This window comes from Anopheles funestus, chromosome 3RL (assembly GCF_943734845.2).
Source record: "Anopheles funestus chromosome 3RL, idAnoFuneDA-416_04, whole genome shotgun sequence".
Lineage (NCBI taxonomy): Eukaryota > Metazoa > Arthropoda > Insecta > Diptera > Culicidae > Anopheles > Anopheles funestus.
In genome coordinates, this window is record NC_064599.1 from 64,093,663 (window position 1) to 64,237,841 (window position 144,179).

At 40.1% G+C, this 144,179-nt stretch overlaps 1 protein-coding gene and 1 long non-coding RNA gene across 2 annotated transcripts; both read right to left on the bottom strand.

Annotated features, from left to right (window-relative positions):
* Positions 1–18,743: 18,743 nt before the first annotated feature.
* LOC125766894 (zwei Ig domain protein zig-8-like) lies at positions 18,744–50,009 on the bottom strand. The gene is made up of 9 exons (XM_049432990.1): positions 49,735–50,009; positions 41,981–42,119; positions 34,483–34,628; positions 34,234–34,304; positions 30,530–30,693; positions 21,741–21,952; positions 21,175–21,280; positions 20,771–20,821; positions 18,744–19,458 (listed from the first exon to the last, which is right to left on the bottom strand). The coding sequence occupies exons 2-9, from the start codon at positions 42,051–42,053 to the stop codon at positions 19,337–19,339; spliced, it is 945 nt and encodes a 314-aa protein (XP_049288947.1). The 5' UTR covers positions 42,054–42,119; positions 49,735–50,009; the 3' UTR covers positions 18,744–19,336.
* Positions 50,010–50,240: 231 nt separating this feature from the next.
* On the bottom strand, positions 50,241–66,863 carry LOC125766905 (uncharacterized). The gene is made up of 3 exons (XR_007418702.1): positions 66,659–66,863; positions 63,954–64,563; positions 50,241–50,842 (listed from the first exon to the last, which is right to left on the bottom strand). It is a non-coding gene; the product is annotated as an uncharacterized LOC125766905 (long non-coding RNA).
* Between the last annotated feature and the right edge of the window lie 77,316 nt (positions 66,864–144,179).

A 144,179-nucleotide genomic window follows, 5' to 3' on the forward strand; every position in this document is an offset into this window, starting at 1 on the left:
TGCCGATCTGGATCCGTAGCAGCTCATACACGGATACAATGCCCGTGTGCCGGAATGCATTTGTAGCGGACGTGATGCGATCGAAATGCTTTTACGCTGCACTGCAGTCCGACTACGGTTGGTCGGTGGGCGGAAATAACGATATTCAGGAAGTCAATTTCTCCAGTCTTCTTCGTCATTCGTTGGCAATTCTAATAAGCACCTTCTTCGCGTCGGCACGGTCTATTGGCGTCTCGGAAATGGTAGCGATTCGTCGCTTTTTGCGGAATGCACTTTTCTTCGCATGCTTTTAGTACGCGCATCCTTGCGAGAAGGATGCTTCAAATCGTTGCGGTCGGCTGTATGTTCCGTGCATGAAATTTGATGTCCCATTATATGTATGTGTGCGAAATCGGAATGATGCTTGCCTCGCCGGGTAACATGTGTACTCAACGGCATGTTTAAAATGGCTACACCACAAGGAATCGTGTTTGATGGGCACACGTTTTGCAATGTTATCAAATTGAATGCAGAACTGCGCAAGAAAAAATCTTCGGCGTAAGTATTTTATCTGAATTTATTTAGATTTTATAGATACTAATAAATAGAACATAGAATCATTTGATTTTATTTTTATTTTTTTAGAATTTTTTATTCTTTTTTATGCTATTGCTTTTAATGGGTAATGATTTTATTACCCGAGTGAAAAGAAACTTATTTCAACAAATTCTCTTTAAAATGAACCAATTTCGAAAATTTTGCTAAAATTTCCAAAAAATCTAAGGCTATTGCCTTAGAAAATTTTCAAATTTTTAAAGTTTTTTTTATTTTTTTCAGATTTTTTTTTCTTATTTTATTTAAAGCATTACTTAAGAAAAAAGAAACTTATTTCAACCAATTCGCAAAAAAATGAAGCAATTTTTAAAATTTTGCTAAATTACCCAAAAAAAGCTTAAGCTATAGCCTTAGTAAATTTTCAAATTTTAGTTTTTTTTAAATTTTGTGTTCTTTTTTCATTTAAAACATTATTTGAGTGCAAAGAAACTTATTTCAACGAATTCGCATTAAAATAAATCAATTTTTAAAATTTTGTTAAACTACTCAAAAAAAGCTAAGGCTATAGCCTTAGTAAATTTTCAAATTTTTAGATAACTCCAACAAATTTCCTTGATCTTGCATTTTGAATAGCAATGGCAGGATTGTTTTTCTGTGAATAAAAAAAATTTTTCATTATTAAAATAATTATACATTGTCATCAAAATAATTGATACTCTTAAGCTTAATCTAAAGCTTATTACTTATAACTATCACACAAATATAAAACAATCGATAGAGGGTTACCAGGCATTCAGACTAATTTATTTAAGAACTAATTTGGTTGATTTTCACCAGATCAGTTATATTGATGGCGAAACTGGACAAGAATATGTATCTTTATATCTAATTAAAAGCTGCATTGCATGATGTTCGAGAGATCTCGAAGGCTGCAAGAAATGGTTGCACGAAAGATGTGCATAATTTACTGTTCAACACATAAATATCAACATTTCAGCAATGCCGATCAGTATGCATAATCAGCTTATGTAAATTTATGCACACTATCGATTAGGCTGTCATCGCATCTAATTGAGCCAGTAAATATTGATGTCCAATCGAACCACATCAAACGGATTCAGACCCACAGAGACACCCAGCCACACACACACACACACAAATGCATACAATGTGGTGAGAGTTGGTGCAATATTAAGTTCAAAGTCAACAGCTTCACAGATCGAACCAACCGAACCACACGTCGATGTTGATTTTTCACAGATTGTTTCCATTTTGTATTATGCGTGTATGGTGCAATAGAGACTATATACGTTCAAGGTATATTGAATGTGCGATCGAAGAATATTTTTACACGTGGAATGTGTGGTATTTGTCGGTTGGCCAATGCTCTAGCAGACAGCTCATGACATGAGTACTAAAGCATGGAAGCATGGAATTATTAGGCAAATGCATTGAAATGGGGTTTGGTCCTATTCGCTTTCGCTGCTGTTCTAATATTGAAGCTCATGATTTATGTATTTTGTTGATGAGTTCCATCATTTGTTGTGTGTTTGTGTTGTATGAATTTAATGTATGTATTTTCAGTCATAATGCAAACAGCTCGTATTGTGATTGGCAGCGTGTAAAAGCGCAGTACGATTTCGCTTGTACTGATTACATGCAACGTTGCAGACAACGCTTCAAATACATATTTAAGATGATTTCATTATACAAACAGTACATGCATATTGTGTTGCAAACCCCTGAGGAGTGTAACGATTGTTTTCTCTGACTCTATTCTGTCTTCCTTTTAGTTTCTTTTTTCAATTTTTGTTGTCTAAGGTTTGGTGATAGGTCCAATCTGATCTCTCTTTTGAGTTTTGACAAACAATTACTTCTGTAAAAAAAAATGTTAATTATCGTTAAGAATTTTTTTTAAACTTTAGAATTAATTTGTTGTTTTCTTCTGCTATTACAAGCAGCAAAAAATTCTCAATGTTTAGTTATGTAAAAAAGATTTCTTTTTTCTTGCATTAACATAATTTTTGTGGATCAAATTTTGCTCTCCGATGTCAGATATTTGATACTTTATCACTTAATTTCCTAATATTTGATACTTTATCACTAACAAAAACAACCTGACTTGTCATACATATGTCTCCTTTTTGGAGCTAGAAATGATAGTTAAATATAATAACAATAGATAAGTAAGATAAATCGAAACCTTTAAGCCATGGTTGATAAAATTCCTGAGGCCTCTTACGGTCCAGAATTACATGGAGCAGGTTAAAATACGATTTTCGGAAGTCATTTATCCATACATCACATACAACATATTTTTGATAATAAAAATTCTACACATTATCTTGAATTTGCATTGCTACACCATTAAAAATAATTAACAGAGAATGACCAGAATCGTTTCTGGGTATTCAGACTTGCGCTTGAGGACCTATTTTTTTAAATTTTACACCGAAATTGTTGGTATGCATTTACATGAAATTTGATTATTTTTTTTTGCATAGCATGTCAATCACAAATGTTATAGTATCAACTTTCACGTTAAATTACAGTCGCCTAGAGCGTAAATGCGTTTCAACTGCATTCTTGCACAACAATGTTAAACATTATAAAGCACATGAATATGAAACCTTCACAGTACAATCGAAATCCCGTCGAAGTGGTATTGCTTTTCTGCCGATCAATGGGGAATGTTTTAATTTTCTAGGAACGCGTTTCATCAAGCATAAATTGTGTGGTTTTGCATCGCTTTCGCGCAAGCTGATGATTTACCTTACGCACACCATTCAAAACACCGAGAGTTGCGGTTGAATCCATACTAATTTACGAATATCCCACGTTATAGTGGCGGGTGAAACCGACAATTCAAATGCGTTACAATCCAACTGCTAGTTTCATTCGTACGTCATTATTTTCCTTTACGCTATTCGGTCCAAAAAGGAGGCGGTGAAGTTGTTAAGTACATACTAGGTGGTTTTTTCCCCTGCTGGTCTTGGGTTGCTTTGGTGAAATAAATCACTATCGTACGACGGAGTACGTGGTGTGATGGATTGAATTGTATGTAGAAGGTGAACAATGAATGAATGGGGTTTGTGTGCGGTGCAATGTCTAGCACGCGTATAACCTTGCCAATTGGGAAACCTATCGTGCGCTTGTAGAAACCAATACGCCAATCTAAAGTGATTCATACCGAGCGACTTCCACCACCCAAAGATCGTACTGCTGAAGGTGAACGAAAGGTGACGGTAGTCGGTGACTCGGTGGGTTTGTGATCTCGCACCGTGTTCGATACGGAGGGGTTACGTTTTCTTCGAAGCACACCCTTCCCACCGAAGGACGGTGTTTCGGTATCGTTTTTACCTAATCGCCTTGTTCCGTAGCTCATTAGGTATGTAGAATTAGGTGCTCGATTTCTTAATTCATCACCGATGGGTCAAAACCGTGTCCCGTGAACACAGGTGGAAGTGAAGATTGCTTGCGTATGTATTTTTTTTTGCTTCTCACCACGAAAAAGAATAGAAATAAACAGAATTAATCACGCAACAAGCATGAGCATGGGATTCTAGCAAGGTGGGTTTTTTTCTTGGCCGACGGTTGTGGAAGACCGTCACAAGATAGAATTGTGATAAGCAGGCAAGCGGCGTGATAATTGTGTGCGTTTCTACCAGCTGTGCTTACCGAGGGGCAACCCGGACCCCGGGGTTGATCCCTTTTGCTTTCTTCTCTTGCGGGTGGGGAAAATAAAAAAAAAACCTTTCGGCAACCCTTGATCCCTTCGCCGTGCTGAGTTATGGGTGACGGGGTGGAAAGTATCGTTTATGGTAATAATTCCCTTTTCGATGGATTAGACCTTTTTCAACCTCCCTGGGAGTTGGAGGGATTTGCTGTTTCCATTTATTCCTGCTCGTTAGTAAACTACAGTATTATTTTATTTTCAAAGCATTCGGGGTTCAGAATGTTTCATTTTTTTGCCCTTTCGATGCGTATTTATTTGAAGAACAAAAACCAAAGCTTTTTCATTGTACTGGTAAAGCACTAAGGAGGGAGGGAGGTGGTCAACTCCCTAATCGATGTTGGGAATAAAGAAAATAAAAACCGACGAAACATAAACAAAAGCACAACACTAAGTACAGTTCGGGAAATGAGGCAAAATATAACATTTTTCCCGATTTTCTTCACTCTACGCAAATGATCTATCATCATCTAAAAAGGCGCCGCGTTCAATGTTTTTTTTCCAGTTTGTTGATATTGGTGCTGTTTCTGACGAACGATTGTTCAGGAACAATTGTTCGTTGTGTAAAATCGTTCATGAATGAACTGATTACCCCTCGTTTCAATTCATTTTAATTCATTATAAGTTCATTTCAGGAGTCATTAGTTCATTTTAGTCATTCACAAAAGCCAACCCAAACCACCCACATTCATTTTTCCCGTGTTTCCTTTGCAGCAATGGTAGCCTGATGGTTTTCAAAATACAAACTGTTCTACTAGAACAAAAACGATGGCATTATTTAAAGTGTACTTTTCGATAGATTTCATTTACCATGTAACGTCTACAGTTACTCGTTGAGCAACTGCAACGAATCGAACGATCGTTCGTAGGTGTAGTTTTCTTTGCGGAAATGCGGTACGTAGCTCGTGTTCCTTTTGAATTGAAGCCTTTAATGTTATTCTATAGTTTTTATGTATATTTCATTTTGTTTTTCAAATATCATTTTAAAATACATTTTTATATGTACATGAAAAGTTTTGTGAATAATATAAAACCGTAAGGATTTATTTTAATCATTCGGACCAGACGGTGAAAAAAATCGAGATAAACCAAACCTGTTTAACATCTCAAGCATCTTCTTAGTTTGCGTACCGCTAAATCCGCGCCACGTACACGTGCTATTAAAAAATATCAGAACCCGAGATTAGTAAGGATTTTTATCCAGCGAAAAACTATGATAGCGTAAGGTTAAAAATTTGAAAAAATCATTCAAAAATTACTTTTTTTATTCTCTACAATTTTGTTGAACACCACTTTTATCTACCTCTTAAACTTTTTCGGCTACTCTCAAAAAACTAGGTGTTGCAGACTGTACGAATAACATAAACCGTCGCATTGACGAAAATTTGAAAATGTGATATACATATCACAGTCGTCGATGATACGATGGTAGATTCACTAGAAACTATCGTTTGTGAACAATCGTTCGTCAGAAACAGCACCATTGTGTGTTGAAAAAGAAATTCAACCTAACGCTCTGCTAGGGTGACTGAATGCCGGGAGGCGAATTGGAAGCGAAAAATAAAATGTCCATTTCACACCGTACTACATTGGGTGCGACAAAGCGAAACATGGGCAAAAATCGATACTTTTCCAATTTTCGACTCACCCGCACCACGACGGGTGGAGGAAGACGTAAAGGTAAGTGACAGAAAACGTCCTTCGGTCTTGCGATCATTCCAGCACAAATGAGGTTACTACGATTGCTTCCCTGGTAGCTGTACGCCTGCTGTATGCATATACGCACAGCGTGTGGTTGCTGGGGGAGTGGTAAAATCAACACTTCTGATTTGAACAGTGATTAGAGTGGCTTGTGTTCATTTCCACTACCGAATGGTACATGCGCACGTGTGTGTGAAAGTGTGTATTTTTATCTAGGTAAGTGTTAAATCGTTTACTTCATTGACATAGTTCTAGGATGTTTGGGGTCCGTAGTTTGTTTTTGACAGTGTTTTGATTTCTATTATGGGGGAATTATGAACTATAATTTATCATTTATTTTAGAAAATTATTTGAATTATTTTGCTATTGTGCAGGTACGGTCAGAGAGAAACTGCAGAAGTTAAAAAAATATAGAGTAAAGTAGAATGAGCACTGAGTTTGCTTCGTTTCTAATAAAACAATATTCAGAAAAAATAACTTTTGTATGAGTGAGTTGTGATATTTCCTTCGAAATGTAGATCATACAAAGATTGGAATGTCACTCATTCAAATTAATAAACTAATTAAAGAGTTATTTTGCTCTTGAAAGAATCATGACTTTTGACTCAATCATGAAAGAGTGATATCATTGTTGAGTTAAATATCTCGTAAAAGTGTCATTGACCTCCAATGAGTCGTAACACTTTCCGGTTGCCTTTATCTCACTCATTGCAGAGTCAGTAGACGAATTAATTCTTTTATGTGAGTAACTCCCTCGAAGTTTACTCATTATAACAAATTATTATTCTTATTTCATTCTCATGATTTAAGCATTCAAATTTCACCCATAATAGTTTAGCTGATTTACTGAAATACTCATTTATTAGCTTTTTTTGTGTGCCAAAGTTTTAAATGTTCCATGTTCCACAGAGATTTCATGGAAGCAATGATTCTATTCTATCTTAGTCCCATATTGAAAACAAAAGGATACCACAACATTTAATTACAATGAAGAACAGCTGCATTTAAAAACAAAAGGTTGCTTATAAATTAAATCGTTCATTAAACAACTCATATTTTCCCTTCCGTAATAGATTACTTATAAAGTGAGTACATCCTTCTTACCACTTTGTATTTAATTAATTACTCGACAAAACAACAGACAATCGGTTGGTTTGGTTTGAAAAATAGCTCAGCATATTTTTTTCTGTCTGAGTTTGTACCATTTTAAATCGGGATAAAAAAACCGTTACGGACCTGCTTTCCTTGTATTTGTTTGTCGTTTGTCGGTTATGCTATGCGTAAGGAAAGCTTTTGCTGGGAAAAGGGTATGGCTAAAAAAAAACCCAGAAACGTGTCTACCTTGTTGGATGCAAGCTGGTGGGAAATAAAATGGCACACGAAGTGAAAACAGAAAGCACCATCGTCACTTTACGGTCTCGGTGCAGAAATGGCAAAAGAGCGGTGAAGATTGGCAAGGGTTTTGCCTCGATACTGCTGCCATTTCGATTTCGTGTGCTACTGTTGTGTGATTCTTTTTTAGTTCTCATCGAATTGAAGGACCCAGGCCTACGATGTTCTGTGTTTTGATCCAAAGAAGAACGAGAGTGAAACCCAATCGTTAGGCTACAGCAATGATATACTTCTGGGTGTGCCGGTAAGAGGGTTTTCCTTTGGCCCTCGGAGACAAGGGGCGAGAATTAGATAAGTGGGACAGGTAAGAGTGTGCGAAACGCGGAAGAAAGCCTCCGAGATGGCTGTGTTAAGGAGCAGATAAAAACGAATGACTGACTTCGTTTCGGATGCCGTTGCTTGTTGGTGAAAAGGATCCGGCTGCTAACCTTTTTCCCCGCCAACCTTTTTTGGCCAAACTTGGTCGAGGGTGAGCAAGGTCAGCCGCCACACGTTGTATTTCCTTTTGCCGAGTTGGAGCTTTACGTTTTGCGGTTCCGGAACCGTTTCGTATCGGGCACGTTCACTCCACCTGCCCGTGTACTATTAGAAAGACATTATGCGTTTTATTTTCGCCGGTTATTTCATCTGTAGGGGTTTGTGTGTTTGTGAGCAAGCACGCGGAGACTGGCACATGAAGTGCCGACCACGTCACCAAGGGCTGATACTTTCGCACAATGAGAATTTCACCTTATTATTAGGGGAAAACACGTTTATAAAAAAGAAGATTTTTAAACATTTTAACATATTTTATTAGAAACTATTTCTTATAATTTTGAAAGAAAAAATGTTATGGCTTGGCAAAAAAGATAATTTTTCAGCTTACATTTTTATAAGTTATGCTTTTCTAGTTCATCTTCTTGCTCTTTTTTTCCTTTAGTCATAAATCAGGAGTTAGTCTGTCTTTTCGATCTCAGCTAGATATTTTTTTCCGCAAATAATCGAAAATTGCCCTCCAGACCGGTGCCATGAACAGTAAACCACCGGGCGCCTCCATTCTACTTTTCGTCAAATTACCGTCGTAGCGATATATGCTGTTTTAAGTAAAGTAGTCAGCCAGCTACAGACAGGATTTACAAAAAACATCGCGCAAATTGCAATTTAAAAAATTACTTTCATATTTTATCATAAACCGTCCTGCATCAGTAAAACACCAGGCGCCTCCATTTCCTTTTTGCCAAATAACCTTCGTAGCGATATTTGATGGTTTAAGTTAGGTAGATAAACAAAAAACTAAAGCAAAAAATTATAGAAAACATCAGTGCAGATCGCGATTTCAAAATGAAATTAATATATTATCATAAACTGTTCAATACCACTAAAACACCAGGCGCCTCCATTTACGTTTTCATATGGCAAATCATTCAGGAAAATTTTAATTGTTTGTTTTTTGTTAACTGGTTTGATATTGAAAAAAAACTGGCTAATATATTACTAATATATCAATCAGATTAACTTTTTCACTGTTCGACAACAATGTGCTTTAGTAACATCCACTGATTGAAGGTTATGGCAAAGCGGCTTAAGTAAAGTAAATCGGGTCAAACTAAGGGCGCGAGCGTCAGGGTTGAGGTTATTGTTATCATAAAAACAGACCACCTTCTTGCATCCCATCGATCCCAAGCCAATCATCCGTAAATACTACACCACCTTTCGCATTTCTACACCCAGCACCAGGAAGAGAACAGAGCAAGAAATCGTAAGCAAGCAGCAAAACAAAACAAAAGCCACGAAAGAAGACTAAAAAAACGACCAGGGATCAGCATGACTCGTGGAAGCATCAGCGGAAGGATAACTGCCTTTTTCCTCTTTCTCTCTCTCTCTCTCTCTCTCTTCCCCTTTTCGCGTTGGCATTCCTTTTCGTTTGGTGGAACGTCGCGCGCGTCCATCCCTGATCGATCCCCTTTTCACCGGGGCAAGCTACCAGGATTTGAGGACCAAAATTCGTTCGCTATTTTGTGTAAAAGGTCCACAGCTGGGAAAGCGTGCGCACATTCCCTGCTATCCCTGTTGTTATCGGCCATTTGCCATCTTCCACCCCGCACGTACAGAACGTTCACGTTAAACTGCCAGTTTGCTAATGTTCGCGCCAATGACATTGACAAAGGGTGACGATGACGATCGTCGCATTCGTCGTCGCCGTATTCCGAATCGCAAGCGTCAAGCAATAAAGCAATGAATCAATATTAGATTAGAATCGACCGCTTAGTAGCTTCATTGCTTATTGGTTTGGTTATTTTTCTCTGCTGATTGCAGCGCGAATGAATTGAGCCCCGGCAGTGGGAAGGGAAAGAAATCAGTTCCGCCAATTCTTGCTTTTCCCACCATCCCGCTGAGGGATCGAGTCAATATTGGAAGCGTTATTGAACTTTTTTTGCGCGACGAGTTGATTACACTGACTTGGGTGACTATTGAGCGGGTTGTCCGTGCAAATATTGGATGAAAAAAACAACCCCAAGAGCACGTGATCGTGAAGGAAAATGGAAAATGGAGCAGCTATATGGTACTCGCAGGCACGCCAAAGACTTTTCACGATTTTACTTTCGATTCACTTTCGGTGTGCGCGTGTTCGTAAATCGTATAAAAATACCAACTCCAATGGCACATTTCAATTTACGCGCCGTTCAACGCGGTTCAAATTTACATTTTGACGCTTTCGAAGATGCATACGAAATTTGGGAATAATCGTCCCCAGCAAGCGGCTCCATTTTTAGGGATGATTCGACTTTATACTTGTGTGTCTGTGTGTAATGCATTCGTTTGGGTAAAAGGTGATAGAGAAAAGGAAAAGAAAAGCAGAAAAGCTCAATGCTTCGATTTGCACTAAAGTACGAAAATAAACCGTCGCGCTGATTGTCGAAGGGAAGAAGGAATAGAATGAGAATTTTTTCGGGTAAAACATCACACCGCACAACCGATTTTCGACCATGCGATCGTAATGTTTGGTTATGATCATTTATGAATTCATGGAACCATCATCATGATTGTCGCTGGGTGGTGATTGGGAAATTCGGTTCAAATGGTCCCCAAAATTAAAGGTGACTTTTATTATGGCCGAACGTGTTCCTACGGGATGCAATATTGCAAAAGAGTGAGTAGGTAAGTGAATAAATACTATAAAATGGGAAGTATTTGATTGGTTAGAATGAAATAAACATAATTCACCTTTCCTTTTAATAGAACAAATTCAATACCGATCACACGTTGCTAAACGCACGCAACAGGCGGTGTGGTGGAGTGGTTTTTTTTATTTGCTCTATAAAATTGTTCTATTTTTATTACGACCAAACGCATAAAACACCGGAACGAATAACTGATCCGTGAATGTAACGTGCCGAAAGTAGGTAAAGGTAAATAAATTTGGCACAACACACATAAATGCCGGTTTATACAAACGGCAATCAAATAAGGATTTAACTTTGTTGCACTATTAACATCAAAGTGTAATGCTTGTGCCCTTAATACAGTGGAAAGCGATACTTCAATTTGGCAAATGTTATGATGCATTCGATACAAAAAGCTCCCTTTCTCTACACGCTTCACTCAAATTAACATATCGATCAATGTAAGGCAGTTCAATCAATGATCTGTTTGCGGAAGGAATCACATGCATCATGAGAATATTTTGCATTTTTTCCACAAAGGAAATTCGATTCGAAAACAATCGCAAATTATTTTTCAGTTAATTTTTCCACAGGTACAATTGATATGTGAATTGATTTTTTTTATGTTTAAAAATTAAACCGTTTTATAAGGAAAAGTCTCGACGGTTGTAACGATCAAAATTAACTGCTACTCGGGAAGTGAATGAATAATGAACTTCGTGCTAAAACAGCACGCACAACAAACGGAACAATTAAAGTTCCCGGGAACCGATCGATTGGACCGAACACTCTAACGACACTGGCACACGCAGAACAATGCTCACAGGTTTTCCCTCTTTTCTTTGATCCTGTTCATAGAAGTGTGTGCTTTAAATGATTCCACCCTGCTCGTTGGTAGGTATTTCCAAGCGCGAAATAAATCGCAATTTAATCCATCCAATATTGCAACCGAAGCGTGAAATAAAATTCACCAATCTGTTCATTACAATCGCAAGCCACGAGCCACACGTTGGCGGAGGCGAAAACGGCACCAAAAAGGCCGAAATGTCTTTGGACTGGGCTTTTTTCTTCTTCTATTTGTTTCTTGCGTCCATTTCCGAACTTTTGCATAGCGTTCATCTTTTGTATGCCGCGCGTTTTCTTATCTGCTTGCTGCTCACACTCTTTTGATGGTGCGCCCTGTTAGCCGATCGGAATGGAACTTTCTCTTTTTTTCTCATTTCACGGAAGCTGCTAATCGATGGTGAAAGTCAAATTTTGATTTGTTCGCCCCCGGAAAACTGTGCTGACAGTACGGCCGTGCGATATTTCATCAAGTTTCGGGTAGGAAAAACAAAGCCTCCGGGCGGTAAGAAAAACCAACTCGGAGCGGTGTGTTTATTCAACGCACGTGCGTAGATATTTTACTACGGATGCTTGTTTTGGCATTCAAGCTTTGTTACTGTACTGTTTTTTCCCCTTCGCCTTTTTGCCTAAAATTTTAACAGTTTCCACGAAAGGAAGATATAAAAGTACACTCAAAAGTAAGATAAAATTGAAGTTGATTAAAGCACTGTTTTATTTGGCATTGATTGTAAAGTTTTATTGCATTTAACTGTTTAAAAGGTGGTGATTGGATTAATTTTGTTTGTTGAGATTTCCATACTTCCATACTATCATTTTCAAGAAGCATGAATATATATTTTAAGTAAACTTAATTCTTATTACTTTAATTCCTTAGCAATCATTTTAGTAACTAGTAGTTCCTTACGGCAAGTAACATCCAAACCTTTTTGTTAACTTTAAAAGGTTTCGCTTTCAAATAACTTTTGCCATAATACTCGAAATTAGTCATAAAAGTAGCTATAATTTTCTTATCCTCCTTAATTATGGATATTCCACTGTTATAGCTTTGCCATAGGTTTATCAGATAAATTCATCACAACTTCTACTTTTACTGTTTCTTTCAGCTCAGCCAAACGTTTGCCATCTCCATTTCCATTTTAATGCAATTAAAGTATGAAACACATGTTAACATGGCATGATGTTTCAGGCATACCCAGCCGAAAACCGCACCCTTTTCCATGGTGATTACATTCCGGGCCTTTTCGGAGAAGCATTAAATCCTTCGTTAAAAAACGCAACAAAAATCGGATTGGTTCATGACGTCTACTAATGCAGCGCGTACAAAAATGAAGAAGAGAAAACCCAGAGAAGATGGTTTACGTAGGCAGATTAGGCAATGTGTAGTGCGGGTGTATTCGGCGCGGGGGAAACAAACACAAAAAATCTACATCTTTATACGTATTTTGTTCATTTGCGTTCTCCATTTCGTTCATCTTAAAGCCAACCCACTGGCTTGATTGTACATACTGGTGGTATGGTTGGTGTTTTATTTTCCCGGATTTTTTTTGCACCGGAAGCCACACTTTAGCGGCCCTGTCACATCCACAACAAGCCGTGTGCCAAAACCGTGACACCGGATGAGCGAAATCAAATAGGAAGTAATCTCTTTCAGATTACGCCAGTTTATCAATGCCTGGGCACCGGCTTTCCGGCCAAGAGCGTTAGGAAATGGGAGCGAAAAATGAATTAAGGGAGAAAAGAAAAAGCCCAGGAAACAACAACGACCTCCCCAAGGGCAAGTTTAGAGGCATTTAGGGAAATTTTCTATTTTACTCCACAAATATGCTGAATACAGCGTGGAGACGATTGCTATAGTAACCGTATCGCTACAGCTTTTGCAGACCAGAACACACAAAAAATGTGACAAAAAAAAACAAATAAGTCAAAATTGGGGAATATTTTCAACAAGAACCAACCAACGAAAGTGAGTTATAGTGAGACGAAAACCAGGAAAAATGGTCAATTTAGTGTTTCAAATTGTGTTCGGATATAAAGCATAAAAGGAAACAAACGAAATGTTAAAATAGCGTCAGTAAATGATTTTTTTTCTTTTTTGCAAATGAACAGCTAACAAGCACTCTTCACACAGGCGCTAGCCATTTCATTGCTGGCGCTTTATTTGCTGGTCTTATCATTCATTTCGCTTCCTTGTGTACGGTTTCTTTGTGTGTCTGTGTCCATTCCTACGGATGCGTTCGTGTCCGGCTAAAGAGTGGGCTAAATTTTATTTTGAACATTTTGACTGACTGACGCTTGAACTCCAGTGACCATTTGGTGGGTTGAGTACGGGCTGACAGCGCGATGGCAAGCGAGAAGGATAATAAACCACACCGTCCGTGAGTGGGAAAGCTTCCTGTAAGCTTTTGCATTTGGCAATTGGCTTACGAAACGTTTTATGAAAATGCACAACAGCAGCAGCAGCAGGAAGCAGATGCTTTTTTTTGCTGCTGCTACGCGCATGCCAGATTGTTCCTTTATTTATCTGTTCTTTGGTGAGTGAATTTTTGTCACCCTGGTCTGTGGCTTTTTTGGGAAGACCATTTTTTCTCTCTCCCGGTGAGTTGATGGAGAAGATAAAAGTTAAATTATGAAGAATAAAAAAAAAGAAACTGCCTACAAATTTTGTCAATTCACTGTCGCTTTATGTAAAACCGTGTCCTGTGAGATGATACAAGCGCGGAAGATAAGCAAAAAAAAGCTCAACCAACGACAACGGTGAACCGTGGTAATGGAGAAATGGGTAATCATAAAAATGCATACGGTCGGTTGTGGAAAAGTTGACAGAAAATAAAATCAAAACAAACAATGGAAAACAGGAACCGTGTATTTCCCAAGTGGCTGCTCAGTGACAACTCTCGATTTGATGAGTTGAGATAACAAAAAAATATGGCTTCCCGTCCATCATTGGTGTGGAGATTGTGGTGGTGTATGTGTGTGTAAGGGTGTTTTGTTTTATGCTACCTTACGACATGCATACGACGCTTTACGGATGCACTGCAGTGAATAAATCACACCGCACCGGGCTACCGTCAACTTCCCTCACAGCGCCAGGCAATTAGTGCAAATGATGAGCGTGGTACAGCCGTGGGAATAATGAAGGGAAACGGAACATTTCCATCCGTGCATCCGTGTGATGCGGCTAGGCGTGAAAAGACACCCGATCGCACACATCCCCAGCATTTGGGTCGGTTCATATGGGAAGGATGCACCACAAAAAGGGGTAATGCTGGAAATATCTCGACCAGTCGACGCGTGAAATATTTCACCGAACGTGCCCTCATGGAAACGTGCAACGGAAGCAAGTAAACGAAAAAAAAACAAGGACAGAATGTTAATCTGCCGTCGACGGTTGGTTTGTTGGGGTAACGATTATATATTCATTGCAAGAGTCCTTAACATTTTAACACTATACTTACAGCACTAGTGGATGTTATAGGCTTTTTTTATTTCCCTTTTCGCACACATACTTCTTTGCTGTTACAGTCGTGGCTTTCTATACAAGTGGACAAACGCAACAAGAATAATCTAATAAATTATTAAGATATTAAAAATCGTAGAAGACTATAAATTAAAAATGAAATTCCATGCATCTTGCGACAAGGTGTGTAAAAATCCAGACTTTTCTTTGTACATATTACAAAGCTGATTTTCTTAATTCAATAACATAGAAAATATGCTCAATTTATGCTCTTATTGCCAAGAAGCAGAATATACTTACTTATCATGCACCACAACCTCTTTGTGTTCTTCGTCCACAGCAGAAGTCCTGTAAACTACTTACAGTTGATTCCACTCCATCTCAAGTTGGGTATATCATGTTCGGTATCATTCTAATGACAGGATTAGCCCACGGAACCTTGGTGAATTTCATGTTAAATATTTAGCTCCTCTCAATTGATTTCCTCTCAAACGAGGATGAAGTATTTTCTCCAATTCTCCAGAACAAGTTCATACGTCAGAGTGTGTTTGCTGCACAAATTATTTAAAAAAACGCCTAGATTGTCCCGAATTATGTTTTGAGAGGGAAAAAATCGCCCAATTTGTAGAATTCCTGGTTGGTAGACATTTACATCGCGCGTTTCTTAACGTCAATATTATTGCTGACTTTAGAGATAAAGTCCCTGAGTGTACATCTCTTCTGGGTAACTCGAATTAAAGGTATTCCAATGTAAGAATCATGGGATTAGCATCTATCTAGAAGAGCCGTAGAAGAGCCCAATTATGTTTCTATCTTCAGCGAATGACAGGATCTGGATAGACGAGCTAAATAAGGCATACAAAGTTAAATTTTTTAGGAAAAACCTACTAAAGTTGCCCAATTTAGTGGCACAGTTTCAAGTAAAAAATAGTAAATTTCTTTTTTTTTATCGGTTAGAACGGCCTGGCCGTATCAAGACTTATTTTACCACGTAGCAGGATAGTCAGTCCATGCTACGGGGGACGGTCCGGATGGGATTTGAACCCGGTCCTGCCGTGTGGACGGGCGCCGTTTTTCACATGCACCACCGGGCCGCCGCCCCAATAGTAAATTTTTGTTTAAGGCAAAAATTAAATGAATTTAGAGTTCCAGCTGATATGTTGGAGAAACGTAATAGAAAGTATAGGCAGTGTATAAATGAAATGTCCGGACGCACACACATTCACACAAAGCACCGATGATCGCTAACGTTCGGGTAAAACGCAAAGTAAATAACACCAAACGCGTTTATTTCATTAAAAAAAATATGTTTGGTTTTTTATTCAACTGAGGATTAAAATATAAAAATATGTACAATATAATTTTTCATGAATTACCTAACTAATATATAACTACAATATTTCTTCCACCCTTCGCTTATCGCCTGCTCCACGCATGATCGGAGTGTAGTGTATGTCGGTATGTGTGTTTGTGTACTGTTGGATTTGTGTGTGTGTATGTGTTTTTGTAGTTTTTTTGCTACTCCTGCTTTGATACCGATTCAATTTTGCTTACGTTTTAAACATTTATTTTGCATCCTTTATGGCATCCTTTGCTTTTGTCTGTCTCTTTTTTGCTGACGTTTCATTTTCTTAGGCGACGATGATCGTTAAGGGTGGCCCTATAGTTTTGAACGTTTTGCTCCCCTTTATGGCTCATTACTAAACATTTCCGTTCGTTCCAATTGTGCCCCTATTTGGCCTTGTATACACCCTCTGGCGCGCTGGAATTAAAATTGATTCTGCATGTCGTGTCGTGATTGAAATACTGCTTTCTCTACCTTCAGGGGCTGCCTGGACAGCGCGTCGGAGCAATCGGCCGCGTGTTGATGCATTGTTTTGTACGTCTGTTTATGTGGCTGTGTTTTTTGGGGTTGTCTGCTGCTGTATGTTTGCATTCTCGCTGTATATATGAACCGCACCGCTGGCAATTTTGTAGTTAGTATAAGTAAGTTATAACATTTTACATTTCAGTGAGCGAATCCTATCTTCGCTGTTGCGCTCCATTGTGTGGTATGGGATAATTTTTTTTGTTTTGTTTTGTTGTATGTTTGCTGTTGCTGCTTGTTTTTGCTTCCTGCTCTCTCTCTCTTTCTTACTCTCGCTCGCCGAATGCGTCACGTCTCTCATGCTCATCTCAATTACCGTTAATTAAATAGTTATTACTTGGCGCCTCCACCAGTCAAACCATACTATCGCTCGTAGAGTATAACTTGTGAGTGAATTTGTGACATTTTTTTTTTCCTTTATTATTCGCTCTTTCTCTCTTTCGTCTTTTGTCGTTAAATTTATCTTCTGCTTCCTTTGTTATCGGTTATCGTGTGTTTTTTGCTTTTGTTTTTATTTTTTGTTATGTTTGTTCAGTTTTTTTGTTTCTTACACATGTTTTCGTTTCTTCTTCTTCTTTTTTGTTGTATCGTTTGTATCGTTACCATTTTGGTTCAATAAAATGATTATTTATATTAACGTATCAAGTAGGACTTTGCTAACGATGATTTTCGGTTTTTTTCTTTTCTGTTTATCTGTTTATGCACCTTACTTGCTCTCCCCACCTCACCAATCGTGAGCACCCATTTTCGGGTGAGTGTTTTTCTGTGTGTTTTACTGACAAAGACCAACCCACCCGCCGTACTGGCGTACCTTCGTTACCGACCGCAATAGGACGCTATGTTACGTTTTGCCCGAGTCAACAGTCATCAATACTGGGAAAAGTTATCCCCTCATGCCCAAGCACCCCTGGCAGGGGGGTGATAACAAACAAATACGGCTAGATCATATTTTCATACACTGCGCATACTTTCCTGGGAACATATATTGAAACAAAAATATGCCCTTTATCATCACCGCGCTTCTTGTACTGTATCATCACCTCAGTTTCCCACGGCACCGACGCTAACGACATGATCGAATAGCGCAAAAAACACATACGGGCGTACAGAACCGAACAGAGAAAAAAAACTCTTCACAAAAGTTCAACCGAGTTATCGAGCATACAGCAAGGACCGAGAGGGAAGGGTCCTCCCAAAAACTCCGGGGCGATAACTAGCGATGAAGCAGGAAATTTTCATCTTTTTCCTCGCAGAGGGGAGAGAAAGAAAGAAAAAAACAACATTGACATTGATGGAGTAAAGTTTTGGGGACTTGCTTAACGAAATTGGAACTAGATGGAGCAACGTAGTAGCAACAGTCCGATCATCGTATACCACGGGAACGAAGGCTTAACAAGCGGGGAGTGCACGGAATGGACAAACGAGAAAGAGGAATTGCGTTCGAAAGGTACGTTTTTGTTTTTCTCCTCACTTTATCTCACACTCTGTAACACATACTGCCCTTATTTCGGACGGTCCTATCCGGTGTGTGTGTTCTTTTTATTGTGTTTTTTGGTACAGTTCGTTTGAGGACGAAAAACATATAAATAACCCAAAATCAACGTGATTCTCGACAACGAGTGACGAGAGCGGACGATTTCTGCCTATGCTCAACCTTTCAGTGACCACAGCTTTTTGGCCATACCGTGCCGGAAAATGGTAGCATCTTTCGCTACCTAACAACAAATAAACAGAGCAACAACAACAGAAAAAAAAAACAGCAAATACCAAACAATCTGCAGGTGCTTCACCTACTTAACGTCATCTTTATCAGTCCGTTTGCTGGGCTAGGGAACCCCCCACCACCCCTTCTACCAGCAGCTTTGCGCTCGATCCCTTTGAACCTTAGCTAACTCCAAAACCTAAACGAGAGCAATGGAATTATACCTGGAATTGTTCACCACGATCTCTCAGTCCCTTTGTTTTTCTTTTTTTTTTTGTTATTTTGGTTGTTGTTGTTTTTATTCTTTTTTTATCCCAATCTCTAAACAAAACTTTACTGAAACATTTCCCATTTTTTGTTTTGCCCTCTTTGTTTTATCAGTCACGAATGAGCTCCATTGAATTGTGGGTTTTGTGTGTGTGTGTTTTTTTTTTGTTTTTGCTAGGGCAAGAGTTTCACTACTCGCACCTTCCCATCTTTCCCATCACCCATTCCTACCGTTTGTGTTACGTCGTTTTTTTTTGTGTGTGTATGGTTTATATGAGCAAAATTTTTCACATCATCGCGTTCCATTCCGGGGACACGGAACGCCTTACCTTTCTTAAGTTGTGTATTTAGCGATAGAGAATGGACGTGGATGATTTTCGAATTACCTTTACTTGTTCGATTTTTTGTTTGTTTGTTTGTTGCATATGTTTTTCTTTTGTATTTAACTTATCATTATTCTCGCGTCGCGTACCGCGAGTGTGTTTGCTGTTGTTTGATTTTTGTAGTTTCCTCTCTTTCTCTCTGTGTCTTTCTTATTCCCTTATCCTCTTACAGGGGTTGTTTTTGTTTCGTTTACTGGTTTTGTGGATAAGTTGCGCTGCTTCTTCTTTTCTTTACTTCCGTTTCTCTCCATCCTCTCTCTCTCTCTTTTATGTTGCTTTTCTAATTCTGGCTTAATACCGTAACTTTATACTTAAAGACTATAGTTCACATGACAGCTTAGCTGAGCATAGATAACCAATACAAGTAGCATAACAAATGACCTATGCCGGAGTAGAATCTGTAGATTGCGCTGCTTGAACATCGATATGCTGTCTGTGAAGATAGAAAGAATAAGCAACGGAAAGAAGAAAAAAACCAATCGTGTCAGGACCGGTAGATGGGAAAAAATAGATTTGGTTTATTTGCCGAATAGCGAATTTAAATTGAATTTTCTTCTATTTGGACAGACTTGATTGCAGTCGGTGTGAGAAAAATAAAACCTGTGTTAGGAATCCTTAAAATAAAGATGATAAAAATATTCTCCAAAAACCTCTCGACTTGTTAGGGTTTGGGAAGCAAGAAGATGATTATTTTTGCGAGAAATTCAGTATTTTATTGAACATTTTTCGGATTATCCGATATGCACAGTAAAAATCTTTTACATAGTGGATGAATTAAAAATTACTCACTGAGCTCACAAAAGTTTCTGGAGGACCAATTGTGATTTGATGTCCGGATGGAACACAATTGTGTTAGACTATTGTTTCCATTTCTGGTCAATTGTGACCATAAAACGGTAGTTGAGAGTAGAGATCTGAATTTAGTTTTTGGCCATGTGGAAGCAACTCATAATAAATAATTTCTTATGAGTCCCACCAAAACACAGTAGAACTTAATTGACTGTACTGAATTTGGAATTCGAAATTTAATTTATCTGTTTTTTTAGTGTTGAGTTAATAAATAACAAATAAATTCTAAATAAAGAAATTGTGCAAGGAAATAAAAAGAAAAATAAAGAAATGCTACGAAAAAATACAATTTTCTTCACCCCAACCTAAATTTTCAAACGTAAAATGTCTTTCATTTAAGGATCTTACACAATTTGTGTAATATATTTGATCATTTATAACTTATAATTGATATGTTCCAAGAACATTCCGTTACATTAAAAATAATTTCTTTCATTCAAAACTTTCACCGTGCCGAAGCGGACGTTAATAATCACGATAGCATTAAAAACTTCACGACATAACTTGTGCTGCCAAACAAAAGGCAATATCGGCGCTTGAAGCACCAAACCACCGGGACGGGTCTAATGCCAGCTGTGGCACATTTTACAGATATGTGTCACAGCTGCAAAGCGCACATTGAAAACCATTGCAAGCAAAGGCCATTGGACGATCCACCATGACCATTGCCATCCATTTCCCGGGTGCCCATACCACCGGTGATGGTGCGGTGCAACTTTACGAAAACCCATGTACCCATGTTGTCAATAGCACACGCGAGTTCATGATTTATGCAGTGGATGGTGGATAGTACAAAACGCACCACAAGTCATCAATGGGGCCGCACACGCGGGGTCCGGGGGAGTTGTACCCGAATGCTCTATAAACAACAGTAATGAGAATTCAATTATGCTTACCATCAAACAGCGATCTTGCCGATGACGTGACAGCGGATGCAGACGATTCTCCTGTCCGATGAGATATTGTGCCAGGAGGGAACGGCAGGGGCAGGGCCGATGTACCAAGGTTGACATCGAGTTGTCATCAATGGGTTTTGCAGCATGGCCACCAAGTTACCAGGGATGCATGCAAACGAAATCACAACCAACCAGATCAATATCAGAGGGTATGTAAATGGAAAATAACACCGATGGGCGGATGGGTTTGAGGACGTTAAGGACGGTCCTTTTGTAAAGTCCCCATTTTGCACGGCACTGTGTTGAATGTATGAAGCACACACACACACACACACACACACATGCAAAAGACCCTAGCCGCCGTGTTTGGTCTGTTTGGTACGCTTGGCATGTCGATAACCTACCGTTGATAACGTGCAGTGAGACAGTGATCGGTGGACTGTTGGATGGGCTGCAGGAGTAATTTCCGGAGTCCTTCTTTCTCGTCGATTCTATTATCAGCGAACCAATCTGTGGGCGGGAACAGAGTACCAGACGGTTGAAATTGATGCAAGGGAAGTTAACTAGACAATTGATTTATGATCAGATTTTAACAACGTTTCGATAGTGTCTAACGCAGCTATGTACTGTGTGAAGCTTTGCAAAAGCTCGTTATGAGTGCCGGGTAGCAAGTAGTTTGACAAATTTTGATTAACTTTGTTTGATAAAGACAACAACAACAAAAAATCGATGATGTTGGTTCACTTTTCATCGAGGGTCCTAAATGGAGTGTTTTTAAAATTTCGATAGAACGATAGGGCATTTGTTGGAAATTTTCATATTTTGCTTCAAAGAATTGCTCACAAAGCTACATAGTTCGGAGGAGAAATTTTCCCAAAAAAATAAAATAAAACATAAATAAGAACACCTTTTGTGTTCTACTACCGTGCACTTCCATAGTACAAAAATAAATAAAGAAGCCACCACTTACCGTACTGTGTATATCTCCGTCCAGATCGGGTGCACCACGATCCAGCTGTGTCTTCCAGCCACGCCGGCTTTCGGTGAAGATCTGCTGCGTACCATGGTACCAGATGATGTAGGAAGGTGGCTCGAGGGCACCCCGGACCACACATCGCAGTATGACGGCACTGCCGGCCTTGACGTAGCGATCAGAGTCACCTATAAGCTCGGTTCTTGGCACTATTTTTGGAGGTGGACAGCAAAAGGAAGCGACAAAATAAGATGTGTTACACTTTATCTCTCTATCGATTGACGGCTGGTGGGTGGTGAAAGTGGGAAGGGTGAAAGATTGGAGCGGGAATAGCAATCGAGGTGAACGAATTGTTTGGACCGGATCAATTGGCTTCCAAGCGTCAAAGGAACAAGCACGGCTCTATTTATATATCTTCACCTCGACTTAAATAAAGTTCCACAATAAAGGAAACTTATCGTTTTTTTTTTGTTGTTGTCTGTTTCATTCACTAAAGGCCAGAACAACGCCTGCCTGTGAGCCGCGAGATGCCGAGCGAAACGGCAATCAACGTTGTCCACCTTGCACACCATCCTTGCCAAAACGGCGATGGCAGCACACGTGATACTAAGCGGGCAGTAAATTTTCATTCCACTCAATTTCGACGATCTAAAGTTGTGTCAATTTTCGGCAAATTTTTCCAAACGAAATTGCCATCGGCACGACACACGCGAAACGTTTCACAGTGTGAAGCAATAGAAGCGGGAGCCTTCGCGTTAGTTCGCTTGGTCGAGTTTGGTCGAGCTTGCAATGCGGGACAGCGACAAAAGTCTGCCTCCCCAGCCGCACCCGTTAGGTGGTAATGTTGATGAAAAAATAAAAACACATAAATTCTACGAAGAAACGATGAGAAGAGCTAAACGAATGGGAAGAAAAGAACATGAGGCAGGAACATAAACGACGCGAAATCCTTTCCACCGCGCTGCTCGTCAGTCCCTTTCACACGTGTCCGTTTCCTTCCCCCACCCCCTACCCCTCTTCCTCGCCTCATGGAGGCGAATGTCTTCCTACGCTTTTCGGCCACAATCGCAAAATAAAACTGACTGTTGGGTTTGGAAATTTATGGCGCTTTTAAGCCAGTCTCAAGCCGTCTGCCGTTACGACCCGATCGACAGCCGCTTCCAGTACGACGATTTGACGGTCGTAGTCCGCGGGCAACTTGAGCGCCCGACCGTGTGGTCGTTGCCCTTCGTTCCAATCGTCGAAACCTTTGGATAGGCTATGGGTTCTCTAATTTTTGTTTTGTTTTTTTTTTGTTTTTATTGCCTATCGGTTTGGCACATGGACCACAAGCTCGTTACTGGTTCCTCGTGACCTTCTTCCCGGGTAGTGCCCCAGACAGGGATGGGAAGGAGTGGGGGAGGGGGTCTGCTGGTTTTGCGGTTTAATGGTTCTAAATTTACTGTAAAAGCCCCTGCTAATCCCTGTGAGTGCTTTACCGATTGCCGGGACGTTTTATTTATCGTCAATCGGATCTGTGGTCTGCAAGCGATGTAAGGATCGGCAGACCTAGGCCGCTACAACAGGTCGTTTGTTGGGTCTGTGTGTTTTTTTTTTTGTTTTTTTGGGGGGACTGGCATTTTCCGTGGCTTATGATCGTCATTGAGCTACGGCACAAATAGAGCTGCTCGAGATTGCAAACGGCAGCAGTTAACGATTTGTTATGCGATGCATGTATTCGATTCCTGGTGTCCTGCGATTTACCTTCACCTGAATCTGAGCCTGGGACTGGGACCCAACATTTGGTCGTGGTGGTGGTGGTGCGTCAAGCGAGACCCATTAATGCAATATAATCTACTTGAATAAATCATCCACGAGGCACAATCGGTCGTGGCTAGAACAAGGATGAAACCACCAAACAACACCTATTATATCGGCGTACTTTGGCGCGCAACCGTTGCAGAGTGTTTGAAGTGCTTGCAACAGCTCATAAAACCTGCTGCAGAGCTTCATGCCACGGAAAGCCACGGATCGCACTTTTGCTGGTGCGGTACAAAGGTAAGGCCATCGACCGAATGGCGCATTTAACATCCATTTGCTCGGAGCTGCTTTACATTGAACGCCACTTCAGCTTTTGCAGGGGGTTGGCGCGTGGGGCATCGTCATGGAAAGAAAAGGTCATTTAATGGAAAAACGGTGAAGCACAATGGCGATGCTGACTGCTTTGCTGCTTTATCACCGACGTTAGTGAGTCGCATGGCTGTGCAGGCGGTGCATAGAGCATTGTTACGAAAGTGGTTACACATTTTAAGCAAATTATCGTCGATATTTGCTCACAAAATGCTGCATTCTGCTTGGCTGATGGAACCACGACCTGGCACACCAACGCACACACGACAAACAACTTTATCATAGTATGTATGTATGTGTGTTGGTGGGTGCGTTAGAATACACACGCATCAGTAGTAAGGACGAGCTAGGGACATCCTCACCAAAGCACAGTGTGCTTTTATGCGCACCAATATCTGCGTTCGCCTATCAACGTTCCGAATAAAGGAATAAAAAGTGAAAAATAAAACGATCCGGTAAATGGTTTCCAACGCAGGCAGGGTAGTACGGGGGCAGTGGCCCGAATCGGTTGGGCAGGGTGTTGCTCATAACGACGGACAACTTAACATAATCGAGCGTTTGTCGGTCGATTCAGCACGTTGCTCCTTTTTTTTCGTACCCGGCGAACGCTTCAAAGCGGGTACGCGCGTTGAACTATATCCAGATTTTAGTGCTTGTTTCTAGACGTGGCGAGATGAAGTGGTTGTGTATTCACTCGAACCAACAATAGTATATTGTGTTACGAGGCAATGATTGTTTTATGAGAAGTTTTCTATGTTTGGCACGCTGTTAAACATGCATTGTTGGCAATAATGGTACTCATGGTTGGGGATGATACGTGAAGAGATTAAAATACGATATGAAAGTAATTGGATGCAATGGAGATTGTTCTTTTCCTATATAATTTATTTGTATTTAGACTTTAAGAGTGTAATGTTAACTCCAATCGTGAGTTGGGGTCGGAATGGACGTCTAACAAAGGAATGAGATATTATTGAAGTAGACGAGAGAGATGATGGATGATAAGAATTCAAAAAATCTGGAAGAGAGTTACGAGGAATTTTATGAACTGTGGATGTTACAGATCTTCGCTGACCATGCTTACGATTCTACATTAACTTAACGGAATGGACATCTAACCAGATACTTGGGGAAATCAATTACATTAGCTACAGAACTTGCCATTTTAGACGAGAAAGCTAATGCATAACATTAATAACCCAAGAAAGGTACTCAGTAAATTGGACATGAAAGGATAAAGAACGGAATTATGAGAATGTTTTCTGCACTGTCGAAGATACGCATTGCTGATGATCATGTTGAAAATTTTTCAATGAATGTTTAGTAAGGTAACGTATGAAATATCTGAACAAACTATTAATTCGAAGAACTTTGCATCAACAGTTAGAGAGAACTTATCAGAACTGGAGACATTAGACATTCTTTAATTAGAGCAATTGTTCATGATTTTAAACTCCAATTTACTCATCAAATTCGATCTCGATATATATTTGAAGAGAAGTGAAATGTTTATCAGTAAATGTCTCCATGTAGGGATTTTAGAGTTGAAGAGATACAGCTGAGGTCTTTGCTGGGTTCTCTGTAATGTTGAAGCGAAGAATGTAAAGATATAGGTGGAATCTTTTCTGCTTTCATAAATTTATGCTTTTCAGTTGTATGTTGATTGTAAGTACATTGTAATTTCCTTGGCAGTGGTATACTTGTTATCATGTAATGAAACTGCTTGCATCGCCACCATAAAACTTAAACGACTAATCAAGAAAAAATAAATTCTTCAACTGAAAAGCTAACATCACTGCAACTAATCTCAAAAAATTATGACTAATGTTTCGTGAACGCTTACCGGAAAAAAACGCGCAAAAGAAGCTTAAATATTTGAAACGGTTTGTTAGCCATTTTCTTGCAACCACACACACACACACACTCAACGCCAACGGTGGCATGCAAGTTTTCGTTCGTCGCAAGTTTTTCCACCAGCCAGCCAAATGCGAGGGGTGAGTGAGCAATTGTGATGAAAAGAAAATTTGTAAACTTCTTGCAAAACTTAAAATGTGGGTGCTACGCCAACCATTCGCCAACCAAACTTTCATACCGGTCATCTTTTGAAGTTAAAGGCAAAGTTCCAGGGCAGGAGCGGTTTAATCTGTTAGCTGGTTGAACAGATCCAGATCCCGGATCCAGCGCGTTGTAAAGTTTGCAATGGAAATTGTAAATTTGAATAAGGCGCAAGAAGTAAACGGGAGTAGGAAAAAAAAAAATAACAAAAAAGTTTGTTTTGAAGCTTTCCGATAAATTTCGGTAGTTTTGCCTTCGGTGAAACGAAAAGAAGCGAATTTGCCACGAAGTTGCACGCCGCATAAAGTGGTCCCTTTTTTTTGGGCAATATACTGGTTGGCTGGTTGGCCTTTCTAGCCGAAACCAGAAGGGCCACCTTACTGGACGAAATGGGCTTCGTTTGAATTACTGAACGGCTTTATTTTATTCCGGAAAATTCCGCTTACGGAATGATGCTGAAAAGTTTGCTGCCAAGTGAAGAAGGTGTAGTTAAACTGTATGTTTAATAAAGTAGCAAATTTGCGTATTTTGTGTTTTTCGTGGAAGTTTCCCCGTTGAATTATTACGTTAACGGTCGATGCGTATATTTTAGCGTCGATGCAACATTTTTGATCGTCTTACTGGATTATTGAGTGAGTGTAAAAGTTTATTTAATATTTTAAAAGTTTCCACGAAAGTTGACAGCTAACTAGTAAAGTTCATTTTAGCATGATGTTTAATACCTTTACCATATAAATAAAGTAAACGATATTTCACTGCCTTTACAACACATTGCAAATCCTTAATGTCCATAGGGAAAATCATCAAAACACACACGTCTTTGGCATCAAACCACACTGTTGCAATGAGTTTATCACGCACTCTGAATAGTAAATATCAATAATAACGCATTACTTTCGACCGTTTCCAAGCGTTTCAACAGTCATGTTTATAATTCTACGAAATTACATCCCAACACCGTAGGTACCACAGTCGCGCCCAATCGTACACAATCCGGTCGTCCAGCTTAAGTTCTGCTTTTTTCAGCGAGTATAATAAATGCACGGGAAAGGATTATCGAGTATCCTTTCGTAGCTGGTTGTTTTTGGCGAAATTTTGTAACCACACTTTATTGCCAAAGCGATGCTTAATGCTGTAAAGCGGTGTGAGTGTATGTGTGCGAGAACTCCTACAGTGAGACGCATAAAACCCGAGAAAGGTTTGCCCCCGCCCCGCCAAACGAATGGTGGCTGTATGCATCAAAAGCCACCATCCGGCCACCCGGTGTATGATTATGACAGGAGGGAAAAACTCATGTTTATTGCTTTTCCTGGTTGATGCCCAAAAAAAAAAAAAAAAAAATGGAAAGGAAAAACCGGAAACCGTAGAAACCTCACATCGTACGCGCCATACTGGTACGGCGTTCGGCTTCATTGGCATCGGGATTCAATAATTTGTGGCTTAATGTAGTGTACGAGCTCGTGAAGCTTTTTGAGGCTTTCCAGAGCCAACAACAAACAGCGGCCTAGGGACTTCTACCCACCTACACGTATATATGCTGCTCGGATTGGTCTAATAACTGGCGTATCGGGCGACTTGCGGAATCGATGCACGGCATACGGGCAAACGCAACTGTCGGTTAGGATTCGGGAACATCCGGTTTACGGATCTTCACGTACCGTTGGTTTTTCGGGTGTTTGGGGGGCATTGGTTGGGTGGGTTACGCCAACCACCGATGCCAACCTGGATGTACGCGCATGAAAATAAAACCACGTACCATCGGTCGGTAAGACCTGCCGGTGTGCATGAATACACCATGAGGTTCGGCCCATCGTACGACCGACCGCTGCTTTGTTGGCTGCACGTTAGCTTCCCTGGGCTGTTATTTACTTCGTGCACCGAATCACTAATGATGGTCACAGGAGAAATCAGATCGTAAGAACCGTGTGTATGCGTCATATGTGTACGGGTCTGGCAGCTAGACTTCTTTCCCGGGTTTCCCGGTTTGCGTCACCGTGATAGAAAGGTTTTGATAGTGTAATCCGGTAAGTATGTACACGCCTGCAACTGTTGGCATTTAATTAAGAACGCAGCAGCAAAAAAAAAACTTTGAACACTGCTCAAGTTGCCGAAACCAAAAGGCGAACGTTATTTATCGCGCTGTATAGGTGGCTTTACGCCGAGATGGTGGAAAATTTGGCCAATGAAAAAAAAGGAAGTTAAAAGAAAGAACCATTTTTCGCACAAGTGTTGTTTGAAAAAGCAAAGATGCTTTTGTTGTTACGAGACAGAACTAGTGATGGGAAAAATCCAACTTTATCTAGAGTATTCCAACTCCAGTATAATCTGTAGTCGACTCCGGATCAACTAAGAAATTTGGAGGATATCAACCAAATGATACAGAACAGTGGAACTTATTAATTTATGGAATTTATTCGTAAAAATGTGAGAAAACCTGTATTAAATCTTTTTTAATAAAGTCTCCAACGGCAATGGACCTTTTGCAATATTGATACTCACCACCAATACCAATTGAAATCGACGAAAAATACCAACGAAAAGCGCTTTAAAAACCAGAAGAAACCTCTTCGAAACAATGAGAAAATAATACGGAGTTAACTCCGGAGTTGAATCCGGATTATGTTGGAGTCGAATCCGGTTTTGCAACTCCGAAGTCGGATAATCCGTTCCAGAGTTCCCATCACTAGACCGAACCAGTTCCAGTACCACCTGTAATAAGTGTCTTGTAGCAATCGATTTATGGTCAGATACGCCAGCATGAATTGAAAGATAGCGCTGTACAGGAGTAAATAGAAGAGTAGGGACATTATAAACCACACAAAGCATTGCTTTTCTTGTTCCTGTAGTTTAGGCATTTCCTGTAGATCGGCCAAACATCCACCAGGCTACATATGGTGGTCCTGGGTGGATAATATTGGACATCTGCGGGACGGCTATTCGTAATCTCGTGCACGTGCAGCTTTTCCTGTGTACATCCGGTAGCAAAAGTTGTACTTTGTGCTGTTTTTGACAGCATACCGTATTACTTTCTGACGAGTGCACCCAACCGTACCGTTACCGGCCCAAACCTGGGAACCAGAAACCGCTTCACGAGCCTTCACGAACCTCGTGTCAAGGACCTTGACGAGATGCGGCATAACATGGTGGTTCCCTTTTACCTTCCGGCACGCCGAAACCATGACGGGCTTTGTTTCGGAACTCTGGAGATATGATGAATATTGAATGGGAAAGCGAAACCTGGTACGGTACACGTCCGTGTACGGATGGATCGCTGTGTGGAGATGCGTATGGGATGTGGTACGATCGAAAAATCAACGCACAACTTTTGTTCCGAATAGCCGGAAGCGACCTTGGGAACCTTCGGGGTGGGTCGGGGAGGATTTTTCAAAAAACGAGACGGGGAATTCGAATTTTGGAGCTTTAATCATTCACAACGGCAGGAATAACCATTATCCACCATCCTGCTCCCATAAAATTGTGCTGCTCGGTACGTCATGCCGGACCTCATCGCTAGACGTCATCGTTCGATATCGACCGAAGTCAAGAGTCATCGCGTTGGTGTACTCGCTTTATGAATAAAATTGAACCGAGTAGGAAGATTCTGCTGTTTGAACAGAAGTTGGTAGTAATAAACATTTTCCTCCAATACCTCAATCATTAGAACGACTCTTTTGTCAAATTGCAAAAGAGCACGAACAAGCACAAAAGTAGTCGTTTTGGTTGGCAAATTCAATAAAATAGTATCACAAACTAGTGCAGCCATTACGCTATGTCGGTCTGGCGTTCTTCTGGCGAAGAAAAAACCACCACAAAACCACAACACTATTCGCATCTTGCACAAAACCACAGTGGTGGATACGGGGTTTTTGGGGTGCTCGTTTCAATTTCCATGCGCTTGCGAAGATTAATGCAAAAGTTGTTTGTGGATTGAAAGTAATCAACCTGCAAGAAAATGAATTTGAAGAGACAACTCGACCAACTCGTCCAAACTACCTGCTACTAAATTTAATTAAAACGTAAGCCAGTTTTCCCAATCACACATACACACATCGTTGCAAATCCCTGTGTGGTGGGGTAACTGTGGTAGTCGACCATTTGCAGATGGGTTTTGGTATTCTATTGAATCATGCAAACCCTATCGACGGATGTGGTCTGGAAGGGATGTGACAGTAGTTGTGTGCAAAAGAGGTAGGGAAGATCACAAGAAGAAACAAACATCTATTCATTCCACCCGTTTCTCCGGGACACTGCACCCGGAGTTCGTTCTCCTGCACGTACCCAAGCAGGAATCAATATTTGCAATTGACGAATGAAAATTGCTTGATTTGTGAGAGAGACGAGTGAATTGATAAGTAACTCGGGTTTCGATCCTATGCGGTAGTAAATTCTTAAGAGGTCGGGATAGAAAATATGGAAACTATTTTTGTGAATAGTTTTTTAACTTCTCAAGAATATTTTAAAAACTATCTTATTCCTCTAAATAGTACGAAAATGAGTGGATTCATTTAATAAACACTTATCAATTCTATAAAATATCGACCCAAGGAAGCAATTGGATTGGAAAATGGGATGGAAATAAGGGGGAAAACGTGGTGGAAGAGAAAATCGATGTCCATACTCACCAACGACATGCAGATGTACTCGGGCGCTGATTTTCGGTTCCGTCGACACCTGACACTCGTAAATGCCAGCGTCACGGGCCTGCACGTATTTGATCTGCAGCGTCCATACGCCGCTGCTCTCCACGTAGAATGATTGAAAGCGCTCGTCGGCTATAAATGTCATTCTGTACGATCGATCGAAGCGACACAAAATCGTGTGTCGGTTTTGATTGCAGTCGGACCGTATTTCCGATCGATTCCGCACACAGCACAGCAGATAGGGCAGTTTTTGCAGAAACGGGATTTGCATTAGAAACATCCATTCCGAGCAGTTGGTTTGTGAGTTGCAGGGGTTTGCGCGGATGTGTTGTGAGTCAGCACCATTCCCGCCATTGCCATGTTGATGCAAACAGGTGTCGGATGTCGGGTGTTTACCGTCCGGGATGTACGGTTCGGTTCCATGAAGGACGACAACGATGTTGTTGTTGTTGTCGTTGTTGGTGTAAAATATCAGCAAGCAAACATATTGTACCAGCAGGGAGGCAGTAAAATGAAACGAAATGTAAAAATCATCGAGAGAATTAATATGCTGAAAGCAAAATATGGAACACTTAGTCCGGCAAACCGGGTGGAAGAAATCAATTGAATCACTAGCACCTGCCATCTACACACTTGTCACCCTCTCTTACACTCTACTCTTTCTTTCTCTGTGTTCGATTAAAATTGAATATCATTGCGAAATTGATTGCTGCTCATCTTCACTTGAACAGTGCAGGCACAAAAGGGCTCATCCTTTTGTCCATAACTGGTATGTTTAAATAGGAAAAAAAATGTTGCATCGCAAAACCACATACTTCTGGAATGGCACAGCTTGTTTTAGAAATGCATACACAATTGATCCATTTCTAATTGCCAGGCAAATAAATGCCAACGACAGAGCATTGCTGTTGTCCAATACATTCCTGTACAGAAAGGATGTAATTGGTAGTATTTTCATAAAAAAAAAACGATATTGAGCAAAAGTATTTAATAACAAATAATTAATTTCAATCGTTTGATTAATTTTTAATTACTCATTTTGCTCAAGATTGGTGTTTGATAGTAATGTTTAATTATTTTATTTTTATTTCGAGAAACACTGTTATTCTTTGAACGTTGTTTATTTGTTACATCCCCAGATATGCTGTGTATCCTCAAGTGATATGCAGCAGTTCTATAGTTCTTTCTCTTTACAATCTTAAAAATGTATGACTCGTCTAAATTCGTTACAGACATTCTTAAATATTTTAGTTCGATAGGAACAATCTTTTAGAAAATTATTTTTTGTAATTTATAATTTTTTGTAATTTTTTTCTGATTTTTGATTCTTTTTTTTAATTTAAAGCATTATTTGAGTGAAAAAAAAGTTATTTGAACCAATTGGCATTAAAATAAATCAAATTATTTTTTTTTGCAAAACTTCCCAAAAAAAAACGTAAGGGGTAAGCCTTATGAAATTTTCGAGCTGAAAATTTTTTGTAATTTTTTTTCTGATTTTTCATTATTTTTTTTATTTAAAGCATTATTTGAGTGAAAAGAAACTTGTTTGAACCAATTCGCATTAAAATAAATCAATTTTTAAAATTTTGCTAAATTACTCAAAAAAAAGCTAAGACTATAGTCTTAGGAAATTTTCAAATTTTTAGATTTTTTTTTATAATTTTTTATTCTTTTTTTCATTTAAAGGATTATTTGAGTGAAAAGAAAGTTATGTCAACCAATTTGCATTAAAATAAATTAATTTATAAAATTTTGCTCAGTTTCCCAAAAAAGTTAAGTCTATAGCCTTAGGAAATTTGCACATTTTTAGATTTTTTTAGTTTTTTATTAAGTATTATTCTTTCTTTTAATTGAAGCATTATTTGAGTAAAAAGAATCATTTATCAACTAATGTGCATTAATATACATCAATTTAAAAATTTTGCTTAGTTTCCCAAAATAACCAAAATAAATTATAATTTTTCTAATAACGACTCATTCACTCTGAGTTGACTAAAAAGAGTTGTTATTCTCATCTCTAATCTCTAATTTATTGCAAGGGTTTTGTGACAAAAAAAACAAAAACATAATAATAGAAAACTATTTCATTGTTTCTAAGCGTGCTCTTTAATCTAGAAATACAGTATGACTTTCAACCACAATTAGTGCGGATGGTGAGCGGTGCTCCTTGAACTGTCCTAATTTATTCCATTAATGCATTGATGCCAAAGATTTACGATTTTTAGCAATTGTAAAAATTATAACATTACATATCTTCATCAGTATATTTTATAACAAATACTTTCAAGGGCAATAACACATAATCGATTTATTTACTCTTGACTTTTTCTTAAACAAATTTGAAGAATAATTCCCAATGTGTATTTGATACACATCCATGAACATATAACACTTTTGAAAAGCTTATTACCATGTATCACGAATATTTACAAAAGGATTTTCTAAATGCGCACCTTTAGGCAATCATATCGTAACGTTCACGACACGAACAAATTCCCGAATACAATTGATTGTGCTCAGTTCAAAGCAAAACCAAAACCAATCGACACTTTTTGTTTCTCGTAGTAAATAACTGAAAAAAAATTAGTTATTCAATGTTTGCATAATCGATTGTTTTACTTTTCCTTTCGAGTGTATCTCACACACCGGAAAAGGATCGGAAGGAGAAATGGACGACTTGCGTCCATCAATAGGCTATTGAACCGTGTTCATAAAAATAAATTCCATAACTTCCGACCGTTTAAAGACACGATCGAGTGTCGCCTCTAATCGGGAGAATGCTTTAATCGTACTTCCGACAGCTTACACCGGCATGGGCGACAATTTCAAAGGATAAATTACTCCTCCTCGCCACTCATTTTCACACCCAATCCGTCCCCTCACAACCCCCGTCAAAGCGGACAATTACGCTTGGCTTGGTGGTTGGTATGTTTTGGAGCAGTTGTCGTTAGGGCTGATGTAAGATAATTTTGTTAATGCGTTCATACAACAAGTCGCTAATAATGTGCACTTGAATGCGATCGGCACAATACACCGATGGGTTGTCTCCCGGCTGCGGGAAGTAAAATAAAGATGAGGAAGGTAGTGAAGTGGATGTCGAAGGGAGGGTTTAGGGAAGGGTACAGGTAATTGTCCTTCTTCAGTAATGCCTGCTGGCGGCACCCTTAATGAGCACCCGGCACGATTTCATCCCTTCGGGCGGTAACCGAGGAAAGCAATCCCGGAGCGTGAACGGTACTTGTGTCCCATCGGGCCGGGTAAGTATTTTCCACGCTTTGATGTGACAAAACGCGAGAACAGAACCGATTCGCAGACCACATTATGCTACGATGGGTTGTTTGCTTGTGTCGGCTTGCTGCGCAGTACAAACAGTTGTCAATAATCCTCTTTTTGCTCGTGTGTTAGGTTTCCGAACTGATGACACCGTGCAAAACGCTGTTCCGCAGCTGTGTGGTATGCAATCAGCCAGTGAAAAGCCATTGAAATATTTCACATAAACCCCCCCAACAAAATGGTTCATGTTGTGCACATGATGGCACATTCTTTTGTAGAAAGCTGCTCAGGCTTTTTACGCCAATCAATGTGCCGACGGTTTCGGAAATGAAATTTGCTTCTGCAGTCAGCATCCAGGCTTTTGCAAATGGGCTAATTATATACGCATCAATCATGACTCATTTTTCACTCACCTGTCCACTGTGAGAATATGATCATCTCTCACTCGTACCCACGAAACAGATTTGTTCCCTAGCTGTTTCACCTGTAAGATGGGAGACAAAGAGAGAGAAAAAACAGGATAAATGATGATTGTGCAACGGATGCCAAAGTGACGTAAAAAATACACGGTTCACCTGTCACAAGAGCGTTAAGTGGACAGTGAATATTATCGAACAAAAAAAAAAAGAAATGAGGTCAACACCGGTGTTAAACAAACTTACCTTGCACGGCAGATATGCATGTGTTCCGATTTGTGTAGTTACATTGCTAACGCCGCTCCCGTCTAGGTATGGTCCAGCGAAAAATGTTGCACCAGAGTTCAACTTACTTAAGGCTAAGGATGTACTGATATCGCCCGTTACATAATCTGAAACGGAAGCGTTAAACGAGCGGTGAAAAAAAGAGTGTGAGTGTGAGAGAAGATAATAATTCCGGAATGTACAGCAAATTCACATTCACATAAAGCTACATTAGTGTTAGTGACTGTTTTTTTTTGTTTTTTTTTTGCTCATAACCATGTAACACGCTTCACCAAACCAGAAAACCCATCTAGGCCATGTTCGTATCATAATAAATTTTCTACAATGTTGCCCTTTTTTCCCTGGTGCTGTAGTTAACTTTGGCTGTTTTTTTTCTCGTATCAAATCCCTTTCTCCATCACGTTCTATTTTTGGGGTGTTCTGCATTTGCTAGTTTTGAAATTAGTTGGCCCTGGCCACCACCTTCAACACGGCGCCAAACCATACTCCACCGCCCGTTGACACGAACCATTTGGACGTTTGGTTCATAAAAAAGTCGTAAAAAAGTCGTCATATCCGTGGCGTATCGTAGTTCGTACACGGCTCGGATGGACCTGCCAGCATTAGAGGACGCCAGCGAAGTAAATGAGCCACATAATTAAATACAGTTTTGTTCGCTACCGGGGCTAACGGAGGACGACCCCGAACAACCTCCGATAGGGATGGTAGCCCGGGATCACATCATGTGAAGGGGGAATGGTGAATACCCTTTTTTTCTCCGGAGGGTAGATGGAGAAAAGCATTCACTGCTCTTAAACGAAAGGAAAATCGCGACGACAGGGAAGTGTAGAAATCTGGATTAGATCAGAAATTATCTTTCCGAAGACTTGCAGCCTTACTTTTGGGGCGCAGCCTGATTTGAGGCAACCCGCGAACGTGGCCATGGTGGCTGGGCGTTTGATTAAGTTGTTTTCCAAAGTCGTTTTGTGCCGTTTATGTCCCAGTGTTCACTGGCTGACGTAAACATTACGATAAAACAGATCGTGAAATGGTGCCATTCTTTGCTTTGGAGCGCCTATGATGAGCGACGTGTGTGTGTGTGTGTGTTTCGGTGCTCCAAGCCGATTAGTGACGCATCGCAAGAACAAACTGGGACGAGTAAATGATTGCTGTAACGGCCATGATACGCTCTTGGGTCAAGTCCAAAAACTGTCCTTAATTAGAAGTAGGTACGGTGAAAGTGGAACCCAGCGCTGAAACATCAAAAATCAAGCTCGTATTATCTGATGGGCTATCAGCACACAGCTTACAGCAGGTTGTTGTTTGTTTTTGCGCTTTGCGCCGGAAAACGGTAACAATTGAGCTCATTAGCCCGTGAGAAAGTATTTATGACGGTTGGAAATAGTGTTCTTTGATTGCATCGAGAAGGCAAATGGAATGGATATATGTAGGTACAGCAATTACTTGTCTGCTGTGCATAATAGCTTATTATTTGAAGCTTCAAAATTGTTTCGGTATGTAGTCAATCATTGTTTATCGCTGGTGGAAAAACGTACAAAGACTTACGCTTTTTTCTATTGCTTCAAAGGTGTTAAATATTTAGTTAATATATGAACTTATTTCGTTCAGGACATTATTTGTATTTTTAATTAGGTACGAGTGAAACATTAAACGTGTTTATTTTAATGTTTAGAAATTCAAATAGATTTGATGGACAAACTAAATTATGAAAATATTCTTTTTTTTTAATGCCATAGATTTAACTCTTGTGTTAACACTGTTTACTTCTTCTCTACAGAGCCAAAGCTTTTTTAATTCTCCAATTCTTGTTGGTAGTAAACACTCTCAACTATTACAAAAATTAATCAACGTTTTTACCTAAGTTTCTTTGACTGGCTTTCTTAACTCAAGTAACTCAAAATTGCATCAATATTTGAAGTTAAACGAACTTTTCGTTTTTTAAATCTCGCTCTCTTCTTGGTTTAAGGGCAATTTAAGTTATACTGGATCTTTCTGAATTTCTAGAATAGTTTTGTAGGCTCGCTGGAAATGTTTTTCATTTTGCAACGTTCAAGTATAAATATAAATACTTTATCTTATTGCTCACTAACAACATCTCAAAATTGTACTTGATGATTTATTTACTAATTAATTATCTTATGAAGCATAAGCTTTATCTTCTTTTCTTGTGACAAAGTACTTAGTACACTAAGTGTAAGTAGTCTATTTCTTGTGAGAATGTTTTTATGAGTGAGAATATGAGAGGCATTGTGTTTTAATGATGTATACCTGTGAAACTACTTAACAAAAATTGTTACAAAAATACTTAAATTTTGGCTTGTTTATTTTAAAATATTGTTTCATCGCAGTTAGACAACTATTTCTTCAATTTTACTCTTTCCTTACGAATAGTCTTTCGATAGAAGTAGTCGATGTGCAAATTCCTAAAATTTTCTTTTATATTGTATTGAAACTGTTACAAACTAAATTATAACCGAATGCTCTATAAAGACTTTATTTTAATAGAGCCCTGTCTATCTATCAAATCTATATGACGACGGTGTAGGTGGTTATGGTTTGATTTTTGACTGACTTAATTAATTACGGTTACCATAGGACGAGGAAATTCCACGACAATACGGCTGAATGCCGTAATAATTAAATTATAAATGAGAAATTCAATTATTTCAAAATCGTCCAACATCCACACATTATTTGGCTTGGTTTATGAAAATGAATAAATTTAAAAATAGTCCCTTACTAACACTTGTTTTAAACTGCATAAAATATTTAATCGATTTATCATGTGCTAATAAACAAAAAAAATTAAAAAAAAACATACTTTTGCACAAGGAAGTGGATATTTTCAGCGTTTGCATTTAAGTTAATTCTTCAATTTAAAAATTATTCAATAAATAACACGGTTAGTTGTAGATATGTCTTGATGAAGTTACACATAAACATACAATTTCTCTTTGTAGTAGTTGTTTTTTAACAATTTCACCACCATGCAGTTGGTGCAATTTCATTAGTTAATTCGAAATTGTAATCAATATGGGAAATACAATCAGTGTAATGCTGTACCGTACGCTAAACACAATTAAACCGGACAAAAATAACCATCCGCCAGGTCTTTTTTTTATCATCACCATTTTGTATCAGGTGTACTTATCGGGTTCATTAATTCCGCATAAAACTATCCATACGGGGCTAGGATTACCGGGCTAAGCTACGAGTGTCTTTTTTATCGTTTGACCTTTTGCGTCAAAAAGAGAAGAAAGAAAAAAACTATTACATCTCCCGGTGCCGAGGTGTAGGAGTCGTCAGTGTCGACCCGGTTCGGTTTCATCATGCGCTCAAACATAATGGGTTGTGTCCTCCACCCACGTAATCCCGGCAAAACACTATCAATAGAGCGACATCGTCAAATGGACTATATCTCGATGCCATGATCTTGATTTAATCGATAGTCAACAAGTAACCGGATGCCTTTACCCATGCGCCTCCTTCGGTCCCTCACCTCACTGTCTGCGTTCCTTTGGTGCGATTGTTTTGTGCTCTTATGCCTTGGCCCATTCTTTCCATACCATCGGGCACACACACATTTAGCTAGCATCAGCTAATCCTTGAACCGTCGTCACCGGTTTCTCCCTCCTCCACTTTTGCTCAGTTATTATCCATTCCGATCCCATTCCCGACCACACAGAACGGTGTCGACGTCACACATGACCGGTCAGCCGATGTTCTCGTTGTCATGTGTCCTTTTATTCATTATCCGTTTTACTTCTGCATCCTGCATTTGTTCCTCGGTTTCATCAACCCAAAACCTCCCCAAACTGCCCTCTCCTCCTACCTCCTCCCTACAAACAATAGCCTACAAAACCACAGCCGCAAGAGTTACCATCAAATTAATTAGATTATCTACCCACGATACACTCTACCCGGTCCATGAACAGTGTCTAGAGTTTACCCAACAACTGTGGATGGGGGAAATTTTCGTACCACCCTCTACTTTGACCCAACTACCCTGGGCTTACTGGATTTTGGATTTTCCTCCACCTCGGCAAATTGTCGGCAAAGTTCCTAAGCAACTCAGGCATGCTTGTCCACGGTTTTACCATTTCAGTTCGATGGGTTTCTGTGGTCGAACGTAAAGCTAATCGAATTGAATTACACACCGGCACACCGCCGGGGGCAAATGCACCGGGGGCCCATCCGAGAAAGTGCAGCCCTTTGTCCCATTGCTGTTCACTCAGGCGTACCGGGGGCGCTCGCGTACCGAAGTTTCGTTGCGGTCAGTCTAAGAGAATAGCCACCAGGAAATTCAGGTTTTGTTGTGCATGCGTTCAAAACGGATGCCACAGCCCGGAACGGCATATTTACATTCATTTGCATTATTTGCCCAACCCCCCACAAAAAGGGTCACTCTCATTTATACGTATGATTAGCATTATGGGGACACCGTGCTGATGTTGCTATTTTGTGGCTCTCACCAGCCGGGGTTCGCAAAAGTACGACACACGGACAAACGGCCGCCGGAAATGTTTGATTAGCTGCAGTTGCGAGATAATTGAAGTGAGGGCTTTAAGCGTGTGATGCTCGAAGCTTTTCCCTGGTCAACCAGGGCTAGTGATGAAAATTGGTGTGGACACACACACACACACACACACACGCAGACATACGTAGATGACGTCAGATGGTGCATATGGAGGTTTTGCTTCAGGCTAGGTAAGCTGATAACACTAAAGCATGCTGGAAGCTAAAGCGAGCTTTTTCTGCTTGCTCTTCGCAACGAATTTGCAGGGCTAGAGGAGCGCTTCAATCTATTTTAATACCTTCTGGAGATTATTTTACCATTACACCATTGTTTGCCACTGTAACAAATGCACTGAGGTTCATTGGAAATTATTTCACCCAGGTGTTATAGTGTATCACTCACGAAAATGAGGTGAACATTCAATTGATTTAGTGCTAAATATAAATATTCTCTTTTCATTTATACTTCAAATTAGTTAAGTGATTATGAGTAAAAATAACTTGCTTCCCTTTTAATCACTACGCGTCTCCATTTCTGTACCGAAAGTGAGTTATTAGACTCCCAACTCCGGTCGGTATCAATAACGAAATCACTTATTGATTTATTTATCAATACTAAGAAGCGAAACTGATTCCCTTCCCAGCAGGCATTCGCGCACCAAATTACATTTGGCAGTGATTAACTGCAGTTAAAGAATAAACACAAACATTTCCTCAAAGGTTGATTGGACCCTAGCCAGCACGGCCTTTTTACCGACATATTGATTTAATTCCTTGCCGTCCAAAAAAAGCAGGCTTCCCTTGCTTCAACAATACTTCCGGAATAGTTTGTGCGAATGCTTTCGGTGGGACTGGTGTTGTGTGCCCTGTATCGGGAAAGTTACATTCGCCACTGGCACATCCTCTAGCCTGGGCCGGGCCGGGAAACGGGCGCCTGTGAATCGCGCGCGCACTCCTCTTGACACGCGGTCTTTTTCCGCGCATAATTTATGTCTTTGGCCGTAGCCGTAGCTGAAGATGTAAACTGATGAGCTGTTATTATCGTAGATAGCGCACGAGTCAAACTTGGAACGGCTCCACGTCACTCCACCATGCTGTGGAGCCATGGAATGTCCATAATGTGTGGGAAGAAAATGAAGCAAAACAAAACCAGCACCACCGACAGACGTAAAAGCTAGAACGACATCCTTTATGCGCGCGGGGAGTTGCCATTAGAAGGCTACCACCCAGGGCACGCATGCTCACATAAATCAAAAGTTTGATCATTTCAACCAAGCCTTTGCCGCTCGATGACTTTTTTTTGTGATGGAACTTCTTCCCCAGACCAGGTTACGGTTGCATCAAAACGAAGAAGAATGCGTAGGTAGGGTGCGGCAACGGTGGAAAAACGGTTCACACACACGTCCATTGTGCACCGTACGGAGGTACGGCAGGTTATGAACTATATTTACAAATATTTGATTCCCACACACACGCAAACACACACGACCAACAGACACGATAATGGAAAATATTTCACCAGCGGAAAATTATTTCCACCCCTTAGTGGGTTTTTGGTTAAATTTTTTTTCTGCACCCCCGAAAGGGATGGGAAACGGAAAAACAAAAATTCGAATGCTAGGGAGCAGACGAAACGATGTAAACGCACACTCAGCAATATCCTTCCCGAAGTGTTTGAGTGTTTTTGGGAGCCCCGAGTGTTGTTGGAGGGAAATGTGATTCATTTACGTTCCCCCCAGCATGGATATGGAATGCTGTAACGGGTTGCTTAATTAATGTTGGAATTTCCGTAAAATTTTCCCTTCAAAATCGAACAAAATTCCATATTCCCAAACAAGCTGTTGGATGGGTTTGCATGAAAATTATTTTCAATATTGGAGAAAAGTTGTCTAAATATTTTTAAATGTACTTCGTTGAATTTTCAAAATGTCACCTGTGTGTAATTCGATTAAAAAAAACTGAATCGTGTTACTAGTTTTGACCATGTATGCATTTAATTAAATTGCTTTTTGTAAATTTATTTCTACAGCTGGTTCAAATAAAAGTTTCAGTAATTGGATTTCATAAAAACTGGAACAGAATGCCTTTCAAATTCTTTTTTGAGCTACATTTTGTACATTTTAAATGAAAAATGTTTTACGGGAAGTTTGTTATCACTTTTCCAACATATTTTGGAATCCGTTGCGAGTTTTTTGGCGATTTTTTTTTGTTGAACAAATACGAGAGTTTTAATTAGTGTAATTATAGTATGTTCGAAATGCACAATAATTGGGATACATTTAAAAAAAATATTTGGACAATATTTCGCTGAAAGGTGCGTTGATTAAAATTTTAATTACATTGACTTTAACAAGAATCAGTAAGGACTCGATGGATTTTTTTCTAAATGCTTGTTTTAAAATACCGAACGCTTATCCTGCGAAAATACCTGCGCTTATCTAATTTAGTAAACATATAGTTTATCTAAAATAAAATGTCCAAAGTTATGCAGATGAAATTCAAACAAATCTTTCCGAGTAGAGAAGCTTCGATTATTAAGTCTCGTATTTAACATTCTACATAGAAACATCAGAAAGAGTTCTAGTTCCAGGATACTTTTACATATCTAAACCAAATTTAAACAATATATTACTTAAAATGTAATATACCCTAAGAGGCTTGGATCAAACAAAGCCATCCTTGCTTGAGTTGTAATATTTTTTAATTCATTACAAATTGCTGTTATGCAAGTTCAACTAAGTCATCATATTGACATTTTAATTCTTATATTATATTAAACAACTTATATTCATATGAAATGGAAATGAAATATTTTCTCTACGATTGAGTACATCCAATGAAATTGATAACTCTGGAAATTAAACTTCACCCTTTTACTACCCCGCTTTAACACATACGGACACATGCATGTAAAAGATGAATTGAAAAGTTTTGTTTTACTTACCAGTACAAATGAAGAGCACAATGAATATTAAATTAGAATGGCACATTTTGTTGCGTTCCTTCAGAGTGGACATTTTCCGTGCGGCCTTCGTGCTACGGTGCGCTGTACCGACGTGTCACAATTCATAGAAGACTGAACCCTGCGTGCGATTGCGCCAGTACGCATACCGGGACATAAGGGGAAACGAGAAGAAAATAGAGAGAAGAAAGAAGCATGAAATAAATATTACTCACTCTAGCTCCAAAGCGCTTGATTTTCCGGAGGTGCTTTTTTGTTTCGGGTGGAATGGAACTTTTACGAAATGCAACCCCAGAAATCCTTCTGGCAAACAAGAAGAACAGAAACAACAAATTCACTTCAAGTCTAATGGTTTTTCCTAAGGGACGGCCGATTGTTCGGAACATGGAAAGGGGGAGGTTCATACCCGGAGTACGTTCATCACGGCGCTAGGCAGTGGGCCTTACAGGGCACATGGCAACTATCGTGGAACTGCAACCCGATTACACAGTTGGCCGATTTCCAAATCACCAAACACCGAACCCGAGAACGAATGCGCAACCAAATCCAATCCAATTTTCCATCTCCTGCAGCTCGTGCAGCTCCCGGTGGAGCCTGAGACTGTGAGCACTGTGAGCGCACTGGTCTTGCAGTGGTAGCATAATTTCCTACAGCAACCAGCAATTGGAAGTTGAAATGAAAAAAAAAGTGAAGCACCCATTCTCTCTACCAAAATGTTTTATTTGCCAACCACCGTAGGCCAGGCCATCTCTTCATGCAAGAAATAAAAAAACGATCGACCAAAGCTTCAGAACAGATGCTCACGATTAAATCTTATGATGGACCTGGTATCGCGACACAAACCGTTGGTAGCTTTGGTCTTTTGTTTTTGCCTGGGTAGCTTTGGATTTAAAACTCACCGTAAACTTCTTGTTCCCTGCACGGGTGTGGTCCACTTTGGTTCTTTGTCTTTTCGATCCGGCCCCGCCGGCCACAAGTAAGCTTTGTAAGTGATAATAGAGGAATAGAGGTGTTATCTAACCACAGCTATATCCCATACAATCTGTGGCACGATAAAGTCACCCCCTCCCAACCTACCCTCCTCCCCCTTCCACCTTCTCCACAATTGGGAACCGTTCCAAACGTTTGTTTGATGATATTATGCAAAAGGAAAATAAGGCAGAAGCATGAATAAAAGTGAACAATCTTCTACACACAGGCGGTACAAATGGCCGCAGCCGACAAATCTCCACCACCTCCCACCCCAGCTTTTGGGTGAGTTTATTTGGCCTTTTGTTGCATGCGGCTCCAGTTATTTAGACATTCGCTTGTCGACTACGTCACCACCTTCCATCCGTTCTATCCTCCCCTATAAAGCCAGTTATTATGGATGAAGAAAATCGCCCGAAATTTTCTCCATTTCAGTTTCTTTGCCCATCGAACGGTCTTAATTTTTTGTTATTTTTGAAAAAATGCAGCCAAGCGATGATCGACGTTGGTTCCGATTTTGGCAACGGTTTCCGGGTCGCCCACAATTGGAAGGAAAATCTTTCGGGAAGAAAAACAAGAAAACGTTACCGAAAAATAAAAAAAAACGGAAAAAACGTGGATGGAAAATTACAGAAAACCTCACCACCTCGCTTCCTTAATTCCCACACGCTTCAGCACACGATACGCTTCAATAAGCTTCCCGAGAATTTCGAGCGCGTATCCGTCTGGGCGGAATTTCTTCGGGTGCCTCTATCGAAAGCTTAAAATCTTCCCCGAAAAGTAGCCGGCATTTTTGTTTGTGACTTCTTTTGTTTGCTTAAACGCAAATTTTTCTTTAAAGTACACAATCCCACACCGACCAACCTTCGCCCACCCCTATATCCCGCACATTTCCACATTCCTCGGATGTTAGCGATGGTCTTCATTTTGGTTTTTCGCAAATTTTCACCACTGTGAAACGGTGGAACGATGTGGGTACTTTCTTTTAATGATTTTATTTCTCTTCTTTTTTTATCGCGAACCACCCCACAACATTACTGCCACTCATACACGCAGCCACACAGCGTCGAGGCTTCCTTAATGTGGTGCATGAAAATGGCCGGCCGCTAAATTACGGCACAGCGCTTTCCAGCTTGGCTGCTGCTGCTGCTGCTCATTAACGCTGGCCCTACGAAAACACCGGGAAAGGAATCGTTTGATAGCGGCAAATGGGTCCACGCTTACCGTGGGCTGCCCAAATTAAAATTCAATTTCGGCACACTTTATGTCACCTAATTGCTTCGACGACACTTTGTTCTTTTTGGTGTTTGCTAAACGTGGCTGCCCCTTTTTACTCACTCCATTGGACTGCTGGAGCTGTTACTTGTCCGGAGGGTGGGATGAGAAAAAGTTTCTATCGGGTGGTTTGTGGGGGTTTTCCTCTCTCCGATTCATTGAGAAAGGGAGGAACATAAATGAGTGGCAAGAGGCAGAAGAGAGAGAAAATCAATACACCAACCCCACCCAAGGGTTTTTCTTTGCATTTGGCCGGTTTCCAGCGAATTGGCCACCGATAAAAGATCAAATTTCACCAACCTATTACACAATAGATTGATTCTCATCATCATCATACTTTTTCCTCTCCGTTTGCCAGTGTTCGGGTCTGAAATCAGGTTGGGTTAACCTATTGTGCGCCAAAAAATAAGGGAACCAACACTGGTTGGAAGGATCGCTCAACTCAAATTCAACTCGATCTTCAGCACGATCGTTACATCGAATCAGGGTTTGTATGGGGGATTTTGTTCCCAAAACCTGGCACCGGAAAAGCTTCGGAGCCACACAAACATCCGTATAATCTTGAAGAACCAACCCAAAAGCGGTAACGCCCAACCCGAATGCTGGTAATATACCGTGGTTCGATAATACCGGCCACCGGAGCTTGATTATGCAAAAGTGAAAATTGTCTTGCTTTCATGCTTTTCTCTAGGCAGCCCAAATACAGGGACATACATACATCCATACCGTTACTCCAGCTAACCGGCAATCGGGTCTACGTTGCAACAAGCACTTCAACATCCTAACACCCGACCCGATCGAGACGAATCAGAATTGGTCAGCCAGAAAAACCAATTTTCCGCCCTCACAACTTTGTGTACCGTATTTCGAGTGTTTTTTTTCTCCCATCGTTTTATGGTTCATCCAACTCTCTGTTCGTTTGCTTGGGCATGGATAAAAATTCATATAAGTTCATTAGTTGTCCTTTTATACCCAGACACATAGATAGCGCGAACAGACAGCCGTCGGTTCTGTCTGGCCGTTACGGTGTTACGGCAGAGGGCACACACTCACACACCCAGTAGACCTTAAACTTTTGCACGGACAGTTCGCTTAGCTGCCCGGGTTTGATGCTCCATTTTGTTCCGAGCCCGTAAGGCTTGTGCAAAACTAAATTCTCTGTATTTATTTTGGACTTTCGGTAAACTCTATCGAATTAGGAAATTTTGTTTGACCCACTCGGCCACTTCATCTCTTTATCCCTGCGCTGTCTTTTTCCCGTCCCTTTCTTATACTTTTTATCACACATTACCATTTGCACAGTGGGCGCACGCCATACAATTGCTGGAATAAAAGTACGATGTCTTAAAATGTTTGTAATTTCGTTACGAACAGGAGTTTTAAACATGAATAAATTACTATTATAAGCACAATCAATGCTTTTTTAAATGGTTTCAAAAATGATTTTTAAATCATGTTGGTGTGAATTACTAGTTAACACATTTTCAGATTTTTAAACAAAGTTTTCAGTAAAAGAATTTCAATAAGATTCTTTTAAGAAAGTAATACAATATATGTTTTTTTTTGGGGCGGCCCGGTGGTGCATGTGAAAAACGGCGCCCGTCCACACGGCAGGGACCGGGTTCAAATCCCATGCGGACCGTCTCCCCGTAGCATGGACTGACTATCCTGCTACGTGGTAAAATAAGTCTTGATACGGCCAGGCCGTTCTAACCGAGCAAAAAAAAAAAAAATATATGTTTTTTTTCCAAATGAAAGCGTAAGAATTTCTAAGTTTGAAGTTGGGCAAATTGCAAATAAGACAAGCCTTTGCAGCCTTTCTCAGATGATATTGTAATGTCATTCACATTTCTTGTAGAGGATTCATATGTAAAGGTAGACACACTTACAAAATCATCTGAGAAGCGTTATTTTTTTCTCATGTATTACGGGATCTTTCTGAGGTATTAAGTCCTAGTTTTTTGACTAACATTATTCAAAAATACTACAAACACTAATATCTAGCTAAAGGAAAATAGCTATTTTTATCCCAGTTAGTGCCCACTGTGACGAAGTTGCCCAGCACGAAGCGATCTGTTCGAAACGATCGGTTGACCTTTCCGCAGAAATGGGCTAAGCAAGATACCATTTTACCCGGAGAAGAAAATCAGAAGCAAGCAAACTCAAACACGGCACCGGGGCCGCTGTGTACCGACTTCAAATAGGGTAGGCAATGAGTTGCTCCATTGCCAGAAGGTGGTGCAAAGCAGGCGCTACACCAGCGGATGGAAAACACGGTGAGTGGAAAAACTTTAACTTTTTCACCCTCATTTGTCATTTTCCTTCGGGGTGCGTGCGTAGCCGATTCGTCTTTAGTTGGGTGCACAACCACGGTTAAACGTAATCAATGTGTAGCGCCAACATCACCACACCACCAAGAAAAGGTCCGTGGGAGCGCCAGGTTTCGAAACGAAATGAAAGACACAGAGAGAAAAAAAATGGACGCCTCCCGGTTGCTGTGGTTGGGAAAAACTTGATGACCGTATTTTCTTGCGAATAAGCTTTTTTATTGTTGTTGTTGGTGGTGGTGTTGCCGTAGACAACCACATTGCTTTGTTTCCCAGAAAAAAAGGACAACCACCAGCAGGCACCGTCATTTTTTAAACTTTTCTTCAACCTTTCTGACGCTAGTGTGTAAGTCCATCTTTGTTTTGCTGTATTTGGTACGATTTTTGTTCTTCAATCTTTTTTTCTCATTTTTTTTGTTTTCACTCTTACACTTGCCCACCGTAGTTACATCACCACACTCCCCAATTGCTAGAGCCATACTTTCATCATTCTTCTTCCTTCTACGCTGATTTTTTACTTGTTCTCCTAAAGTAATTTTGCACAATTTATGAGCGAAAGCAATTTTGAAAACTTTTGCCACCCATAAATTATAATCAAATGAAAAGCGCTTTTCGCCCGAGAGCGCGAACGAACGAACCAAACCTCGTGCGAACAAAACTGTTTCCCCGAGACCGGATTATAATGGTTTGGGCCATGATTTGGGCCAAACCCGTACCAAGCGGGAAACCACCATCATCAGGACTATTTGGGTTTTTTTCCCGCACGCTATCTCTTCCTCACTCGTAGTTTCCTACTTACGTTCTGTACCTTTAAGTGTAACAAATTTAAGGACACCGAAGAAAAAAGCAAAAAAAAAATACAATATCGTTTACGGTAGGAAAAAAACTACAAGTTATTTCTGAATCACGACCTCCGAACATCACCACAAGAACAAGGTGAGTTGCAGCTGTGTAGTGTATGAGAATGGATTTTTTGGTTTGTTTGAATGCTTCATCTCCACTTCGCTTGTTTCGTTAGTTTCTGTTCGCGACAATAAGTCCTCTTTTCGGTCGGTCCTTTACGGGACATTGGGAAGAGCTGAGAGTGTATCTCTAGTGGTGTAGACGTCATTCCCAGAGTCATAAGCCAGAGTCCCACCAGCAGCAAAGCTTTTGCCGGGCTGCAACTCTTCATCGTATAAAACATGTAACAAAACTGTGGTTACGAAGAAGTAAAACTGAAATAAATATGCGCGAATAAGAAGCATAATACGAATAGTGTCGGAGCATTGAGGACATACACACAGAAAAAAAAACAACCACGCAAGAGAGTTGACAACTGTCAACGAATTCAAGCCCACGGTGAGCACGGCACATTTCGCGCGATGCAAAGACAGGCAAAAGTGAAAACTTCACAAAAAACCCCCCACTGTCTCTATACCACGGCACGGCGTATGAAAAATAGCAATATTTATTCAAAAGTTTCCCAAACACCTGCCATGTCGCCGCTCCACGTGTGCCACCCTTTGGTGAGGGTCTTAAGGCTCTATAGCCCTGGTCTGCATTCATTTCATCTGAAAACCTCGTTTTGCGCTACCGTCGTTACGTCTTGAATGTAAAAGAAGGCCTTTAAAAATAAAAAGCTTCCAAATTCTGTCCGACTAGCCCAGGTGAGCATTGGTACCGCGCCAAAGCCTGACTGTTTTATTGTTCTCCAACTCTGTAGCGTGTTTTTTTGCTTCTTCTTTTGGGGTTTTTGGTTTGGTTATATTTTCCTCTTTTCGTACATGTTATCCATTCACTTGTGCGCTGCGGTGACTAAACGGTGCCGAGAATATAAATATTCATTTTTTTAAAAACGTACCGAACGCACCGCCGAGGTGTTGACCCAAGGTGCGAGATGTATGCTGAAGGTGTGGACCGACGGTGCGGTAAGAAGTTACGACTGTGGTGGATGGTTAAATGTTGTAAAATTGTCAACTTTATTTCTGCGTTCACTGGCCACAAGAAGAAACACAAGCGAAAAAAACACCCCTTTTTCTTGTGTCGGCATCCACAAAACTCCCGGTGGGCAGGCTAGAGGGCTATTTCCCCATGTTTGCCGGTATGATAACGAGAATGGCCGACCACTGCCGAAACGATGGAAACATAATGAGCGTTTTTTTTTCTTTTGGGTGACAAATCCTTTTGTGGAGTTGGGTGAAAATTGTCGTTGTTAAAAGTTCCCACCGTGCCTGGCCCTTTACCTGAGTTTGGTCTTTGGTGGGAAATAATTTTAGCTCTTTAAACATGAACAAAAAATCCATGAATAGACACATATACTTACAGACACGGTGGATGCTTTCGGGTTTATCGCTGTGACAGTCGCTCATCTCGCAAACGCAAGCGATAGGATTAATTTACACGAAAAAAAAACCAACCACGAGGTGAAATGTTGGTAAAGAATTTTATTTTCTTACGCTCCCTACCTTGGTCACTCCCAGTGGAAATCCATTTAATGTAGAATTAAGCAATGGTTACTTAACTTTCCCCCCCAAAAAAAACCCACGCACAGGAGACATTTAGTGGTGCCATCTTAGTAATTTAAAATAAATTGAAAACAAGCCACGTAATCGTCGCAATCATCTCGATACCACAGCAAAAAACATGAAGCTCCCAAAATGCCACGCGCGCATACCCACGCACACGCACACACGCAAAGAAAGAAAATGCACGAAAAGCTTTCACCCATTCCCTAGCGCCTTCCGGTGGATGAACGTTGCACGAGAAATTAAACTCTAAAATAATTATGCTTTGCGACTAGAAGAGATAAGGCAAAACGGGGAGAGAGGGAAAGATTAACAAGAGCGGGGGAAAAATACGAAACAAAACCGGAGGAGTAAAAAAAAACATCAACATAAAGGGAAAAGTTTGTCGGACGAGACAGTTGACTTGATTTCCTTTCATGTTAAATTCATTAGAAACTTTTGTAAGCTGCTCACTGCTCACTAAAACCTCGCTTCTAAAGCCCGTTTTGGCGTGCAAACAAAGTACGGGCAAAGCACATATTAGCCGCCATGGAGATGGGGTGGTATTAGAGGGTGGAAATGAGGGTGGTGGGCTGGAGGAGGAAGGAGGACACCAAAAGCTAGCATCTCTGCTCATCTTAAACTCATTTCCAAATTGAACTCTTAATATTTTACTCACCTTGTTTGTGTGTTGTTGGTTTTGTTTTCCTTTTTCCTGCTTCGCTTTGTTACTGTTTTGTTTTCCTCTACTTTCGTCTACTTTTGAGCCAATGTTATCCTTTTTTTGTTCTTCTTTTTTGTTGTTGTTTTTAAAATTGAGTTACTGTTACCGCTTTTTTGTTCCGGTGTATGGTATCGTTTTTTTCTTTTTTTATTTTTGCAAAAACGCTTACGGCAACCTCACATCGTTTGAACTTGTCTGGCAAACGGTGATGACGCTGTTTAGCTTATTTTGCATTGCTGCCTGTGATTTTCGTTATACCCAAAAAACATTCGATGATTGCGTCCAAAAAATTACGGCAAACTTTTCCCAACAAAAGGTTCGAATGAACGCTCTCGGTCACTCAGCCCTTGATCTTACCCTTGATCTGGTTCACTTACTGTGCGCCTGTTTGCTTTAGACAATTTTCACCGTAATGTTGTGCCACTTCGTTTGGCTATTGTTTTGATACACACACACCAGCACTCACAGTGCTGTGCTTCGTTTCATCGAAAAAGGATTTATTTTTTCCCTTCTTCTTCTTGTGTCCGTTCTTGTCCCACACGTACCTTAGAGGTATTAACACTTATTACTCCTTCAAGCAATGTTTTCTGTTGGGTTTGTTTTCATACAACCAGCGTGCTTTTGTTAGCCTTACGCTTGTGCGCGTAGGAAGTTGGAGAGGTTAAATTTTCCAATCTTTCACCTTTGCTGGCGGATTTCCTGGATGGATGCGTCTAGTCTGGAGGTGGTAATCCGATGGCCTACGCTCTTACGAATATTTAACAGCAAATATGAAGAGCGCCGACCGTTTTTTTTGGCACCATCAACGGGTGTATAGCAGCTGGGGCGTCTTTCGGTTCGGTGACTGGAGCTGATGAATTATTGAAATATACACAAAACCCCTCAACCGTTACGGGATATACGTATGAGCCGATCGTTCGGTTTAGTTTTGTACGAACGCTTTACAATAACAGTAGTAATAATAATATTGATTAGTAGAAGCTAATATACGCGTGTGTGAGTGGTGGAGATTGTGATTCTTTTACTGCTACTACCTTTATGTGACTATATATTACTGGAAAACCTGAAATAGAGAAAGAAATAAAGGTACAAAACAAGCGGTTAGTACAGTTGTGAAAATGTTTTTAGTACTAGATTCACACACATTTTTACCATAAATCATAAACGTTATCTCGAACGCAGGCCGTTTCCTCTCGCCAAAAAAAAAAACAACAAATGATAAAAAATGACGGACCCATCGGAAACATTTTTTCTGTTGTGGCTCGATTTGATAAAACCGCCAAAGGGGTTAGTGTTAAAAATATGATACTAAAGCTGCACAGAGCAAACACTACATTAACTATCTGATAAAAGGAGGAGGATAAAAAAAATCACTACCCATTCACACTAATGTGCAACGGCAGCCATAAATAGCTTTGTCACACGGGTGTCACGTACCAAGCGGGTTGGCGAACGTGGACATTTGTGTGCAACCAGACACCACCCACTTTGACCTTTTACCCTTGGTTACCATTTGCACCCGGGGAAATGAAGCCATCACACGGCTGCAGCTAAAAAGGTTATTGAAAAATGTATTTTACACGACACAAAACTGACACGACGGACGAGAGTGGTGCGGGTGCGCTGAGGCGTTTACACCTTAAATATATCCGGTATGTCGAGCCGGTCTGTAAGTGTCAAGCGGGTGGATGGACACAAAAAACACATACACATCCTTACTTTCACAACTTACCCCCTCCGTGCTTGCCCCCTTTTTTCGGTCCACTTTGGAGCTCGCTTTTTGGGGTCGAATCGATTTGAAGCCGGTAGATGGAAATTGCTAACACTGGGTGTAAACGAGCACCCTCCGGGCGGTTTTTTTTCTGTGTGTGTGTGTGTAGTAGGTGCGAGCTTGGGTTTTGCTCGGTCAAACCTTGCCCGGGGTGCCCGGATGGTTTTGCACCATTCGCATCAACCCGATGAGAAGGTGAATGGTGAAAAGAACAACACCAAAGTACAAGATATACAATGGGGACGCACCAACGATGGGCAGTAATGGTTCAGAATTGAGGACCGGCCATTTGCATCCTAACCCATCATGTCGCCCAGAAAAAGGGGCGCCCATCCACACAACAACTGCAGAAAAAAAACCCTTCAATGGACCGGAACGAATGGAATGGAGCTTTCCGAGAAACAATCTTCATATCTGTCGTTGGTTGAAGTTGAATGTTGTTATTTCCCGATTTTTTTTTTGGCTGTGTTTTTTGCCCAACAGTTTTGGATCCGGTTTCCTGCACCCAAAGGCCTTACGCAATTTATTAACCCACCTTAAGCCTTGCCATTTTTGTTTTTTTTTTTTATTGTTGCTGTTGCTGTTGGGAGTGTTTCTCTCCGATTGCCCCAATTCATGAGCTTCTCGGTATTGCTGGCTTTTTTTCTCTGTATGTGTGTGTGTAAAACGATTGCGTTGGTGTTATTTCCCTTCCTTTTGGCAAGTGTTTTCGATTTGGGGTACGAAAATTTTCTGACCACTGCTGAAATGGCGGCAAAGAAAACAAATGACGGTACGGTAATCCGAGTTTAATCGGAATGTTGTTAACTAACTGCTTTCCGCTTTGCTTTTGTAAAGGCAAGGGGAGGGGAGGAGGAGTCTCGCCGCACTCAGCGGATTGCGGAAGGATTGAGTTCGCTCAATTTATATTTATGGCTGGATCTTTACATCCGTAACTAACACACTTAGATAAAGCAGAACGAAGCACCAAACAAGCAAAAAAAAACGAAATGGTGGAAGGGTTTTAAGAATTGCCAGGTTTTTTTGGGTTGATGCTTGATCCCATAAAAACTCAACCCATAATTAGAAAAGTCACGGCGTAGTGACGATGGACCATCAAATCGTGAAAGGATAGGCGAGGAAAGGCCAGAGGCCATCTCCGAGAAGGGTGAAAAGTGGCAACATGAAATACTTCGGACGAAGTTTTGCGATTTGTAGTTTTATGTGCTGGAACGAAGCGATATTTCGCTGCATATGGGAACACTCTGTATATATATCCTTGTTAACAACTTCAGTAGTACAGCAACTTTCTAACAATCTTTCCATTTAATTTAAAGTCAAGAGAGGTGATTCAAACGTAAGAAGAAAACATATTTAGTTAGGCAAACAAGTACACTCAAGCTGTACCGCTACTGATGGTTTTAACAATTTCACCAACTTGTGGCTTGAGTTGATCTGACGAACAGCCTGCACCCGAAACCCATATGAAGTGGTACTCCAACAAAGCGAAAGTCAGTCATCAGTTTACGATAAATACTTCCCAAACAAAGACTTTCCCTTCTCCGATAAAAAAAGCAATCTTTCGAATACTCTCGCAGGTCCTGTTGGGGAGAATTTGGCTTTGGGTTTGGTGCACGTGAACACTCTGCCCATCAGCTGACATCTTTGCCGTTGTAATGATGTTGAGTTGTGCTTGGTGCACTCGGTGCACGGAAAGCAAACCACTAAACTTGAGCGCACTCGCCCGGATGGTTGCAGCCGACGTTGCAACGAAAGTCTTGAAGAATGCTAACCCACCGGGGGTATACGGGCAAACTTATTAAAAGTTATGCCAAGAGGCGTTTGTCGACGAGTAGCACAGTTTGAAGATGATGATTGTGTGTTTGACGAACGCTGGTACTCTGGGTGTTGCCGGTCAGAAGATTTGCCGTCCGGAAGCTTTGCGGGGGATTATCGGATAGAGTTGGTAGCGTTTGCCAGTGAGAGTGAGATTTTGTGATTTTTGTGTTCTTCGTTCGTGAAACCGATTAGGAGAACTTTTCGGCAAAAGGAACTGAAGCGTTTCGCAAACAAGCGGCTCATCATTACGCACTGACTGATGTGGGTAAAATTTTGTGGTATAGTATCGTGCTAGTGAAGAAAGATAAATACGAACTTATTACATGCATAAGGTAGCGGTATATCTACGGAAGCTCATTATTAATTCAATTAATGCTTAAGCTCATATGAAAATTTCTTTTTTTCGGAACGAACAATTTTCTTACGCTTGAAAAGTTTTTCATTTTACATTACAGTTTTTTTTACATACTGTGTGCAATAGGACAATTAGATATGTTTTGTAATTCAAAGAGCAAACTTCAATAAAAGACATTCACTAAATTACAAAGTGTAAAAAAATTAAGTTCTACTTTTACTATATACCCGTACACGAAGTGAGTATTCTATCATCGATTTATGAACTTATGTCGATAGTTTATTTATTTAATAACTCATCAAGACAATTTTATCATTGAAACTGCAGAACGTTAAAGAATGAACAAAAATACACCAATTTCACGAGTTTTTCGCGTAAATGGAATATCTTTTAACACGTTGTTTATACTTCTTATTCAAGAATGGAGTACAGTAGAAGTGTATTTAGTTGCATCTTACAAAGCATATTTTTTCATAATTTACCCAAAACAAACTAAACTAATATATTAATCTATTAGAAAATATTTTCCAAAGTTTATGTTGCTTTTTCAAATTTATTTATTATTATGTTAAAAACGAGTTTGTCTTATAGTTATGTCACGGACTGCACCTAAAGTTTTATACCCTGCGCAGAGTAGATTGGCAACATTCCATTAAATATATTTACACATTCTTGCAACAAAAAAACAACAAGAAAAAACATTGTCCTAAGTTCAATCAGCACTTTTTTTCATAGCTAACAAATATATTGTACACATTATTTACTTTCCCAAATCCCATGTTATTGTTAGCGGTGCGATGTGTTTATGACACGGCTCATCAATGGAGAGCATTAAAAACAAAAGATACTACCATGTTCGGCCAGTTCCGCAAAACACAAAGAAGCTAAAATAACAGTTACAATTGAATCAAAAATTTTCCCACGCAGCACAAAAACAAAAAACAAAAAAAAAACGTTCGCCCAAGCACACCGGTTTCAATAAAAAGACACATCAATGTTTGGCAAACAGCAATAAACGTCGAATGTTACGTCCGAACGAAAACTCCCTCCCTATGCTACAACCACGGTAGCGAATGTGCAAATGGTTTCGAAATGCGATGAAAGTATCATCAAGGCACTGGATCGGACGCATCATGGACGGGACAACATTTCCGGCCACAATTCCCGTTAATGTAATGGTCATGTCATGAACTCCTGAAATGACTTCCAGCCAAGTGGCTCACAAACACCGAAGTGCGGATGGTACGGATGACGACAATGTAGCACAAAGTGAAGGAGACAAGCAACTGTCAGGGTGGGGATCATAAATATCCTGCTATAATTATGTGCTGCTGGATGAGCGTCATCGACCGTTTTTTGGTGGGGAGGCGAGGGATATGCATCTGCCTCGTCCCAGGTTTTGCGGGCCGAGTGTCCTTCCAAACACATTGACGTTGTCTTTAGACGATGCGTATGTGTGTGCTCAACAACCGGGCAACCGGACTTAGAGGTTTTGAAGATATCATACCCAGGCCCACATCTGTACCTAACGAGACCGAATGGCTCGGGGAAGTTTAGTGCCACACGAGTAATTAAGCCCGCTTAGTAAGAAAACCCCGTCAACCGAGGTCGACGTTATCCAGACGAACGCCTTCGGGTCGTACAAATGTGTCAAGCGGCAGTCAACTCGCGACCCACCTCGTACGAGGACGACAGCAAACAGCGGTTTTGTACAGAGATACGAGCCCACAATGACAAGACATTTCTCGTACACGGGGGTTTTCACGGGCAGACGTTGATGGTTGAGCCGGGGACTTGTTCTTGTCGCTATTGCTGATCCGCTTAACTCAACTCGTTCTGGCCCAACCGGTGCAAAACGGATGACACACTATCGCGCGTGTTCTCGTGCACGAGCTAAAAAGCCCAAGCCCCGAGACGTGCCTGGAATGGATCGATTTTTAATAAGCTGTCAACGGATTTTTCAAACCTATGCCAGCAAACACCCGGGGTGGAAACAGTGGTTTTGTTCCGTGTACAACTTTAGATTATTAGATTTTGTCACCTCATACCAAGCACTGTCGTAGTGGCAGATTGTTCCGTTTGCACGTGAAATGTTGCTAGCTACGGTCCAACAGCAGTCTCACGCTCGCAAGATTTACCACTGAAGGCTAAATTTGTACGACTGAATTTTCCCGAAAAGCCAGCCATCGTTGCCAAGCGTGCGCTCTTTCACCTTTCACCGCATATGGTGGGGGGGAAAACCGGGATGAGAGGAGTTTACGTTCGTGTTGCGGACGAAAAACAATTTCATCTTTCACAGAAACAAAACAAAACAACAACAACAAAAAAAACACACACTGCTGCAAAGCTGCAAAAGCTCGTAACTAAGCTTGTCAGGTATTCGGCGAAAAGAAAACACCCAAAATCCTGGAAAAACAATCTTCTTCACTTGAGAGAGAGAAAAAAAGAACAGAAGTCAATGAAGAAGAATACAACAACAGCACTTTTGATGGGACACCAAAATAGAGCCGTCACCAGCACGCTGAAACTAAACCGGTGGCGTGGTAAAGCTAGAACAAAACCCGGAAAAGCTTGACTGCCGAATCCGAGATTCCCGAGGTTTGGTTTTTGTTCCCCTTGCTTGGATTTTGGTCCTTTTTTCCTTTCTCCCTGCTTTTTCAAATATCGTCTTTTCTGATGAAGAAAGGATTTTCAATTAGGAACAGTTTGTCCCGCCGGGGGAGATGTGGGACCCCCCATCGGGTTGATATGCAATGCGAACTGGGGTTCTGCATTTGAATGATGATGTTCGGCCCGTGTCAGTCGTGTTGTTCTGCCAATTTAAGCTCCGGAATGAAGCATAATCTCATTTGAATGGTTGGACGTGTGTCGTATCGCTTTAGCGGAATTGGATCAAAAGGAGGCAATAAGCCTTTCCTGGTAGCGTCGTTAATGAGAAAAATCAATCGAGGCCAACTCCGGTACATTGCCAGTCGCTCGGACCGTACGATCGATACATTATGTTCGGTTTACAAAGCATATGTCAAACGGAGAAGAATGATCAAACACACACACACACACACAAGCACAAGGCAGCCCACGTTTGCTTGGAATGGGGACACTCAACGGCTTAAGAAGTGATTGAGCTTGATTGGTGTTGATGATACGGAGGAAGCCAGAACACACATTATGGGTTTTTTTTGATTGGTTATTTTCTGTTGTTTTATTACGCGTTTACATGTGTGCTTACGCTTAGTGTAACTTAATGTTCAATAAAAGTCATTATAACGTTTAGATTTTGTTCCATAAATTGTTGGGAATTTCGCTACAAATAAGCTTTACAAAGCAGTTTTTTTGTTGAATTTTAATCAGATTAGTTAAGCAAAAAGAATTTTTAATCCTGTTGAAATGATGGTGTGATTCCATCCCTAAACGGTTCTGAATATTTACTCTGAAGATTTATACTTGTAAACATGGCGAAATCTCGAAAGTAACAAAAATATTCTATTGTACATAAATTGTTAGAAATTTTTCTATATTGTGATGCTATCAAGTATTAAACATGAGGTGTTAACCCCGTGAATAAGTGGAAAATGACGATAACTCATACAATTTTCGTACAATTTTATAGTATTTTTTTACTTCCTAGAATTTTTACTGAATTTAAGTAATCTTTAAAGGGATGATAAATGCCATTACTCAATTAGCAAAAACTTTTCTCATGCATTATAAATATTCAAAAATTCTTCAACATATAAATTATAGATAAAACACAAATAAAATATATTTTCTAAAGATCTTTCTACGGAGTGCTGTAGCGCTGAATTCACGCATTTTGCTCTGGTGTTTCGTAATGTAGAGATTAATAAATTGAAAGAAGACATTACAATCTACATACTTCCCGAAATGGAATTTGAAAATTTCAATTCATGACAAAATGACCAAAAAGATGCAACATAAAAATATGATTGGAAAATTTTCAGTAATTTGATTGTAAAGCAAAATTGAATCAATTTAAAAATTTTAAAACAAATTAGTCCAATCTATTTCACAGATTTGAGGAAAATTCTGGGAAGCCATCTGAAAATATGAATACGTTCGAACAATGTATTTTTTGTGTTTTTGCAAGGGAATGTGTTTTGTTTTTTTGGGGCAAACATTGTAAATGGACAATTTATTAAATTGAATTGGTTATCAGATTCTTGGATTTCATGGGCACTGTGCCCATTTGTCTGCTTGCATCACGGTATATCTTTCTTTAAGCACATCACTAGTTGATTCTAAAAGTCAGAAAGTGGAGTTAAAAATATAGCTCTTTTAAAAGAACACTTTACGTGTCAAAGTTAGCAATAAGTTCAACCTTCCCTCTTATAATTCACTTCACAACATACATATGATGTCGCACCAAAAAGCTTCAGAACTTCGGAATTATGGCAACAATTTATGAAAAGCTTAGTTCCTATTGCGCTCTAATGGATGATGTAGAAGCACGAAATCAAACCAAAAAAAAACTCATTAAATTTAATTTCTATTTCACTGCACACTAGCACATAGCAAGTAGCCGATGATTTCCTGGTAAAACTTGAATAGAAATTTAAAAACCAGTTCAGCATGCATGAAAACCATATTAAGGAGAAAACTAAATTTTAATTACACCAACAAATGCTTTGATCGCTTTGATACAAATTCGGGGTGTTTCATTCCGTTCACTCTATGAGCTTTCAGATTTGTTTCACACTCGAAATTTCGTAGTTTTAGGGTTATAATGATGTGAATTCATTTGCCCCATGCAAAACAAATTCATGCAAGTGGAAAGAGTAACATATTATGGTAACAAAATTCCACCCTTTTTTATTCCTATATGTCATATGTATAACGAGGAATTTGATTCACGTCGCAACATAAAACGGGTGACATAAATGGGTGACGCAAATTTCATGCTGTCAAGTTAGGAAAATGGGGGGAAAAAAATAAAATCATCTCTAAGGAATTTTGAGCAAATCGGGGAGCTATAAAAAACTCGGTGCTCAAGCTGGTTTTTGTAACTATTTCATCGTTCAACCATTGAGGCACGAACCAGGCGAACACGAAGAATCCTTATGCGTGGGTATGAAATACAAATCTTTGTTCCCGTCCTTTGCGTTCTTTGCATAATTTTTTTCAACTTCCCTTTTTTGCACCCTGGAAAACAATCCAGCCATGGTAAAGTGATCCCAAAACCAACAAGCATCCTAAAAAATGATGAAATGAGAAAATGTTTAAAAAGGTGAATAAAACTTACAGAAAAAAGAAAACTGAAGAAATAAAGTACGTGAAGCGAAATCCCACTACAAAAGCACCCTGCATAATCGTCCTCGGTGTGCACTCCATACAAAAGAAAAAATGAAAACAGAAGTGACTTCAAGAAATGAAAATAAAAATGAAATAGCAACGAACGGAAAACGAATGGATTGGTGCAAAAGTTTTCTGTGCCGTGTCGCCTCGAGTGGATTCTTTGCACGAGTGGCCACTTGTGTCGGATGACACGGGGACAGTAAAGTGGTGGATGAAAAAAAATCCCATGCACCGACTCTATCTCCCTCTCTCTGTTTCTCTCTCTGTTTCTCTCTCTCTCTGTCGGCAATCAAATGCATTTCGCCCTCTTCACAGGGACTTTTGCTCCTGTGTTGCTTTATTCAATCCGATGACACGGTTCTCGTTGTTGTCGCCTTTTGTTGATGTCCGCGCAACATAAATCGTGTGCATAAAATGTAGCAAAATCATATGGACAATCACACACACACATAAAGCGGGAAGATGGAGAAGGAGAAGCATGTTTATGTGCTGGTTAAATTGTAGAAACGACTTGTAAAGAAACCGAACCGACAGAGTCGAGGACTTTTGTGGGACCAGCACACGAGAGCGTGTGGTACATCACGCGTGGCAAAAGGTGACAGCTGAGCAAGTGAACATTGTCAGGACGTGAACGTGAGATCCGAGAGTGCGACTACAAAACAAAACCATATTTAGCTGCTTTTCTTCGGAAGAGTAGGATTATTATTTTCCCACTTTCCTTGGCACCACTCCGATCCCGATTTCTGTTACATTCCCGGTGGATGTTTCGTTTTCTTTTTTTGTTTTTTTTGGCCTCGATGTCGCACCGTCACATCACCCTTGAAAGTTCCGCAAACAATACACGCACTTGTCATGACGCAGCAGGCCGGAAAAAGTTACTCCCTGGCAGGTTCGTTCCAAGGAGCAGGGATTCGTGAGCGAAAGATGTCCCAGTGAGGCTGCAAGAATCATTACCCCCGAGGGGAATTTACGGCACTGACGTGCCACTCACTGGCCAAACCTGACAGACCTGGATTCGAATGGATGGAGAAATAAGGGAGGGAAAAAAAACTCCATGAAAAAGCCACGTCTCACTGCGAGGTGGTCTCGGTGGATTACACCGAGAACTTGTTGAAGCGTTGTTCCATGACAGGGGTGTGACACATAAAATAAATAAAAACGCCAACAAAAAGCGTAAAAGCAGTGCAGTTTGATGGCGACCAGAGTTGACTTCTAATGACGTTTCGACAAAACGACCGTGCATGGATACGAAGGGCGGCTGGGAACGGCCGTGCCTTTTTTTTACTGCTCTCACGTCATCGTAGTAAATTGAATAATTCGATTCGCTTCGAAACGACTGAAGCAATCACGAGCCCGAACACGTCACACGCGGGGGGAGGGAAGATGTAGCGCGACATATAGACCACTTGAAGCGTTCCCACAACGGCGCGAACGCGGGTTCAAATAATTAGGAAAAACCCACACGTATAACGTATGCCCCACACCAACCACTGGTTACTGGTTACAAGTAGTACAAGGGTAACATGACATTAGTGTGGCCTCACATCACACACGCACGCACACTACACGCGTAATGTCAGTGTCAACTATCAGTGTGCGTGTTTGAACGCGCAACGGCGCAAAGGCAAATAAAACAACCAGGTCGCACGAGGTCACCGGATTTTGGTCGACATTTTCCCGTTTGCTTCCCGCCGTACTCAACCCACTACTTACTGCCGCCTACCGAGTCATAAAGTCGCTGTCGCAAGAGATTGGTATCGTAAAAGGTCGCTCGACCTGGCTGCTGGCCCAAGGATGGACCTTCTTAGGCTCCCGTGAAAGGCGAACCCGCCAACCGTGGACCGCAACCGGTATTTGGTAGCCATAAAAGAAGGTGTAAACATGACACTCTCGTACACCATATTATGGTACTCAGGAGCAACAGATGTGTCCTTGTCCCGTCACGCCATAAGCCGCACTGCAAACGGTTTGCGCCGTGCGCTGAATTATGTGTTTTATTTTTGCGCCTCCGGTCCACGGCGGTGATCGTTTGGTTGCAATAAATCGTCCACACTTTGCTTTAAACAGCCGAAACATTGCGCCAGCACATAGACGATGTGGTACGGTCGTTGTTTTTGGTGTGACAGTTTTGTATGCTTACGAAGGTGCAAAGTAAGCAAAACATTAAGAAAAATATGATTTTTGTGTTGGAAGTTATCTTGAATGGTTTTTTAGTGCAGTGAGTATAAAAATGGATGTGGTTATAACGGGCGCTAATGTTTTGCATTTTTCGTGGACAAACAATTTAATGACCATTTTGGGAGGTTAATGTGTCGCATGTGTGCAGGGCGGTAAGGCACACAAATGGAGAAGAAAGCCATTGGTCTGCTTCTTAAGAAAGGCCAGACCGTATCAAGACTTATTTTACCACGTAGCCGGATAGTCCTTCCAACGGTGCGATGATCCGGATGGGATTTGATATCTGTTTCTGTCATGTGGAACCGTTTGTTATATGCAGCTCTGGGCCGCCCAGACCATGTAAAACTATACTTTTCCTATTTTAGACACGGTTAAGAACAACAACAAAAAAGTTTTAGGACATTCAATTTTAATTTGAATACAGTTAAAATAAATATACATATGTATATTATCATTTAAAAAATAGTTTTATTTTGCATAACATTTTGGTGATGAATTCTCGTAACAGTAGATCAAAGTTTCGACAACCCGGTTCGAACCCGAGGAAAGATCTAAATTATTACACAGAAATGTCTCATTTTAAATTTTTGCTATCGTGTTTAGGACATTTTCTTTTTATGATTTATTTCTCTGCAATTGCTGACTATCGCATCAGTAATTTAATCACTTAATATAAAATTTTATTTGCTAAACATTATCAAGAAAAAGTTGAAATCAGAAGAGGGAGATAAAAACTTAATTTATTTTTTATACCCTAAATCAAATCTTGCATGAAAAGGTTGTTATTAGCGTGATATGCAACCTGTAACAGTCCATTGTATGAAACTCCATACGTGAGATATGTTTACTTCAAAAGATTCAGAATATTACGCTACATTCTCAGATGGCCACTTCCAGGAATTTCTTACTATATAAACAGAATTGAACCTTATCGTTAGATGAGTTAATTTCCTTTCAAAATCGTTCAGATTTCACGTAACCGGTAGAATTAATTTCATTGAAAGGGATTCCAATATGGTTGAACGCAGTCCGTTCTCTTGTCTCTTTTTTCATGTTTTTCAACGTTTGCTCATGATTACTCTTCATTTTTCCTTTTTATTAAGAAACAAGAGTGTGTTACTTACAGAATGTATTTTAAATGTATATAATTACAAGCCAATTATATTTCATTTATGTATTTTGAAATAGCATTGATTTATTTTAGAGAAAAAAAGAAATTGTTTTGCATTTTAGTTTTAAATTAAATGAATAGAGCAACAAGATTGAGAACATGACACTACTAATTATTAGATCTTAATTGGTCTCACTGTTTGTACAAGTACAGTAGCAAACTTCAAAAGCAATCTTTAACAACATTAAAAACAAAATGTTTAACTTCTTATGAACATAGGTAAAACAAATGAGAAAGTCTGATTATTTACCACTCAACCATAAAACTAACCTTTGGCTCCGCAAAATTTCGACAAGTTCAATAAAATATAAAAGAGAGACTTCCAGGTATAATTTTTGATGCAAACAAATATTCATATGTTTTTCAACTTTTCTTTTTCGCTTCACTGCACATGCTAACATCACAAATGTCAGCATCGGTATGTGGAAATAAAAAAAAATATGATACCTCTCGAAAAGAGTTTGTCGATCCGCCGGATGTACCTATTCCAGGAATGAACCGCACCCAAACATCAATTAAAATGATGTGAATCCCATTCTCCTCGCCCTATATCCTTAGAAGGTTACATTCACAGTTCTCGGAACACAACCGTATGCTACAATAAAAAAAGGAAACAAAAAAAATCGACGAACCACTCTATCGTCATCAGCATCCGCGGAACGAAAGCCGGCGAATGTCCGGGGAGATTTAATTATTTCCGGTGATGCGGAGAGAAAGAGAAAGAAAAAAGAAGGATGCCCCATGCTGATGTGACGCACTTTTAATAATTCCTTTTTATCCACACGTTTTCCATTCTGCTTACAGATAAATTACTCCCCTCGGCCTTTATCTGACGGAGCACCCATTGCAAGCACCAATTTGACATTGTCTTTCCATTAATTATTCAGCGCTCTCATTAATTAGCACTGGGCCGGCCTCTTAGCAATCGGCAAAAACCGGTTTTTGGAGGAGGGAAGGAAAAGCATTTCGGAGCTAGGCGTAGCATCTGAACTTTGCCATCTTAAACTGGTGTCCTAATCTCAAGGGTTGCCCGTTGCGGATAAAATGATGGATCACAGCGTGGCAAATATAAAGAAAAACCGTGTAAAAAAACCGAAAATGGCTGAGGATTGCAATCAACCTTGGCCTAAATCGACGGGTTTAGGGTGGGTTTTTTTATTCTTACTTCCTTTTTTGTTCATTCTCCAAATTGAACAATCATATTTTGTTTTACGATCCTCATTTATATTTCACACTGTTGCTTGCCTTAATGTTTGCCTGATTGACGAGCGGAATGATAAAAGCTCGAATTAAAATTAAGAAAAAAAAAACAAGAAAGCAATCTTTGGATGTGTTTAATTTGTATGAATTGTCGTTTTTCGGGTTCGGCTTTTTGATGGAATGGGCGTTTTGCTTAAAACATTACATCCAATCCAATGATTCAAATCCTTATCAATGCGCTCCAGTTGACGTCAAACGTACGCCCAGCAGGATGTTATATAAGTAAACAAATGTACAGTAAAAATTATACTTCCACACATGATACATTTAAATGAACTGCCATCGTAATGGTACGAATGTTTGATTACCTTTTATATTTGCTGCTGCTGTTCGTAGCTTAATTGTTTCGTTCTCGCTCGATGTAGTGTAAGAAGTAATATGTATCCTTTCGCCGTTTTTTGCTACTGCTGCCGTTTGCTAATAAATGCGAAACAACGTACAACACCGATAAAAAAGTGGGGGTAAAGTTGTATGTTATTGGTATGTAGATTACACCGCTTGTCGCTTCCGTCGTATTCCACGGTTTTTCACTGCTCCACCATGCACCGGGAACCGGGTACTTAAATTATCCAAACTCAGTTTTCTGCCGGGGTTGAAAAACGCGATTTTATTATCGCCACAGATACACACACACATACACTCATACACACACACAGGACAGCAAAACCCACCCAGCCGAAGGTGTGCTGCTTTATTTTGAATTTTATAATATTTTTCCCACGATTTCTTCCGCGATGCGGCTGTCTCGCACTTGCCGCCAGGCTAACGGTTCAGCAGGTTCTCTCTCTAACTCTCTCTCTCTCTCTCTCTCTCGTTTTATTTTCACACAGTACACACTAGATAGGAAGGAACACACACACACGTACGCAAACACCACAGCTTTATCTCTCCCGCTCGGTTGAACGCTGATCTTCTTTCCTGGAGGGATTTTTTTTTGTTTTGAAGAAAAAACGAAACAAAAAACAGGTTTAGTTGTATTCAGCTTCTCGTTCTGCAGCTCGCACACCAACACACACTTAAAATGGATGCTTGCGAAAAGCTTTCCGAAGGATACACGCAAGCACAAAACATTATGCCCTTTCTCGCTTTCACTATGCCAAAAGTGCTTATCCCTTCTCTCTTTCTCTTCTTCTTCCTTCACTCTCGTGTGCTCTCGCTCTCGCAGTGGTTCACATTTCCCGCAATGCTTACTAATCGCACTGATGCTCATCCCGCGTGATACAACTGTTTCGCTTACACCACTCACTCTTTCTCACTTTCGCACTCGCACACGCAGCGAAAGCTCGTCTTGCAAGATCAGATCAGATTATGTAACGCACATTCAGCAGCACACCAGCGCGGGATGGTGGCCGAGTGGTGCGGGGGGTTTTTTTTTGGTCCTTTTTGTACAACTCTGGGGTGAATGTCGTAAACGTTGGACCCCCCACACGGGCCCGGAGGGCACCGATTGATTTCGTATTCCTTCGCGCCTAGCTGTAGACTTATGCTGTCGAGCTCATCGCATCCAAAGCCGACGTCACTGCCTGCCGGTGGTAGCAAAAAAAAAAACGGAAGCAAAACTTCCCTTTTTGCTTGCTACTGCGCTACCTAGTTGTGTGCGCACTATCTTGATGTGGGACGCCGGGCGGGATTTTTATTTTTTTCCCCTTTTGCGGTTAAACTGGTATTCGGTATTTTATTTGCATTCGCTTAACAAACCACCGAACGCACTTCGCCTACACGCCGCATGCGAATTCCACGCTAGTGGACACGCACATAAGCACAAGGAAGGGCAGAACCATACTTCAAAGAACCGACGGAGAAGGGACACAAAGCATTCTTAAAATACTGGGTTTTATTTTTTTGTTTTAGTGCAAGTAAATTCCCATGTACCAAGGTTATTTTTCCTTTTGTTTGGTGTCTTGCTTTTGGTGTCCTTTTTCTCGTTGCGCACACGCTAAAACCCTGGAGCCGTTCTTTATGTATGCACAAACAGCAAAACAACAAAACACGGCGTAAGACGAAACTTTTGCCTTGTACTCGGAATCGATTCCTGCTCGAATCCAAACCCAGGCGGCCCCAAAAAAGTGGTCCGATGGAGGCGCCTGGTCCTTTTGCAAAGGGCAACGATTTTGGGGATACTTACTAAATCATAAAGCCCAACCCAACAAAGGGAAAACAAAAAAATATCGCAAAAAAGCATTTGCGTAATGGGGAAAGGGGGGGATTTTTTTTTGGTAAGAAATATTAAAAAGATTTCTTACAAAAACCATCCCTTGCTTTCGTCTTTTCTTAGGGAAGCTTATTTTATCTAAAGCGCCTAAATGTAGGCAATTCCATGTAACATCTTCAAACAATAACGTAACCGGTAGGCAGGTACTACGGCGCATTGTTATTGACCTATGATGGTTTTTTTAATAATCCTTTCTGTTTTGTTCACTTTACACACTCACACACAACTACATCCACACACTTTCACACAACCGTGCCGGTCAAGCACGCCTTCCTAACGTGCTTAATTATACGTGTGCAGAGTAAATCGAGTTCGCTCGATTACGACGGGCTTTAGTAGCCTTGGTTTCGATGATAATCCTCTTAAATGACTGATGGGTAGCCGTCACACGAATGAGCGAACCTGTCTGCCCGTCACGAACCAAGCTGGCAAGAAGAACAAAACACACTCTCCTTACGCGTGCACGCACGCACGCATGAACGCACACAAGCTTGAGTTCACCGTTTTTTTTTTTTTGCAAAATCTTCCCCTTACACAGCGAGACAGTGTTCAAGCAAGTGTGTATCAAGTGAAGTTCACCTTGTTTTCGATACAGCTACTGCTATTGAAGCTTGACAGTTTCGACTTGACCCACCAATTGCGTTGCGAACGGACAGTGTGTGTTGTTTGTTCCTCCTCTTCGTGTCTGCTGCCGTTTTCTGAGTGGAGGCTCAATCACGAAGGGAACAGGAAAAAAGGGCCCCGCGGTCCCGTATGCTTAGACACCTTACAATACACACACACAGACGCGTATATACACACCTACTCACATAACCGCACTCGGTCGGTCGGTCGATCGGTTGTCACATTAGCTTCACCATGGTGCCATCGTCGTCGTCGCGATTCCACACGACGAAGAAACCGTTTTCACAACACAACCGGAAGCTGTGGACGTAAATGCGCCGAGCTTTTCTTTGTTACCGACAACCCTTCCCCCCTGCGAGGGTGACCGCTTTCAGGACGAAAAAAAAACCTCGAGCAATGAGCTTCTCCCGTTCGTTTTTTTTTTGCTTGACGAAGCGACGAACACGCTAACAAACGCGGTGACACTCTGGGCAGTTGGCAGCACTGGCATACACTTGGTGCGCACGGTACGGATGCTAACACTCGTCTAACACACGAGTCCTAGAAATTCCTGGTCGCTCCACTTGGCCGACCATTACGGTGAGAGCGAGCGACGTTGTCCTGTATTTTCTGTCGGGGGGGAGGAGGATTGACGGAAGACACAACGGAGCTATTTGCTGGGGCTCTGTACAGGCAGTAGGCGTTATGGACATGTTGGTATGAGTCGACGGGCACGACATTCGTTGCTCTTGTTCTATCCCAAGGTTAGCACGGACATTCTCGCGAGAGTGTTGGTGAGCGCGCACGCTCCACCTTGACACGGTGGAGATCTCAATGCGAGGACTCGCCTGTTGTAGGCTCCGAGAGACGGTTCGCTTCGTACGCTCTTGGGCCTTTTAATATCCTGGAAACGCATGCGCCAAAGCGCACCATTCGCTCTCTAGCTCTATTTGTCCGAGATGGTTCCTCTTGTGCACTTTTTTTTCCTTGGTTCTGGCAGTATCATCGGAAGTTGTTTGGAGTTTTGGAAAACTCACCGACTGTGTGGCGTTGAGCTGAAAAAGTTACATTCGAAATATGCCGAATCTGAGAGCTATCCATCCGTTTTATTCTCGTACACTTGCTCTCTTTCTCTTTTTCACACTCTGTGCAAACTCTTTCACACACTCACCCAATGGTGACCGTTCCAAACCAAACCGTCCAACCCATCCATAACCGTCCAGTGCCCTGTCCCTGACCTAGCCACAGAAAGCTGGTTGTTGTAGTTCGCCAGTGCTGCAGCGTCTTACACGGTCCTGTAGTGCTCGGTAAATCACCGTTTTAACATGTTTGCATTTATTTCAATAGTCCGGGCGATTTATTACGGTCCACATCCTGAACCAAGCCGGCTTGCTCGCCTTTTTCCTTTTTTTGGAGGTAGAGAAGGGGGAGAGAAAAATAATCCAGGGTGGATGATCGTTTCGCCGCATTGGTTCGGGTTGGGTTGCCGTTCGCAGAAGACTGCGAGGAATCGGTACCGCCGACGAGCAGCACTACCAAAGAAAGCCAGAAATGAACACCGGGCAACTTCCCGAACACGATAAGAATCTGATATCCGATTAAATAAGTCAAGCAGAGCGCAAGTAACGGCATCATCAACGGTACAGCAAGAATAGAGTTGAGTCCGGATGCTCTTACGTAATGCACACGGCCGGCCTCACTCAGAGCCACCGCGCTTGGAGCCCAACATCTCATCGGAGCAGCTGGAGTCATTCCGGTCACTTGAGTCGGTTACTATAATCTTACGAAAATGTCCCACTCGGAGCAGATTTTAGGTTATGGTTTCTATGCCCAAGACCCATCGGATCCATTTAGAAGATAGAGCGCGTTACGCAGGATGCTGAAATGCGTTCATTCCTGGAAAAACCATTCTCCGGTATGCTCGAGGCAAAGTTTCCTCAAGCTCACCCGGTCAGCTTTCGTTATGACGATGGATTGTCCTGCATCATGGCAAGGGATCGTTTGTGTGTGTTTTTTTGTTGATTTCATTGTTTCTTTTGCGTCACAAAACTGGCCGATTTTTCTCTGTCAATTTTTCCCACAAATTGTATGGCATGCCTGGTGCTGCTGCTGCGGGAGGGTGAAAACGGGACGATAGTGACGAGCAAAACAAAACTCCCAAAAACTTACCCACTTCTTCCACTTGCTTGTGTCCGCTTCCCTTCGCTCCTTGTTCTCCTTACATCCAATAAAGGGAGCAATCAAATGAATTGTGAGAAAGAGCAAAAAAACCGAACAAGAAAATGTGAGCGAAAGCCAACCCAACAAGATGAGTAAAAATGCAACCACCTGGAGAGATTTGTATGAAGTGCTGAGAGTGAAGAGCGATATAAATGCAGAACATGCGAATCGACACGGGTACGACGGTTTGGGGTAAATTGAATGAGGAAAATTGTGCGGGGAAATGACCCAAAGAAAACAACCGAAAAACGAATATCACATACACTCTAAACGACAAATGACAAAAAATAAGGGCAAATAAGGGAAGCAACAAAAAAAAACACAAGATACCAGCGCCCACCGAGTCATGAGAACACCAGCCCGCACCACCCCAAGTACGGGAAACCGGACGTTTCGGACGTTTCATTTGGAGGAACTCGGCAACACGGCAACGGAACGGAACGACACAGCATAATGTACAAACAACTTAATCATCAGCCCGTAGCACTGTAAATGCCGGTCCGCCTGCACACGGTAGCGCGGTGTTGGTTGATCACAACGGGTAAAAATTGGTCAACGAAAGTTTTTTTATATACAGCGGATAGTGTGTTCGGCTTGGAACTGGTTTGGAAGCGTAAAGTGTCGCTTCAATAGATAAGCGAACTTGGAACACCCTTTTACGTCTTTACATTTATAGCTCATTTGCATTGATTTATTGCAACATTTTTGATCACATAAAGTTTGTTATCGCATTGAGAATGCCTTTACTTTGTAATATAAACATTGATTTACTTTAATGTAATCGATATTGTTTTGGAATAAACAAAAAGCTAGCTTTGGGTGTGGTGAGAGCGAGTTTTGTAGGGATAATTCCTTCGTTAGGTAGACAAAATCCAACTTCAACATACAAGTCGAACATCTGGCTCAAAAGCTTCGACTTCTCCGGAACAATGTTGGAAAAGTCATGATATAAAACTGGAATTAAATGGTTTAAATATTCTATCGACGGATGAAGCTACAACGAACAAGAAAACTAGAAGGTTTTTCAAAGAAATACGTTTTTGCTTTCCTTAATACTGGTAGGAGTTTATGGAACAGGAAATAGTGACATTGGTACGGTATATCGTATTATAAGATTCTTTCCATGGAATGCAAAGAAAAAAATACGAGTCCCATTGCAGCACTTAGCCTTCCCAGGAAATCGGGAAAGCCTTAATTTACATACCAAAGTCATAAAAAGGCAAGCTTTCTTGTCAAACAGGTACTTGGCGGAGCAACAGTGTCATAAAGCTTGCTCCGGGTTTATTTCACACTCCTGGCAATTCTTCTAACGTTGCTTTAATATCATCCATTTACATCTTCGCAAGAACGGCAATACTAAAATAATTTGTAAATTAAAGTACACAAACTGATTTTTTTATTATACAATAGATTGTTCGAATGCTCGGGCATTGTTAAGGGGAAGTTTCTAGATAACAAAAGTGTTCGAAAAAATGAATATTTTACTATCGCCTTTTTTCCCTAGAAATGTATGGAAAATATTCTAAGAATTCTATAACCAAGCTCGAAGAGTAAACTGATTCACATTCATAAAATCATATGTTCAAATATTCAAACGTGTTTTATTCTTCATAAAACGACGTATTGAAACTCCAATACTCAGAATCGGAAATGTGAAAATCGCTTGACGGAAAAACAATCATCAGATGGTTCTTTCTGTACAACATTTTCTAGAAAACACTTTTATTGATGGGAGCTTTTATTTTGAGCTACGTTTCATTGAAATTCTGCTTAAACTGCTTTGTTACAATTTTTTATCGCAAACTTGGGTTTTTATAGCGGTTTATAGAAAAACGTTTTTAAAATTGTTAATTCTTTAATGTGTATAATTTATCGAGAAAATACTGTCAATCCAATTTTTGAGATAGTTGCCCTTTAACAAAAGATACAAAATAGAACGTTTTTTGAAGTTTCTTTATTAATGCGTTTTTGGTTCCTTTAATAGAAAAAAATGGAAAAAAGATATTCCTGTAAACTAGTTTTCCAATCAATCGTTTGTGGCCATATTATTGACAAAGCTTATTTTAAAAATAGAAATTATATTATTGAAATCAACCACACCGTAACCCATTGTCCTGAAAAGTCTAAAAGCTGCGCTTGTTTCTTTCCTTCTCTCTCTCGTTTCTTCGTTCTCGTTTCCCCATTTCCCGTCCCCGAAAGTAGTCTACCGCACACGACATGAATCCGACATTCGTGTACATCCTAAATGCATATCCTCGAGGCAGAAATTGTTCTCAAATTTTCTCCATTCTTCTTGCATTTGCCATTCCCGCTTTTTTATCGCTTGAGTACCGCTTACTGCAAAAACCGTGCCTTTCCCTTCCATCGGCCACCAGCAGCCGGCTGCTGATTGCTGTAACCCAGTGTGCATCGTTACTAGGGCCGATCTGCTTAGCCGGACAGATCCAGTCGCTACCTTCGGAAACATTTTGTGCCCCCTTCGTCAGCGTTAGACGTGAGTGTGTCGCATTGGGAGCCTACCGTTGGTGCCCCTGTTTTATCAAGTGACATTCGACGCTGCCAGAAAAACTTCAACCCAACATTCCTTCTGCTCTGCCTTCACCACCATTCCGATCGTACGCGGCACACGTTTCGCGGTACGATCACTTTTTGTTCCTCGCACCGACCGCAATTCTCCCTTTTCTATGGGTCCAAGCAGCTAAGTTCTGGCAGCAACTTTAGCCGATTGAAATGTGGCCGCTTGTTTCACACTGCACACATACAAACACACACACACTGAAAAACCGTATTACTTTTAATGAACAAACTATTCATTAGTCCGCCGTATTCGGCGGAAATTCGTTCCGCTCTCGAGTAAAACTACTCAATTTATTCTTATTGTTCCGCTGAGCGTGGTGGATCGGGATGCGGGAAAAAAGTTTTTCCACTCATCCCGTTGGCCTACCCGCTCAGCATGTGGCATTTTGTTTTGTGCATCTTTCGCGTTGCTGATGATTGCATTCCTGCTAACATTTTGCAAGCGTATTCGTTCCATTTCTCCCATTTTGCTGCGATCGAATTGCAGTGAAAAAGGGTTCCGGTGGAAAAAAAAACTTTTGGCCAAAAATGCACAACATTCAAAACTGTTCCCGAAACAAACGGCTACGAAAGGACGCAATAGCAATAGTAATCACAACAAAATGAAAAGAGAAAAAAACGAAACCAGAAACAAATGACTAAAAAACATTGCCGCTTGCGCGCTTCATCGTACGGCGGATGCTTTTGCTACCTTCCGTCACAAGCATGGGCAGACTTTAGCGCCATTTTTATGCTGGTTGATTTGTGACGGTTAACGAGCGTGGTGGTTTAAGAAAGAAAGCGCCAAAGAAAGGAAAGAAAATAAAACCTCCCCGGTGCTTCTCATCAGGCACGTCCAGACAAAGAACGAATCAACTACATTGAATTGACGACGCCAGGCGAACGATGATCATGCCATGTAGACGGGTGCGCACTTTGATGCAGTCGAGCACATACCAGCCCGGCATGCTGACGATGGAATCGGTCCCGTTTGCCGGACAATCGCAAACTCAACGAACACTTCGTTTGAACGCGTGAAAAAAAAAATCTTCTGCTGGCGAAAAAAACCCGGGAACCTGTTTCGGAATGAAATTAAGCAAAACAATCCCACAATTAACAGCCGTGCAGCTCGGCGGACTAGCGGACAGTAGGGGTGTTTAATTTATTGTTAAGTTGATGTAATTGTATCGCAGTCCACGCCGGAAAAAGGCCAAAGTCAAGTGGAATGTAATAATATTATTTACACCGCGGCCAATGCAAGAGTCCGAACGGTGCAGATGGGTCGGGTTAAATGGAGTGCACCGAGCAAGTGATATTAAAAATTCAATCACGAAAGTAGTCTCATCGATCAACCCAAGCTCAACCAAAAATGGACCGAGGGCTTGGGTGCGGTGGGTACGGTTGCAACGTCAGTATCTGGTTAGTATTTCAAACGAATGACTATATTACAATGTAAGTTTGGGGTGGGTATTGCAAAAACAATCAGATGAGGAAGATGAAACGGTTTTGCAAAATGAGAACTTTGAAGCATGAATTTCATGGTAATGTTTTGGTAGAGTTTGATATTTGATTTCACCCTTCATCATCAACCACCAGGAAGTGGAGTAGTTCTATTCGTGTGTTTGATGTTTTGATATCGTTAAGTTTGTATTGCAAATTTTGAATCAATAATTTTCGATCGGAAATGCAAATGCTGGATAAGTAAAAGCGCTCACGTATGATGCTGATGTAAGCTAATTGGTGGGATCAATTTCGGATTCGATATTACGAGTTATGGCATATTGATTATAGCTCGTTTCGAGGTTCATGTGAGTAAGTAAGAGTTTATTTTTGAAATCTTTTAAAATTGAAGAAAAATATTTAGGGATAAAAGAGAAATCTTTCTGCAGCTTTTTCAAAGTGTAAAGTCAATTCCATTTGAAACGTTCTCAATCCGCGAAAGCGTTTCGGACGTAACAGATGTGTTAACCAAGAATGTTGGAAATTAAATCGTTTTCACTTTAATAAAGGTTGTAAAAAAAGCGGCTAGAAAACCATCCAGAAATGGTTATAAGTGATGCATTCCATGGGGGAAAAAACTTACATAAGTAGCTGTTACATGGAGACAGACTTTCACGAACAATTTAAAATATTTGTACCACAATTAAACCTTAAGTATGCATAAACCATCACATGAATGACACTTAAGTACGGTCTTCTCACAAATTAAATAAATCATTGCGTGCAATTGATTTGCTTTAAATTAATTACTTCCAGCAGCAAAACACTAAACGAAACATCTACTCTAATTACAAAAAAAGGAAACTCAATACACAGTGAGTTTCTATCTCGAACTTTTTGCTAAAAACAAATCACAATCAGTGAAATATACAGCAAACTACAAAAGAGCAACAAAAAAACACACACACTCACAGACCAATACTTCATCGCCGGTCGTCGAGGATGAGCAATCGGATTGAATCTGGCAGAATGCAACTACATCTTGCTTGCTGCTTAATGGTGCATTTTTCTTCCGTGAATGGTTCACGCTTTCGCCCATTCAATTAATTGATCAGTTTGCCGGAAAAAATGGGGCTTTGTTGCAGAACTGTCTGCACGAACACCCCTTTCGCGTGCACCACTTGTCCGATTGAGCATGGATGATTAATTGACTGTTGAGTGTGCTGCAGCGTCCGGATGGGTCGGGGAGGTAGGTGAGTTAAGGGAGGCGAAAGTAAAGAGACATGAAGAAGAAGAAGCAAAAAAAAACTCTTCATCCGCTCGATAGGGTTGGTTGTTGGGTGAATGGAATGGCATAAATCAAAGTAAAGTGTATTACGTACAGGGATGGAATTTGGAGCTCGGGGAAAGGAAAACGATGTACAACAAACAAAAAAAAGGATGGGAAAGGATACATAATTCCAGCACAACCACTCTTGTGTATAAGGAGCAGCTGAATGTAACATCAAACGAAATAAGTGGGTGTAGCTTTTTTAAAGCCATTTTTACACTACTAAACAGCAAATGGAAGCAATCTGCTTTGGGCTCGCTTTGCCCCTCAAACAATGTACACTTCTTTTGCTCGATGGGGTTTTTGATGTCCACTTGAAACATAATGCTAGAACACCTGCCTAATCCTACCCCCTCATGGGGAGGGAAAGGGGGGTTTTGAATGGCACAAATGTGTGGGCGTGTGCATCCTTTTGCACACATCGTTAACAAGCTGCTTAGCATATGCACTTATCTGGTTACATCCATTTCAAGAGCACTCAATGCACCGCTCACATGACAACGATCGCCCATCACACGCACACACACACACACACTTGCAGGTAGAAACATTCATTTTCATTTCTAGCTCTCAAAACACACCCTATCTGGTACAAAGTACATACAAATCACTTTTACTGATGAAGTTTACCCGCGAACCGCGAGCACAAACTGCTGCATTACTGGCCAGCGAAGCGAAACAAACCATCGGGCCATCCCGCTTTTCGAAACACAGCACCTTCTCCCCGGTGCTTCCCTTTGCTTTGCTGGAATGCATTTTATTGTTGTTTACACCACAGCAAAGCGTAGCCGTACCTGGCGCGAAATCGGGACCCTGTAATGAATTTCACTTTGTGCGGAAGTTTACTCGTCCTAATTTGATAATACGGCTAAGCCGAATTGGAAACAGGAACCAATTTGCTTTGCATTCATGCAGAGCGCAGATCGGTTACGCTTTTCACACCGCACAAAGGCTTCTGCAGCAGAGATTGGTGCGTGATGTGTGTGTGGCGTGAAGCATGCATCCTTACGCCGCGAACCGTTCCACAGCAAACGTTGACCGAATGGTTCATTTACGATCATTATCATTTGTTTTACATGTGTGGGTTATTAATTTGAATCACTTAACACACATACAGGGTGGTACGGTGTGTTGAACGATGTTACTAATAGTTACATATTTTATGTGCGGAAATTAGAATATTCTATTTGAGTGTTTTTTTTTTGTTTTGCATTCGACGAACTAAATACTAAATGAGTAAGTTAATACTGTGTTGCACAATGTGTTGGAATTGATTGTAATGTAAAGTGGCTTTCCACAAAACAACACAAGCATTTTGTGCTATCGACCACAAACCACTTACCGCGAAAGGTAGAATTCAAATATTTATATTTCAAAACCAGCTGCTATTCAAATTTTTGACTAATATCGTCCGGAAAACCAAACGCGAATCGCTTTCGATTAACTGACCGCGAACTGAAATTTTTGTTCCGCACAACTTTCTCCCAACCGGACTGCGGACAGTTCCACAGCCCCTACTCGAAGGGACAGCATCGATGCCATGTACACGCATTTAATTAAAGCAAACAAACGTAGCATGAGTATGATTTTGTGAATCAATGTTTGTTGCGCATTTACCACACAAATTGTTCGGCGTGTTTGATCAACTGCATGCATGCGGAGATATCACGCTGCAACGCATCTCGCGAACTGTGTGGCCGGACGGACCGTTCGTGGTAGCTGACGCGAGAGAAGGTTGTATTTTCTTCTTCCATTTTAGTGTTGCGTCGGTGCGTAAAAGGTTGCACAAAAGTCGCGGGCTGAACCCGGAGGTTGATACCCGCGGATGCCGTTTGTCACCGTGTAATGGTAATGGTTGCGCTGTGGCTTGCATTGGGAACACACACACGAGCTATATTTTTTGAGTTACGCCTTTTTGGTGCAGGGTTTCAATGTTTTTCCTTCCAAAAAGAAAGTACAATTAAATTGGGCTAAATTAATTTTAAATAGTGTTTCAGTTAGTAGTTTGAGTTCTTGTGAAGATATTGAGGAATTCTTGTTAAAGCTGTCATGATATCTAAAGCACATCAATCTAAGTTTGTGAATTGCGAAGAATTCCAAGGATTTAAGGATCTGTTTTGACGTAAGACCTTATATTAAGGCCTATTCTGTAATCCTGTGTATTTTGTTTTACCGTGTTCCATGGAATCGTATGGACTGTGTGTCAATATATCGTTTCAGATACCTCTTTCTTGGACTGAAATCTCTTCAAATATAAGAAGAACTTATTGGACATTAAACGTACTCCACGTGCATCTTAGAAAAGCCAAATTTTCAGGCATTTGGGAGAGCCTCAAGAGCTGGGATATTACTCAAAAGGTATCTTGCTTCAATACTCACCATTGTGACATAGACCCTGCCCAAAGCTGATGAAAACCTATTACTCGCGATCAAGAGGAAAATGCTCAAAAGGGAGTTTGCACCCGTATGTGTGGAAAAACAATGAAGAGGCCTATATAGAGACAAATTCTGTGAATTCTTCAATGAATCCACTAGCGTGCAGTGAGTTAGATTCGCTAGGCTAGATGGCATGGGTCACGTCATTAGAATGACACAGGACAACCCTATCCGTAAAATCTTTTTTAGCCGTCCACATGTGAAGTTGTAAATTGAGATGAAGAAATGCCGGGATAAGAAATTGAAAGCGCCTGACAATTATATAAAGCGCTATCAAAAATCCTCCAAACCACTCGGTACTTTCTGGCGGACGGATCAACGTCATCGCTCTATCTCAGTTTGTACCTAGCACACCTCCTTTATTCATGTGGCCGACTTAAAAGAGTGAGTGAGTGAGTGAGTAGAGTTTAATGCGCTGTACTATAGTGAGTTCATCGTACAACTCATACAGCTCCTCTAGACTCCTCCCAAAGAAGCTCCAAGTAAGTAAGATACTTTGATCAAAATTATTAATGTATAAAACTTTCCAGGCAATAATGTCAAATGCAAGTAAGGACTTGTATGACAACTTTACAACACTAAATAATTCTACAATAATCTTAAAATATTGTTAAATTAATAAAACGAAATTCCTGCTAGAAATTAATTCTCAGCACACCCCTGTACTAACAACTTTAATGTACATTCCGCTTTAGCTCAGATAGCACTATCTCGCTGCAGAACGATACGATCGGGTCGCGAGTCCGGCGTGCTCGACGTTGTTCGCACGGATGCTTCTGTCTCTGTTTTGTTTAGGCTTTTGGTTTGACTTTTTTACTTCCATTTGACTCTTCCATCCGGTGTGCATACGTACATGTGTGAGTGGTTGTAGACAAAACGGGGTTGCATTTTTTTTTGGAGGCTTGTTATAAAATTTCTCCATGTCCAGCAACACAGCGACGACCGTCGAGGGGTATTTGCTGGCATTTGTGTCGCCAGTCCAAATGGTAAAGTCATGTCAAAACTCCACGCGCCCATGTTGTACAGTCGACACTGCGAGGCCACACAATACATACATAAAATCTTTCTTTCTAGTTTTTTTTCCTGTGTGTTGTGTTACCGTTTTTGTTGTTGCCCTCCCTATTGGTTTCACATTCTGTACCGTGTTGGCAAAAAAACGCTGTAGAGACAGCAACAGTATGCGTTTTGCCAGCGAATGTGCGACTGAGTATGCGTATTCCGGTGACGACCTCAATTGCTTGAAATGGTGCATGTAACGCCGAAAGCAACGAACGGTTTCGAAATGGGGGGAAAAACCGAAGCTAGGACACAGCGAGCGCCGTGGGTGAAAAGCGGTATAAAAAAATGTCTAAAAATTGCCCTGCATTCCAGCAGCTGACAGCTTCCTGTTGCCCTGTTGCGCATCACCTGCCGGGCCGCATCACACGGCTACACGCCATCATCATTTCCATTCAGCGAACGTTGAATGTTTCCCGGTTTTCGCAGAACTGGACTCAAACATGGAACTATACTACTGCTTCTGGTGCTGCTGCTGCTGAATGCTCTTCGCTATTCGATTGGGAAAAGATTTATTTTCCATCGCTTCACTGTCGCACCCAGTTTACCGCAACGTCGCATAACGTCTCTGTGTCCGCGACCATCTTCCTGGATCGTTTCCGTTATTTTTCCTTTCAATTTACTGACATTTCCTGGGGACACTTCCTAGCAATTTTTTTTTTGGGAGGGCTTTTTAGCCTTGCTTTAGTTCGGTTCTCTTTTCTAGCTTCTTCATTTTACGTACGTGTGGCACTTAGTTGTATAGATTGAAGACGAGAGTTATTCACATTGAATCTTCACCCAAAACGTGGAAGGAGAGGAAAATTTGAAAATTCCAACCTTTTTGTTGTAACGGTAGGGGCGTGTGGATACCGAACGAAACGACAATGACGTTACTGCTAATCGTATGCCGATAATCGGCACTGGGTCGTATTTGCATTTTCCACTTAAGCTTCGCTTTAGCTTTAACGGCAGTAAGGGCCAAATTTAAATATAAGCATGCATATTCCAATCCTCCATTGGGAACCGCTGTCACTCTGTCCCTGTGAACCCTCAGGAGGGGCCATATTCTTTTCCAATAGTCTAGCATACGTTCCTTTTTAACGCGTTTTTCAAGCATTGCCTTCCCAATCAACCTGTTTTCTCGTTTTTGTGCTTCTCATATATATTCTTTTTATTTTTGGAATGCTCCCACTTCGTCCATACTTTGTGTCCCATTGCCCGATTAAGAGTGTTACGACTAGAAAGTGTCATCCGCATACAATTCAAGTTTGAGCATTATGTAGAGCGTGCAGGCACCGGGGGAAAGTGGGCACGAATCGGGGGCGATAGAGAGAAAGAGAGAAAGAAGGAAAAAAACGACCCAGCACGAATGTATGTGCACGGTAGCAGGATAACGTTACCATTGTTATTTAAATTATTTTCCCTTCCATCCGGTAGAGAATCTTTTTGTAATGTATATCACGCCGACACCGGTGGGGAATGGTGCCTAGTGTCTCACGTACATTGCCTTTAGGTGGTCAACCGATAGACACAAAGCATCTGTATTAAGGGATGCAAGCGCAAAAGGGGCAGGCAGAAGACCGAATTACGAAACCGGCACATTTCGAAGCTCTATCCAGCTAGCACCCTTGAAGAAAGATGCCAGGGTCAGCTACCGTACTTATGTGTGTTTTGTCATTTTGTGTTCAGGAGGTGGAGATGGAGTTCTGTTTCTTTTTTTACTTGTGCCAGAAACACTACACGTGGAATGTGGTGCAGAGGGTTTACAGAATGGGTGATCGACGGTGAAGGAAAGGATTAGCGAATTGTTTCTTTATCCAGCATAGTCTGGAGCTTGGTGCTGTATGAGTGTACAGCTGTACAGTCCGTTACTTAATTATAAAACTGCTTGTATTTTTTTGAGCATTAAAGAAGGAAGGAAGAAATGAATAAAAATACTGTTTTATGAAGTTATAAATAATTTAAAACCATGCTTCTACATAGATTAAAAATAGAAAATTAAAAAGAATTTTGCATTGAGACTTTTTTAGTTGATTATCTGCTGTCGCTAGATTCTCACTTCGTTTCAAAACAGAACACGGAACAGCTCAGTTAGACAACAATTCAATCATATTGGGAACAAAATAATTGATACTGTCTTCTACTTACATACAATAGATTACAGTTTTATACAAAATTTCTTCAGAAAGTCGTCTGAAATATTGGAAATATTACGAGCGGTGTGCTAGATCGAAGTGGTAGATGAGTTCTGCTACCTTGGAACGATCGTAACACCGGTGGCTAATTCTAGATTTTGTTTAAATTTTGTTATTATTTGTTATTCTTTGATTAATAAAAGCATTATTTGAGTGAAAAGAAACTTATTGCAACCAATTTGCATTAAAGTAAATCAATTTATAAAATTTTGCTAAATTTCAAAAAAAGGTTAAGCTATAGCCTTAAGAAATTTTAAAATTTTTATATTTTTTTAAATTTTTTTATTATTTTTAACTCTTTTTTCATTTAAAGCATTATTTGAGTAAAAAGAAACTTATTTCAACAAATTCGCAATAAAATAAATCAGTTTTTAAAATTTTGCAAAATTTTTCAAAAAAAAGCTAAGGCTATAGCGTTAGGAAATTGTCAATGTTTTAAATTTTTTTTATTTTTTATTATTTTTTCATTTAATGCATTATTTGAGTGACAAGAAACGTATTTCAACCAATTCGCATTTAAAATAAATCATTTTATAAAATTTATTACGGGGTAAGTCGTTTGATAAAGCAATACGGCCAAGCCGTCTTTAATGATTAAAAAAATGTCGTTTGTTGAGGTTTTCTTTATACTATAATATAATAAAAGATATACAACAATATAAACATCGTTAAAAAAAGTTCTACTATGCGTTTAAAGCAAACTAAAACTTTAATTAATTTTGCTTTTTATAAATACAGCTTCGACTCACCCCACCTCTGATAAACATTTGCAAGAACTGTATTGTGATGAGAAAAATATTTGTCCCATCGTTACTCCACCCAAAATAAAACCAAACAAAATTGAACGAATGAAAGTCCACCCACCATTTCGAACCACTTCCAAACTAGTTGTCCACAACGGTTACGGTCGTGATTCGAAACGATTTGCTCCGAGCGCTTCAGCACCATCCTGGGCGCTCTTGGACATTGTATCCTGTGTCACTTTTTTGCGTTCTTCTATTTTATTTTCTTTTTTGTACCACCATCTCGGTCGACCACATGGACGACAAATGTCCAGGCTGCGCCCGAAATGAAGCTCGGTTCTGTGCGTCTCACGGCACTGACCAGGACGAAAAGCAATCCTAACTGTGCTCTCCTTCCGGGCAACTAATACTAATTTCCTAAGCTCACTAAATGGATTTGGCCCTTCGAGAGTTTGCATCGTGGCCCGTTTTGTGTGTGTGCGGCACGGTGCACTTTCATCGACCTGAAGTGTTTCTCTGAAGTGCCTTTATTGTGTGGTGTTTTATCTTTCCGCTTTGTGTCCACTCGTCCACTGGAAACGGCCACCGGGGCGAGCTTTGGGCTGTGGTGATGAAAGGGAACAAAAAAAAACCGTTCCATGAAACCATTTCTGCCCGGTTCGGAACCCCAATCAAAAACTTCCACCTAAATAAAACGGCAACTAATGCTATCGCGCACACATACAAACTCACCCCAACACACAGATTGCGTTGACATCGAAGGGCTCACCATTCCAGTGTCTGATTGATGGAGTTGTTTTACGATGTTACAAATTGTCCCAGGAGCTGGAGTTTTGTGTATTTTATCTTCCGGTTTCCCAGCTCAAACTTCGGGTTTCAAACTTCGTTCCCTTCCCCATCCCACTCACGGTCACTTTGAACCAGGAGAAATTCATATCCTGATTCCATGCCACCGGTTGACATTTTTACGTTTATGTAGTAAGAAATACCATGTTCCCTCGGCGTCAAATCATTGTGACATTTTTAGCAACAAGCTCGGTTCCTTACTTTCGGTCCTGTCTCGTAACTCGGTGATTGGAGGCACGGACGTTAAACCGTCTGTTGCCGAGTGTTTCTTTGTTTTCGTTTGTGGTGAGTAAAACATCAGGAGCAAAAAAAAAAAACAAACAATATGATAGGTGTTGGAAAAATAAAACAATCTCCTCTTGAAAAGTTTGTTGATTTTTCAACCATCAATGAGATTAGGTTCCTTTTTTGTTGCGAGATATAGTTTTGCGTCACTTTATAATGTGATGCCATGATAACTTGCTACGTTTATTTATTAATGGAATTTGGATAAGTTGGAAAAAACAAAAAAGGAGTAGGAAAAACAAATACAAAGGTTACAGTGAATCACTTAACAAAATGAATAATGAACACAGCCTTTGTCATTTCCAACAATATGGATAATGTAATTAGCAAACAAACATGAATCACATGGTTTAAAAATATTTAAAAAAAAAACTGGGTACCAACATAAAAGCGTTGTTTTGGGAAAAAAACACAATTGCAAATTGTGAACCTGCCATTTTTCCATGAAGACGAATCCACTCTTTTATCCGTAACTTTGCTACTTGTTGGTTTGTTTGGTTTGGAATATTTATCACATGTTTATGAGAACTTTTTTATTACTCTCTCTCTCTTTCTCTTTCTCCCTCCCCCCCCCCCTTTCCTTTTCTCTCTCTTTCTCTTTCTTAGGTCATGGCGGCCATTTCTTGATTACTAGACTTGTTTTTACTTTGCTACTGGGGGACGGTCCGGATGGGATTTGATTCCCAGTCCTGTCGTGTGGAAACGGCGCCGTTCATTGCATTCTCCACCGGTCGCCTCTCCGCACCAGGACACATACTTTATGATATGTTAATGTTGTGAAGAAAACGACTCAAAAGGTTTTTTTGGTCTCCTATCGAATGAGAACCCACAAATTAGTCTTTATTTTTCTGTCGCTTTTACAAGACAGGGCTGAAAGCGCGCCTTTCGCACCTTTTTTTATTTATACTGTTTCGACCATTATGTCGACTTCTCACAGTGTTTCGACTTAGGCTCATGTTGTGATGAGCGTTATCCTAATTTGCTATAATCTGGACCTGTCATCGCGCCCACAAAGACGCGTTGTTATTTACAAACAGTTAGATTTTAAAGAAATGCGTCAAACATGATCACTGTACTGTAGATTCTGTCTTTAAAATGATTTGTATTATAATCGAAAAATCTTACTGAGGCAAAGTTCATTTTCATGTACTGTACATATAACGTCAAACTTCATTAAAATTGATAAACATATGACAAGCAGCTTTCCCAGTTCACATACCTCTTTCGGGATGCCATAAATATATGTTTGCTATCTCACAATCTCAGTTCGCAGCAACAAACAAACAAAAAACTGGCAGAGGTAAAAATAAAATGAATATAAAACATGTAAATTAAGTACCAAGGTGGATGTGTTTGCCCGTACCGTGCAGTATCCCTTGCAAACGTTTTTCCTTTCTATTTTTTCCCCGACAAATGTGAGCTTTCTACATAATTCATTTCACACGAAACGAGATTCGGCAAAAGATATGCTTCTGCATAACACCGTCTCACATTATTCCGATGCGTTTTCGAAACGGTGGTTTGAAGAGAAAGAATTGATTTTGCTCCCGTTGAAAATCGAGTAAAACCAAAACGAACAAAACAAAAAATCCAAAGACCCTTTCACCCACCGATTGTTGTGGTATTCAAAACATGCATTACTCTAGTTTATCCCCAAGTCAATCCACCTGCCCCCCTCCCAGAAGCATGTTCTTCTTCAGGGTGATGTACAGTGCACTCTCGGGGAAGATGGTTTCGTCGTACGAAATGGGAACTGGGACTACTTCATGCTCACAAAACCCTCACCGCTTTAGCGTCGAGGAAAGGACACCGAGTTAACCAGCAAACGATATGCAAAGCCCACCGTTGGTAGCGGATCCATTTTTCCGGAGTCGGGTTTCGATTTCGGCTTACCGATGTATTCCAAACCGACCGGAATCGAATTGAAAAGTTCGCACAACCGTTAAGAAGCGTTCGTGAATGGGAAACGGAATATATTTCTTACACATCGGCACACGCAACCTTCTCTGCACTGTTTCGATCAGCATCCAGCGACGCATTGCTTCGGGCCACACAATGTATGTGTGTGTGTGTGAGTTCTTTCTTTTTCTAGAATACGATGGACAGTATTTTTGTGTTCTTTTTTTGTTTCATTGAAACAGGAAAGATCTTTATCTAGTAGTACCTATGCTGCGAACGAAACCAACTGTTGTTTGTGGTGGCCGTACAGCAACGCACTACATCACGAATTGAAACTCGAAGGCAAAAAAAAATATTCTGTAGCTTCCGTGTAGAAGGCACTCCAACTCCGGCATGCGACAGAAGCGCACGGGAGGTGAATTTAGTTCTATTTATTCATGATCGAACCCGTGCTGGCTTATTGCTTGGTACTGCTTCTCTACGATGCGAGAAAAGTGTGACGGGTTTTCCGGTTAAAATATGGCAGCTTAAAACAAGCCACACAAAACGCGTTCCCGAAAGTGAAACAGGCAAAACCATCATCCTGGTAAATCACTTCTCCGAATGTGTGAAAGCGTGCGCCTGGTAGATAGTAAGTTTTCTGACTTGTTTTGGTTTTCTTTTTGTTCTGTCCCCTTTATTTATTTACATTACTTTTGTTGCCTCGTCCATCGTTGCGTGCATCATGCTCTCCATCCCGATTTTGACCGGTGTTTGTTCGAAAGAACATCAAGCCAGTGCCACCAACCAACTAACGGCAAAGCGGAAAGCTTTTTTCGGTCACAAGAGCACTTGTTCGATAAGATATCTGCTGCTGGTGTCTTGCTGCATTATTCATCGATTTTATTTCGTTTCCTACACCGCACCACTATTGGGTGGGACAGCTCTTCCCATTCACTCTCCGCCAGCTTCCGTGCTCCGTCTTGGAGTCGTTCCCCTTAAAGGACTACCGGGAAGGAGGTAATTCACATTTTGTCCGTGCTTGTTCGTGATGTAGAATCGACGAATGACCCGGTTATCCTTTTTTCATAATAGAGTGTAAGAAACAAACAACAAAAAATGCTCGCGATGAAGACAACGAGTGAATGTGAAGGGAGTAAAGTATGGAAAACAGTGGAAGACATCGAATAAAATTCTTCGCACGGTGGCTTTACCTATGAAACCTAGGAGCTCTGTTACCGATCGAGAAATTTAGTTTTCTTTGTTGAAACGTTTTTGGTTTCCACCGCCCTCCCCTTTTTTTATATTGTGCTTCGTTTGCAGCGTGCACCGACGACGGACTTTGGCCTTTGTTTATGGCTGGTTCTTCGAGCTTCGCTACGAAAACCCACAAAACACCGCAGTCGTTTGTGGGGTTTTCACGATCACCCCTTTTTGCCAACCGCTGCCCGCGATGCCCGCGGTGCCCGATGAGTTATAAAGTCAGATTCATTTAACCGGGGCAGTGCAACAGAAGTGGTACTTTCGATGATGGCGTGCATAAAACTTGCACCATCTCTACGAAGCATACCTCAATGGCGTACAACAAAAAAAGCAGAAAAGAAGAAGCAAAAAGGTGAAACCCCGGTGCTGACGAGTACCATCATCATCGGACCAAATCCTAAGTCTCTCACCGATCCGAACGAGCGATAAACGTAGAGTCAGAAAAATGTCTGCACTTGCTGCTGCTGCTGCACTGTGTGGCAAAGGTTGTTTTTTTCTGGTGTTTTAAATCTGGTTCCTCCCAACTCCGGTAAAGGTACAAAAATCTTTAGCGCTTCAAATGAGATTGTGCACTTTCTTTCATTTTTTTTTCTTCTCGTCTTCACCGTCAAACTAACAGCTACATGTAAAATAAGAAGAAAATGCTTGCAACACGTGTGACTGCCCTGGATCGCTATACATGCAAACACACACACGCCCCCCTGGGAGAGGGGAGAGGATGTAATTGTATGAGGTAAGGGTGGTAGGAAACGCGTGCAGCAGCAGCATGAACCATCGACCGATTTTCCAACCCCGGATAATAGAAATACTAGCGCCAACAGATTGGGTGTGAAAAGGTGCATCAACAGAATGAACGCAAAAAATGCTCATTCCAATAGCCAGTAGAACAGCGTGTTGTGCTAGAAAAAAACACATTGCAAACCAGCATTGTGCCGGTTTACTAGGAGAAGTAGGGTGAGAGAACGATTGGGGAAGAAACACACAAAAAAAGCAAACAGCAAGGGAAAAAGTTTCTCAAGATTATTCCTGTTCTTATGCGCGAGCGTCGTGAGGTGGAAATTACTCGCTTTCTTCACTTTTGTTCTTTATCCTTTCCAACGCTTTAACAGTGTTGATTTTTTTTCTTTGGTTTTTATTTTTCTCTTCATTCTCCCTCACCCAAAAGCCAAAGCTAGATCATTCTCAAGGTCCGCTAGAAATCGCTTGGAATCTTGGATAAAATCCTCAAGTCCGGGTCCGGTTGATGCTAAAACCCCGAACCCTTCCAAGTAAGAAGGCCAATCTTCAAGATAGCAAACAAAAAAAATTGTACAGCACACACTCTCCAACTCACACATACACAGACGCAAACTCTGGAAGACATAAGAAAGAGAAAAAAAGCTCATAGAAACAAAGCAAAGTGCAGTAGCGCAGAAACAGCAGCAGCAGCAGCAGCAGCAGCAGCACCAACTTGATACGACTAAACCACACGGGAGTTCCGGAACTATGCCGAGAGAATACACAAGGTAAAACCTGATCACAGTGCAGAAAGAAAAGGGAAGAAAACTGTGCATACCGAGCGAAAACGAAAAAAAAAAAACAAACGAAAACGTTTCCCACAAAAGCCAAGCAAAACGAAAGGTAGCCAAAGCTTTGGGTAGGAAAATAGGTGAAGAAAAGGTGGATAAGACGCATAGGGAGAAACATGAGTTGGGGGGAAAAAAAAGAACGAGGGACAACAGGAATCGGGCACAGGCGGAGGAGATGAAGAAAAAGTGATGTTATGAATATTTATCACTTTTCCTTCCCCAGTGCTATTACTTACTACAGCATTCGCGCTAGTGTTCTCTTCCCTCATTTTTCATCCTTTTTATCCTTCATTCACACACACACACACACACACACACGCACACACACACACACACACACACACACACACACACACACACACACACACACACACACACACACACACACACACACACACACACACACACACACACACACACACACACACACACACACACACACACACACACACACACACACACACACACACACACACACACACACACACACACACACACACACACACACACACACACACACACACACACACACACACACACACACACACACACACACACACACACACACACACACACACACACACACACACACACACACACACACACACACACACACACACACACACACACACACACACACACACACACACACACACACACACACACACACACACACACACACACACACACACACACACACACACACACACACACACACACACACACACACACACACACACACACACACACACACACACACACACACACACACACACACACACACACACACACACACACACACACACACACACACACACACACACACACACACACACACACACACACACACACACACACACACACACACACACACACACACACACACACACACACACACACACACACACACACACACACACACACACACACACACACACACACACACACACACACACACACACACACACACACACACACACACACACACACACACACACACACACACACACACACACACACACACACACACACACACACACACACACACACACACACACACACACACACACACACACACACACACACACACACACACACACACACACACACACACACACACACACACACACACACACACACACACACACACACACACACACACACACATACATACATACGCATTCACTTGCGCAACTACACGCGCAGAAAGTACTTCACCTCGATGGGTCGTGCCTTGACCACCTGCAGGTTTGGCTTTGGTTCTTCTCGAGAACGGTCTAAGACTTCATTTACCCACCACTGCACCATGCATCTGGTCTACGGACTATCGAACACCATCGATGGAAGGGAGTGGAGGGACAGGAATGCGAAAGGGACGCAACTGGAAAAGGTATGGTGTTGATGATTTCCCTCCGCCCCAAAAGCCGCCAGGATCAGGGGAACACACTAGTAGGAGGAAAACCGTAAGTCGAAAGTCGACACTTATTTCGTGGTAGATGACGAACTGCACGTCACCTTTCCGGTAGCCGATACCGCACCGGACGTTTACTTTCCTCGAAACGCTCACATGCACAGCTGACGCGTACGGACATCACTACCGTACCGTACCTGGGTGGACCCTTCTCGGTATGGCCACACCGTGCAATCAACTAGCTTACCATGGTACACCGGTGTGTGGGATGAAAGCCGTCCAATCACAGTATATGCCATTTCCGTGTGGGAGCTAAATGAGTTGAAACGTGCATGGGATCAACCTGTCGGCGGAATGTCCTTAGTCACATGTCTAATCATAATGGCTGCAATATTCATTCCGTGACGAATCGATTGCATATTTGAATGAGCTTGCTAAAGCGTAAGCGGCATATAATTGAAATCAAACTGATGATGAATAAATAGCTGTTTCACGTACATACAATCGGTTTCGTGCGAATCGATTACTGATCAACTACTGGGCGCCTCCATTCGCCGATTGATGGAGACGCCCAGTTATTCACACTTATGTGTTACGTGTTGCTTACAAAAATTGTCGAGGAAATGGAAAACGGTGGCACCTACCTAGCAGTAGAAAAGGAGTGACATTTTACTGCAAAAACTTTAAATTGATTTCAACAGAATGGTAAGGGTTCGTTCACATAAACCTTTCAATCCTTACCACGGTAGTTTTGTACCGAACCGTACTGGGATGGCTCTGTTTTACGGTGCAGACACACACACGCACACTAGTCTTTGTGTTTCGAAGAAAACTGTAGATTATTTATAAAACACTTCTTCCGATCTTCAGCACACCATCCAGCAGTGCTGTGCACCCGCTTTTGTGTGAGTGTTGCGGAAAACGGGGTCGATTTTATTTTATGTGTTCTTCCCTTGTGTTTTTTTTACTCTCCCTCCCTCCCTCCCAAGTGTGTTTGTGTGTGTGTGGGGACTTCTTTTCTTTCTTTTTTTTGTTTTTTTTTCTTTCTTTTACAGTCCACTCTTTCTCTTTTCTTATATTTTAATGGCTTTTCGAAATAACGATTAATAGTTTCTCGCACCGAACGTGGCACTTCCATCGGCATTGGCAAACGAGCTCCAGCAGCAGCGACCCTCCCCCGACTGCTTTCCATTGGCTCGATTTTTCTTCTTCGCCTGCCAAAATCGCCAAAACCCGGCAGCACCTTACTCACCCAACAACCCAGTCTGAAAAAGGGGGTTTCACCCATTTGCGGATCGTACGCTTGAGCCGGTTTGATGAGCTGGTGGATGGATGAAAGGGTTTTGCCCGCAACTGCTACAGCCAACCAGCCACTGACGTGACGACGGTGTGATTTCATCTTTTCCTCCCCATCCCCCTTTTTTGCACAGTTTTAGCCGGACTGGCATGGAAAATTGAGATTTGCTTCCATTTCTCCAACACCATCTCCACCACCACGACTCAGTGTTTTCGGCAACGGGAGAGAAAAATCGTTCAGAGGAATTTTCTGTCGTCAATTTGCAAAACTGTCAAACTTTTACACACCCGCACTCGTTCATGGTTGGTGCTTCCGCACTGTTTGTGCTACTTTTTCCATCATTCTCTTAGCTTTTTATTTTTTTTTTACATGGTAGCGGGTAGCGTCCATTGCGTTTTTAGGGTTTTAGCTTTTTTTTCGACGGCAGACATTTCTCGACGGGATTGGGTACCATTTTGGCTGGGAAAGAATTTCGCCCATTTCTCGCCCATGAAGCAACCGTGTCGTGCCTTTGTTGTTGTTGTTGTTGTTGATGATGCTGCTAGGTGAATGTTGTTCAACCACCGACCGCACGCGATGCTATGTTCATAAATTTTACTTTACTTCAGACGTGTTCGTTTATATTTGTTTCGGATTTCGCGACGACTCACAAGGGATGTAAGGGAAGGAGAAAGGAGGAATGGGAAAACCGAACCACAGTCACCAAAACCATCCCGAACCACCACAAGGTTCGGTAGTGGAGTGCTTACGAAATAATAGCTCGTTCTGCTCATTTTATTGTCACCATTGGTTGCATAACCAGTTTTGGAATATTAACTTCAACCGGGATGGGTTGTTTTTTTTTTGCCTGTCTTGCCACAAACGAAGAACCACACGCTGACAGTACGGTGAGCGACGCGTACCGTACCACACCGAAAGATCTTTCTGTTAAATCGTGAGTTCGATTCGATTGGAGCGCCGGTACCCGGACAGAATACATTATCCAGTGCCAGGTTTAACTTCACGCCACTGTGAACTTGAACGGTGAAGAAATGTGCCGTGTGAAAATGAGACGATGTGACAATATTCGCCGTGCTTTTCGATCTCTACTGCAGGTGGGAGAAGAAATGCATTTTCAAAAACGTGCAAGTCAATTATCGTTGCAACGATTGGCTTGTCCTGCAACTTGTGACTTTGGGGTGGTGTGTTTTATAGTTGCTGCTTTCACTTTTATTTCTCAGCAAAGGTATAAATATTCGATTGATATAATTTATTCATTCGAAAGAAAAAGTATTGGTGCTTTAATATTCCTCCACATTCGCTTTATACTACACATTTTTCACATTATAAACGAAGGTACAAACTTTCCTACAAAAAAACCTTTTCATAATATTATCACCTAATGCGGCCATGTGTGGGTTTTATCCCGCCCATTATTTTTTTCTCCACGCCACCCGTTACAATATTAATGAACAGATAATTTAATATCACATGTTTTGCCGCGCTTTAAACCCAACACGTAGCAGGCGTGCCGGTGAGTTAGCGCGGGATAAAGACATTAGCTACATTTTTGAAACGATTTGTTTTTTTTTTTTGCTTTCTCTTTCTCTATTGCTGCGTACAAACGCAAGCGCCCAGCAAAGGGGGTGTAATAATGATCATAACTTATCCGACCGGTCTAACGCAACGTTCCGCAAGCGCAGATAACAACCTAATAATGTATTCATGATTCAACGCAAGTTAATTACTTTTAAGCGGTACCGGAACGTGTTCTGAACGCGAATGATACAAATCATGTACCTAGCTGAGGAGGTTGCTGCTGTTTAACCGTAGTTTTATATTGTCTTCTTGTGTGCAGCGTACGCACGAGATGTTTTCTTATCTAGTGCTATGAGCTATGCGAGCTACGTTCCCCATCGATAGTTGCCACTTGCAACACAAGCGCCTGTTAAATGGAGTGAGCTGCAAAGAAAATTTTATTTCCACTTCATGCCGTAGTTTGGGGGCGAGTTTTGTTGTTTTCAATTTTATCATAATATTTCTTCATTGCATTATATCAAGCTTGTCAAATTCAGTAACATTTACCATAATTGTCAGTCTGTTAAATTAAATCATTCAAAGTAATACGCTATATTCCCGTGCCGGAAATAACGTGGGAAGCGGCGAACGACGTAGCGACCTCCGCGTCTCCACAGTGAACCATTTGCAAAACAAAGCGATCTCTTTAGAGTGAAATGTGTTTTCGCCTTGTAAAACGCTAACACGCCCCATGGCATATTATCATGAATACATCAATGCAGGAAACTTTTTCATGTTCCACGCTAATCTGGCCGGTCGGAAAGATCTATCGTGCGGCGCTGTACGTCGGTGCGCCGTTTTGTGAATCCGTTCTGAGCAAACAAGCGAAAATGTGAAAACGACCCATCCTGTTTTTTTTGGAGCGGCAGGGTGGACGAACGCGTTCTTTGTGCGCGCGCGTGTGTGCGTAAAAATTTATATAAAGCAATTGAAGAAGCGAAGGCGAACAAAACAGAAAAATATTAATCTCACTTGCACCAGAAGACGAACAGCTTCTATCACTATCCTCCCACTACGGCAACAAGGCGGACATCAACACTGATAAATTTGATGCGAAACACAAACAACTCACCCTCCCTCTCTCCCCCACCCCCTCCCGGGAAGGCGGGTCGACGTGTGTCTACCATTCAGCTACCCTAAACCGCCCATCATTTCCACCGGGTAGTGGCGCATTGAGTGGCTGGAAAAGATGAGAATAAACAACGGGGCAAACTTTGCCCCCCAAGATGGGCTAACAATTTTCGTTGAAAAGCACTTTAAAAACGGCGGGAAGAAAAGTTAAAACACACCTACCCCGTGGCAAAGCGTCAAAGAACTTATAAGAACCCGAACGGTGGATCGGTACCGTTAGTAAGACACTCGCTTTAGATGAAGGCAACCTTACCGGTTGGTGAAACAACCGGTAAAACATCGTAGGAGGATTTATTGAAAATAAATTTAATATCATGCTCGCTCCCCTCAAGTGTAGCGCTCGCTTTAAGTATGAGCGCGCCTGTCGTCACCGATAACACTATGAATAAAGAGAAGCGGTAAATAAGTTTATCGCATATCGGGCATCTATGTTACGGGTGTTGGATAAATGTTACACAATTATGCCACGTTAGGTGGCAGAATCAAGGAGTGGGGGTACACGGGGGTCGACCACGTGTAGCTACTAGTGGCGGTGTGTGGTTTGTTGTTTTTTTGTTAGTTTGTTTACTTGCTTCGATGTAGCAGCTTCCCATTGCCGTTATTGCCGTAAACATTTGCCACGATCATGAATGTAATTATCGTTGATTTATTAATTGGCATCGCATCGCTGCACATACACACGCGTATTATCGAGACAGTCGCATAAAAATAATCAACATTTTCATCGTGTGGCAAGTGAGAGACTAGGCGCCTCCATCAATACTGAGTACTGATGGAGACGCATGGTGGTTTTGTAAAAATGTGTGTGATAAATAGGAATGCTAGCACGGTTGTACTGTTTGTTGCAGAAGAACGAAATCATGATGATAAACTGCGAGAAATTAATATACAAATGTTCAGTAAATAAGAGAAATAATTAAAAATTTACTATCTTAACAAAAAAAAAATCAAATTTATATACTGAATGTTAGATAAACAAATTTTGTCTACAGCATCAATTATCGTAAAAACGAACTTTTTTTTCATCTACAAAATTCATTTGACTGTGTTTAAAGTTAGGTTAATTTTTATTAAATATTACTAATAATGTCAATTCTTGAATCATTAGTTCTCGGTAGCACATTTCTATTTGTCTAATTATCTAGCTCTATTTTACAAAGACGAACACAGTTGAATTAAAGATTTTTTTTTTATGTTTGCTAATGAACATCATTAGAACGAAAGTTAGTCAGGAAGATCTCGATAGTTGTAATTAATAAGGAAAATTTTATTCACATACACCTTTATCTGCCACCATCACTACAGGTTGCACCAATCCCAAAATACTTCAGTTCCAAAGTTAAATTGTACAAAACGCATGTGACCCATCCGCAGTGCTTTGCTTAACTACGTGCAAATTATTTACGCAAGCTGTTAAATGACATCTGCCCACCAGCAGTGCAACTCCATACCAATCGAACCAATTTTTTGATAATCAATTTCAAATTACAGTCATTTTGCTACTGCCAAACCCCTTTCCCGACGAAACCGGGTTTGGTGATGCAACAAGAACTTAACCCTGACTTTCTCGCCAAAAACCATCCCCAAAAATCGATTCATTCGCTCCATCGCCTGTTTTGACACGAAATCGGTTCCATGCACATCACAAACCCCCTGCTTCATCCTTCTCTTCGCCAAAAATTGGGAGGAAGGCACGTCGATTTACCACCATCCGACGGGCTTTTCCCAAACGTTCTAACGGCCCTTCACCCCGAGCATGATGCTCGGGTGCTTGTGCAGTCACACCGGTTGGTATTTCTGGTTCATTGCTTCCGTGTTCCATGTTCCAGCAAGCCAGGACCGTCGATTGCAGTAAATGATTCAGTGCAGTGCGGCCAGTAATCAGTATCCGTTTTAAATTATGTACCGAGCGAAGACACACAGGGCAGCACAAAATAACTACCCTTTTGCGTTCCTTACCCTTCGGGTACGGGCCAAACATTTGCACCATCGATCGCCAGTACCACGTAACTGGCCAAGCCTGTGTGCCTTGTTGAAAGGTTTCTCGTCGTTCTCGTCGTCGGCGTTCTGGGCGTCTGGTTCGTTTTGGAAAGATCTATGGCAAAAATGCCAGTCGACCACAACTGACACCTCGGTTTGGGGTTTTTGGGCCTCATTCAGAATGCTTTCCTCGTGAGCACACCGACGGTACCGGACCTGGGGAACCGGACAGGAACGAAATGAAGCGTTACCATTCACCCAGCTACTCCCGTTAACCCACCCACAATCCCCATTCTTCGTGCTCTCTTTCTCCCATCGCTTTAGAAAGCGTTGATTTCTTTGTCTCTTTCACACAACTCACAACTTTTACCGTCCTATGCAAACGTTAATGTACCTTTCTGCGGAACAACTACACCGTTGTACGTGGGTAAGAAACCTCACGGGATCAGAAAACCGCAGGAAACCCGACTCAACTCGGGCGCTTGAGTTTTTCCATCCCAAAACCTGTGTATATTTGTGTGTGTGTGTCTGTGAGTGGGTTTCTCTTTTGTTCCTATTTATCCCTCCGCACCCGCCTCCCCCTTTCTGCTAAAACGCTGGACAAGACAGTGGGCGGCAGAACCGGTCGTCATCGTTTGTCGCGCGAGAAACTTGACAATACTGCGGCCCATTCCCTTCCACCGTTCTCGGCCCTCCCATCCATTTCCGCTATCGCGGTGTGTTATTATTTATTTCTCGCTTTCTGATTACGTCGTCGGGTTTTATGTTGGAATCGTGACCACAGCTGGAGTTACCGGCAAACACAAAAAAACCACCTCCACCTTAGCGTTGCATACCTGACCCGGGTTACTCGGGCACGATACGGAACGATCTGTGGTCGGTGTCGTTGGCATGGGTCCCCGGTACGCCCGCATGTCGTTTTTCGGGGGTTTTGCAATGCTCCGGCACAGGTGATTTGCAGCTGCCGGTGTGCTGCCATGAGCCGAAAGAAAAATAAAAGCCCGGACGAATTACCGTGCGCTGCCTGCAAACGACGGCTGAATAAACGAACCGACTGAGTCAACAGCTCGTGAGAATGAGCGATGCATCACCCCCATCCCGCAGTTCGGCCGTACGTGGAAAAAGCGCTAGGAATGCCACCAGAACAACTGCAGCTGCGATGTGATGTTGTTTTTAGTGTGGGTTGCTCAATTGCACTACGTGCGAATGTGTACCAACTTTCCGTAGGAACTGGTTCTACCACATGAAAACGCTTATCACTTGATATGCTGGCTGTATTAAACATGTTCGTGGTCGCTTTAAAACATCGCTTAATTCTCTTTGTTGAAAAGTAATAATTTTGAAAACGATTTCTTTATTAAACTTTAAGCAAATTAAGCAAATGAGCAAAAAAAACGAACTACATCTGATTGGAAGACTAATCCTTTTGATCCTCTTTCATCTAATCAAACGAAAATATCCTTTCCTGCACTAAACTTTTCGCTCCTTCGCATCTTCAAAACGAGCACGAAAATTTATTCTCATTCCTGCACAAACACAAACTAGTGGCAGAGCATCTGAAAGTGAGATTATTTAATAAGACGAGCTTTTCACCAAATGACCCTCAGCAACGAATTGCACCAACACGGGTGTAGACACGGCTGTGCAAAAATAGCACGACTGTCAGAGACCTGTCCGCAATGCTACGGCTCAGCGAAGGAAGAATCCAAAATAATGAGCATCACGAGAACGGTTCCACCGTCAGCACTGCTTGCCACGCCTGATGTGCCTGATGGAGGCGCCTGGTGGCGATGAATTTGTGGCACACGGGTACGGCCACCGAAACAAAAGCATCACCGTCATCGTACATCAACCTCTGCGGGCGTACGGAGTCGGCACGGAAGAAGGAAAGCCAAACACAACACATCGAATTAAACTCACCGCGGAGACATATTAAATTCGTTGTCATTTTCATTCTTCATCTAACCGCCGTGAGATGGCTGAATTGTACCACCCTCATGCCTGTTCTCACCTCGGTTCCAAACCGGCCACATCGTAACGTAAGCTAGAACGTTCTGCTTCTTCCGCATTTCTTTCCATCCTTCAGGAAACAATAGGACTAATAACAATAATGACTTCTGGTAAATACCCAAAAACCGAAAGCAAACCTCACGGGATCCATCGCCGATAATACATTCATCGCGTACAAGCGCGCATCGACGATGGCGTCTTCGGTGGCGTCATTTGTTTTCATCAGTCGAGTCGAGCGCCTCGGATGGCGTTTTCGCACGCCGCTGTGATTTCTCTGCCTTTATGATTACGTACCAAACGATTCTGTGTGTGTCTGTGCGTACGTTTCCGAGCGTTTCTAAACGGAAATGGTTTATTTTATTTTTATCCAGTTTTTTGTTCAAGCTCACGTTGCCCGCTGCGAGGAGGCTGGGGAGAAATCGCGAAAATGTCATCAGCAAACCAATAGTAAACCCGTTATTCCGAAGACAAATGGGATGACATCAATTATGAATGGCTGACGGTTTCGGTTTTTGACTCATTCCTCGGTACGGAAGAGCGCTTCCGGCTGATGGGATTTCCGCGGAACTGTCTCTCAAAAAACCTGCCAGCAGTAAGGAAGAGTTTGTTTGTGTGTGCGTGTTTTTTATAGATGGTTCAGGGAAGGAAATTCCGATTGATAGGATGGTTTTGTTTCCTTTGTAAAGCTGCTCCGGGCAACGATTAAGGGGGATGTATTTTATGGCTTATCGGTAAAGTTTTGGTAGTTTGGTATTACTTTAATTGTATTATTAACACAAATTACCTTTCCGAATAGAGATAAAGTGTAAAGACAATGTTTGCAAATGAGCCTTATGAAATTTTCAAATTTATATATTTTTTAAATTTTTTTATAATTTTTTATTCTTTTTTTTATTTAAAACACTATTTGAGTGAAAAGAAACTTATTGCAACAAATTCGCATTAAAATATATCACATTTAAAAATTTTGCGGAATTGCTCAAAAATGAGGAAAATTTTATATTTTCTCGAACAGGGTATGGAACTTGGTTCCTCGAATAACTTCTGCCACAGACATCTGAGGGCATGGCCGTCCAGGAAGAAAATGTAGCCATTGGTGCCATCTATCGACCACAGGTTAAAGATTGGCGATCCGTTGGATACCGACCGAGTTATAGGCAAAACTTGGTGCAAAAATGAAGAAAATTTTACATTTTCTCAAACAGGTTATGGAACTTGGTTCCTCAAATAACTTCTGGCACAGACATCTGAGGGCATGGTTGTCCATGAAGAAAATGTAGCCATTGGTGCCATCTATCGACCACAGGTTAAAGATTGGCGATCCATTGGATACGGACCGAGTTATAGGCAAAACTTGGTCCAAAAATGAACCTTATGAAATTTTAAAATTTTTATATTTTTTAAATTTTTTTATCATTTTTTATTCTTTTTTTGTTTAAAACATTATTTGAGTGAAAAGAAACTTATTGCAACCAATTGGCATCAAAATAAATCAATTTAATTTTTTTTGCAAAATTTTCCAAAAAAAAACGTAAGGGGTAAGCCTTATGAAATTTTCGAGTTGAAAATTTTTTGTAAATTTTTTTCTGATTTTTTATTCTTTTTTTATTTTAAAGCATTATTTGAGTGAAAAGAAACTTGTTGCAACAAATTCGCATTAAAATATATCACATTTAAAAATTTTGCTGAATTGCTCAAAAATGAGGAAAATTTTATATTTTCTCGAACAGGGTATGGAACTTGGTTCCTCGAATAACTTCTGCCACAGACATCTGAGGGCATGGTTGTCCATGAAGAAAATGTAGCCATTGGTGCCATCTATCGACCACAGGTTAAAGATTGGCGATCCGTTGGATACCGACCGAGTTATAGGCAAAACTTGGTGCAAAAATGAGCCATATGAAATTTTAAATTTTTATATTTTTTTAATTTTTTTATCATTTTTGATTCTTTTTTTGTTTAAAACATTATTTGAGTGAAAAGAAACTTATTGCAACCAATTGTCATCAAAATAAATCAATTTAAATTTTTTTGCAAAATTTCCCAAAAAAAAACGTAAGGGGTAAGCCTTATGAAATTTTCGAGTTGAAAATTTTTTGTAAATTTTTTTCTGATTTTTTATTCTTTTTTTAATTTAAAGCATTATTTGAGTGAAAAGAAACTTATTGCAACAAATTCGCATTAAAATATATCACATTTAAAAATTTTGCTGAATTGCTCAAAAATGAGGAAAATTTTATATTTTCTCGAACAGGGTATGGAACTTGGTTCCTCGAATAACTTCTGCCACAGACATCTGAGGGCATGGCCGTCCAGGAAGAAAATGTAGCCATTGGTACCATCTATCGACCACAGGTTAAAGATTGGCGATCCGTTGGATACCGACCGAGTTATAGGCAAAACTTGGAGCAAAAATGAAGAAAATTTTACATTTTCTCAAACAGGTTATGGAACTTGGTTCCTCAAATAACTTCTGGCACAGACAACTGAGGGCATGGTTGTCCATGAAGAAAATGTAGCCATTGGTGCCATCTATCGACCACAGGTTAAAGATTGGCGATCCGTTGGATACCGACCGAGTTATAGGCAAAACTTGGAGCAAAAATGAGCCTTATGAAATTTTAAAAATTTTATATTTTTTTAATTTTTTTATCATTTTTGATTCTTTTTTTGTTTAAAACATTATTTGAGTGAAAAGAAACTTATTGCAACCAATTGGCATCAAAATAAATCAATTTAATTTTTTTTGCAAAATTTCCAAAAAAAAACGTAAGGGGTAAGCCTTATGAAATTTTCGAGTTGAAAATTTTTTGTAAATTTTTTTCTGATTTTTTATTCTTTTTTTAATTTAAAGCATTATTTGAGTGAAAAGAAACTTATTGCAACAAATTCGCATTAAAATATATCACATTTAAAAATTTTGCTGAATTGCTCAAAAATGAGGAAAATTTTATATTTTCTCGAACAGGGTATGGAACTTGGTTCCTCGAATAACTTCTGCCACAGACATCTGAGGGCATGGCCGTCCAGGAAGAAAATGTAGCCATTGGTACCATCTATCGACCACAGGTTAAAGATTGGCGATCCGTTGGATACCGACCGAGTTATAGGCAAAACTTGGAGCAAAAATGAGCCTTATGAAATTTTAAATTTTTTATATTTTTTTAATTTTTTTATCATTTTTTATTCTTTTTTTGTTTAAAACATTATTTGAGTGAAAAGAAACTTATTGCAACCAATTGGCATCAAAATAAATCAATTTAATTTTTTTTGCAAAATTTTCCAAAAAAAAACGTAAGGGGTAAGCCTTATGAAATTTTCGAGTTGAAAATTTTTTGTAAATTTTTTTCTGATTTTTTATTCTTTTTTTATTTTAAAGCATTATTTGAGTGAAAAGAAACTTGTTGCAACAAATTCGCATTAAAATATATCACATTTAAAAATTTTGCTGAATTGCTCAAAAATGAGGAAAATTTTATATTTTCTCGAACAGGGTATGGAACTTGGTTCCTCGAATAACTTCTGCCACAGACATCTGAGGGCATGGTTGTCCATGAAGAAAATGTAGCCATTGGTGCCATCTATCGACCACAGGTTAAAGATTGGCGATCCGTTGGATACCGACCGAGTTATAGGCAAAACTTGGTGCAAAAATGAAGAAAATTTTACATTTTCTCAAACAGGTTATGGAAATTGGTTCCTCAAATAACTTCTGGCACAGACATCTGAGGGCATGGTTGTCCATGAAGAAAATGTAGCCATTGGTGCCATCTATCGACCACAAGTTAAAGATTGGCGATCCGTTGGATACCGACTGAGTTATAGGCAAAACTTGGAGCAAAAATGAACCTTATGAAATTTTAAAATTTTTATATTTTTTAATTTTTTTTATCATTTTTTATTCTTTTTTTGTTTAAAACATTATTTGAGTGAAAAGAAACTTATTGCAACCAATTGGCATCAAAATAAATCAATTTAATTTTTTTTGCAAAATTTTCCAAAAAAAAACGTAAGGGGTAAGCCTTATGAAATTTTCGAGTTGAAAATTTTTTGTAAATTTTTTTCTGATTTTTTATTCTTTTTTTATTTTAAAGCATTATTTGAGTGAAAAGAAACTTGTTGCAACAAATTCGCATTAAAATATATCACATTTAAAAATTTTGCTGAATTGCTCAAAAATGAGGAAAATTTTATATTTTCTCGAACAGGTTATGGAACTTGGTTCCTCGAATAACTTCTGCCACAGACATCTGAGGGCATGGTTGTCCATGAAGAAAATGTAGCCATTGGTGCCATCTATCGACCACAGGTTAAAGATTGGCGATCCGTTGGATACCGACCGAGTTATAGGCAAAACTTGGTGCAAAAATGAGCCTTATGAAATTTTAAATTTTTATATTTTTTTAATTTTTTTATCATTTTTGATTCTTTTTTTGTTTAAAACATTATTTGAGTGAAAAGAAACTTATTGCAACCAATTGTCATCAAAATAAATCAATTTAAATTTTTTTGCAAAATTTCCCAAAAAAAAACGTAAGGGGTAAGCCTTATGAAATTTTCGAGTTGAAAATTTTTTGTAAATTTTTTTCTGATTTTTTATTCTTTTTTTAATTTAAAGCATTATTTGAGTGAAAAGAAACTTATTGCAACAAATTCGCATTAAAATATATCACATTTAAAAATTTTGCTGAATTGCTCAAAAATGAGGAAAATTTTATATTTTCTCGAACAGGGTATGGAACTTGGTTCCTCGAATAACTTCTGCCACAGACATCTGAGGGCATGGCCGTCCAGGAAGAAAATGTAGCCATTGGTACCATCTATCGACCACAGGTTAAAGATTGGCGATCCGTTGGATACCGACCGAGTTATAGGCAAAACTTGGTGCAAAAATGAAGAAAATTTTACATTTTCTCAAACAGGTTATGGAACTTGGTTCCTCAAATAACTTCTGGCACAGACATCTGAGGGCATGGTTGTCCATGAAGAAAATGTAGCCATTGGTGCCATCTATCGACCACAGGTTAAAGATTGGCGATCCGTTGGATACCGACCGAGTTATAGGCAAAACTTGGTGCAAAAATGAGCCTTATGAAATTTTAAATTTTTATATTTTTTAAATTTTTTTATCATTTTTGATTCTTTTTTTGTTTAAAACATTATTTGAGTGAAAAGAAACTTATTGCAACCAATTGGCATCAAAATAAATCAATTTAAATTTTTTTGCAAAATTTCCCAAAAAAAACGTAAGGGGTAAGCCTTATGAAATTTTCGAGTTGAAAATTTTTTGTAAATTTTTTTCTGATTTTTTATTCTTTTTTTAATTTAAAGCATTATTTGAGTGAAAAGAAACTTATTGCAACAAATTCGCATTAAAATATATCACATTTAAAAATTTTGCTGAATTGCTCAAAAATGAGGAAAATTTTATATTTTCTCGAACAGGGTATGGAACTTGGTTCCTCGAATAACTTCTGCCAGAGACATCTGAGGGCATGGCCGTCCAGGAAGAAAATGTAGCCATTGGTACCATCTATCGACCACAGGTTAAAGATTGGCGATCCGCTGGATACCGACCGAGTTATAGGCAAAACTTGGTGCAAAAATGAAGAAAATTTTACATTTTCTCAAACAGGTTATGGAAATTGGTTCCTCAAATAACTTCTGGCACAGACATCTGAGGGCATGGTTGTCCATGAAGAAAATGTAGCCATTGGTGCCATCTATCGACCACAGGTTAAAGATTGGCGATCCGTTGGATACCGACCGAGTTATAGGCAAAATTTGGAGCAAAAATGAACCTTATGAAATTTTAAAATTTTTATATTTATTTTATTTTTTATCATTTTTGATTCTGTTTTTGTTTAAAACATTATTTGAGTGAAAAGAAACTTATTGCAACCAATTGGCATCAAAATAAATCAATTTAAATTTTTTTGCAAAATTTCCCAAAAAAAAACGTAAGGGGTAAGCCTTATGAAATTTTCGAGTTGAAAATTTTTTGTAAATTTTTTTCTGATTTTTTATTCTTTTTTTATTTTAAAGCATTATTTGAGTGAAAAAAAACTTGTTGCAACAAATTCGCATTAAAATATATCACATTTAAAAATTTTGCTGAATTGCTCAAAAATGAGGAAAATTTTATATTTTCTCGAACAGGGTATGGAACTTGGTTCCTCGAATAACTTCTGCCACAGACATCTGAGGGCATGGCCGTCCAGGAAGAAAATGTAGCCATTGGTACCATCTATCGACCACAGGTTAAAGATTGGCGATCCGTTAGATACCGACCGAGTTATAGGCAAAACTTGGTGCAAAAATGAAGAAAATTTTACATTTTCTCAAACAGGTTATGGAACTTGGTTCCTCAAATAACTTCTGGCACAGACATCTGAGGGCATGGTTGTCCATGAAGAAAATGTAGCCATTGGTGCCATCTATCGACCACAGGTTAAAGATTGGCGATCCGTTGGATACCGACCGAGTTATAGGCAAAACTTGGTGCAAAAATGAGCCTTATGAAATTTAAAATTTTTTATATTTTTTAAATTTTTTTATCATTTTTGATTCTTTTTTTGTTTAAAACATTATTTGAGTGAAAAGAAACTTATTGCAACCAATTGGCATCAAAATAAATCAATTTAATTTTTTTTGCAAAATTTCCCAAAAAAAAACGTAAGGGGTAAGCCTTATGAAATTTTCGAGTTGAAAATTTTTTGTAAATTTTTTTCTGATTTTTTATTCTTTTTTTAATTTAAAGAATTATTTGAGTGAAAAGAAACTTATTGCAACAAATTCGCATTAAAATATATCACATTTAAAAATTTTGCTGAATTGCTCAAAAATGAGGAAAATTTTATATTTTCTCGAACAGGGTATGGAACTTGGTTCCTCGAATAACTTCTGCCACAGACATCTGAGGGCATGGCCGTCCAGGAAGAAAATGTAGCTATTGGTACCATCTATCGACCACAGGTTAAAGATTGGCGATCCGTTGGACACCGACCGAGTTATAGGCAAAACTTGGTGCAAAAATGAAGAAAATTTTACATTTTCTCAAACAGGTTATGGAACTTGGTTCCTCAAATAACTTCTGGCACAGACATCTGAGGGCATAATTGTCCATGAAGAAAATGTAGCCATTGGTGCCATCTATCGACCACAGGTTAAAGATTGGCGATCCGTTGGACACCGACCGAGTTATAGGCAAAAGTTGGTGCAAAAATGAAGAAAATTTTACATTTTCTCAAACAGGTTATGGAACTTGGTTCCTCAAATAACTTCTGGCACAGACATCTGAGGGCATAATTGTCCATGAAGAAAATGTAGCCATTGGTGCCATCTATCGACCACAGGTTAAAGATTGGCGATCCGTTGGATACCGACCGAGTTATAGGCAAAACTTGGAGCAAAAATGAGCCTTATGAAATTTTAAAAATCTTATATTTTTTAAATTTTTTTATCATTTTTGATTCTTTTTTTGTTTAAAACATTATTTGAGTGAAAAGAAACTTATTGCAACCAATTGGCATCAAAATAAATCAATTTAAATTTTTTTGCAAAATTTCCCAAAAAAAACGTAAGGGGTAAGCCTTATGAAATTTTCGAGTTGAAAATTTTTTGTAAATTTTTTTCTGATTTTTTATTCTTTTTTTAATTTAAAGAATTATTTGAGTGAAAAGAAACTTATTGCAACAAATTCGCATTAAAATATATCACATTTAAAAATTTTGCTGAATTGCTCAAAAATGAGGAAAATTTTATATTTTCTCGAACAGGGTATGGAACTTGGTTCCTCGAATAACTTCTGCCACAGACATCTGAGGGCATGGCCGTCCAGGAAGAAAATGTAGCTATTGGTACCATCTATCGACCACAGGTTAAAGATTGGCGATCCGTTAGATACCGACCGAGTTATAGGCAAAACTTGGTGCAAAAATGAGCCTTATGAAATTTTAAATTTTTATATTTTTTAAATTTTTTTATCATTTTTGATTCTTTTTTTGTTTAAAACATTATTTGAGTGAAAAGAAACTTATTGCAACCAATTGGCATCAAAATAAATCAATTTAAATTTTTTTGCAAAATTTCCCAAAAAAAACGTAAGGGGTAAGCCTTATGAAATTTTCGAGTTGAAAATTTTTTGTAAATTTTTTTCTGATTTTTTATTCTTTTTTTAATTTAAAGCATTATTTGAGTGAAAAGAAACTTATTGCAACAAATTCGCATTAAAATATATCACATTTAAAAATTTTGCTGAATTGCTCAAAAATGAGGAAAATTTTATATTTTCTCGAACAGGGTATGGAACTTGGTTCCTCGAATAACTTCTGCCAGAGACATCTGAGGGCATGGCCGTCCAGGAAGAAAATGTAGCCATTGGTACCATCTATCGACCACAGGTTAAAGATTGGCGATCCGCTGGATACCGACCGAGTTATAGGCAAAACTTGGTGCAAAAATGAAGAAAATTTTACATTTTCTCAAACAGGTTATGGAAATTGGTTCCTCAAATAACTTCTGGCACAGACATCTGAGGGCATGGTTGTCCATGAAGAAAATGTAGCCATTGGTGCCATCTATCGACCACAGGTTAAAGATTGGCGATCCGTTGGATACCGACCGAGTTATAGGCAAAATTTGGAGCAAAAATGAACCTTATGAAATTTTAAAATTTTTATATTTATTTTATTTTTTATCATTTTTGATTCTGTTTTTGTTTAAAACATTATTTGAGTGAAAAGAAACTTATTGCAACCAATTGGCATCAAAATAAATCAATTTAAATTTTTTTGCAAAATTTCCCAAAAAAAAACGTAAGGGGTAAGCCTTATGAAATTTTCGAGTTGAAAATTTTTTGTAAATTTTTTTCTGATTTTTTATTCTTTTTTTATTTTAAAGCATTATTTGAGTGAAAAAAAACTTGTTGCAACAAATTCGCATTAAAATATATCACATTTAAAAATTTTGCTGAATTGCTCAAAAATGAGGAAAATTTTATATTTTCTCGAACAGGGTATGGAACTTGGTTCCTCGAATAACTTCTGCCACAGACATCTGAGGGCATGGCCGTCCAGGAAGAAAATGTAGCCATTGGTACCATCTATCGACCACAGGTTAAAGATTGGCGATCCGTTAGATACCGACCGAGTTATAGGCAAAACTTGGTGCAAAAATGAAGAAAATTTTACATTTTCTCAAACAGGTTATGGAACTTGGTTCCTCAAATAACTTCTGGCACAGACATCTGAGGGCATGGTTGTCCATGAAGAAAATGTAGCCATTGGTGCCATCTATCGACCACAGGTTAAAGATTGGCGATCCGTTGGATACCGACCGAGTTATAGGCAAAACTTGGTGCAAAAATGAGCCTTATGAAATTTAAAATTTTTTATATTTTTTAAATTTTTTTATCATTTTTGATTCTTTTTTTGTTTAAAACATTATTTGAGTGAAAAGAAACTTATTGCAACCAATTGGCATCAAAATAAATCAATTTAATTTTTTTTGCAAAATTTCCCAAAAAAAACGTAAGGGGTAAGCCTTATGAAATTTTCGAGTTGAAAATTTTTTGTAAATTTTTTTCTGATTTTTTATTCTTTTTTTAATTTAAAGAATTATTTGAGTGAAAAGAAACTTATTGCAACAAATTCGCATTAAAATATATCACATTTAAAAATTTTGCTGAATTGCTCAAAAATGAGGAAAATTTTATATTTTCTCGAACAGGGTATGGAACTTGGTTCCTCGAATAACTTCTGCCACAGACATCTGAGGGCATGGCCGTCCAGGAAGAAAATGTAGCTATTGGTACCATCTATCGACCACAGGTTAAAGATTGGCGATCCGTTGGACACCGACCGAGTTATAGGCAAAACTTGGTGCAAAAATGAAGAAAATTTTACATTTTCTCAAACAGGTTATGGAACTTGGTTCCTCAAATAACTTCTGGCACAGACATCTGAGGGCATAATTGTCCATGAAGAAAATGTAGCCATTGGTGCCATCTATCGACCACAGGTTAAAGATTGGCGATCCGTTGGACACCGACCGAGTTATAGGCAAAAGTTGGTGCAAAAATGAAGAAAATTTTACATTTTCTCAAACAGGTTATGGAACTTGGTTCCTCAAATAACTTCTGGCACAGACATCTGAGGGCATAATTGTCCATGAAGAAAATGTAGCCATTGGTGCCATCTATCGACCACAGGTTAAAGATTGGCGATCCGTTGGATACCGACCGAGTTATAGGCAAAACTTGGAGCAAAAATGAGCCTTATGAAATTTTAAAAATCTTATATTTTTTAAATTTTTTTATCATTTTTGATTCTTTTTTTGTTTAAAACATTATTTGAGTGAAAAGAAACTTATTGCAACCAATTGGCATCAAAATAAATCAATTTAAATTTTTTTGCAAAATTTCCCAAAAAAAACGTAAGGGGTAAGCCTTATGAAATTTTCGAGTTGAAAATTTTTTGTAAATTTTTTTCTGATTTTTTATTCTTTTTTTAATTTAAAGAATTATTTGAGTGAAAAGAAACTTATTGCAACAAATTCGCATTAAAATATATCACATTTAAAAATTTTGCTGAATTGCTCAAAAATGAGGAAAATTTTATATTTTCTCGAACAGGGTATGGAACTTGGTTCCTCGAATAACTTCTGCCACAGACATCTGAGGGCATGGCCGTCCAGGAAGAAAATGTAGCTATTGGTACCATCTATCGACCACAGGTTAAAGATTGGCGATCCGTTAGATACCGACCGAGTTATAGGCAAAACTTGGTGCAAAAATGAGCCTTATGAAATTTTAAATTTTTATATTTTTTAAATTTTTTTATCATTTTTGATTCTTTTTTTGTTTAAAACATTATTTGAGTGAAAAGAAACTTATTGCAACCAATTGGCATCAAAATAAATCAATTTAAATTTTTTTGCAAAATTTCCCAAAAAAAACGTAAGGGGTAAGCCTTATGAAATTTTCGAGTTGAAAATTTTTTGTAAATTTTTTTCTGATTTTTTATTCTTTTTTTAATTTAAAGAATTATTTGAGTGAAAAGAAACTTATTGCAACAAATTCGCATTAAAATATATCACATTTAAAAATTTTGCTGAATTGCTCAAAAATGAGGAAAATTTTATATTTTCTCGAACAGGGTATGGAACTTGGTTCCTCGAATAACTTCTGCCACAGACATCTGAGGGCATGGCCGTCCAGGAAGAAAATGTAGCTATTGGTACCATCTATCGACCACAGGTTAAAGATTGGCGATCCGTTAGATACCGACCGAGTTATAGGCAAAACTTGGTGCAAAAATGAAGAAAATTTTACATTTTCTCAAACAGGTTATGGAACTTGGTTCCTCAAATAACTTCTGGCACAGACATCTGAGGGCATGGTTGTCCATGAAGAAAATGTAGCCATTGGTGCCATCTATCGACCACAGGTTAAAGATTGGCGATCCGTTGGATACCGACCGAGTTATAGGCAAAACTTGGAGCAAAAATGAGCCTTATGAAATTTTAAAAATCTTATATTTTTTAAATTTTTTTATCATTTTTGATTCTTTTTTTGTTTAAAACATTATTTGAGTGAAAAGAAACTTATTGCAACCAATTGGCATCAAAATAAATCAATTTAAATATTTTGCAAAATTTCCCAAAAAAACGTAAGGGGTAAGCCTTATGAAATTTTCGAGTTGAAAATTTTTTGTAAATTTTTTTCTGATTTTTATTCTTTTTTTATTTTAAAGCATTATTTGAGTGAAAAGAAACTTATTGCAACAAATTCGCATTAAAATATATCACATTTAAAAATTTTGCTGAATTGCTCAAAAATGAGGAAAATTTTATATTTTCTCGAACAGGGTATGGAACTTGGTTCCTCGAATAACTTCTGCCACAGACATCTGAGGGCATGGCCGTCCAGGAAGAAAATGTAGCTATTGGTACCATCTATCGACCACAGGTTAAAGATTGGCGATCCGTTGGGCACCGACCGAGTTATAGGCAAAACTTGGTGCAAAAATGAAGAAAATTTTACATTTTCTCAAACAGGTTATGGAACTTGGTTCCTCAAATAACTTCTGGCACAGACATCTGAGGGCATAATTGTCCATGAAGAAAATGTAGCCATTGGTGCCATCTATCGACCACAGGTTAAAGATTGGCGATCCGTTGGATACCGACCGAGTTATAGGCAAAACTTGGAGCAAAAATGAGCCTTATGAAATTTTAAAAATCTTATATTTTTTAAATTTTTTTATCATTTTTGATTCTTTTTTTGTTTAAAACATTATTTGAGTGAAAAGAAACTTATTGCAACCAATTGGCATCAAAATAAATCAATTTAAATATTTTGCAAAATTTCCCAAAAAAACGTAAGGGGTAAGCCTTATGAAATTTTCGAGTTGAAAATTTTTTGTAAATTTTTTTCTGATTTTTATTCTTTTTTTATTTTAAAGCATTATTTGAGTGAAAAGAAACTTATTGCAACAAATTCGCATTAAAATATATCACATTTAAAAATTTTGCTGAATTGCTCAAAAATGAGGAAAATTTTATATTTTCTCGAACAGGGTATGGAACTTGGTTCCTCGAATAACTTCTGCCACAGACATCTGAGGGCATGGCCGTCCAGGAAGAAAATGTAGCCATTGGTACCATCTATCGACCACAGGTTAAAGATTGGCGATCCGTTGGATACCGACCGAGTTATAGGCAAAACTTGGCGCAAAAATGAAGAAAATTTTACATTTTCTCAAACAGGTTATGGAACTTGGTTCCTCAAATAACTTTTGGCACAGACATCTGAGGGCATGGTTGTCCAGGAAGAAAATGTAGCCATTGGTGCCATCTATCGACCACAGGTTAAAGATTGGCGATCCGTTGGATACCGACCGAGTTATAGGCAAAACTTGGAGCAAAAATGAGCCTTATGAAATTTTAAAAATTTTATATTTTTTTAATTTTTTTATCATTTTTGATTCTTTTTTTGTTTAAAACATTATTTGAGTGAAAAGAAACTTATTGCAACCAATTGGCATCAAAATAAATCAATTTAAATATTTTTGCAAAATTTCCCAAAAAAAACGTAAGGGGTAAGCCTTATGAAATTTTCGAGTTGAAAATTTTTTGTAAATTTTTTTCTGATTTTTTATTCTTTTTTTAATTTAAAGCATTATTTGAGTGAAAAGAAACTTATTGCAACAAATTCGCATTAAAATATATCACATTTAAAAATTTTGCTGAATTGCTCAAAAATGAGGAAAATTTTATATTTTCTCGAACAGGGTATGGAACTTGGTTCCTCGAATAATTTCTGGCACAGACATCTGAGGGCATGGCCGTCCAGGAAGAAAATGTAGCCATTAATACCATCTATCGACCACAGGTTAAAGATTGGCGATCCGTTAGATACCGACCGAGTTATAGGCAAAAGTTGGTGCAAAAATGAAGAAAATTTTACATTTTCTCAAACAGGTTATGGAACTTGGTTCCTCAAATAACTTCTGGCACAGACATCTGAGGGCATGGTTGTCCATGAAGAAAATGTAGCCATTGGTGCCATCTATCGACCACAGGTTAAAGATTGGCGATCCGTTGGATACCGACCGAGTTATAAGCAAAACTTGGAGCAAAAATGAGCCTTATGAAATTTTAAATTTTTTATATTTTTTAAATTTTTTTATCATTTTTGATTCTTTTTTTGTTTAAAACATTATTTGAGTGAAAAGAAACTTATTGCAACCAATTGGCATCAAAATAAATCAATTTAAATTTTTTTGCAAAATTTCCCAAAAAAAAACGTAAGGGGTAAGCCTTATGAAATTTTCGAGTGGAAAATTTTTTGTAAATTTTTTTCTGATTTTTTATTCTTTTTTTAATTTAAAGCATTATTTGAGTGAAAAGAAACTTATTGCAACAAATTCGCATTAAAATATATCACATTTAAAAATTTTGCTGAATTGCTCAAAAATGAGGAAAATTTTATATTTTCTCGAACAGGGTATGGAACTTGGTTCCTCGAATAACTTCTGCCACAGACATCTGAGGGCATGGTTGTCCATGAAGAAAATGTAGCCATTGGTGTCATCTATCGACCACAGGTTAAAGATTGGCGATCCGTTGGATACCGACCGAGTTATAGGCAAAACTTGGTGCAAAAATGAAGAAAATTTTACATTTTCTCAAACAGGTTATGGAACTTGGTTCGATTCGTTTCAACTCATTTTTGTTTAATAGCTAACTCGCACATTTTCGTTTCAACTCACGTATTTACTCTTTTTGCGACTCGATTCACCACGGCTACATGCTTACACTCATGAGTGAGTGAGTGGAAAAAGAGTCGCTTAAACTCCTCGTGGTGAATGAATGAAACTCGTTCAATGTAACGTTTCAACTCACTATCTCACTCTTAGTCACCTTTCACTTCTCTTCATGTAACGCATAAAGGACGATCATTTCTACCACCAGCACCAACATAAATATTTGTAAGAGAAAACGCTAGGGTAAGATAGTAATTAGACGAGCAAGAATCTTCAGAGTAAAATCATTAACCTAGAAACGAGAAACTACAAATCTAATCCTTTAAATAACTATTTCTACCAAATCGAACAGAAAACGAGACAAGTTATTTAAATTATTGTGTTCTTGGGTGAGATGAAGTACAGACAATCCTCAAGAGACACAAATATGCATAATATGAATTGGCTTTAGTTAATTATTCTGAAAGCATTTTGTCAACATTTTGAAAATTAAACAATTTTATTTGAATTTAATGAGATTTATTATCGGGAAATTTCTCTTGGTTTCTTTCTTGACTTTTGTACAATAAACTCCCTAAGGTGTAGAATCTATAAACTCTACGTATATCAGAAATCGTGTCTGTTTTGGGGATTACAACTATTTGAATCCGGCTAGCCATTTAACTGCCTACCTAAACTCGCACGGCGCTATTTATATATCCACAATAAAACGCATTTCTCACACAGACAATAAGTACCATAAACGAAAATAATTAAACGGAATCTAGCAGTTATAATAACCAACCATAAACCGATTTGCACACAATTCTCCGCACAGCACATGCCATTGAAATCGGAAACGCTGTCAATCAACACATTAGTATTATCTATGATTTTATAAGCTATCCACTTTACGCCGCTACCGTAGCCGGAATACCGAAGAAGATCTCATCCAAAAACTCGGTAAAGGAGAAACTTTGAACAGCCTGCAGAAAGTGAAGTTGCTTTAATTGAAACTCGCTACAGTGATCTACAGCATTTGATAGCCTCGTCATTTCGCTGCAAATGCTGACCATGTCTCGGAATGGCTGTGTTAACGTCGTCCAATCCATCGGAATCACGCCCGATTCCGTACGTGCCAACCCTTTAGCCCGATAGCCTCATCATGATGGCTCATTAAACTTTAGTACACAGAACCTGTGATCCGACCGTCCGACCGACCCCAATCCGATCCGATCGGGTGCTTCGGGTATGTTGCAGTAGCACATCAACGATTAGACACATATTCCCATTTGCAGGATGTTATCCATAAATCACCCCGCTGCAATCCGCCAGCGGAACTGCAAGCGCCACCCCGTCCCACACAACCGAAAACTATAAAACTTCATCCGCCACTCCACGCACCGACACCATGTCCCATACCTTCTCCTTGTGCGGAGGGGGAGACGAATCTTTATTGCTTGCCTTCCGCTTCCTGCAAACGGTAAACTCATTTCTTATCTTTTCCCACTGGCTAAAGGCGAGCGCCATGGAAAATTTAATCCATATGTCAATACACCCCGCCCCGTCGCCGGCTATTGGGAAAGCACTAACGCGCACTAGGAAGGGAAGGAAAACACGAAGCTAAAGGGCACCCGGGTGGAAGTTATTGGAACACTTTTATGCTTTCTTGCTTGCTTTTGTTCTCACGTTCTCGGGCACGATAGATCGTCTCGTTTGCCATCTCGCTGTCGTCCACGGATGCGCGCGTGTACAATGGTGGGTCGTCGCGGCCCCAGTGCAGCACCCGCCAGTTGTGTTCCGGGCTAGGTTTCGATGGTGATAAATTTTCCGCTTCAAACACGACTAAACCCTGCCAGCGGGTATGGGTACAACCAGGGGTACCGTTGCAAGTTGCAGCTGAAAGACACGCCACCATTGCAGACGACCCGACGGCCACCGTACAGGGGGATATATGATACTGTTAAACGATCGAGGATAAAGTTGCTTACATTACTGCAGCGTGCGTCGTCAAACAGGCAGATGATTTAACGTCACCATCAAGCGGAACGGCGAAGGACACGATCGAACCGGTACGGAAATTTTAGGAGGAGAGAAAGAGAGAGAGAGAGAAAGCCTCAATGGCTTGCGCTTTAATCGAACAAAGATTTTCTGGTTATGGTTTTCTGGAAGTGATCGCACGGGCAGTAAAACATCGATATAGAAAAGTGGGTGGGATAGTTTGAAAGATAAATTTCATCCCGTTACCCTTGCGGTGTTTTGCTGGCTTTGTACGGTAAAACAGCAACAACAACAGAATATTCTCATGTACATTTTTTCGTAGTTAAAGCATTAATGTGCCATGGGAAAAATATATTCCGTATTTTTATGATCACGTAAGAATTAGTTTTATATTTTCTTTTTCTTTTCAAGCAAAAATAATCCTCAAATGAGCAATGTGGAAAAAAGCTGTTTTATTGTTATACAACATATTTTGATGTACTACATTGGATACATCTTATGTTTCCGTTTACTTAACCCTCTTTTTACTATACTTTTCTATTTTATCGACTACTATTCTTCTTAATTTGTCTTCTGAGGTTTGGTTTTTCATTTCTTTTTTTTATTTTATTTTCATTTTAATCATCACCCATATAATCCTTATGCTAGAAAAAATCGTTAATGAAGTTCTCTGTTTCTTTATATTTAGCTTCTATTTTTCACTCTACTTACTTTTGCGATTTTTCATTATTTTATCGTTTTTTTTTTGTGTTCATGATTGTCTCCCGTTTATTTCTATGTGTCTATCTACTTTTATTTATAGCTTTCGTTTGCTTGCTATCTTTGATTGTTGAATTTTAACATATAGTTTATTTCATTTCAAGAACTTTGCTCAATCATGGATTAATGTATAGCTTAGTATCAAAAAATTCACTTCGTATTTCTCAGTTCATACCAAAAAGCGTGAAACAGAAAGAAAGATTTCACATCTAGGTGTAAATTTTTCACTTAACCTTACAATGAATCTTGAAATGATTAAAACTAAGCCAATTTTGCTGAAAAATCGCGATTGAACGATTGAAAGATTTTGAAACGAATCATGTAATATAATAAAAAGCAACATTTAAGCTTCAATAAATACTAAGAATTTAACTGTTTCAATTGAAGAAAAAAAACCGGAAAGTAAACCATTCGCATAATTAAACGATGTATTTGATTCAGTTAAGGATTTTCCCATTCATCACATCGCACTTACTTTGGTTCAGTGTTCCATCCAGCAAACGCCAGTGGATTGCCATAACTTTTACATGCAAGAGAATGCCACAAAGATAAACAAAATCGCTCGATCGCTTCTAACGGTAAGCAAACGTTTTGCTCTCTGCTATATCGGCCCCGGATCTGGATTAACGTTGCAACAGCCAACCAGCCATTCGGTACCATTCCTTTCAAGTCTACAACAGCAAACGTACATGCACACCACAAGTTCAGCAAGAAAGCAGCAGTAGAATCGAAAGAAAACACTCACACAAAAAGCATTTTACCGAGAAATAAATTATCATATCAACTCGGTTTCGATCCGTTCCGTTTGAAGTTTGATGCAATTTGACTGCGGTCGTGTGCCGGATTGCGTCATTCGGGATGCTTTTCTTTTGTTGCTGTGTCCGTGTGCGTGTATGTCTGTGTGGTCTTTCGGCAGCAAACCTTTACGGCGTGTATGTGTGCCTTTGGTTGAACATTGTTCCACAGAAACTCGCTCGCACGTTCTAACGCGCTTTCACAAAGTTGATTACTTTCACCATTCCGCCCAGTGTCTCATCCGTCTTATCCGGTGTGGCAAACGCCCGAAGCGTGGCACAGTAGCCGGAAATGGGAACCACACTTGGAACCTAATATTGTTTACAGCCATCATTGCGGTGAAGGAGAATGTCCCAATTATCGATTCCGTCGTAGACCGAGCCCCCGAAGCGTTGTTGTGTTGTGGATCAGATCATCGGGAATCGGGTAAAGTAATCGTTCTACTCGGTACTCGGTTTTGCCATACTGCAGAAGTGCCATCCCGATCCTGGGCACCGGTTAAGGAAACGATGCCCTTTAACCGTGTGCCGCACTTCACCAGCACTGGGGGGAGGCGTTTGGGATAACTCCTCTGCCTTTCCGTTGTGTGCCGTTGTGCGACCGGAGTAGCGTTAGCCGAGTGCAATAAATCAAACTTAAACGTTTCTTCGCTTCAAGATCGGAACGTGAGATTATGTCCCACGTTGCACGTTGCTGCAACTCTCGTCTCTTGTCGCATTCATGCCCTTTTGTGTGTGTGGCCGATGTGCGGTGGACTTTAAGTAGCATGGACAGGACAGCATGTCGTGCGAGATGTACTCGGGCGCACGTGCAGCGTTGTCCGCGTTGCATTGGGCGATCGTTCCTATCATCATGGCCACACAGCACTCGCACACACATACACACATCAAACCAACATAAAACGCAAGAAAAACGTACAAAGAGACCAACCGCACAAGAAAGGCAGAAAGGTTACGGGGAAGGGCAAAGTTTGCCCCGAGTGGAGGTCCCGAGGTTTTTGGCGAGCATTATTTCTTTGACTCGACGAGTGGAAGCTAAACTTATGCTTCTTCCCCCGCCCTCCTTCCCCAAAAACACCCACTTTTGCTCGTAGCTTGGACAGGGGGATGGGAAGTTTAAAAAAGTTGGCCCTCGTTTTCGACGTCCGTTCCCTCCGTTCGAGCATTGTTTCCGTGCTTCATGCTCCAGCAAAGTTAAACTTCTAACCCGTTAAAGTCTCGTCCCATCGTTGTACGGGATGCCGTACGGGAGAAGTGATATGAGGGGTAGTAGGGTCCCGTTGGATGGGATGCAGAGTTACGACACAACAATGTATGTATGCGGAAGTTTATCACCCGCCCGCTTTTTTGCTCGGGCCACCCGTCTGCCTTTTGGCGACCCATTCGGGGGTGTTATCCCTCGGTTCGTCCGAGGCTGGGAAAAGACTCTCCCAGGCTTCCGCTTCGTTGGACTTTCTGTTTTTTTCCGGGAGGGTGCCAGTTTATCCTCTTTTTCCTTCCCTTACACCGGCACACATCTCATACGGTGAACGACGACGACGAGGACGACGACGACTGCCACGGTTACCCAGCCAAAGTCATGCAGAAATTCAATAAAAGTGAAAACTTTTATGAAATGTGCTCGTAACTAAGGCACCGTATATAGAATATTAAGGACCCATAATCTTATTTATCTTCATCAATGTGTGCAGGATGAATAACTTAAACAGTGGACGAAAGAGGTTTTTTGTTGTTGCTGTTTTTTTGGTTTCGGAGGTGAGGTTGAGGTTTTGAAGTGGCCTACTTACACGCACACATACAAGGGGTGCGACCTTGGACACAAATGGCCGTTGCCATATGAAATATGATAAACTCTGGACATGTGGAAACAATTCACAGGACAACCCTCGGCACAGGATATCCCGCACAAAGACATATACCGAGCTTTAGGTCGGAAGGAGTTAAGTTGATAAAGTGTCTGTTTCTTGTGTTTGCCGTAGGATTTATGTCTAGCTTTGTATGTCGCAAACTGGACACACACACATGTATAATATTAAAAAACAACAGCAAGAAAGAAAAATACAAAGGAAATGGGGCTTTATAGTAGCAACAATAGAGCGACGACGAAACGGACGGACTTTTGTAGGACTTTTAGCCGTACATTGGTGGTAGTCAGGGCACACAGGACTTCTCCATTCATTTCGGGGTGTTTAGGGTGTGATGGGTTTGCTAGTTTTATCCCCGAGCCCCGAATCTCAACCTCCCCAACAATCCGAACCCCCCAGGTTTTTTGGGGAGGGTGAGAATAAAAATGACAACTGTTAAATAATTTCCTTTTCAAGTTTCACTTCCGGTTTTCGGCCGGTAACAGAGTGGCAGAGTGGTAAACGTGTTTTGGTGATCGTCGTTTTTTTTTTTGCAGACACATTGCCACGCATAACTACCCTGTCTGTGGACTGTGTTGTGTGGAATGTTTAATTGTCCGGTAGGGAAAAGTTTAGATGAAATTTTCCTGCTGATGCCATGCTGGTCTGCTCGCTTAGACAAGTTTCGCACAAGAAGATCCGTGACCCGGGCGGAAAAGCGTCCTTTATACGATTCGGTGTTTTTCTCTCTGTCTCTCTCTCTCTCTCCCACATTCGAAAGAACTTTATTTAGCCAGCTTTCGTCTAATCGCATTCTGTTTGAGCGATTTATTACGGTCGGGTGTGTTGGCTGATTTGAGAACAATAGTTATTTGCTTTCGGTCTTAGTATACACCGCTGCGAAACTGAAAGGGCCGCATTGTTTTGTCTTCCTTTTTTTTTTGTACGGCTGACGATGGCAACGTATCTGGCAGTGGCCACGCGCATCTCTCTAAACTGTAAACGAAACTGAAGAATGTAAGGGCAGCTTTCTAGAGCTGGTTGCGATGTTGTTGCTGCTGGTACTATTGCTGCGGCCGGTGCAGTAATCATTGTACATGCTTTGATAATTTATGAACGAGACATACGCTAACACAATCACGATAGTAGGATTAAAATGAACGGTACATTTTAAAATTGGTTGCTTTTGTTTAATCGCACAATGAAAGATTGAGAAACACTGTGCCAAACAAATTGTATGTGGAACAAGGCGTTTAGTGTTAGAAATAAATCACAATGCTTCGGCATTGTTTTTCCCATTGATCCTTGCCCATTGATTTCCATTGATAGTTCCCATTGAACTAGAGCCTTGCGTTCCTAACGGAGAAAAATAGAAAGAATTTGATTAAAATAAAACAAAAAGAAAACTTATTACTTTCTGTTTACATTATATGTGAAGTTTCAATTATTACTTAATGCAAAAATTTTGTAATTTTTTACACCTACCTCCACTGTCATAACAAAAAAATAACGCTGAAGGTATTCTCTCTCTATTAATTCTCCCTCTATTCTCCCTCTATTAACTCTCGAAGCTCTTGAAATAAGAACATAATATAGTTTTGGTTGGTTATAATTCCAAACTGTGAGTAAATTTGGATTTTGTATATGAGAATTGTTTTATCTTTATGTACAGCAATCCCTCATAAACTGTCTTCCTTCTGTTTAACAAGTCGTAATGCCAGCAGTAGCCCCCTTATAATCACTTTACAATATCATTAGATATTTTTTTTTATAATATTTCAATATTTCTGCCATATTTTGTTAGAATACCTTTTTAAAAAACCTATACAAAACAGAAAGAGATATAAACGCGAGACAAGAAAAAAAGTTTGCAGCTGTACCACATTTTCATTTTGTTTTTCAAATACTTCAAATTTCTGATATGCTAATGTTTTGTATATTATAAAATCTGTTTAAAAATAGTACTGCCAAATATTTTGAATTTCAAAAGAAAACATTGGCCATCACATGCAGCAAGAAAGAGTAATTTTTGTTTATTTTCAATAATAATATTATCACAGTACTATTAATATAAACCACATACTATTTGTTTTATTTGATTAAACTATTTTTTCTAAAAAGAATTCCTCTCTAATCTAGTGTTAACTAGTTGCTCGTTGAAAGGAAGTTTTAATTTGTTTACCAGTGACATTCCATTAAAAACGACACGATTAATCTAACACCATCATGCTAAGGGCTGTCCATATTGTAGTTAACACCTCCCCTCTTCCGTCCCCCGCTCTCACCTCGTAATCACACATCAATGAATAAGAAATCATGTGATTAACTGCCTAACGCTCATTCCCCGTTTTCACAAAGGACAACTTTCTCAATAATGGGTTTAAAACTCATCACCCCCACGTTGCCCCCTTTTTCCCAGTAGCCGTTATTGAGCTCATTACAATCAATTTTCGTCAAGCCCAAAATTTCATTTCATCGCCCACCAACACCAACCGACGCCCATAATGACCTTACCGAAACGGCTCGTTTCGATGGGCCATTTCCATTTGCACAGGCCAAAAACCACTTATTGCCATACTCACGCCCCCAACGCCGCCACCCCGAAAACCCCCCACGACTCACGATTAAACTCATCCTGATGATTTGATCCGCTTTCACTCTCTCTCTCTCGCTCTCTTCCGGCACACTCGTCACACACACAGTACCAACAGGGCAAACATGACAAGGCCACCACCTCAAAGCACGTGTGCGATATACAACCATTTGTCCACACCGCCCAACCACTTCTTCATGTACTGGCGGGAGAAAAAAAACAAAGAAGATGAAGGCAACAAAAAAACGCAACAATAAACGAATCCTCCAAACAATATGGAGTGCCAAACGGCAAACAATAAATAAAACCCCGAACCAGAAGAGCGCGTAATTAATTCTTTGCGTTTTTTTTTTCTTCCCTCGCGAATCGAGTTCCACGTCGTCATATCGCGGGTGGGGAAAAAAAACACACTGAAAATCTCGACACGACCGATTTCTTCAGCGGTTGGTGAATGGAACCACCCGTCCTTCCCCATTCAGGTCGTTTTGACTGTCGTGACCGAGGGATGTGGAAATTCAAAAAATCGCGAAACCAATTTCAAAACCCGTTTCCGTCTGTGCGTGTTTCTGTGGTGCCTTTTCATTCAGTGCCACATGCCATGTAGTAAGTCTTTTGTTTTGCATTTTATTCACTCGGACGTTGTTGGTGGCATTCGGGTTGGGAGCTACAGATTAATACCGGCGATGGTTTTTGGTTGGTCATATTTGCTTTTTTGTTTAGATGATTCTCCGTTCGCGATCATGATGATCTTCACTAGCATATGTTGCGAGAGCGGCCTTTAAGAACTGACAGTATGATTGCCTCTATAAATCATCCGCACGAGTTCCGCGCTAACACGAGTCTATAGATACACGACCGCATCAGGCAGGGAAGCGGATGAAGACGAGAAAGAGATGAAGATTCCAGCAAAACCATTTTCTACCAGCTGGAAAGTCTGCCTTTTCACATCGAAAGCCAATCTTATCCCCAGGGGCTATAGTTTACTGTTTACCATATCTAAGCCGGCATTTTCGCACACAAACACACACACACACTTTGGCAGCGGTATCGCTCACGGGCCAACAACTGTACGCACATATACCCAATGAATAAATATTTGGCACAATTTCCCCGTCCTACCACAGGTCCCGATGCCCACGGCCTGGAATGAGCATGCAGGAAGGAAAAATTTAATATTAAAAAGCATTACAATCCATCAATCATGTGCGCAACATGAGCGTACGATCTTACTACAATGAGGCAACGGGCAACGACGTTCTCTTGGCGAGCAGAAGAGACGGCAAGACTGGTGCTGGTGGTCGGTTACAGGGACATGACGTGCGGGTGACCGATGGAGCGGATTTTCATTTTATGATGCCTGTAGTATTATAAAAATTACAACCAGATGTCAAACGGCGATGGAAACGGATTTCACCTTAGCACACTTGGTATAGGGGGGGGGGGGGGGATGCGCGCGACATTATGCTTCGTGCCTGTGTATCGTTACGAGGGTGGTAATGTTTAGCCTTGGCTGTGGAAGCATAAAGCTCCTCACTTACACACGCTGTAAGTACCGATTGGTGCCCGCTTAACCGGAACTGCGGGACGAGCATTTTTCGACGACGACACCCGGAAGCTCACCGAAACGATCGAGCCAAACAGGTTGGGAGAAAACCCGAGGAACGGTGCTAAGGACGGAAGGCACATCCTGGAAACATAAATCATTTCCTCTTCCGCGTAAGAATTCTACGGGGGGAAAATGTAGCTCCCTGTAGCTGATAGGGATGATATTTCTTCAAACGCGATGCGATTCAAACGAGAGAAGCACAAAAACGAAAAGAAAAACGCGGAACGAGAAAATCTCTTTTAAGGCGTAAGAAAATTACGCTAAAATCGGAAACTTGAAACGGGGGTTCTTGGAAAACGATTCCAGCCAGCTGGCGCGCCCGTAATCGGAAGTGAACCGTATTGGTCCGTTGCGTTAAAACAAAGCCACAATTAAATGGCGTTCGGTCGTTCGTTGCCATTTTCGAAGGGGAATTTCCCGCCCCTTTTTTCCGATATTTAAATCCTCTTTTTTACCTGAGCAAGCTGAGATGCTTGCTTGAAATTAAGTAATTTTGCACACGTAAGTGCACACATCTCGGTTCAGTTTAATGTATTGACAGCATGCGATGTAATATGTGCACAGTGATGCACATTTTACTCTTCGATGGGTTTAACCAAACACACACACAGGCACGAGAGTGAGATTTTTGTGTGCGTCATCAACGGAGCAACGCAACGGTTTTGGTAATTGAAAATATCCAATTATTTTCTGTCCGTATCGAAATACTGAAATCGCTATGCGTGAAAGGGAAATGTATGTAAAGTTTATTCAATTTGGTATCGAATGGATTAAGTGGAAGAAATGGTAAACAGCAGTAGCTATAGTAATTGAACCTATTACGTATTACTATCACCTGACAATCGCTTTATTTTTGGTGATAAAAAATAAAATTTAAGATAATTTAAAAAAATGTTTGAAACGTTAGAAAATAGGGATATATATCATATTTGATTTGAAGTTGTTAGTTTATAATTAACACTTGGATATTGTAGTCCAAATGTTAGTCTATGCCGGTTGCAGAAGACTAGAACAAGCGGTGAAAAGGAAAAATGAAATCCTCGGAGACGTGGACTGATGAACATCTTTCGGTTGCCACCGAGAATATTATGTTTAGCAGAATTTTTGAGTTCCTCTTGTGGTGCACCAAATGGAAAAAGTCGCTATAATGACAAGCTTTTTGAATTCTGCGATAAACCTGCTATCGAGCAACTCGGATCATTAGACTTCGGTGCCCTGGTGGCATATTATTAGAATGAATCGAAACGGCCCAGCTCGTAAAGACTTTTTAGGTCCTCCACTTGGCGAGAGAAGTCATGATAGACATACAAATTGAGACTAAAATAAGACTTTGATGTGTTCTCCAAAAAGGAGTAACAAATTATCATTCAAAGGCCGTCGACTTTTAGAAATTTAAAAAAAATCCTGTAGGCTTTAAATATATAAGAAAAAATGTAAAAAGCCAACTTGAGCAATGGCCACAATGCGAGAGACAACAAAATGCTTTAGGAAACCTCAAACGTACGATCATTTACAGTCGTTTTTTGAGGCCAAAGAGAGCAGTCGTTTGCCTTGGATACAAAACAGAGGAGCTTAATTATTCTGTACTGTAGACTTAAAGATGCATTCATTTCGTTATAACAAAATTAGAAAAATAAATAATTATCAGTTGATGCATATACATATATTTTCCCACACATTATTATTATGGTTTTCAGGAAAATTCCCTTCCAAAAAAACTTCATACAAATACTGTGATTTAGCGAATTGTGCCTAATCAATCGTAACTACAATGCTTCAGGAAAACAATTATTAAACACAAATCACGTAATTTAAACGCCGATTTCGGAACTAAAACAAAAACTCCTACCAATACAAAGGTTAAAATTCCCAAGAAACAGTCATTGCACATTGGTACATATAGCGACGTACGATTTCCCATTTGAACATCGAATTATGCAACCATGGCCGATTGCACATTTCAATCCCCGCGCATGGTATGAGCACGCGTTATGCTGACCTGGTAAGGTTGGAAAATTTTAATTGATGGACGCTTAATTGATTGGCCACGTGAGTGCAAGTCATGCGTAAGTATTTTCATCAAACGCATGCATTACACTAATGAATTACGGCCATGGATTGGGATTAATGCATTCCCGGTAGCATAGGAATACCCGCCGGTTTCGCTATTCAAATCGTACCAAAAACCCGGAAACGGGAGGACACACTGTTACTGCGCTTTTTTTATAATGTATTACAGTTAATTAATGATACTGTAGGTCGATTGGCAGCACAGACAAACAGTCCCTGGTTTTCTTTGTTACTTCAGCATGCATTAAAATATATTACTCCGAAAGCGGACACGCTTTTGATTTCCTCTGCAAATTGTTTCCTTTACATATGACCAAAAGTTCAATGTAATTCGAGGTTAACCAGAGATTCCGAGATTTACAGGGGACGAATTGAAATGCTATAAGGTTTAATTTGAAACATTTTAACCAATTATAATCTTTAACATCTCGGTCAACATTTTCAACACAATAAGCAACACCGCAAAGATCCGGATGATTGCCAGCTTCTTCATTAATTATTTCCAATGTACTTGTAACAGAGCCAATTTTCCGAAGGTATTCTACCGAATATATGTATTCTTCCACCTCGTAACCAATTTGCTTGTTATTATTGTATTTATGGGAAATTGTTTATTAACTTACATTGAATACCCCGTGTCTCCCTAGTGGTTACTACTGCCGAATTGAATAAAAGCTGAAAGCTACTCGTATTCATTTTATTACTAAGAACAGTTTCTTCTGCCATTGAAATACCTTCCCCAGGATTCTACCAATACAGCAAAAAGGAACGCTATTGTTCTGGTGAAAAAACACAACGCACAAGACACGAAAGATATCGGCAATATACATAACCACCCTGTATTGTGTGTTGCTTGCAAATTTACAGTTCATCTAAAGCACAACGAGAGCTCGAGGCTACCGAGGTTCGACGGCACAACATTATCAAATATCACAAACACACACACAGAGCGAGATGGCCCGGAAACTTACCTTCGCATCACACTTGCAAGCATCCATCATTCCAACACCCATCTGCCATTGCCTCACCAGCAACTTCTGCTTGATGAATGAACATCTGGATGGCCTGCGGTTTTGTGTTCAGTCTGCTACCGGAAATTGGTTCCTATCAAAACACTGCCACCAGGCACCCGATCTCGAGCTTTGGCCGCTGATTGATCCTAACGAGCATTACGGTAGCATCCTGCACCACACACGAGCCCACAAATGCTTTGCTTCTCCTGTATGACCGCAGGCAAAATCCGGGCAGCTCCACCAAATGCAACTTCAATGTCTTTGCTTCTCTGCCCACCGAAGCAGTAGCTTGCCACCAATCAAATCCACTACCAGTTCCAGCTCCAACTCGGAGAGCATAAGGAAACCGACAAAACAGAATCCAAAAAAATCAATGTAACCAATGTCACTGGCACTAAACGTATGTGTATGGGTGTATATAAGCTAACATAAGGGTGTGTCTGCACCGTAACAGCATAAAGAAGCGTGTGTGAGAGTGTCCTGTTTTTTGGTCCTACAAATTGGGCAGATCTTGCGCTGGGCAGAAGACTCTCGCCCAGAAGAAGTTTCTCCCCGGATCTGTTGCTGTGGTTCTGGCAATCAACGAACGATATGAATCATAAGACTTTATCTTCGACCATCTGTTCCCGTGGCCGAGCAGGGGGGGAACTATCTGCGTGCAAGGACACAACACACAGGTAATCCGAAAGGAACGAGAAAATATGACTATTAAGTATAAGTATTTATGAGTGGTATTAGATGATGTATAGAAGCGAAACCCGTAAGCAAAAACCATTCCAAGGGACGATGGCTACTCGAGATAAGTGGCTTGCGGGCGGGAGGATGGTTTGTCCCACCGACCAACGGATCCCAGTATAAGGAAGCTCGATACTGCTCGAACACCAACAGCATACCGTTGCCAACCCTCACCGACACTGATAGCATCTGGTAATCGTTTTCTTACACCTGACGCGGCTATAAAACCTTCTCGTAGTTCATGTCTGCTGCTACAATTATCGTCCGGTAGCATGGGTTGGCACAATTCCGCTACCGAGAGCCGGTATGGTGTCGGGCAGAGTGATGTACACCAATTTGGTGGATCACTGGATAGGTGAATGACACACCTTTTTGGACACAGATACCTGCAGATAGGGAAGCAAAGGGGAGAAGATTGCAAAGCAAGTTGTTTCTTTGTTGTATAACGTTCATGCAGATATTGGAGCTCATCAGCACATACGATGATTGGTGTGCCTAGTGCTTGCATCTAATGTGAAACAATTATGCACGAAAACAACAAGCACATTAGTAGTAGCGAGAACAAATGTACCATGTTTTGATGCCTCAAGCAATGGATTCAAAAACACAGTTATTAAGACTTTCAACATAAACTGAAGTTAGTCGGATTGAAGGACAACAACGTTTACTGGGGTCACGGTAAAGCGAAAGAAAAATTTTTTAAATATTTTTTTAATGTAATGATATTAATTTTTTTTTATTTACTTATAAGGTATCCTGAAGGTTTATTAAGATATCCTTGAAACCATCCGGTTTTTTTACACGATGTCTCGTACGTTTTCCCGAGTGTACTTTAAATAGCTTATACCTTGCCATAGAAAATTTTAAAATTTTTAGAATTTTTTTATATTTTTTTAATAATTTTTTGTTCTTTTTTCATTTAAAAGCATTATTTGAGTGAAAAGAACCTTATTTCCACCAATTCACATTAAAATAAATCAATTTATAAGATTTTGGTAAATTACTAAAAAAAAATCTAAGTCTATAGCCGAAGGAAATTTTCAAGTTTTTAGATTGTTTTTTATTTCTTTTTCAAAGTGGGCTAGGTTCGGCGGGTAAGCTATTTCTACTATATTATTTAAATTCTAACACTTACAAAAATTCCGAAAGACTTCCACTCATACAAGAGTTGGAGGTAGATTAATTAAACTCCAAATAAGCTTTTGTGAAACTAATCACACTACTGGTATTTTCCTCCTTCGTAGAGGTTCCAATCCAAATAGAACACACCTGACAGCATTAGAACAAAATACGTTAAATTGCAGGATAGATTTAAGTCCGTAATAGAGTCTACAAGACACTTTTGAACTCTCGAATAGGACGGATAGAGCTGATTAATTTGTGCAATGCATTCCGAAATGAATCAATACCCAAAAAACAAAGACACAGCTGTAGGGAAATTGCTGTTTGATCCTTTCTAGCTCCTCATAAACCTGCCTAAACCTAAATTTTCAAATACGATAGAAGATCATGTTAAATCTCGATCCCACACACACACAATTTGAGATTAAAAGCGCCAACAAACGTCTAGCAAACGGTACAGATTCGGCCCTTTAAAAGCTCAACCCACTAAGCTGCTGCAAGTCTACTGGTTGTCCCATGTTCAGGCGGACGCACCTCACAAAACATTACACATCGCATTCGAACGATGGCAAATGGAGTGCACTTCCATTAGATGGTTTGCCAACACAACCAACACGCAACAGTGTTCGTAGGGATGAAAGGACCCCAGTTTGAGAGAAGTACAAAAAAACACACAAACAAACCATTCCATACCGACAAAAGCTCAGCGAGTAAGAAAAACCATCACAAACACACACACACAAACACACATACGGACAAAAACCTATGTCTAAAGTACAGGGGAAAACCTAAACCCCCGTGTTTGACGTTACAAGCTCCTTTATTCGTTCCGGTATCGTTTGTTCGTTTGCCAGTTCGCTGTTCGGATTGTTGCAAAATCACTTTTGCCATCTTGTGCGGCAGTTTTAAGGGGGGGAAAACTTTTGTCGACCCTTTTGCTACTGGTATGTTATTTTATTTTTCAACTCTTTTTTTTTGCTGTTGTTGCTACTACTATTACGCTTTAAGGATCATTTTTCATTCGAATTGAAAGACGAGCTTTCAACGTTATTCCCAACCCGGATGGGTACGGATGGGTACGCTTCGATTGACATTGTTGGAAAAATTGACCCTCCCAGGGTTCCGGGAAAAAAAGCCGAACAAGGAACTGTTACGAACAAGGAAGGGTTACAAACATGAGCTTGTTCTTTTTTTTTTGTTGCTTCTTTCTGAACTTTCTGAATGATAAGTAACCCTGAAGAATAAGGTAAATAGGTTAGTAAGTAAGCTTATACAGAGTCACGCTCCCGGAAGCGGCTCTTTGGAAAGGAAAATATTACTCTTTATAATTCCTTCCCCATGTTCGGTTCATAAGCCAATTTCTCTTCAAGTCCACAAAAACGCTCCCACCGAACGTGATGAACTAACTCGATAGTGTCTTAGATAGGCTTCATTCAATAGATAGTGTTAGAAGCCACTTTACGACCATTTCCGTGCAGTTTCTCCCCCGACTAAAACACATCGTTATGGGAACTTTCCCAACCACGTGTGAACAGCGGAACGGGAGTGGGCAGATAATTAATGGCCATTAAATAGCATCAGCTGTTGCGATGGAAATAGTACGTCTTAACGAAATTGGAACCAGGCTCGGCACGTGGATTGATCAGACCAACGGTAGGTCGGGCGGGGTTTTTTTTGCAGTGCTATCCGCACTACATGTCGCCAATCCTTCTCCTTCTCCCGAGTAAGTTCAATCCCTCCGTAAGCCAATTTGAGCTGTTAAATTTATTTAAATCTAATTAATTCTTCGCATTTAACCCTTGTGCTTTGGTGCTGGTTGTAAAAAAAAAACAACAAGCGGCAAATGCGGCGATTGGAAGGGCTTCTCCTAATTGATATTGATTCAACCGACACAAACCCCTGGCTAGCCGCCAACCCCCCTCACACGGGGCCAACCCCGGCTCAAAAGCCATTTACCATTTCGGTAGGACATTTAGCATCGGTAAAACTTTCAGCTACATCCATCCCGGGGCCATTCTGGGTTTGCCCGGGGGCTATGGACTATGGCATGCACATTTAGTGCCCATTCCTTTTTGCTTCCTTGTTAAACCTAATGAGATGAGCTGCAAATGGATATTGGGGATAGTTTTTGTCGCTCGTTACTTTAATCACGCCCCATCGGGGAGAAAGGTCACAGGGAGAGTTTGAATGGGAGAGTTGGATTGGAAAGAGGAATTATATAGGGGCCATAAAATTGACCAGACTACCACATAACTAAACGTTATCGGCCATTGCACAGTGGGTGTAGACTGGGATAAAATTTATTTTTACATGATAATAGTATTTTTAGTGTTTTTTTTGCATTTAAGTACTTAAACATTAAACTAGCCAAAAATTTAAATCTTAAATTCTTGTTAATCTGGAGAATTAAACTACTATCGTCGCTAAAAATATGTGTTGGGAACATTGTAAATAAAACTGTTAAAAAAAGTCTTTATAAAAGTATTAACAGAGCTCGGCAATTCTGGCCTTACCCACTAAAAACATATTTTGTAATGAAAGGTTTATATTTTGAGTGTTTAATCATCACAAAACCAATATTTTCTCAGCCTAGAAGAATGGTAGGAATTGTAGGAAAAGAATTCTGAGTGCTTCTTAAGTCAATCAATTTTTTATTAGATTACCTGATAGATTACCGAATGAATCACGATCGATTTTGGTAAAACTCCTTTCAAAGTCTCTAGACGTGGAAACATTTTTTTTTTAAGTTTCGTCATGGCCACATTCCTCCTGATAATGTGTATGATCTTTCGTTGTTCATATCATCGATAAACACTTTCGGATGAGCTTTGATGATGAGCATTCAATATCTGTCTAATACCTGAAATTGTGGGAAAGGAACGAAGGTTGTTGATTCTTGTACCACATTCATTGTTCCGGCGATTGAACGAACGAACGAAACGAACAAATAACAGTGGCCACAGATCACTCAGCAGCACAAACAGTACTTTAAAACCTATTAACATAGGTAAACTAACATACAAATCGGTACATACAACAATAGAGTTTAGATTAGTTGTATCTATGTATCAGGTAGGCAGCCAGTGAACCACAAAATAATATTTTTTAATCAATTAATTCGCGGAAAAACATCAATACGGTCAGGCGGTTCTACACGAATAAAAAAAAAACATTATCAAAACATCTTCCTCAATGTATGAGCCAACTTTTCAGAATTATTTCTACCCTAGCAAATGTATGAACTGCACCCACTGTGTAACGTAATGCTGCTGAAAGAGTTCAAAGAACTATAGTCCTATTTTTAGACGATGGAATTTGATGAGCACATGTTGTTAAAATTATTGATCTGAGAAAAAACGTATCAAAAATACAACAAGCGGATAAATTTAACGAAAATTAATACAAAGTGGCTTGTTTGCTTGTTCGCCACCACCATGCACTGAAAGCACGTTCGGGCAGCTCCGACTCGCACGTGCTCGTCAGGTTGTGGTTGGATTTTTACGACCAAAAAACGCTTCCCACATACACACACACGCTTACCCGTCTTATGCAACTATCTGCTGGAAATTGAATCCGTTTTCGCATTCGCAGCTGACCCCTTTGAACCGGGCCCGGAGGATGACCCGTGCGGTCATATGAAGTCAGTGTGTTTAAGTGAAGAAAAGGTTAGCTTAGGTTGTAATGAAAGTTTAAAGATTCATCCACCTTATCAACCCCCATGTGCTGAAGGGGGTAAGTCACCCGGAATGGTACTGGTACTGGTAACCCCAAGACCCATAGTTCGCAGGGCGTTTTGTGGAGAAATCTCACGTGCATGCCATTAAACTTTTCCACCATTTGCCGGTGTGGTTTTCTAGCCAAGCTGCGAGTGCCATCAGGTTCTCGGCGGAATAGAAAACTAAATCCCCCCGGCGAAGGAGGGGCTCTTCCTTACACTAGCTTTGTGTATGAAGTAATCCTCATCCCACGGTACAAAATTGCGGATTAGATAAAGTAAAAATGTCTCCATCCGTTTTCTGCTATTTTCTTTTGTTTTTTGTTTTAAATTGGAATCCAATATTTTTTTTTTTGGGAAATACTTTACCTGTACGGTGGCACGATTTTGTTGAAGTTTTCGGCCCCGCTATCGGCGGCGTATTGAATATTCATTCATATCAGTTCAATCCCGACACCTACCTTTCGGTCATCCGTATTGCAAGGGCTGGATTTTCGTGGCTTGATTTCTGGTCCCTATTTTTTTGTCCTGTCTTTCTCTCACTCTCTCTCTCTCTCTCTCTCACACACACACTTAAAAAAAACAACTCCATCCCCAAAATCGATCTGCTTAGGGTGGAATGGATGGGTGGATTCCTCGGGAACAAATTTAGTTTGAACAAGTACACGACAGGTATCGTGTTATGCCTTTGTGTGTCGGTTTTTCCAAACCTCGACAGCTAACAGCCCGCATGGACACCTCGCTGCTTACAAACCGCGTTTTGCTCGGTCGCCCTCAACCAATCAACCGATAGAAAATGTACGCTTCCATACGTACGCTCCCCTCCAACACTGTTTCCTCCCTCTTCTATAGCCAGGTGGGAAAAAAGGCACCGGATTTTTTGGCAAAGTCAGCATTCAGCAGGTTCACCGAACCCACCCCACTAGTACCGCTGGAAAGGTAACCGATCCAAACCCGGCCCTTGTTTCCCAGCGGTAGGGTAGTTTGGCAAACCCTCACAGACCCTCCCGAGACGTGAACATGCAACCTCAATTTCACAACTAGCATCGAACAAGCGTTAAAGCTGGCGAAAGCGCGCGCGCCCCGGGTAAAGACGCGAAGGCGTGAAAATTTCCTTGCTTCGCTCACCATTAACGTCAGCATCGGTTTACACGAATGGAAATCAAATAAATCCGGACATGGCACTTGACGTTTTTCTCCACCCTGCCCCTGCATCCACAGACGGCTATGTATCCCTTTTGTGAAACGGTTTTTGTTGTTTTGTTACTTTTTTTGTCGAATTTTATATCTAACTTTTTGTTGTTGCTTTTCACCTCACGGCCTCACACGGGATAAGGGTGCAAGGGGATGGGTAGGTTTTCGTTTCGCATTTGATCTTTACCTCCTTTACTACGCCACATTTTCACACCATGCATTTGCTGCTCTGGGTTTTCTATTATTTTCCGGGTGGTAAATCATTCCCTTTTTTTGATTGTTTCTGCTTGTTTATGCGTTTTTATTTCTTTACTTTTCTTTTTTTTATTTGGTAAAAAAGGGGAGCATAACGAAGTTCCTTTACCGTGCGCAATGTACGCTTGGTATGCTGTCGAATCCCGCAAAACTGTCGAAGGTAAGTAAGTGTGTCGGTCGATGAAGTATATTATAAATTGAATACAGCCGATTGGGGAATCCCAGTCATTGACATAAAACGGGAAGCAAAAAGTGTTGTCGAAGGGGGTTTTGAAAAACTTATTCAATAAAACTAGAGTGTGTTCAGTTAAAAAAAAACTACGAGCCCATCTCAAATAAACTCATCTGACAGCAAAACGTTAATATCAAACAACCCTTGCGAAGCATCAAACAAAAAGTTATTAACATATGAGTTTTGTAAATTAATACATAACACGTTCAATAGTATTTTAGTCTTATCATATTATCATTATCATTTGTATACATTGATATTAGTATTTTTTACTAGTGAAGAAATATGAAAATAGCTTTTAGAAGCTTGAAATCGCTCACCATTTAAGGCATAGTTATTATTATCCGTAAAAAAAATTCTTAAATACAAATTTTATTAACTTTTCAAGTAATCGTATTTCACTCGGTACAGTGAATCCTCAATTTAACAACCATTTTTATTAAAAAATAATTAGGTATAATTGAAAAACAAAACATATCCACTCAAAGCATTGAAAATGTTTGATTCCCAAGGACGACTTCTTAAGGATTTCTCTCTTTATGCCACCTGAAGCATATAGGTCCGAATATTTTCTCTAAAACATTCCCAAACTAAACTCAAGAGAGGAGAACACACCTAGGAAGGCTATAAAACTAAAGATGTAGTTCAAAGTTGATGAGAATCGTCGACAGTAATGGTAACATCAAAATAAAGTCTGACTGACTTGAGGCATCTCAGGAAGAGTTGTTGATAATTATGTCAGTACAAATAGATTCCATAGAACTACATTCGAAAGATGGTCCTCTAAACAATTGTTGACGTTTCCACAACTCATTTAAAGCTGCTAAATACTTTATAATTACTTTACAAATACTACGGTACAGAGGTGTTTCTACTTAAGTGGAAAAGTTGATTGTATTTTAGAATTAATTTCAAGTTGAATTTCTACGTGTTGTGGAAAATCTGGACTGTTTAATCTTTTTTGTATGTTTTTCAAAGTTATTTTCTACCCGAGGTTTGAAGTTCAAATTGTAAAGTTACTACCATTTCTGGATGATTTTCAAGTTGAAGTGGAATAGATGTCGGGGTAGATGAGAGTTTTTTCCAGTTCTTAAAAGAGTTAATAGAACCCATAATGAATCAATAATAAATATTGTTTAAGATGGAGAGGGCATAGGAAATACCACTTACTCGTCAGAAGAACAACACAATCGACCTTTGACTAAGTATAATAAATCACACCCACTTTATAGTATTTCTCCTTCCAATCCCTTCACTATTAAACGAACTACAACCGGTACAGACATAATCGGACCTCTAAACGATTACCCTTTTTTCTACTAAGCTTTTTTTATGCAACCCCACATCAAAGATCTCTTAGCTCGCAAGCTTAGCGTCTAGCAAATAACAAACACTGGCACGAAGAAGAAAAAAATAACAAATCCAGGACCCAGCTGCTCAAAATGTACAACAAATAAGCGTATACAAGCTGCAAACAAAAAATCAACTCTTTGTTTGCCGATGGATTGTACCAGTGGATTGAAGTAATAACAATCAATAACCCATCATGCTGTACCTCTAATTCCCTCGTTTTTTTCTCTCCCTCTTCGCTGGTCATGGCTCTTGACGGACTGCGAAAGAAGGGGTTCCGGAGGATCCGTACATTGCCTCAAACGGCCGGCACTAGATTGTGGGTTGTATGTTTGTTTGCTATCCGCTGTCTGTGGCTATGGTACACCGTTTGTTCCGTGGCACCACTAGCGTACAAGTGCCCTCCTCCCTCTTCCATCCCCTACCCTTCTGGAACCTCACTTCCTGCTTTGCTGGCTGTCAGTGTCTATTGCACCGCAGCACTCACAGCAGAAAGCACCCCGGTTTGCTTAGCGTTAGCAAACAACAACATTAACAGCAGTAGCCTGATAGAGAGGGAGGGAGAGAGAGAGAGAGAGAGAGAGAGAGAAAGGGTGGCAAAAACAAGACAAATGCGTGCACACGCGATCGCGATGTCGGTGCAGCCGTACAAATGCCATTTCAACCCAATCGACCATCGGACGGCGCGGTACGAAAGCGAGAAGCCAATCCGCGATACGTCGTCAACACGGCAAATCGTCAACGGCAGCAATGTACCTTCCCGGCAAAACAGGTTCGTACCAGGCATCGAAATTGTGGTGGCAATTGTGCTGGAAATCCATCGACACGCGGCATACTCATTGGGCCCCGGTGTGTCGTGAGCCGGATGGAATGGGACATGATTCCAACAAAAAAAAACAGCCCCTCTGCATGCCTGGATAAGCCTCGTGCTCTTCTCATGCACGAAAAGGACAGCTCCAGAATTCAGGATGAAAGAATCACAGCCGCTGTCCCCCTTCTGCGGGGTCCCAAAATGCCCCGGTCCCGGTTTCTCCATCCCGACAAGTTACGAGTTATTTCGATAAAACTATTTTTGCAACTGGCAAGATAAAAACCCCCGGCACCATATGGCACCAACAGTGTACCGGGCCCATACACGTTTTCCGCTGAAAACCATCGGGCTGGTTCCGTGGCGCTGGTCACGCAGCGGTACCGCCCCGGTTCAAAAGTGCAATCGATCGAACCCGGCGGAAGTTGACACGAACTGTGGTGCGCACGGGCGAATACTTCTGGGAGAATTTATCTGCATTCGCTGCTCATCCGAATGAAAACATTTGGAAGTTCGAAATTGTGCAATCATTTTTGACAATATTTTACCACGCATTCTGAAATATGCTACGCGCGCGCCACAGATTGCCACCCGATGGGTTTTTTGCCGATCGGTGGTAGCGGTGGGCCACAAAATGGGTTGATGCACGCGTGCAGGTTTTTGGGCCCAGTCACTATTTATTTTTTAATATTTTTATTTTTGTATTCTTTGTTTCGTTGAGGTATTATAGCCCATCACACATCACATGGTTTGTGATGGTTTTATTTTTCTTTTACTCTCAGTTCAAACCAATCATAAAAATGCGTTCGATTGCTTTTTTTTGTTGGTTGACTTTTGACGAACGAAAGGCACGATACCAACTCCCTTGTGGCTCCCGGATTTATCGGAGATTATTTATTTTTATTTCGTACAGGTAATGATAACCAAACCCCTATCAGGTAGTTAATTTATCGCTTCGGTTGTTTATGTGTGCCGTAAGTAAAAAAAAAGTTACCAGAGAATGATTGACTAGGAATTCATTAATTGACCTCGTAGAATTAGGATGTAAACGGTACGCAGAATAGGAATTATTACTTAAAATAGAAACCGTGATAATCAACCGAGTATGCCCGGGATAAGGTAAAATACTAGGAGGAAATGCCTTGTGAAAAATGTACTTCTTCAGCTTCAGAGGCTGACAATACGGCCGAAGCCGTAATAATTAATTATAAATAAATAAATAAATAAGAAACCGTGATAATCTTTTTTATAAAGCCAACACAACTTAACTTATAACTAATAAAAATAATTTTATTAATTACATTCACAGTCTTTGGAACTACGCTTGAAATTCTACGGTGGATGTCAGTACGTTAGAGGGTAGTGTATCAGACTATGATATTTGTTTATGAATTACATAAGGGACACCGACGTGGCCCGCTAGTGTATCTGTTAAATGGCGCCAGTTCTACACGACAGGACCGGGTATCAAATCACATCCGGACAATCCCATAGCACAAGGATTGACTATGTGGTAAAGCAAGTCCTGGCCGTTCTAACAAAGCAAAAAAAAATTGAACACTTTACTCAGCTTTTAATGCTATCAACGACGCCATTTTGATTCTGTTATTTAAACATTAAATTTAGTTTCATTGTTGGATAACCGTAAATCAATAGCAGCCATTGTTTATTCAGATATATTTTAAGTAAATGAAAAATTAATTCAAAATAAACAAAATATTTAACTTTTTTTAAACTTAGATTCCATGCCATCTACATAAAAAACAACCTTTTTCTCTGATTATGATTGTGTAATTCTGGAACTGTGTTTTTCTTATCTAAACTACTTAATCAAACCGTAAAGGACACAGCCTAACCATACCACGAAAAGTTTCTACCACACATGATTAATTTAATTTCGCGGCATGTTATTCAATCAGCTTCCATCAGGTCGAATATCGTTTCGCGTCTTCATAATTTCATTTACTGCACGAAATAGTCAACCCAACATAATCATCTTCCGCCACGCCAGATGGTTGGCGAGCGAATGAAATCGGCACCCCGAACAATACATGGCACAGGGTGTGCGTAACGGTGGGCTGCAAACAAATTACCAGAAAGTGTGAATTACCGCTCAGGTGAGCGCCCTATGACACCCGGGCGGGCACTTGTTTATTATCGTAAGTGTGCATACAGCCAAACGAACGCTACAACTAAGTGTAACCATAAGTTAAATTAGCACTAGCGCTCGCGCGTCCATACAATCAGCTCACGCATTTGGACGGCTCCTTCCACCCCAAAAACCGAAACGTTCCCCGGCCAAAGTGTCTTGTACTGCGACCGATGAAGGCGAAAAGTTTCAACGACACCATAACGTGCACTGTTTTGCCAAGATAAAACTTTTTCCCAAACACACACACACACCCATTCCACTGAACCGATCACTTCCCCTACCCACCCGGGTGGAGGGAAAAAGTGAAGAAGGGTGTGTACCGACGGACGGTATTTGTCGATGGAAAAAGCATGAAAATGCGCACAGGAAAAATACACCACTGCACGGCTACATGACAACATCGGGCAATGGAGGGAGAGGGGAGGCCAAAACAGGGCAGTGGAAGAAAATTATTGTCCATTTTGCCGTAAGTGTCCAGAGTGTGCAGCGATCGAACGGAATGATGCGGGCGTGTGAAACCTTCATGAACTTGTAACATTAATATTGCTTCATGCTATCATACACGTAACATACAAAGTCACTCGACAAAACTCGAGCCAAAGGCGCACACACACACACACTCATGCTGTGGACTAACTTTTGCCCATTCCGGAAAGAATGTCAAACAGTACACCGAGTTTTAGGAGCTCGTGGTGTTCGTGGGTAAGTAGAAGAAGAACATAGAATCATAATGATCCTATCGCACTTCTTTTCTTTTCTTTTTTTTTTGCTTTGGCCATACCACTAAAGCCATGGGGGACTTATGGTACGGTGCGGTTGCCGTTCGTGTTTGTGTTTCTGCTCTTGGCAATAGTTTCGCTATGATGCATTTTTCATACTATGTTCGGAAAGGATTACGATTACTCATACATATTGTTTCAGGCATGGCATCTTGTTTAATGTTCCGTTTGCGGATGAATAGTTTCGCTACATGGTAGCAAAAAAAACGTATGAAGATGTCTAAGTTTGGCCATGAAAAATAATGAGCCGTGTATTCGAACACATGTTTTATTTAAGATTTTTAACACTGAAATTAACATTAAAATTTGGCATTGTTAACAAAAACTTTAACTTTATTTGTTTAAAATTAAAATTCTAATATTGATTACAAAGATCCCCTTATTTTTATAACAGCGATCCAAATGGTGATTTTTACTTGAAAATTTAAGAATCATCTTCCTTTTTTCTTCGTAATGTTAAGGTAGTCCGAAGGATATACTATTATAGCGGAGATCGGCGTATTTCGAATCTCAGTGCTAATTTGCTTCAAATTGACAGCAATAGAATCAACTTTCTTCTTTGCCCGTAGTAAATCCGCTTTTTAGATGCATTTTTAGAATTTTTTTTTGAATATTTGATTTGATTTCAACATTTTAAATTATTTCCAATTACAATTCAAAATATTTTATTTATAAAATTTAAACAATATAAATTATTTCCTTAAACTTTGTGATAAAATGTTACCAAACTGTCAACTTAGACTAGGTGCACAAAATATTTTAGAGAACTTTTTGAAAGAAAACATCAACGAACATTTATTGACAAATTTTATTGGATCAAATTTTGTTGAACTTGAATTTTGTTCTATAAACTAACCGAGATATTCTAATTTCTTCTTCAATTATTATATCTTATATTCTTTTATTCTTCTTCAATAGTTTGTAAAATCATGTAGCTCACCTAAAGTCATTGGAGTAATTTTGGAACTAGTTTTCCATCCGATTACTTCTTAACTCAGGATTCCAAACTGATTAACGACATTTTGGTCATATCCACATCTGCAAACATGCCATCAGTGCTGTAGCCCTTTTTTATATTCGACCCATACCACCAATAACCAAAGCTAGTCAACCTTGGAAGCCCTCGCCATCAACTCAATTGTCGTTTCCGTTAAGGAAAGCAAGAGAAAAAACATACTTTATCCAGGCAAAAATATGTTCGAAATCGAGTTCCTTTTCCCAACCTCCGGGATACATGAATTTTGTGCAAGCTTCTATACACAGACACAGCATGTGTTCGATCATACGTCCATGCACTACACCCCAACTCACTGAGACAAGCGTCCGCATGCATGAGTTTGCATTGCTGATGTTTTATTGATTTTTCAACCAAACACTCTGTAATGGCTGTGGGTGAGTAGATCTTTCCCCAACACACACAGACACACATAACTGGGGAGGGAATGAATTCGGTCAACGCAAACAAATCGTCATCTCGTTTAACTATCCCGACTCGTCTACATTGACTTCCTGGGTAGTGCGTGTGTGTCCGTTCTTTTCCTCCAATTGGCACCGAAGTGAAGTCCATCAAAGTAACAAATCCTTGGAATGGGTAGAACCGTGTCCGGAATGGGGTGCAGCAAGGTATGCAAAAAGGTGGAATAATTATTCCATCAAACGGCTACAAACTATGGTTTAATTAAAATTTTACCTATCTCAGATGTTCCGGGAGAATCCTGGATTTGCTGGTGCATATTCGCATGCTTCCACGAAAAACGGACACGGTATGGTGGCCACCCACCTCCCCGGGGGGAGGGGGCAAACGAATGGGTTCCATGTACACGTCCGAGCGGACCTCGAACTCGTACTGCGTGCGTGCTGTCAGTGGAAAATTGCTAACTGACAATCGGGACAGCACTGAAATAAGTAACATCTGTGGTACAAATTTGCTCGCTGGCTCGCTGTAGCGGCTGCTGCCACCTTTTGGCAGCAATGTAAGATTATTTTAGAGCAGTGCCCAACCCTTGCTACCGGGGACAGCGCATGGCGGAATGGAAGTTCATCTTCTTAGCCCTTGAGTGGACAAGCGACATTCGAACAGATTGGGATGCAGTACGATAACGAAATTGGGCTCTTTTTCTGAGAACGTAGCTTATAATCTCTTTAGGGCATTTTGCTGAAGGAGTAAAAGGTATCAAAAATATTTCACAAAATGTTTAATGTCCTTCAAGGAACATATCGATACTATGATGGATAAAGCACGCAAAGTTCTGGGTCTTATATGGCATTTGCCTTAGATTATTCTTAACCCTCTCTGTTTGCAGGACCTTTATTGCTGGTGTGTTATATCGACTATTGAATATGACTGTAAAGTTCCTGTTGGGGTCACAGCTCATACGCTTAACCAAAAATAGATAGTATTCCAAAAATAAGAATAAGTATCTTCGACTATCTTCGAAGGATAAAATCGTTCAGTTTTGCCTGATTTTGCAATACATACTTTCATGTAAATGTCCTTCTTCTTCTATTTCTTTTCATCACTTCACTGGGGACTTCTTGCGGCACAAATAGGAACTCCAGGAAAAAATGCCTTCAATAAAATATTTAAAATAGTTATCCTTTTACAAAATCCATTTACAAAATTTTGTTTTCCTGAGCTTCAAGATACTAAACAAGGAAATAGAGGTTAAAATTTAATTTATCTTACACAATCTATTCCATGATCGTTCGAAACACAAACTCTTGTCCCTATTATTAGATCACAACCTATTATTTGAACCACACACACAACAAGCACATTAAGGGTTAACCAGAAGTTTCATTCAACGTGGAAACGTGGGGAACTACCCCATCCAGTTCCCAGTATCACTTCGATTACGAAATTGTTCTCCACACTTGGGTAGCATTCTGCCACCCTGCCATCTCCCGGCGGTAGGCAGGCCTTTGCCACCGAGCCATCCCGGACAGAAAAGTCAAAAGAGTAATTCATAACTTTTGCCAAGTATGTTACTGAATGGAACCTCGGAACCTTGGCTGCGCTACGTAACGTTTTGCTCTAACGCGCCACACAGCCGGTACGCTCTACAACGCTGCCCAGCCAGAATGCGCGAAGTGGTTCATTTTAATTCAAAATTTAATAAGATAATACGTTAAAATTAATAGCCCTATTCTAGTGCCAGTGCTGGGGGTGGGTTGCTCCCGACACAAGACTGAAACCCCGACACGCATTTGCCGGAGACAGTTCCCGATGCCTGGCTGGCTCGACAATTTTTATCCATCCAGAATGATTAATTATACATCGTTTATTAAAAATCGGCTCATCTAAAAAGGTGTCTTACGGTTGGGGAGAAAGGGGAAAGGCGAAGCTGGTGAAGAGTTACTACAGCCATGTCCATGTAGTGGAAAAGAATTTAAATGACACAGGAAAAAAACGATCCACTCCACTTCACAGGGAAACGGGATGAGAATAATATCCGCAAAGTTTGCGTGGTAAGCAACACCACCTTACGATTCATTCCTTTAATCCCATAACTCATTGCAAAACGGGGGCGCATTGTACTGTCAGGTCGCTCCGCTTTTTTTTTGCCTGGATTAAGGAGGCAAACAAAAACAGCAACGCACAAGGATCAAGCGGTTTTTACTAATCGAAATCATTACAGCAAAACTTTTCCACCTTTAACGTTTGGGGAAAATTTTTGGGGAAAATCGGACCGGAGCTTTTCGTTGATATTCGGGTGGCAAGTTGCGGACAGCACTGGTGCGGTGGTGGGAGTGATACAGAAAAAGTTTCCAATTGGAAATGGAAGCAAAAGGAAGGAAGAGAAAACGGACGAGCCGACACATTTGGAGCTGAAGCAGAGTGACAGAGGCCCTGGAGTTTGTTTTCTCTGCGTTAGCTTAGAAATTGGCTTTTGCCACCTTTCGCCAGGTTGCAAAGCACGGCGCTGCTACGGATGCTGTAGTCTTGAGGATAAAGGCGTATCCTCCAAAAAAACAAAAACAAAAAATACATCCGAACAATTTGCCCTCCCACCGAATGACGTGACGCTTGTTGTGGTTGTACATGAGACGCACAAAAGGCGCCTACTACAGGTTAATTGCGTTTGTTTGTTTGTTTGACTTTTGGACTTTTCCGAGGTTCACTTTTGTTTATTGAATACCATTTTGATGCCATTAAGGTATACGCTGGAAATTGCTTTCGGTTGTTTTTATCCACTTTCCCCGTGTACCAGGCCGACTCACTTTTTGCTTCATTGCGTTCGGTGCCGTCTGCCACACAAAAATGAGCCACTGATTAAACGATTTTCATTCGAAAGGTGAAGCTTTAGCCTAATAAGCTTTGTAGTAAAGGTGGGTGGGAACTTTTAAGCCACGGACGGTAGTGTATATTGCACTTTGTTTCTACTTCGCCGGTAGGAAATACCTTGGGACGTATGCTGTTCCTTCCTCACGTTAACGAGCAGCATAATGCAGCAAGTGGAAACTTGTAAAGATCCGTCTCGAAAGAAAAACTCATTTGAGTTGATTTGGTCCGCGGGTTTCTGCCAAAGGGAACGAAGTAATAGTAGCCATTTCACAATGACTAGAAACGGTTTGGATTATCCGTACCATAATCGGGCCCATTAAGCTGAAACTCGGCTCAGTAACAAATTGCTAAATCATGAGACAAATTAAAGGATGCTTTTACTTTGTCAGTTCGCTGGAACCTACCGAAATGGAATCCGTAATGAATGTCTTTCCGATGCAAATCAAAGTGAGCTTGTGTTGGTAAAGGGTTTTTTTACAGTAAATAAAATCTACTTATTGCTGGTGCTATAAGCGCTTAGTGGTTTTGAGCTGCTGTTGGGAATCCCATAAACCGCTCACGGTCACGAAGTGTCGTCGTGTGGCAATCAATTATTCTGGGGTGTGTTTTTTTCAGTGGACCCATCAAAGGCTTTGCCTTTTAGTCTACAAGTGGCTCTACAAGATTTATCTGTGTGGGTGTATCTTAGTTAATAGGGTGGCTATTGCGGAGTGACTTCTGTGACCAATATCTGAATACTTCATTCTCATTATGGTGGAAATACAGTCTAGTGGAGGTTGGAATTTAAACCACAATATCAAAATATTATTGATCATTTGATCCTATTTTTATATTGCTCGTCGAATTCTAGAATTCCTTGAGAGAAAAAGAACTCTTGGATTTGATCTTAAATTTGGATCTTAAAATGATTTTCTGACTAGGATCATTTTAGGTCTATTTAATGACATGATAAGTTCATTTGGAATTCGTGAATTGTGAGATCATTCTGGCTATCGTTTCACACACCTATCAAACGTGATTGAAAAATCTTCTTTAGCTTTAAGCAGAGTTAATGTCTCTGGACATATGTCTATCAATGTTTTTTTATAGTCAAACTAGTCCTGTCCAGTTCAGTTGAGTCTTTACTTGAGTGATCTTCAATCTCTTTAATGTTGAGTGAAGAAGTTTCTTCAGGTAGACTATTATGCGTAGTCTGACATCAATAATGTTTTCGTTTCAGAGGTTAGACACAAAATAGCTGAAATTATGAACAGTTTCGAAGATGCATCCTAGATTTCACATATGTAATTTTAGAAAATATCTTTTTAGTATTAAAAATCAAGGTTAAAGCAAAAGTAATACACTGAAGAACTACTAAAGAACGAACGAACAAGTAACCAATAACGAAACAATTTTTTGCCATCAAATTCATTTTTTCTTTCTTCCAAAACATGAAACATGAACATTTTTAGCAATGTCTGATAAATCGCTTTAATTATCAAAGGATCCACTTTCCTCACAATTAAAGTCGTCCTCTGTATCATAACAATACACATGAATAAAATCCAGCACTGGTATGGAAGGCCTAATTTCGACTAAAAATTATATCTTCCTCGATTATAAGGTGCAGGTTTTCTGACGATTACTTCGTCCTTTAGTATGATGTCTATTCCAGCTATTTCAAACTAATCTACGTCATAGTCTGTCGTATTTCCAAGATAATTCGTCCCATGCATCTCACTTCTAAGCTCTCAATACTTCAGAGCTGGAATCATCATCAAAGTCTCTCCAAAGGGATTCATTTTCGGATCATTTTTGCTTCCAATTTCCTAACCTGTAAAGCGTAAAAGCACTCAACGCCCCCGATAGTCAACAGCCAGACAGGTTAACCCTAATCGTCATCTTGCAAAAAAAAAGGAAATTTCCCGTAAAAACCAGTACAAACCACTAAACCATCTCCTGGACGATCAACCTTGAATGAAACCTAACAAACGGTGGCATCAACTCGACGCACGAACAACCTCGATCACGAAAGCTTTCCATCAAAAAGAAGATTATCCTACCTTTTTCCCTGAACGGATGAAGAGTGTACCGTAGACAAGTGAAATGTACATTAACCTATAAAGCACATGAAGCGCACCCAGGCCAGCATTAGTGCATCTGGATGGAATTTATGCGCAAACCCAAATCGTCCAATGGGTAGCAAATGTTTTCACCAATCTAAAGTCGCAGTTATGTTTTTTTTTGGTTAAAGCATCTTTAACAAACCAAAGACGATGGAGTGGCAAGAAGAAAAAAAACAGCAACTCCCGAAACAATAATAACGAAAAAAACCGGTTGAACAGAGTATAAACGGCTGTCCGATTACTTTATTTGAACCCTACACCTCGCACACACCACATAATAAGTACACATTCCTTCGGGTTTTTGGTTCTGGTACAGCTGCCAGAACCGCAACGCAAGCAAAGCAGAAGAAACAAAATGGAAACATATGCTAAACTGAAATGGTTCCGCAAATGGAAGCATATCATTTGAAGCTTTTCTTTTATTCTACTTTCCTTTTTTTTGGGGTTCTCTCAGCTGCACAGCACAAGCTTTGCTACCCAACGACTGCTATCGCCGTTCGCTTCCCGGTTCTCGCTTCCCGGCAAAAATGGTAAAGACAAGCAAAGAAACTTAATGGCAAATCACGAGGACACTTGATTCTATCGGTTCCAAAGCTTTCCCGGCTTTGCTGGGTATACAACGTCCAACACTTTGCTAACCAACCGCGCTCCCTGAGTAGGTGAAGCGAAGAAATATATTAACAACAGAGAAATAAGGGTGGGATAGAAGGGAGAGAAAAAAATGCCTCCCTCCTGGTAGCCGGCCACCGAGAAAATGGTGCAATTATTCGGTACGCTCCATTTAGCATATTAATAATCTACGTTTGGCACGAACGAAACACGCTCGCCTAGCTTTCGGCTCCATTCTACACTCGATGGAGCTTTTGGTGGATGTGTGTGTGTGTTTTTTTTTTTTGCAGAAGGCAAGCGCGCGTGCATATTAGTGCACGGAGCTAAAAACACGGGATCCTCAACCCGGAGCGGATTATTGCACAGTGGGATAAAAAAAAGGGGGAGAAATAAAAATTTCTAGCCCATAAATATTCTGCACACTACAGCGATGCTTTGCGATGCGCAGGAAGAGTGGCCAGTGAAGTGGCCAACTAACACACTACAGTCCCGGCAATGTATGCACGCGTGTGTGTGTGTGTGTGTGCTTTGCAAAAGGAAGTTGGAAAAATTAAGTAAAATTTCCAGCTAAGCAGCACCAGTGGAATAAAAAAGGGGGAAATAATAGTCAGCTTTTTTTGGTCGGGGAGTCAGCACACTGTGGTACATTGGAAAGAGCTTGCACAAGCCACAGATGGTGTCATTAAATTTGCACACACACACACACACACATACAAAAGGCGAGGTAAAAAGAAACAACTTCCCAAAAAAACACAAGTTCCCCCCTTTTTTTGCTGCAAAACCAAGCAAACAACTCCTTCAGTGGTTTTTTGGTGGAGAGATGATTGAGGAGGAAAGGGGGAAAAGGGGAATGGGTGGGAAATGATGCAAAGGAAGGAAGGAAGCGGTAATTTGCTCTAAATTTTGCTTGTTTCTTAACCGAAAATCGCTGGACCGGCTGGACTGGCGCAAACATGGCGGTGGTCGACAGGCCGAGATAAAATGGTACGCCGGTAAAGCGGGAAACCTCCGCAAGATGGGAAGGTACACTGCGTTTCAAAAAGTTAGCCGAACTTGTTTTTTTTTTTAATTTTACAAATATTTGTATGAAATATTTAATATCTTTTAATTTTATTTATGCTTCTTAAGAACGGCCATGCCGCATCAATTTTTTTTCTTTTAATTTTAAAAGCACAACAAAAGAATAAGAACCATCTGAAAATAACCTTATTCTTTTTCTTTAACGATCTCTGAGGTACTGCTGGCCATTTCTGGCTTACGAGACTTATTTTAATACGTTGCTGGATAGTCAGTCCTTGCTAAGGGGAGTTCGGATGGGATTTGACCCCCAGTCCTGCCTTGTGGATCGGCGCCTTTTATCACATACACCACCGGGGTGCCCCTTCATTGAAGCTAAATTAATGATTTAATAATTTTACTTCACATCCCTGTCTATGCGAGCTAAAACAATCACCAAGAAGCTCTTACTGCGACTCCCAATATAATGAAGAAATAATTTATATAATTATATCAGAAGAAAAATCATGGTTCACTTCACAAATCACACTAAAAGTGAGTAAAACATTTCCAATTTATATTATTTAATTTAGTTTTCAGGTTGATCTGGAAACTTTATCGCATCGTCCAAAACCTACTCGACTGATACATTGAAAGGTTTACAAATGTGTGATTGAAAATAATTCCTTAAGTTTTATCCCTTTAAACTTTATATAAACACAAGAACTACCAGACCAGTCATTTTGACTGGAACGCTTTATTTCTATCACGATATTTTTTTATCATAAACAATCCTAAAGTTGTCGAAATATAAGTTTTACGTTCATATTATATAGTACGATCTCCAATAAACAATAAAATAAACACCAACGCTTCGAAATTGTTTAAAAATTAACCACGAATGAAAAACGCTCAAAACGCTTGATAGCTCTAGTGTTCTATGTTAAATTACTTGTGTGAATAGAAAAATTTGTTATAATTTGTGCAATAATCAGCAGTGTTTCCCACACTCTGGGGTTTGTTCCTGTCCAAGCAACGATCTGTTTCTTCAAGTGATGGCAACTCTCGCTATTTTTTTGCATATCATACGTAGAACAATTGTGTGGTTGATGAGATAACTTTCCAACCCTATAACCTCTTGAAAGATTAAAAATTTTGTTAATAAGCTTCTAAAGCTCTTTCTAAAAGTACAGCATTCTCTTGGTTGAACTAATCATCGACACGGTGTACGTTAATTCAAACTTTCTAACGCTTTTGTTACAATAATAAATT

Bases quoted from the DNA above. Each gene is read 5' to 3' on its own strand.
- LOC125766894 (XM_049432990.1), bottom strand. From the start codon at position 42,053: ATGTCCACTCTGAAGGAACGCAACAAAATGTGCCATTCTAATTTAATA. The intron at 30,694-34,233 runs GTGAGTGAAAAA...TCGATCGTACAG, and splicing joins CATATTCTCACAGTGGACAG to AATGACATTTATAGCCGACG. The intron at 20,822-21,174 runs GTAGGTTATCGA...CTCATCGGACAG, and splicing joins CTCACTGCACGTTATCAACG to GAGAATCGTCTGCATCCGCT.